The 144,179-nt window shown below is 29.3% G+C and overlaps 10 protein-coding genes and 4 long non-coding RNA genes across 23 annotated transcripts; 5 read left to right on the top strand and 9 right to left on the bottom strand.

Moving 5' to 3' along the window:
- Positions 1 to 16,009: 16,009 nt before the first annotated feature.
- LOC150027308 (uncharacterized) lies at positions 16,010 to 17,381 on the bottom strand. The gene is made up of 3 exons (XR_016521706.1): positions 17,231 to 17,381; positions 17,005 to 17,079; positions 16,010 to 16,180 (listed from the first exon to the last, which is right to left on the bottom strand). It is a non-coding gene; the product is annotated as an uncharacterized LOC150027308 (long non-coding RNA).
- A 10,304-nt stretch (positions 17,382 to 27,685) lies between these two features.
- LOC137831472 (putative serine/threonine-protein kinase-like protein CCR3) lies at positions 27,686 to 30,655 on the top strand. The gene has a single exon (XM_068639159.2). It carries the CDS (start codon positions 27,808 to 27,810, stop codon positions 30,202 to 30,204), a length of 2,397 nt encoding a protein of 798 aa, XP_068495260.1. The 5' UTR covers positions 27,686 to 27,807; the 3' UTR covers positions 30,205 to 30,655.
- A 2,280-nt stretch (positions 30,656 to 32,935) lies between these two features.
- On the bottom strand, positions 32,936 to 37,360 carry LOC137831471 (O-glucosyltransferase rumi-like protein (DUF821)). Its single transcript, XM_068639158.1, has 6 exons — positions 36,614 to 37,360; positions 35,909 to 36,483; positions 34,833 to 35,022; positions 34,657 to 34,721; positions 34,234 to 34,444; positions 32,936 to 33,496 (listed from the first exon to the last, which is right to left on the bottom strand). Exons 1-6 carry the CDS (start codon positions 36,728 to 36,730, stop codon positions 33,245 to 33,247), a joined length of 1,410 nt encoding a protein of 469 aa, XP_068495259.1. The 5' UTR covers positions 36,731 to 37,360; the 3' UTR covers positions 32,936 to 33,244.
- A 13,825-nt stretch (positions 37,361 to 51,185) lies between these two features.
- Positions 51,186 to 53,997, top strand: ROC7 (rotamase CYP 7). The gene is made up of 7 exons (XM_068639162.2): positions 51,186 to 51,408; positions 51,633 to 51,711; positions 52,551 to 52,598; positions 52,687 to 52,710; positions 53,118 to 53,300; positions 53,399 to 53,474; positions 53,673 to 53,997. The coding sequence occupies exons 1-7, from the start codon at positions 51,253 to 51,255 to the stop codon at positions 53,809 to 53,811; spliced, it is 705 nt and encodes a 234-aa protein (XP_068495263.2). The 5' UTR covers positions 51,186 to 51,252; the 3' UTR covers positions 53,812 to 53,997.
- Positions 53,998 to 56,807: 2,810 nt separating this feature from the next.
- LOC137831473 (smr (Small MutS Related) domain-containing protein) lies at positions 56,808 to 63,990 on the bottom strand. Of its 9 annotated transcripts, none has more exons than XR_016521548.1 (12): positions 63,219 to 63,990; positions 62,649 to 62,674; positions 61,561 to 61,683; positions 60,767 to 60,852; positions 59,692 to 59,959; positions 59,288 to 59,394; positions 58,176 to 58,252; positions 58,008 to 58,064; positions 57,723 to 57,790; positions 57,514 to 57,620; positions 57,318 to 57,388; positions 56,808 to 57,175 (listed from the first exon to the last, which is right to left on the bottom strand). XR_016521548.1 is itself a non-coding variant. In XM_068639160.1 (11 exons), exons 1-10 carry the CDS (start codon positions 63,793 to 63,795, stop codon positions 57,331 to 57,333), a joined length of 1,452 nt encoding a protein of 483 aa, XP_068495261.1. In that variant the 5' UTR covers positions 63,796 to 63,990; the 3' UTR covers positions 56,808 to 57,175; positions 57,318 to 57,330. The 9 variants fall into 9 exon arrangements, 6 of the variants coding, with proteins under 6 accessions (XP_068495261.1, XP_068495262.1, XP_090159639.1 ...); XR_016521546.1 differs by having other exon boundaries at positions 59,692 to 59,942; XR_016521547.1 differs by lacking the exon at positions 59,288 to 59,394.
- A 3,802-nt stretch (positions 63,991 to 67,792) lies between these two features.
- On the bottom strand, positions 67,793 to 73,132 carry LOC137831470 (HSP20-like chaperones superfamily protein). Its single transcript, XM_068639157.2, has 5 exons — positions 72,954 to 73,132; positions 72,698 to 72,846; positions 72,550 to 72,598; positions 71,339 to 71,481; positions 67,793 to 68,102 (listed from the first exon to the last, which is right to left on the bottom strand). The coding sequence occupies exons 1-5, from the start codon at positions 73,000 to 73,002 to the stop codon at positions 68,016 to 68,018; spliced, it is 477 nt and encodes a 158-aa protein (XP_068495258.1). The 5' UTR covers positions 73,003 to 73,132; the 3' UTR covers positions 67,793 to 68,015.
- Positions 73,133 to 78,083: 4,951 nt separating this feature from the next.
- Positions 78,084 to 81,426, top strand: LOC137831469 (vacuolar cation/proton exchanger 3). Its single transcript, XM_068639155.2, has 11 exons — positions 78,084 to 78,444; positions 78,600 to 78,667; positions 78,783 to 78,811; positions 79,119 to 79,315; positions 79,430 to 79,645; positions 79,885 to 80,001; positions 80,113 to 80,229; positions 80,330 to 80,383; positions 80,488 to 80,604; positions 80,841 to 80,934; positions 81,101 to 81,426. Exons 1-11 carry the CDS (start codon positions 78,157 to 78,159, stop codon positions 81,109 to 81,111), a joined length of 1,308 nt encoding a protein of 435 aa, XP_068495256.1. The 5' UTR covers positions 78,084 to 78,156; the 3' UTR covers positions 81,112 to 81,426.
- Positions 81,427 to 84,533: 3,107 nt separating this feature from the next.
- LOC137831467 (NAD(P)-binding Rossmann-fold superfamily protein) lies at positions 84,534 to 86,253 on the top strand. Its single transcript, XM_068639152.2, has one exon. The coding sequence runs from the start codon at positions 84,836 to 84,838 to the stop codon at positions 86,012 to 86,014; it is 1,179 nt and encodes a 392-aa protein (XP_068495253.1). The 5' UTR covers positions 84,534 to 84,835; the 3' UTR covers positions 86,015 to 86,253.
- Positions 86,254 to 90,117: 3,864 nt separating this feature from the next.
- Positions 90,118 to 99,437, bottom strand: LOC137831465 (ABC transporter G family member 31). Its single transcript, XM_068639148.1, has 23 exons — positions 98,959 to 99,437; positions 98,712 to 98,832; positions 98,229 to 98,317; positions 97,849 to 97,933; positions 97,008 to 97,164; positions 96,844 to 96,920; positions 96,601 to 96,745; positions 95,861 to 96,162; positions 95,490 to 95,771; positions 94,828 to 95,144; positions 94,575 to 94,735; positions 94,390 to 94,493; positions 94,136 to 94,292; positions 93,814 to 93,989; positions 93,368 to 93,700; positions 92,988 to 93,278; positions 92,796 to 92,879; positions 92,233 to 92,366; positions 91,799 to 92,026; positions 91,524 to 91,695; positions 91,348 to 91,435; positions 90,900 to 91,066; positions 90,118 to 90,807 (listed from the first exon to the last, which is right to left on the bottom strand). Exons 1-23 carry the CDS (start codon positions 99,294 to 99,296, stop codon positions 90,526 to 90,528), a joined length of 4,290 nt encoding a protein of 1,429 aa, XP_068495249.1. The 5' UTR covers positions 99,297 to 99,437; the 3' UTR covers positions 90,118 to 90,525.
- A 9,459-nt stretch (positions 99,438 to 108,896) lies between these two features.
- On the top strand, positions 108,897 to 112,050 carry LOC137831468 (RING/U-box superfamily protein). Of its 2 annotated transcripts, XM_068639154.2 has the most exons (6): positions 109,201 to 109,342; positions 109,568 to 109,698; positions 109,912 to 110,062; positions 110,663 to 110,729; positions 110,870 to 111,101; positions 111,720 to 112,050. In XM_068639154.2, exons 3-6 carry the CDS (start codon positions 109,955 to 109,957, stop codon positions 111,928 to 111,930), a joined length of 618 nt encoding a protein of 205 aa, XP_068495255.1. In that variant the 5' UTR covers positions 109,201 to 109,342; positions 109,568 to 109,698; positions 109,912 to 109,954; the 3' UTR covers positions 111,931 to 112,050. The 2 variants fall into 2 exon arrangements, with proteins under 2 accessions (XP_068495254.1, XP_068495255.1); XM_068639153.2 differs by lacking the exon at positions 109,568 to 109,698 and having other exon boundaries at positions 108,897 to 109,342.
- A 1,028-nt stretch (positions 112,051 to 113,078) lies between these two features.
- Positions 113,079 to 114,577, bottom strand: LOC137831466 (ammonium transporter 1 member 3). Its single transcript, XM_068639151.2, has one exon. It carries the CDS (start codon positions 114,560 to 114,562, stop codon positions 113,180 to 113,182), a length of 1,383 nt encoding a protein of 460 aa, XP_068495252.2. The 5' UTR covers positions 114,563 to 114,577; the 3' UTR covers positions 113,079 to 113,179.
- Positions 114,578 to 119,802: 5,225 nt separating this feature from the next.
- Positions 119,803 to 120,286, bottom strand: LOC150027307 (uncharacterized). The gene is made up of 2 exons (XR_016521798.1): positions 120,179 to 120,286; positions 119,803 to 120,037 (listed from the first exon to the last, which is right to left on the bottom strand). It is a non-coding gene; the product is annotated as an uncharacterized LOC150027307 (long non-coding RNA).
- A 3,001-nt stretch (positions 120,287 to 123,287) lies between these two features.
- LOC137833085 (uncharacterized) lies at positions 123,288 to 123,793 on the bottom strand. Its single transcript, XR_011084676.2, has 2 exons — positions 123,669 to 123,793; positions 123,288 to 123,505 (listed from the first exon to the last, which is right to left on the bottom strand). It is a non-coding gene; the product is annotated as an uncharacterized LOC137833085 (long non-coding RNA).
- Positions 123,794 to 130,912: 7,119 nt separating this feature from the next.
- LOC137833084 (uncharacterized) lies at positions 130,913 to 131,417 on the bottom strand. Its single transcript, XR_011084675.2, has 2 exons — positions 131,299 to 131,417; positions 130,913 to 131,138 (listed from the first exon to the last, which is right to left on the bottom strand). It is a non-coding gene; the product is annotated as an uncharacterized LOC137833084 (long non-coding RNA).
- Positions 131,418 to 144,179: the final 12,762 nt, after the last annotated feature.

The raw sequence follows: 144,179 nt of genomic DNA, 5'->3' as shown, positions 1-144,179 counted from the left end.
CAATGTGAGGGTTCAGAAAGCCCTGACCTGAATGGATTCACTTTCACTTTTATCAAGAACAGTTGGGTTACTCTTAAGCAGGATATCGTGGATGCCCTTCTTTATTTTCAGGATACGGGATGCATTCCGAAGGGTTGTCATGAATCCTTTATAACCTTAGTTCCTAAAGTAAGAGATCCCACAAACCTTGGTCAGTACAGACCTATCTATAAAATCATAACTAAGGTGATGTCGTGCCGCATCAAGGGAGCTCTTCGTGAGGTTATTGATGATAGCCAACAGGCTTTTCTGAAGGATAGAGGAATGTTAAACAGTGTCCTGGTGGCCAATGAGGTTGTTGAGGAGTTAAGGAGGTATGAGAGGAGGGGTTTGTGCTTGAAGGTGGAATATGAAAAGGCATATGATTTGGTAAGGTGAGATTTCCTTTTAGATATGTTACATAGGCTAGGCTTTCACAGTAAATGGATCAAGTGGGTCAAAGGTTGCTTGGAGTTTGTGTCGGTGTCTGTTTTGATTAATGGAAGCCCCACAACAGAATTTAAACCTTCAAGAGGGTTGGGGCAAGGAGATCCACTAGCCCCATTTCTTTTTCTTATTGTAGCTGAAGGATTGGTCAGATTAGTAAGACAAACGCTTAAGGCGAACCTACTAAAAGGTGTGAAGGTGGGGAGGAATGAGGTTGAAGCTTGTGTATTACAATTTGTTGATGATACCTTGTTCGCATGAAGACTCCTATAACAATGTTATCTCTATAAAAGCAATCCTAACCTGTGATGATATTGCTTTTGGACTAAAAATCAACTTTCACAAATCAAAGTTGACTGGTATAAATGTTGAAAGGAACTCCCTTAAACTCTATGCAAAATCTTTAAATTATACTTTTATAAGGGTACCTTTTAAGTACCTGGGGTAGAAGTAAGGAGGGAACCCAAGGAAGACACACAAGGTTATATCATATCGGTGTCACATCTGTCACAAAAGTTAAGACACATAAGAAAAAGTTGTTGTACTGTTGTGGTGTGGGTCATGGAAACCAGATTACAATAATTAATTTCTTTAGTTTCTAAAATAATATATAATTTAGTCAATAACAATTAATTATTTTTTATTTAATGATTTTATAGTAATGTAATTATGTTTTTAAAAGGAAAATAAAGTATGAAATGAAAAAAAAAGTAATAGATTTATGAATTACTTAGGTTTAATATTTGATTTTTAAAAGTAATTTTATTTATTGGAGTTTATTTATTTATTTAATTATTATTAACAACTAATAAATAATAATTTAAATTATTACTATTTTTAAGAAATCATTTATTTTTATTTTCTCGACTAATCTCTTTTATAAATAAATGTTTAAGTTTAAAAAAAAAACATCTAAAGTATTTTTGACATTTCACTATCAAACTAACACTCTATTTTCTCCATACAAATCAAATAAAGTGCAAATGTTTATCATTAGTTTAGAAAAATGTATTCTATTACATTATTATAAATTTTTTGTTTACTTTCCACTCTCTTTTCTTATCAAAACAATCTCACTTTTATTTTCTTTTTCTTTTTCATTCCCATCAATCTAAATAAATGATATGTTTCTGTATCATGTTTAAAACCTGCAGAAAGAAAGAGAGAGATCCATAATATATTTCTTGCTCTTAGTTGTCGACATAATCTGTGTTAGAAAAATATGACATGAAATGAGAATGTGGGCCATTAATCAACTGCAAATGTTGATTTGGAGAAAAGGTTAGTGAGTTCTTGTCATCTGTTTTAAATCCATGAAATTGTGGGTGTTTTCCATAATAAGAGTTCAATACCCTGCATACACACACACACAGATATATATATATATATATATATATATATTTTTTTTATTATTATTTTTTATTTTTTATTTTTTATTTTTTTTTTCATCGATGCCTTCCATCAATTCATACTGTATTTTCCAATCAAACTCAAAACTGCACTCATTGGTGGGTACATGGTTTACTCAAACAACAAGTTGACAGCTAGGACTCAGATTCGTTTTAACGTGCATTTGGCTCTACCTATATGTTTCCATTTAACCTAAAAAATTTACTATGTTACCTTCTTTGTTTTAACTGAAATTTAAACAGGTCAAATGTTTCGAAAATTAATATAATTAGTTGTTTGTGATGTTTTAAACAACACAAACAAGTATACACGTTTTTCTTAAGAGTATAAACTAGTTCAAACAAACACTTACTTTGGAAATTAATCATCCAAAACAACATAAAAACTAAAGGTTTTGGACAAGTACACATGCCATTGTACGATATTCGTATGCAAGCTTTCTTCTTTCTTCATCCTTTATCCATCCTTTTTATATAATATTTTGCTTGATTGTTTTGTCTTGTTTTCTATTAGTTTTCTTTTGTTTGTTTTATCGAAAAAAGTATTGTTTTTTAAAGTGGAAGATGGTGATTTACGTTATAAAGTTATGACTTTGCCATATGATTGTCGAAGATGATGATGAAAAATTCACATCTAGAAGATTATTTAACGCTCGAATTAATAAAATTTATAGAAAATTCTAAATATAAGAATTAAATGAATATTTTTTGTGCAATTATTTGTATTTATAAATTTCTTTCACTTGGACTATAAAAAAAATATTTAAAATAAATAAGAGATATAATTGAATATTGATTATTTGTCATTCAATTAATTATTATTATATAAATATTTAAGTTATACGATTGCATATGATTTTATTAGATTTTCTTCAATTTGATTGGACTACAACCGATGTGATTGAATTTTATATTATTATGTCTATTTTCGTATATAAATATGAGTGGGTACATAAGATCTTCAAGTTCGGAATCCATAAATGAGGTGTAGGGAGACAGATTTGATGGATAAACGAGTTTTCATGTTCTGCAAGTGTTCATCAGATTATTTTGATCAAATGATATTTATTTATTTTGAGTTTAATTATTTTAAGATGACTGTTTATTTTCAAATGAATTGTCAGATTATGATGGTAGTTTATTTTCAAGAGATTATGTATAACTTTGTTTCAATGATCGTTTTATCTCGAATAGTGATTTTGTTTAGTCTTGCTTCGATGATTGTTTAATCTCGATTAGAAATTTTATTCTACTTAACGTTTGATCTTGGACAGACTCTAATCGTTTAATCTCTAATAGAGATTATGTATAACTTTTTTTTTCATTGACCGTTCGATCTTGCATAACAATTGTTCCGATGATCATTTGATCTTGGATAGACATTGTTGTTTCGATGATCGTTTGATCTCAGTGAGTGTTCTTTCTGTGATTGCTTGACATTTGATAGCAATTGTCATGATGATCATTTGATCTCGATGAGTGTTCTTTTTATAACAGTTTAACAATTATTCTGATGATCGATAGATCTTTAATAAACACTATTGTTTCGATAATCGTTTAATCTTAGATAGACATTGATTTCGGCAAGTTTTCTTTTGATAATTGTTTGATTTAAATAATTATTTGACACGATAGATTATTTGATAAATATTAAGTAAATATGATATTTGAAGAAAATAAATTATCTAAATGCATTATTTTTATTAAAATTTCGAGCTTAAAAAGTCTTAAAGTATCTTGAATGAAAATTCATTATAAGAATTCTTGAAATAAAAAATTATACAAAGTAATATAATTTTGAAGAGAACATAAAATTTAGATTAAAATAACATTTTGATTAAGAAGGAGTTGTGATATAAAATAGTGCTCTAAATGATATAAACATTTTGATAAAAAAAAGGTGAAAGATTTATAAAAAGTTTACAGTGATGAATAAGATAGATGATATCTTAAAAGTTTATAGGGAGGAAGAAGAATAGTAATAAATATGAATGATAAGTGAGAAGATATATATAAATAAAGAAAATGTTGAGTAATTGATGGAAGTGTGGGTTATTCTCTCTCCTATAATAGAGGAAAGTTTGATGGGGAAGTGGACCTTTGAAAATTGGGAATTGACAAAGGGCAATCTTTGTATCACTATCAACCAAGATTAGGCCTGAGAGGGCCACTGCAACCTACCTTCTTTTTTCACTACAATAAAAATCATTTTAGCAAACCTATGATGTATAAAATATAAAAATTATTAATTATAAACTATCCATTATATATAAATAATTCAATTACTTGAATAGTTGAAGACATAAATTGTGAATAAGCAAAAACATTTAAGAAATATAAGTTAGGATGGTGAAAATGGGAAGATAAATATAGTGGTGTGTGTGTGGTTCCAATGTTGAAAGGTGAGTGAGTGAGTGCGCGTGGTTATGATTGGGGGACCACAACACAGAAGAAAATAGTGTGGTGGAAGCATTCATCAAGATATTTCTTATGCCACACACCGTCACTCGCTTTCTGCAAAAAGTACCCTTTCCTATTTTTTCCAATCTTTCTCTAATATTTATATTCATTGCATATTCTTCACCTTCATTACATATATTTATCTTTCATAATAATAATATATATAAATTTCACTAATTCAATCATCAAATATCATGTAAATTTATAATAATTATCTTAACATTATTTGAGATCTTTTTAATTCATTCACACATTTAACAAAATTTATTAATGTAATACTTAACAATAATAAATTTGTAAATTTTTTTTATTATTTTTTCAAAATTATTCTCATAGTGTCTACTATTATTAGAAGAAAACTATTAAATATGAATTAATTTTAAAAAAAAATCAATTACAATAAATTAAGTTAGATATTATTTTATAAACTAAAAAATTATTGGTATTTAAAATAATTTATATTATTAATACAAATTTATAAAATAATTTATAAATTGATATTTAATCTTATTTATAAGATTTTAATTAGTAACTATTTTAATTCTAAATTAATTATTAATTTATAATTAAATATTAATTAAAAATATAAAATAATTAATAGTTTAAACATTGATATTTAATATTAATTTAAAAACTACTTTATAAATTTAATATAAATTATTTTAGATATTAAAATTCTTTTATAGTTTATAAGGTAGTACGTAATTTAGTTAATATAATATAAAGATTAATTATTTTTATATTTAAATTAATTATTATTTAAATATTTTCTGTATAATAAGATAAAACTTTATAACTAGTTATATTCTTAAATTATATTAGAAATATAAATGTGGAATTAATTTCTTCATTTATCTCACTTGTTGGATAAAAGTTAGGGATGGCAAAGCGGGCGGGCCGTGCGGGCCGGCCCGCGGTCCGCAGGTAAAAAACGCGGGGCGGGATGACCTTTTCAACCCGCTAACCCGCATTAGCCCGCAACCCGCGCGGGCCAGTTGCGGGGCGGGGCGGGCTGGCCCGCAAACCCGCAAGAAAAAATATTGACACTTAGTAGCAGCAGGGCAACCTAAACTGGGTCATGCCAATTAAATCAATTTCAAACACGATAAAGGAGCAAGACACCAGTTAGAGAAGGAGAAGTAAGCAGAGGGTATTTTAGAAGTTACCCATGACCAAACCATCAATTGAGCCAAAAGTTATCTTATTTTTATTGTATTATTTTTATGAAAAATTAATTAATTAATTGTCATTGTTTTAATATATGCAGATGACGGGGAAGATTATAATTATGAAAAAATGGATGAAGGTTCTACTAAGGTGGCATCCAATGTTATTGAAATGGAAGAATGTTAATAATGTTTATGTTTAATGTTTTTGAATTAATGTTTATGTTTAATGTTTTGGAATTAGGTATTTTTAATGTTTTGGAAGTAGAAGAATAGTGATATTTGATATTTATCTTAATGTTTTGATGTTTGACTATATTTGAAAAGGAAGGAAAAAAAAATTAGGTTTGATAATAACAAATATATAGGTTTAATTTGACAATTTTTTAATAACAAAATGTAAAAAAATAAATATTTAATTTAAAAAAAAAAAAAAAAAAACGCGGGCCAGCTCTTATGCGGGACGGGTTGGAAATTCTAACCCGCAATAACTTTGCAGGGCGGACCAACCCGTCCCGCATTTTTGCGGGCCAAACGCGGGGCGGGCCAATGCGAGGCGGGCTGGCCCGTTTTGTCATCCCTACATAAAAGCATGTCAATGACCTTTTCAGGAAAAATAATTAATATACTAGTAAGACAATTATGAAGAGGTCTTACAATAAAAGGTATATATATTTGTTGTGAAAGTAATTTTATAAATAGGGTTGGTATATCAATAGTAATTTTTATTAATTGATAATATAATTTTGAAATGATAATATAGAGTGCTAAAGAAAACTTAAAAAGCATGCAAAAGATGTAAATGGTTAGAAGAAGTTGGTTTTGCAACTGCAACTGCTTTTACCAGTTATTGGTCCTGCAAAAAGTAGTTGGTGTCTATTTGTAGACCAGACCAGAAGACAACCAACGTGAGACAGTGCTGTTTCCCAACTTTCCTTGCCTTTCTCATACATTTCTCTTTTCTGGTCTTCATTAGGGTCCTCACCTCATCCTCCAAAAACTCACAAAATTAATCATAAAAGTCTCAAACAAAACCTCAAATCTACAAAGATCATGCAAAAGGGAGACCAAATATTACCCTTTTTTCCATTTTTACATTTTTGTATCTCATCACACACCATCTTCATCCTTTCTTACCTAACATCACACAACCATCAAACTCACATGTTTGGTTATGTGTCACTGGTTCATTTCTTTTGTTGAGAAATTGGAGTGATTAAATGCATCAAATTTCGTTCAAGATTTGTTTTTATCTTTTTCTTAATAATGTTGCTTAATCATTTAATTGGCAAAGTCACATGTAAGACAGATTTTTTTATGTAGAGTGCTTGATTAAAAATAAATTTAAACTTCCAGACCTATTATAGATGTTTGTCTACAAATTTTATAAATTGGAACATGTTTAGTTACATTGGGAGAGAAATTTTGATTGGACTAATATAAACACAACTAGAAAATATGAAAAAAATCACAATATAGTTAAATAATTATCATATCGAACTACAATAATTAGAATTCTAAAAATAAAGAGGGTCAATAAAATATAATGTACATAATAATTTATCCTTTGATAAAAGATTACATTTCGAGATATTTATAAGCATATAATTAATTTCTTTATTTATTTGAAATGTTAGATGATGTTATAAGAGTTACAATAATGTTTTCTCTTAATCCTGGTCATCACAAAACAATAGGGACTAAAAGAAAGAGTTAAGAAAGCAACCAAATTGTAAAAAACTTTTATTTGTTGATGCTCGTGAAAAGTAGAATGATTTAAAAGAATATTTTGCTAATACACGCACTTGTTTTCGTGCTAATATAAATGACGGTGAAATAATTGAAATTTCACAATTAAGTTTAATTTATACTTAAAATTTAGTAGAATTAAATATGTATTTAAGGCATGTATGTGGGTTAGTTTTAAACTTTAGAGATGATAGTTATGTTTAGACCGAGAGATGAGAATAGTATTTCTGGGGCTTGTAAATAGTAAATAAATTTTGGGCCTTTGAGGTTGAGACGGGATCATATAAACTCAAAAAGAAAAGAACCACGAGCTCGTAAGTTTGTGAGGTGCATGTAGTGATCAAAGAGTTTATCTTAACTTTTCCTTTCTTTTTTTTCTTCTTCTTTCCCTTCTTCAAAAGGAGCCAAACCTAAGCTCTTTTTATTTCCTTTGAGATTTACAAAATATAAGATAGTTGAAGGATAGTGTAGAACATCCACACAGAACTTTTACATTAAGTAATTTATTTCTCATTTCTCCAATTTATATATATTTTTTTCTTATGGGTTTTATGTATGCTTTAGATTTTGAGAAAAGAAGGGCTTTTGAGTTTTAAAATTGATTTTGGGATGTTCTAAAAATTAGGATAAGAGTTTTTTAGGTGATCAAGAAGTTTTTATAGTGTTATGTTTCATCATCTTTTATTCTCAAACGGAGTTAGAACCAAAAAACCGATTCAAACCACTCTTTTGGTCAGTCGACACTTCACTTCCTCTTTTTTGTTGAACTTTCACTCACTCATATACTCCTCCTCCTCACTAGCTTTGGATTCAGATGGTACTTGCAAAAGGTACTCTGACGCTCAAGTCAAATTTCAGCACTCGAGACTCAGTATTTAGGATTAGATGATTGCATACCTGATCCATTAGGATTTGTGCTAATTTATACAATTATTGTGGGTCCATTGTGGTTAATGGGCTTAATAAAAGGAGATTAATAAACATTTGGTCATTAATCAACCTTGTTGTTGGTAATGTAGGTCGGTCTGGACCGAGTACTAAGTTAAGGTCTCAGTCGTGTGCGAACTCCCCCAGTACATCTTCTTTAAGTTATGAGAAACTTTATAGTAAAGGAAATTAGTTTTATTCTAAGAGTTAGTTATAGATAATAAATTAGTGTGTTGGAATTATGATATTGTGAATTAAATTGGTAATGGATAGATTTTGTAATGCTTGAGATATCTTGGAATTGAATTGATGAGCTCTTTTTTTTTGTTGATTCTAGAATGATTAACTTATGTAATCATGGTTTCAACATATTAACTTGTTTGTAGTTTTTGTAACAGCGTGCCCTTTTTTTAAAAACCAACAGAAACATTCTTCTTCACACCACAATACCATTTTTCTTCTTTCTCTCTCTCTCCAATTCTCTTCTCTCCCTCTCTCTTAATTTCTCTCCCAATCTTCATCTATTTTAGAATCAGATCATACCACGCTGTAGCAAAGGAGTTAAGGAACATTTCTACCCGATCAGATTTTCAAACAGAGTAAGTTCATTTTTACTCTAAATATCCTGTGTTCTTTGTTTTTCCTTAGGATTTAGTCATCAATCTTGGTGGGGTCAGTTGAGAAGTTAATCCTCTCAACTTATTCTATTATATACTGAATTTTTGTTCTGTTTGGATAATTTGCATTAGGCCCGTAAATCTTGAAGCTTATCCAAACGGTGGGGAATAAAATTCTAAAAGTTGCTTGGAAAGCAAGCAATTGAGGTAAGGGAAGCTAAATTTAATTTTTATAGCACCCTAGGATAGAAGATCTGAATGCGGAAGGGACGTGGTCCCAATATTTAATTTTTCTTGCAGGGATGTTGTGTGTTATATATATTGAGTTGTTTGTTTATATATTATTTAAATTTGTAAAAATATTATATTTTGATGGTTTAATATTTAAGTGTTGTTTTTTTTATTTTAATTACGTTTTTGAATGTTGTGGATCGTGTTTGGAATGATATTGTATGACGGAATGGTATGGAATTGAATTCATACATTTGGGATAATGTATGGACTGATGTTTGCTGTGTATTAAGTATTGATGCCTATGTGGTAACAGAGATCTCCGAGCTTCACTGATGATCTAAGTCACATAGACTAAGATATCAGGTGGTGAGAAGCTGATGGGGGAGTTCATGCACACCGTGACATATGAGATGCACGGCTTGGGTTGTATTGAACTTACCCTGATCCTTTCTGTTGGATTCGCTGGTAATCTTTGGATCAAGTGTTAGTCTCTGGTAGGACTTACTTAATACGGGTCTTCCGGAAGATGTTGTTTGTTGAATATTCTGGATGTGTAGATCCATGTGAGATCTATGTGATTGTTTTATTGTTGAGATTTGAAGAAGATTGAATAATTTGAGAAATTGATCATGTAACTTGGTTTTCTCTTTGGATTTAATTGTGTATATTATAAAATTCTATTTTCACTAGCTTACCCTTGCTTTTCTTTTTGTGTTTGAACTGCGATGACTGTACAACGTACACGAGCAAATGATCTTACAGGTGTCTGAGGATCAAAAGAGTTTTAGAGCGTTGATTATGAAACTTATATTGTAAATATTTGTATTTCTATATGTCCTAATCATGTATTAGGAATATTTTGAAAAACTTTATGCTTGTATAGAAATAAGTAGAACCTGTATTGTAATAGTTAGATGTATTTTCCGGGTGTTACAGTTTTCGTATTTTGGATTCAAAAAATCTTTCAATTCATCCTCTTTGTTGCAAAATTTATCAGGAATCACATGAATGTGCTTCTGGAGATGAAATCCTTTGATGATTGATTCTGCTTGCTACAATCGAGTGAGAAAGTTATTATTAAAATGTTTTCAAAAGATTGCATTGAAAAAAAAAACTAAGGATTGAACTGATTGAATGTGAAGCCATAAACAAAAGTTTAATTAAGTTAAATTGATACCGTATAAAAAAAAAGCAAAGAACATGAAAAATAGAGTAAAGAAAAAGAGAAAACAAACACATTCAATGTTAATATTTTAGATTCAATGAAACAAAAAACTTACTTACATAGAAAAGGGATTTATATATAAAACAACCCTAAAAAACTTACAAAATATAAATGATTTATTTTTCTTTTTTCTTCCGTGATCATTCTTTCCATGTTTCTTTTTTAACAGTTAGTTATTATGTTTGAATACGTTTTCAATTCTTTACACTTGGAATAAATTTGTTTCTTTCTTTTCAAAAATTAAAATTATTTTTAAATCAATTTAAATTGAAAAAAAATGTTTTAATTTTACCATGTCCAAACATTTTCTTCTTAAGAGGGTTACCAGAATCAATAATTTGAAAAGAAAATAAAGATTTGACAGAATGTTTGATTCCAAGAATGGTACTCTTCGTGTTTCGATCTAATTAAGATGTTATGCTGCTCTCAAAAACACATTTTTATTTGACAGAAAGTTAAATAAACAATGGAGTAAAATTTATATCACTTTGGAGTGGTGAAACTTAAATTAAAGAAAGAATAAAAGGAAATAAAAAATTATATATTTTGTAATCAGATTATTTTTTATTTTTTTCCTTAATTAAATACAAAAGTATATTTCAAACATATCTCATATTTTAGCTTTAACATCGTCCAGTTTCTTTTTAGAATGCATATATGATACCGTTCCCATGTACATCAAGAAATTTGATGTGGAAATATTATTGAATATTATAATATTAAAATGAACTTTATGTCAAATTAGTGTGTTTTTAAACCAAAACGTCATGTCATTCATCTTCTTTTTCTTTATCAATTTATGATTTGATTGAATAAGTATAATCTCTGTGATTTCTCTCTTACTTTATAAATAAATTAGTTATAAAAAATACTAACGCTAAAATCTTCGAAATGAATTATAAAAAACTCTTTAGGACCTGAAAATTTGTTTATAATGGATAAGAAAATATAACTTTTCCTTTTTTTCAATATATTTTCCTATAGTTAACGGATAAGCACCCACATGTTAATTTATATCTATAAAGTGATATAATATAATAATAAATAATATAAATTGTTACCAGTACCAATATAATTCTACATATTTTCATTTGTTTCCATTAAAAAGGTATCTTTTTAGAGACAAAGTAAAAGAAGACATAGAGGAGAGTCAAATCTTATTAGGTGAGTAGACCCTCTCCGACATGATTATGGTTTGTGAAGTAAGGGAACAAATGAAGGTAGGTGTTTGGTGTGGAAACCTTCTTCGACAATATTTGGCCTCAAAATTTCACATTCCTACAAAGATTTGTTAGTTATAACGTTGGAATCTCACGTCAATTAAAAAGTAATTTTTTTATATATAAGATAATATATAAATAGATAAAACTATTTATATATTAAAACTTCATTCACCTAAATCTAAAATTTGAATATTGAATGCTTAAAAGATCCTGATTATATTTTTATGCAGATCAACAAAATTTAGTGAATGTAAAGTGACAACACTGGTCATATGAACCAGAATCAATTTTTTCAAATTATTATCAACCACAAACATTTACATACTAAAATAAGTAAGATAAAGATAGATTTACTTCATCACATTTCATTTTCATTTTTTTAAAAAAATCAATACATTTGTGTGATATAATTTTTTTTATCGATAATAAATAAATAAAATAAAATGAGACATTTTAAGAATGTCCTAACTTTTATATAAAAATTAGTTAAAGTCAACTTGCTTAACACCGGACCAACATACATTATTCGGATTCTACAAATCATCAAACCAAACCTCAATAAATTTTTTAGTATGAAAGAAAAAAAAATTTATTGTCAATCTTGTGCGACTAAATTTCAATAAAAAAAATACAAAAAAAAAATGACAAACAAAAAAAAAAACTTATTACCTGAATCCTTAAAACTAGTCTTTACCCTAAACAATACAGAACACAATACAAATACAAATAAATATTCCTCCCCAGAGCTAAATCCACAAAACCATGTCAAATTGAATTCTCTTAAAAAAAACTAACGAGATATTTATAACACTCTTTTTCTCTTCTTATCAGACAGTGCATTTTACATACTGTCTTCACGAAAGTCACGTATCTTTTTTTAAAAAAAAATCCAAACTATTTTCCTTTTTATTGTTACATGATAACAAATTAACCATCTATTTTTATATCATAAATTAAATTATTTAGTATAAATATAAAATATATATGTATAATTTTTTTTTAAATAATACGTATTAAAAAAAAATCATAAAATAGAAACTAATTTTAGAGACAAAAAATAATTAATTTTTATATTGACTAAATTAAAAATCATTTAAAGACTTAAAAAAGAATTAGTTTCTAAATTAGTTTATATTATTGTTAAATAGTTTTTAAATTGGTATCTAATTAGCTACTAATGTTTTAACTACCAATTATTTATATTATAAATTTGGTAGCTAATTAGATAATAATTTAAAAATCATTTAACAATAATATAAACTAATTTAGAAATAAATTATTTTTAATTTTTAAAATAGTATTTAATTTAGTAACCACAAGTTTATATTTCATAATTTTTTTCTAGAGGCATATAATATTAACTATTTTTAAAATTGAAAAGTAGCTTATTCAATTGGTTTAGTTGCTTTTAGTTAAAAAAGGAGGCCCAACGGCCCAAACTGATTTAATTCTACCATTTTTTCATGTAGTAATATCTCGTCTATTTATTATAATATATCAATATTAATTTTCTTTTCCTTAAAAAAATCGTTCTTTTAAGTAAATTCATATCATTGAATATGAACTATATTAGTTTGATTTTTTATAATACGTCTATAACTTTTTTTTATCTCCTTTTCTATGTAGAAGATTTGTTATAGATCATTATTAGATAAAACATTATTTAGAAGTTAGAATGTAAAATATACGCAATATCACATTTCAAATGATGCAATATCTTTCAAAAATAAATTAAAATAATTAACAAACCTGATTGGTTGCCTGGGGTTGACAAAACTCTTAATAGTTTCCGCGTTTACACTTTTATAATTATATTATAATAATACGATAATATGAAAAAATAATTAACGAGTTAAATAAAATTAGTATTTAGTTGTACATTTAAAATGAAGTTGTTTCTATGACAATAGAAACTATCATGATATATTATAAATAAATAATTAAAGCTATATATATATATATATATTTAATGGAGATATTTTAGACTAAATATATTATTTATTAGTAATATCAAATGTTTTTGTGTGTGTATTGTGTACAAATAAATTGACATGTTATGAAAGTTAGTGTTGATTGAAGAGTTTGAAGAGAGACAAGGCTTATGCTAATTGGTTGTGCATCTTCTTTCTAGCATATCAAGTGATTTGTTTCTTCACTATTTTAGAAAGTTTACATTCAAAGAAAAAGTTGAACAATCTCCAAAAGAGTGTGTAATTATGCATCTAATTAAACTCCAATGACTAAAGAATAAACCAATGGTTAGTGTTTAGTCTTAATGGCATCACAAATTTGGGAAAGTTTGGTGATAAGATAGGGTTTTTTGTTTGATGTGTCTTAATGTGAAAGTGAGAAAGATATAGTACAATGGAACCAAAACAAGTCATTGTCATCTTGTTATTCACACTTATCTTTTTAATATTTGTGGTCACTGACTAAGCCATGATTGTACATTGTATGAACAATGAAAATAGTTACTTTTTCACAAATATGTAAGTTATACATAATATTTCATAATTTAAAAATAATGGTCAAATTAAGTAATAGCATTCAATTGAATTGTAGTTATAATATATTTAAAATTCATCACCCTTGAATAATTAATGAATGAAGAAAAAAAATAGAATGATAGAGTTTTAATTGTTAAAACTAAATCTTTATAAGAGGGGGAAAGAGATAATTATTAATATTCATCATTTATACACTAAATTAATTAAAAATATTTTGATGAAAAACAACCAAAATAAACTCATAAAAAGGATTAAAAAGATTGTAAAATAACTTCTTAGTTTGAAAGAATTTTAGAAAAGCAAACCGAACCGTAATAATTTTAGAAAACAATTTGATTTTAATTTCTCTTCAGTGTTGGAGTTACTTTTGTGTTTATCAAGTATACTTCACTTTTTGCATAAGTTAGGTTCCACTTTTATATTGTATTCTTTGAGTTTTTTAAATTTTGGTACCAAAGCTAAGAAGTGATGATAACCATAGTCAAATTTCTTACTTGCTTTTCCTTTATCATTTTCTTTCAGCATTAAGTATATACTATTGTAGTGATGGACTTAACACCACCTAGGTTTCCTTGCCTATGCAAATTGCTTTTTCTTCCTTCGATCATTTAAAAAACATTACATTTTTTCAAACTTCGATAATTTATCATTTGATTATTTATCTTCTTCAATCAAATGTGGTATACATCTTTCTCCACTATAACCACTTTATGGTGTATGATGATATCATAAAAATGGTAAAAATAAGTAAAAGATAAGTCTTTTTAGTTTATGACTTGAATATGATTATGTCTTTGTTTGTGTTTCATTTACTACTATTAGGACTAATGTTTCTTAAATTCTTCGTAATAGGTAAAATAAATGTCTTAGTTACTGTGGGAAAATCAGATTTAAGATTTCTCACATTTTTTGTAAAAGAAATGCATGTGCTGACAAGCTTACTAACTTAGGATTTATTCATAGAAAAAAATTTCATTGGTATAATGGACTTCTATCTAGTTTTTTCTTAGAATTATTTATTAATAGGTATGGATTATCTAAGTATCGTTTTTGTTAAATTTTTTATATATAAGTTTTGGTCTAGTCTCCCCATATTTTGCTTGTATTTTTTTTTTAATAATACTTTTTTCATATAATAACCGATGATATTATTATTTAAGGTGTCAAGTAAGTTTAATAGTGATATATATATAAAAAAAAAACTTTGTCATATATATACCATGCTTATATAAAAATCTATTTCATCTTTATTTTCTTGTTAAATAAAAATTTCCACTAGTTTATTTAGATGAAAATAAATAAATAAAAGTTTGCGGATTCAAAAAGAAGCTTTTTTCCTCCTTCCATTTAGGTGAATTTGACATAGAGAGAAAAACTTGGTGTGCTTACACTAACACTTTGTTCTCTATATGTAATTAAAATAGCCATCTTGAATTAAAGTATTAATAAACGAGTTAGTTTTGTTGACGTAACGTTATTTGAGTTATAATAAATATTATATATATATATATATATATACGCCCACAAAAAAGGTGTTATTATATAATCCAAGAAACTTAATCGTATTATTGTAATTTAAAGATAAACTTATTGATAAAGATAAGTTTGAATAATTTTCCAGTCGCAAGTTCTTTATAATTTAAATTTAATTGATTACACGTGTATAAAAAAAGAGAAGAATGTGTAAATAGTCAATTAGTCTAATAATGAAAGAGATTAATATTCCGCCGAGTGAGAAGTTTTATTTTTATTAATAAATTGAGAAATTGTAATTATTGAATTAAAATTACCAGTTAAAATTAATACTTACACAACTTATTCAGTTAATTATATGTGGATTTTTAATTATATTATTTAACTTTATTTTCTAAAGTGAATTAAAATACTTAACTTTTGAGTAGAGTTTTTGTTACCAATTTATCACCAGAGAAGCTATGAACTATTCTGTCGATAAATATTGCTTTATGCCTAATTAAGACGGGCAATTAATTCTACTTATATGAATTAGGTATTGTAACACCCCATAATTTACATATAACTATTACAATATCGGTTCTACATATTTCTATACAAGCTTACAGTTTTTCAAAATATTCCTAATACATGATTAGGATTTATAGAAATACAAATATTTACATATCCACAACTCAAAATAAAACTCTGTAACCTCTAAGGTTCTCCTGCACCTGTATGGTCATCTGCTCGTGTACATAGTACAGTCATCGCAGTTCAAACACAGCAAGAAAAGCAAGGGTAAGTGACTAAAAATAGAATTTTATAATATACACACTTAAATCCAAAGAGAAAACCAAATTACATGATCAATTTATCAAATTATTCAATTTTCTTCAAATCTCAACAATAAACAATCACATAGATCTCACATGGATCTACACATCCAGAATATTCAACAAACAACATCTTCCGGAAGACCCGTATTAAGTAAGTCCTACCAGAGACTAACACCTGATCCAAAGATTACCAGCGAATCCAACAGAAAGGATCAGGGTAAGTTCAATACAACCCAAGCCGTGCATCTCATATGTCACGGTGTGCATGAACTCCCCCATCAGCTTCTCACCACCTGATATCTTAGTCTATGTGACTTAGATCATCAGTGAAGCTCGGAGATCTCTGTTACCACATAGACATCAATACTTAATACACAGCAAACATCAGTCCATACATTATCCCGACATCAATACTTAATACACAACAAACATCAATCCATACATTATCCCAAATGTATGAATTCAATTTCATACCATTTCGTCATACAATATCATTCAAAAAGTTATCCACAATATTCAAAAGTTTATTTGACATAAAAAAATAACACTTTAATACTAAATCATCAAAACCCAATATTTCCACAAATTTAAATAATATATAAACAAACAACCCAATATAAATAAACACACAACATTCCTGCAAGAGAAATTGAATATTGGGACCACGTCCCTTCCGCATTCAGATCTTCTATCCTAGGGTGCTATTAAAAATTAAATTTAGCTTCCCTTACCTCAATTGCTTGCTTTCCAAGCAACTTTTAGAATTTTATTCCCCACCGTTTGGATAAGCTTCAAGATTTACGGGCCTAATGCAAATTATTCAAACAGAACAAAATTTCAGTATATAGTAGAATAAGTTGAGAGGATTAAACTTCTCAACTGACCCCACCAAGATTGATGACTAAATCCTAAGGAAAAACAGAGAACAAAGGATATTTAGAGTAAAAATGAACTTACTCTGTTTGAAAATCTGATCGGGTAGAAATGTTCCTTAACACCTCTGCTACAGCGTGGTATGATCAGATTCTAAAGTAGATGAGGTATGAAGTGAGAAATTAAGAGAGAAGGGAGAGGAGAGAAATTGGTAGAGAGAGAAAGTGAATTGGGAGAAAGAAAAATGTGAGGGACGCTGTTTCTGTTTCTTTAAAAAAAAGTGTCGTTACAGGTATAATTCAATTTAATCAGTTCATCAATTAACTCGATATATATCTCATTTAATATTATTAAATTTATGTAATTAACTTTTATATAAAAATAAATAAATTATGGAAAATATTTATAGTTTTAAATTGAGATAACTTTTAAATTGAATATTTTTTTATCAAGTCAAACTTGGTTCTGTTTACTTTGTTCTTGTTGGTGTATCTTTTAGTTTGGCTAGTATGACAATATCCAAGTGTCTTTTGATTAAAAATCAAACAATGGTTATTAATGGATGAATAGAGTCTAAAGTGTCATTGAAGAATAATAATCAATAAAGTTGAAGTTCATGGACTATTAATCAATATTATTATACATATGAATAGAATATTATATTATAAAAAGAATGGTTAAGGGTTGAACATTGATAAGGAGAGAGTAAGTATTTGAAACGTTTTGGGAAGGTAATCTACTAAGGATAGATTATTTGAGACATTGTGGTCAAAGAATGTTTGAATATTAATAAAAAAATATTATCTTGAAAGATGCCCAAAGATGAAATTCGTTCAAGTGTTTAAAAAATATATTTCATAAAAAAATGAAAATATAATAAGTGTTCTTGAAATTTTTTTTAATTTTAAGGTTATTCATGTTTCTCAATTTGTCGAAGATGATATGCGATAGCAGGGGATAAGAACAAAACAATGAACATAGTAAAGGGCAGAGAAGATAGGCACAAAAATTAATCATAACTTTTTTTTTATCAAAATTGAATGTTTTTTACATTAGAAAATGAGTACATGTTAAATACACCATGAAGATATAATTGGGCTTGGTCCATACAGAAAAGAAAAAAGTCTAAAAAGATAAAACTCCCTTCAAGCTGGTGGGTGAATGCTCTGTACACTAAGCTTGCTAAGAAGTCTATGAAAAACTTCACTCTGTAGCGGTTTTGTGAGAAGATCTGCATGTTGGTTTTCCGTGCTTATAGAAAGTAAGTGAAATAAATCTTGTTGCAGTTTCTCCCTCACCACATGATGGTCGATATCTAAGTGTTTAGTCCTCTCATGAAAACTGCTATTATGTTCAATGTGCCTCGAGATTGACTATCACAGTAGAGGCTCGTTATTTTGTTGCTATTGATATTCAGGTCTTCAAGCAAGTATTTAAGCCATTGAATTTCACAGCACGTAGATGAAAGTGTTTAATATTCAGCTTCAGAGGAAGACCTTGATATAGCGCTCTGCTTCTTTGTTTTCCATAATACAAGAGATTCTCCAAGAAAGATGAAGTATCCAATAGATGAAAAGTCCAAAACTCAGGAAACAAAATATAAGTGAAGAACCTTACTATTAGCACCCAAACTATTGCTATTCAAACTGCCCAAGTTGGTGGTATTATTTATTTTAATTAAATTGTCACACACAACAAAAAGCAAGTTTCTGTTTTCTACCTATCCACTACAAAAATAAGTTTCCCATTTTTAATGTGAATTTTTATATTTTTTTCTTCTTATAATTTATTTATTTTTAATAATGATAATTTACGGGAGAATAAATTATGTCTTTTTTCAGAGTTTTATCCGCATCAAGATAATATATATTAGATAATATTAGGAGATCGCCTAAGACACATTGTAGTGATTTGGGCCTAGAAACTGATTTGGGCCTTTAAACATAAAGTTTGACCTAATAATCTTTGTCATTATAATATAGAGGCAAATTTTCTTCCTGCACCCAATATTTTCAAATTTTCAAAATATCCATTTCGGATTCTACATCTGGAATACAAATTTGTATTAAAATTCAAAATAAAAAAAATTACAAACTTTAACTTCCAGAGTTATAATTCGAAAAATATCCAAATTTAAAATTCCAGAATTAAAAAAAATTAATGAAAAATAAAGGGTAATTTGAATAGGGGTGCAGGAAGAAACGCATAGAGGTGCAGTACGAAATATTAGATAGAACCAAGCAGTCTCTTACTTTATTTGAAACTGAAATTAGAAACAAAAATGATTGAATATGATAATATTTTTTAAGAAAATGAAGTAGTTTTTTGAGATCAAACTGTTAAACTTAAAACTTAGGTATGAAAGAAAATTTAATGAAGCAACAATAAAGAAGATTCTCTTCAAGTATTGAATTTTGTTTCTTAAACAAGAACAATATAATGAAAAGACATACAAAATAACATTCAGTGTGTAATTTTTTTTATTAAAATTAAATGTAATGAAATTTCTTCTCTATATGTTTAATACTTATGTTAATTTAATAATCTTTGATTAGCATCAAACAATGTTTTGAAAAAGAAACATCTAGTTAAAATTAATGTTAGGAACATATTGATTTTAGTTAGGCATGCTAAAAGTGTTATTCTATTATGTTGATTAATTATAATTTGTAAGGAATTAAATTTATAGTCAAGCAATATATGTTCATTTACTTAAAAAATTGAGATTTAAATAATTTAATAAAATAAATATATAATTTAAATTTATCAGGATAAATTTAATTTTAAGTAATTTATATAAAAGATGATTTTGTAAAGTTTAACCTTAAAATAATATACTTATTATAGTTTATTCATCATATTCTTTTAATCTATTAATGGTTTAACATCTTTTTCAAATTTAAGAGTTTAATTTCTTTATCTTTTATTATTTATTTTAATTTTATTTAATTTTACAAAATATTAGAATTAATAAATAAATAAACGTTCAATCACTTGGATAATGTGCTATTTTTTAAAAAATCGACACTTAAAATTAAAAAACCGTTTTATTACATATGAACTTAGTATACCAACAAAAACCATTAACACAATATACAACACAAACAAACCTGTTTTTGTGTTTATTAACGAGCTAGTAATTCTGATATATTTGAATTAAATTCTAAAATTCTAAAATTGTTTTTTTAGAAGTAACATTCTTATATATCCCTCTTTATTTGGTCTACTAAAATCCAATTCATAAAAAATATATCTTTTTTATTTTAATTCAAACATAGTTTAACTTTCAAATTCTGAACAAACTCTTTTATTTCCAAAACAAGTTTTTTATGTAAGTATCTGAGGAATGAACCATTTACTTTTTCATTTCTGTTATTTCATATTTTATGATAAAAATTTCATTATAGTTCTATATGTTAAATTTTAATAGATTAAATATTTACAAGTATCTTTAAAAACAAAAAATATTACTTTAAACAAATCTATTCGAATGGGTAAATATGTGTCAAAAATTAAAACTACAAAGTTACAAAAATAGAGAATCCAGGAAAATACTATAAAAAATGTAAAGATATAGAAAAATAAAATAATAAAATGTCTAAAATAAATTAAAAAAAATAAAGAAAATGTAGAAACTAATAAATGTCTAAATTAAACTATATAAACGTATAAAAAATAAAAAAGATAAAAATATTTAAATATAAATTATTTTAGTGAAATAATTAACAATTTTATCAAATGATTAACCAGTCCATGACATAGAGTTGATGTGAGAGTTTAGAAAATTTTAACTCTATTACATAATACAAATAATATGTATATATATCTTAATTATCTACTTTTTAATAACTTTCGTGGAATGTTTTTTTATTGTATTCTTAATATTCTAACCACGTATTATACTACTACAAAAGAAAATTATAAAATAAAAAATAATTAATTATTATATTAACTAATTAATTATAAAATTTTAATTATCTTATTAGATTCTAAAATTAATAACTAAAACTTACAACTTGATAACGAACTACATATAAATTTAAAATTTTTATTATATTAAAAATTATTTTATATATTAATAATTTTTTACTGTTTAAAATAATATTTAATTTAATTAATATAATAATTAATTATTTTTTATTTAATAATATTTTTTAGTTTAATGACAATTTTCATTATTTAAAGATGTGGCATTTCACTGTTTTTAAGATTGAAGACATTATGAAGAGCTGTGATAACCGATTTGCAGTGTTATGAAGAGTTGTATGGCTGTCATTGACTTACAATTTTATCTTATCATTTGTTAATTAGCTTTTGTCTCTGTTAGAACTTCCAAATTAAAAGCTATCTTAATTGTGTCCTTCTTCGTGAACAACTAAGCTTCTTCCTCAGTCTCAATACTCAAAAAGTCAAATTACTTTTTCTTTAATTATTTTTATTTTAAGGTAAAAAGATTAAATTCATTTATTTAGAAACAAAAACATAGACAGAGTCGAACAAGAAAGTTTAATAATGCTGCACACGGTTGTTGGGCAATGATGTTGGATACACAACAATAACTCTCAACACTCACAGCATAAACACTTCCAACATAAAATATAATTAATTTGACTCAATTATAATAGTCATTCTCTTTAGCTACTATGTAACTAATTTAAGTGCTAATTAATCTATTTTAAAGTGTATCGTATTTTTAACATATGCATTTTAATCTAGTTTTTTAATAATATTTTTTTATGTAATGACAAGTGATTATTTTTAATTAAGATAATATCAAAAGTTTTATAATAATATCCAAAATAAAAGATTTTATTAAAAAAAATACTTTTAAATTCTATTAAGGATAAATTTAGTGAAAAAAGCAAGTTATGATGCAGACCGAAATGATTATTTTTATTTTTGGTAGACCAATTTATTATTTTTATTTTTCATATTTTTAAAAAGAAATCTTATATATTTAGAATAAAAATTAGTAGTTATTAATGTTTCATATAAAATTTTGTTTACGTAAATTTTTTTATATATTATTTAATTTATTAAAATAGGTTGATATTTAGTTTATTTTATTAGATATTAAACTTTTTTTATTATAATATTAAAATTTTGTTTAATTTATTACTTTTTTTTTGTATTTTATGGTTTAAAAAGTAAAATCAATTAAAAGATGGTGGATCTGTCCACCAATCCATCTTATGAAGAGATGAATTCGTATTTACTATTCATACAAATTCATTTAATTTTTAACAAAATAATAACAAATGAAGTTAAAATAAACAAACTAACCCATTTTTAAGATGTACAACAAAGCTCACTAGAGAAAGGGTTAGTTTAAGATGTGTAGATAGGGTTGGTGTGGGCTCTAATACTACGTACCATTGTTCATTATTCTCTTTTAAATTGAAAGAATTCATAACATGATGCGAATTAGGTCAACTTCACACTTAACTCTTAATAATTAATGCTACACACCAATCTAAGTTAAACAGACCAAAAAAAAGTTTACCTAGCTCAGAGACACAACTTGGATCCTGAATAGCATCAACCTTTCTTTTTTTTATTTTTTCCTTGAACTGAAGGAATTAATTAATATTCTCAAAAAATTGATGACACCTCACTTTTGTGTGCTAGTTGTTTCTTGCAGAGACTGAGTGGGTAAAAGCAGAGTTAATTTTTTAACCTACCAAACCAAATTTGCAAAATATAGCATATGCATATAAGTCAAAAGTCTGCATTCTTTCAAATTAAATATCTCTGAAGAGGTTCACATGTCACATAAACAACTAACTCATCTTATGTTATTTATGTCAACTTTGCATGATTGTTCAATCCTCCAAAAAAAAATTTATGTTTTGAGAAGGGAAGGTATTTATATGATGTTACTCCATAAAATACTATTTCTTAAAACAGAACAACATTTGAAATGTATAATTATAAAAATTTCAAAAGGCATAGAATGTTCCAATAGCTAAAGAAAGATGACATCTGTGAACAGTGTAGATGTTCCTGCATTAAAAGGTGTGTTTAGCTTTCTAAAGGTGATGATGGATTAGGGTTGACTTTGATGAACTCATTCATTTCTTTAAAATCAATTTATAAGTGCATATCAAATTGGGTGATTAATTTTTGCTATATATTTAGTTTAATTCAACTATATTATGAATGTAATTCTTTAAAATACATAATATATAATTTTCTTGTAAAAAAATGGCAAAAAATTAAACCCTAAACAATTAACTTTGTTTCGATGATACTTTACTCTTTTTTTTAATTATTGATCAGAAAAATAGTTGTAAAAGATGTTTAGACACTCTAAGTATTTGATATAATAAATACATAATAATAATTATTAAGCTTATTTATATCGTTATGATACTGTTGTGTCACATAGTACGTGAATCATGACCGGCCTTATTAATATTTTTTAACCTTAATGCATTTAAACATGTCTTGATCAATACCGAATACTTAAACACTCCGAGACCATTTAACCTTGATAGTACACTACAATACAATTATGAAATAGAAACCAATTTTAGAGATCAAACATAATTAATTACTATAATGACTAAATTATAGACCATTTTAGGGACTAAATACTTTTTGGTTTCTAAATGAGTTTCTATTATTGTTAAATGGTTTCTAAATTGCTATCTAATTAACAACCAATATTTTTGCTACCAAATTTAGAAACTAAATAATTGGTAGTTAAAACCTTGGTAGCTAATTAGATACCAATTTAGAAACTATTTAACAATAATAGAAACTAATTTATAAACATTTTTTTAGTTTCTAAAATGGTTTTTACTTTAGTTACTATTGCAACTAATTTTATTTGATAATTTTCTTGTAGTGATATATATATATATATATATATATATATATATTATTTTAATTTTTTTAATATAAACAATATCAGGGAGAAAAGAAAATAGAGATGCAAGAAGAAAAAAATCTTTAGTTTTGGTTCAATAATAAAGGCAACTTCTTATGTTAGATAGATACAACAAAATTGTTGGATGTACATTTACTAGATATAACTATAAATAAATTCGATAATGATAATAAGTGAAACTTAAACAGTATTTCTACAACAGTACTCAACATTAAAAATCATCAAAATGTATCACTCACCACATTCTTTCAATGTAGCAAAACCTTTGAAAAAAGATATAAATAAATAAGTTTTTTCTACCTTTAAAATTAGCTTGTATTAAAATTAGTATTTCTAAGAAAATTTAATAACTTTTATTTTCTAAATTTAATAAATATGTTAATTTGATTCTAACAACTTTTAATTAAGGATGTTTATACTAGTTTTGATACTGTCACTTGTTAATACATTTACAAATATTTTATTAAGATATTACAGGTTAATTTAACGGTAATAAAAGTTACTATTAATATTAAAATAATATATTTATTAATTATTGAATAAAAATGCTGATTTTTTAGGAATTTTATTTTTAATATAAATTAATTTTAAAAATATCAAAAAACTATTCAACAAAAAAAATTATATAATAATAATAATCCATTATACACTAATTATGTCTATAATGATAATGTTCTTTAAATTGATTTTGAAATATTACTTTATAGTTTTCTTATAAAGAAAATAAATATGTTATTTAAAAATTATATAAATAGTATACAAAGATAATATAGTAATTTTAAATATTCTTTTATTTTTTTCCTCACTAAATAATTTTCTAATTATACTTTCACTAGTTTTTTCTTTGAATAAAATATTTTTTTACTTTTAAATAGTGTCAATTGTCTTATAGTAGAGATTATGTAGACTTACAGTCCAATCATACACTAGAGATTATATAAATCTAAAAAATTCAACCATTTATGGTTAAATTGTTGAATGTTGGATAAACTGCGACAAAGATCAAGTGTTCAAGTTATAATTAAATTGTGATATTTAAATTATATAAAGAATTATATTATAATGATTAATTATTATTTTTAATCTAATAATAAGTATTTAATCTAACAATTAATATTATAATTAAAATTATAAGATAATAATTGAGATAAAAATTATTATAAGTAATATTTATTATTATCTCATAGAAATTATTAAGTGATCCAAATAAGTATGAAATAGTATTTGAGTTACTATAGTAGAAAAATCTAGAATTTAATTCACTATTATCTAAAAATAACATAAAAAAATATTATTTTTTTCAATATATACGTCCATATTATTCTTTAAAAATAATTTATATATAGTTTAAGGTTTATCAAGAGAACAAAGATAATAAATTTCACTAGAATTTGAGAATTATTTATTAATAATTAAATATATTATTTTAATGTGATAGTAAAAATATGAGTGAATCTAAGAAATCAACCAAACTGTGCGAACATTTTTTAATGCAAAAGTTTATAAGATCTTCTCATAAGATCTTATTTTACTTTGACCAATCTTTTATATAATTTTTAAGATTTTCTTGTAATTTTGGTTTAAGTAGTGAAATCTCATCAAACATATTCTTCCAATTATTTATTATATTGACACTTCAATTCTGTATGAGTTAACAAATAATTTAATTGTATAATTAATTTTTTTTTTAATTATAAATACTTAAGATTTTATAAAATATTCAGACTTTCATCATATCACATTACATATTACAACGGATGTTTTCTTTTATGGGATTAAGTCTTAAATTAAAGATCCTAAATAGAAATTTGCATTGAAAATATCCTTATAAAGGGCAAATACAAAATTATCATACAACAAAAAAAACATTGGTTTAACTTTATTGATGATGTAAATATTTTGTTAATGAATTTTTTTTCTAGAAAATTTACAAAATTTTATATTTTATCTTGCATTTGTACACTTTAATAAATATATACATGTAAACTAAATAAAAATTAGATGAAATATAGAAATATAACAAAAAAATAATAATTAATATTGTTTTAAACTTTAAAAATAAAAATAAAATAAAAACCTTTCGCAAATACATCACTTAAAAAACAGAAAATAATTTATAAAGTTTAAAGCTCTTACTCGCGTTGACAAATTCCTGAATCTAATTTATACATTAATTTTTATTTAAATAATTAGGAGAATAAAAAGAAAAAGAAAAAGATAAAAATTCAATTCCTTAATTAGGGTTTTGTGCTCAAAACGCAACCATTTATTACCATTACGACATCACGAGTTTTCCAATATTTTGAGGGACCACACTGTCCTCAACTGCAACGCATTCAATCTTCTTCTTAATTATAAACACAAAACTAACTGTAAACTTTTAAAAATGTAAATTGAAAAATAGATATATGAATGGAAAGACATTATATTCAGTCAAAGAAACGTTTTGTTTGATTGCATGCTACTTTAAAATAATATTAATTATTAACAAAGAAAAATATATTAAATTTGATAATAATATATGAGAGATAAAAGACATGATAAAAAAATATATTTTAATGAAAAAAATAAATTATTTAAATGTAAGACAAAATAAAAAGTTTAATATAAAATATTAAAAATTGAAGACTAAATTTGAGTAACGGTATTAAGAACAAAATTTAAAATACCTGTTGATTTAAAATTTTAAATTATAGAAAAGTGCTACACTATGTTGAGAATATACAATATTTTTACATTCAAAATTACTATTAATACTACTACAAATAATAATTAGTTTATTTTGGAATAAATTTTACTTATATATCTTTAAAACAACTATACATATTATCTTAAACAGTCTTTTTTTCAATCATATTTGTATATTATTTAATTTTTATTACTTTAAACATTTATAATGTTAAATTTATATTAAAAAATATAAATCATTTTAATAAAAATATTAGTTATGTTTCTATATACATTTAAGACGATTTTTACTACTAATTAAAGAGATTACAATTGGAAAACTCTCTCTCTATATATAGATATACATATACATATACATAATTAATTTTTGTAAAAAAAATTAAGCTTTTAATATATGTTTTTCTCCATATAAATAAGACAGTTAATTTTTTTCTCTAAATATATTTTTTGGTTTCTCACTTATTCTCATATGTGATCCTAATAATTCATAAAAATATTTTATTTTTATTTTTCTTTATTTATAAAAATAAAGATCACATGCAAAACATTTTTGTTAAGAAAAGACAATAGACAATATATTTGAAGATATAAAAATAAACATTGTAAGTAAAAATATATTAATAACGCCAAATATTACATTTAAAATATTTTTAATTTTAATTAGTATTGATTATAAAAATAAAATATTATTATTATTATCATTATTTCACAATAATTTAAAAATTTATTTAACTGTTATTAAATTTTGTTTGAAATCTAAGTTATTTGCCATCAAATTTACCATTTATGTGAATAAGACATCATCACCACCTCATTCTTTTTAATTATATTCCCTGGTCCTCAAAGGAGAAATAAAAAACAATGTTATAAATCTATTAAGAAACGAACAACCCATATTAATTTACAATTATATTTTTGAACAAATAAATGTAAAATAAAATTAATAGCATAGTTAATGTTTACCGTTTGCATTTATTTTCTCACACACTTTCTCTATTAGTCTCTCGCAAATGGTGTCACCTTCAAACTCCTCACAATAATTTCCCTCTCAAATGAAGAAGAAGAAACTCACACCTTCCCAATGACACCACCCTTCACTCTCTCCCTCTCCCTCTTCGCCGTTTTCTCTATAACCGCCGTGCACGGCCTCGGCTCCGCCGCAACCATCGCCGTCACGTACGGCACCGCAACCGTGTGCGGTGTCGTCGCCGGGGAGCTCCACCACCGCATCCAGTGCTCCCGGGACGGCAGGCGCGTCCCTCTCACGCTCCCCAACGCCTCCTTTGAGACCATATCCGGCGGCAGGAGCTTCTTCTGCGGTCTGCGCTCCGGCGGGTGGAGCCTCCACTGCTGGGATACCGCCGCCGCAGACGGTGCGTTCTACCCCAAGAGGGTCTTCCACAGCGACGTGGTGCAGTTGGCCGACGTGTCTGTTGGTGATTCCCAGGTGTGCGCGAGGGAGGTGCAATCCGGTGTGGTGAGGTGCTGGAGAGGAAACGGGAGGATGGAGCTTGTTTCTCCCTCGGAGAGCTTAAGGTTTCGAAGCGTCACATGTGGTCGTGGTTTTTCATGTGGGATATTGAGAGAGAGCGGGAGGGTTGTCTGCTGGGGTGGTGGTGATGATGAGGGTGCATATATCATTGGTCAGATTCAAAGAAAGTTTGAGAATATTTCTATGACGAGTTTGGTTGCTGGGGTGTCTCATGCATGTGGTTTGACTCTTCATGGGGCTTTGATTTGTGGAGGGAACAATAGTTCAGGTCAACTTGGAAACAGTGTTTTTTTAGGTTCTTTAGATTTTTCGAGTCTTGCTTTGGGAGACGGTTTCACGTGTGGCATTAGGCGGAGGAATGGGGTTGTTGTGTGTTGGGGGGGTGGTTTTGATAGTGATGTGGTGAAGGGTGTTTCTTTTGAGTCTCTTGTTGCTGGTTTGGATTATATTTGTGGGTTGATGACTGGGAATTTGTCTGTGGTTTGTTGGGGTGGTAAGGGTGGGTTTGATGTGCCTAATGAGATTCCATTGGGAGTGATTCTCCCGGCTCCTTGTGTTGAGGATGGATGTGGTAGCTCTTGTGGTACATATCCTGATTCTGATGCTCTTTGTCACGGGTCTGGGAAAATTTGTTATGCTTGCCACACTGAGGTTCCACTGGCTGTGCCATTGTTTCCACCAGAATCATCACAAGTGTCTTCTTCACATGAAGGAAGAAAATTGAAGGAGTTTGTGGTGTTTATGGTTGTTGGATCAGTTGGGGCTTTTGCCGGTCTTTGCACTATTGTTTATTTCCTCTGGTTTGGTGCAAAGAGGGTTTTGGTGAGGAGAGAAGTAAGTAATAGTTCTGTGAAGCCTACAAGCTCAGAGAGTGATGCCTATGTGGATATAATCCCAATGCCTAATGTTGGTTCAAATGGGACAACCTTTAGAACTTTTTCTAGTAAAAGCCATGGGTCAAGAAGATTGAGGAGGCATAGGAGTGGTTCATCATCCAAGCATGTGGACAGGACTGAGAGTTTCTCATTGCGTGAACTGGCAACAGCCACTGAGAATTTCTCATTGCATAATAAGATAGGTGCTGGTAGCTTCGGCAGTGTTTACAAAGGTATGCTTGGAGATGGTCGTGAAGTGGCTATTAAAAGAGGAGATACTAGTACCATGAAGAAGAAATTTCAGGAGAAAGAAATTGCTTTTGATTCTGAACTGGCCATGCTATCCCGGCTTCACCACAAGCATTTGGTGAGGCTAATTGGGTTCTGCGAGGAGAATGATGAGAGGCTTTTGGTCTATGAGTACATGAGCAATGGCTCACTTTATGACCATTTGCATGACAAAAACAATACTGAGAAGAGTAGCAGCATTTTAAATTCTTGGAAGATGAGGATCAAGGTTGCATTGGGCGCTGCTAGGGGAATTGAGTACATTCACAACTATGCTGTGCCACCCATTATTCACAGGGATATCAAGTCATCAAATATACTTTTGGACTCAAACTGGAATGCCAGAGTATCAGACTTTGGATTGTCACTAATTTGGCCCGAGACTGAGCAAGAATTGATGTCCACCAAGGCAGTTGGAACTGTTGGCTACATAGACCCTGAGTACTATGTGTTGAATGTGCTAACCACAAAGAGTGATGTGTATGGTTTAGGAGTGGTGATGCTGGAGCTTCTGACAGGAAAGAGAGCTGTGTTCAAAACTGAAGATGGGTCAAGCCCTATAGGGGTAGTGGAACACACAGGTCCAAAGATAGCATCAGGAGAGCTTTGGAGTGTGTTGGATTACAGAGTTGGACAGCCAGAAGTAAATGAGGTTGAGTCCCTTGAGATCATGGCTTACACTGCTATGCACTGTGTGAACATGGAGGGAAAAGAGAGGCCAGAAATGACTGACATAGTTGCTAACTTGGAGAGGGCATTGGCTTTCATTGAAGGCAGCCCTACTAGCATCTCCCTGGCATCCTTCTCTGCCCCTCTTGAATGAAATATCATCCTCTAATTCATTCATGAAATTCTTTTATTTATTTTTTCTTTACCTTTTATAAAATCATTCTTTGGATTGTACACCCATGAACTTTAGGGAAAGCATACCAAGAATTTATCATCTGAGATATACAGAAAACAAAACAAAAGCATCAGGATTGATCATCAATTTTCATCCTCAACAACTTTGCTACATGTATTTGTTTATAACTTTTCACAATATCAGATGTAACAAAACAGCAATCACAACTGCAATAATAGATTAAAACTTTGTAAGATAATTAGTTAAGCATCTGCAAAGTGAGTAGTTAGCAATTGATTACATGATTCTGCTATAACTGTGCAGTCTTGAATCTTGTGTATGAAATAATGAGGTAGGTGTTGCTTCAGAGTTGTTGGACTTAAGGAGTGAGGGCAGCTTATTTGGTTCTTCTGAAACCGCCCAAAAGTAGTAGCCATTCAGAGGGTAACAATGTTGAATAGATTTAATTAATGAATGGTTCTTTCATCATCTTTTCCTTAATTTAATTGCTGGCCATGGAGGCATGGGACATGCAGAATTAATTAGTGCTAAGGTAAGTCAAATGCTGCCAAATTTGAGATCAAAACCACGTTGATGGCACATTGATTTTTAAGCCCATTTTCAACGCAACCAGCGGTCTTCATGCTTACACGCAACAGATGGTGATCTGTCCTAGATCAATCAAGTGTAAATGGATTTCTTTCTCAACCATTCTTTACTTCATATTAAATACTCATTATTTATGCTCTTCTTAATAAGAAAACTAAAATAAATTTCTTCTGGACAAGTTTTTTGCACAACTTCTACATAAGTCATAACCTGCAATTTTCTAGAGAAATTAAAATCACCTTTCTGAAAGTTTCTTTGCAGTTGTGTTAATCCACATCATGGAGTCATCACTAATTATGAGTGTGGTTTTGGATAAATAACTTGAACTCATGATATGTATAATCCAAAGCTGGTGCCTGGGAACTTTCCCAATTAACTAGGAAATTCAGGTCAAGATCGATCTTCACCAATGACCACTAATAGTTTATTTGATACAGAAACTTTTATCTCAGGTGTGACACCAGTTGACTGGTTTTGATTGATTGATTGTTAGTACTGTGATTATTTTATCCAAAAAAGTATTATTATATTTATTGTCACACTGGCGTATTAACACTGTCACGATACTTATACAATATTTGTACATAGCAGTTAGACATTTCGTGCTCATGTTCTTACAAAAAATAATCAGATCTCAACTATATACAAAAATTAGTTTATTAAACAACAATTACACTGTCATAAACCAGATTAGTCTCTAGTTATGATGTAACAATATTAACATAATATTAAATTGTTAAATTTATGTGGATAGTTGTAGATGGAGTGACGTTATGTATAAGAGAATGGTGGGTTTGTGTGGACTCAAAAAGTGTTGTGGCATTAGTTCTCCTTGCCTGGTCTCTGAAACTTTCCCATTATGGTTAATGGCTGAAACGTTTTGATTTTTAGCTAATTTCTTTTCTTGATGCATTACTTGTTGGATTAGGAGATGCTGCTACAACTCAATATATGATACTCTTACAAATTTCCATTATTTTAAAGTGTGCATCAATCTCAAAACATGAGTGGCTTCTAAGAAAATTCTACACGGAACTTCACTAGAGTCACCATGTTTAAAGAATTTTAAAGTTCACAAATTTACATGACGCCTGCAAGTGTTGTGATATGATGATGCATATGAAAAATCAAATGAAAAGCTTGTTGCTTTTTAAACAACAAACCACATTCTACCCTCAACCAATTCAACAACCAAATATCTCATCCAAAATTTACTTATCAATATCAAACAGTGCCACATAATCGTCACTCCAGAAAATGTCATAACAAGAATGCCAAATGCAGAATGACTAGCATTTTAAAGATCAAGGGTTTAACTAATTTAAAAATGAGATAGTATTTTTTTTTAATTAGAAACATATTATTCTTACCATTATTATTATCAATCTGCATTGTAATTCAGTTTTAATACAATTTGACATCAATAATTATAATATGAAATTATAATTTAATAGTTGATGATTAACAAAATTCATTTTTTATATAGAATTATTAAAATATAGTATTTAATAAAAATTAGGGTTAAGTATGTTTTTTTTATCTGTATTTTCACATTACATTCATTTTCGTTCCTAGTTTAAATCTTAAACCTTTTAAACTTCCTTGATACTCGTTAGATTGAAATTCGTTTACGTTCCAAAAGTCCAAATCTTAAACATCATCAGATTGAATTCTTATCAATATTATCTCCAATACAAATTAGAATATTAAAATATTTATGCTAATTTATTACTAACATAAATATTATAATATTATAATACAGTGAGCTTAAGAATTCATTTGTTAACTAAACAAATGTAAATATTTATTTCAATAATTTCTTTATCAATTTCACCTTAAGTAGAAGAACAAAAAAAACATATTTAACCTTAAAAACTACACCTATCTCTAATAAATATTAGTAATAAATTGACCAGTTATGCATTTACTCTATGTTGGCATACCTTCTCTGAAATACACCAAGAAAAGTGTTTTTCTTTATTCATGAAAAGTGGTTGTTTAGTTAGTTACCTAATTGTGTCTGTTGTTGAAATAATCTCTTGAACCTATGACTATTTCCATTATGATGAAAAGTTAGTAGTCACATCACGAAAACATTCACTGCGAATCAATCTCAGATGAAATTTTACTCAATTTACAACACTCAGACTGGTTCGTCTTATTTTGGTTGTGATTAAGAAATTTATAAAAAAATAAAAAGGGGGACAAAGAAACAAAAGAAAGTACAGAAAAAGAATGAAAGGATGACCTATTACTAAAGCTAAATCTTGTAAATTATAACCTACAAGGCACTAAATTTTTACAATAATTAAAAATGTGCAATTCCTTTTGATGTCAGGAACCGTGATTCCATGTTGTTGGATATTGCACATCCTTAGTATTTTTGTGGTGAAAACTATAGATGAGAACTCTAGGTAGGTTTGATAGTGCAGGGAGGGGTTTGTGCAGGGAATGTAGTTGATTTACGGAGAAACGTCCTCTGCTTCTCATCAGCATAGCAAAGCAAAGATTCCGTACAAACTTCCAGGGAAGTTGGTGGTGGAGTAGGCTTGAAGTCTTGAAGTTTTGAGTACTCAGAAATAAGGTGGAACATGTATTCATAAATTCGATCCATGGTCAAGCTTCCCATAAAATCCTGTCCTCTTTTCCCTATAGCCTCTGCCTATAACAATACAAAACCAACCATATCATTAGTCAAATTCATTTGGGTACAATTTCCCACAAACATTTTTACAAGTCGAATAACTAAGGTATCAGAAACCTCACATGTAATTGTTGTACCAAAATACTATTGACATTACTTGAATCATTTCATGTTGGTAAGTAGCATGACAATATCACGTTATGAGAGAAAAAGACACCAAATAATTATGGTAGGGCCTTTCATTATTTGTGTAGGGTCTATTAATTTATTTTTACGTCTCTTTATAACATGATAATATCATGCTCTATGCTGGTATGAGACAATCCTCGTTCCTAATAATCATGGTCTTCGTAATTTTCAGACGAAAAAAGAATAGCTATCACATTCATTTTGAGCAGTTAAATTGAGCATTCATTCCAATTTCCAACCATTTGAATTTGAATTTGAAAATTTAACTACACAAAAAGGACAATCATAATTTATCTCAACATATAATCCTAAGCATGTGCCGTGTCCTTCTTTATCTCAACCTCCATGTGCTGGAGACATGAATTTTGTTTAAGATTTTTAATTGTAGGTTCTTTTATATGTTCCAGAGAGTCCTGAAGGTAGTTTTTCATAATACAAAGGCTGAAATTTTACAGTGAATACAAAATATATGGGAGGGGAAAATATTTCTTTTTAAAAAATGAGTTGGAGAGAAGGTATAGCACACTACATTAGTACTCATGGATCAATAATCATTAAATAAATACCTCCTCTAGGTGTTGATTTCCCCATTCTACAGCATACTTGATAGATGGACATAGCTTCAGGGGATCAACAAGCCAATAGTTTTGCTCTGGAATAAGACCACGGCTGAAAAAATCTTCATACTGGGGTGCTATAAGTAATGCAACAGAATCACATGAGAGAATATATTTCAAACTCACAGACCACGCATACCCTTCAGCATAGATCTTATACCTGTAGGAAGAAGGCATATAAGGAGGTGACGAAAAGGGAAAACTCGGCTGCATAATATGAAAAAATCCTAGGAAATATGTTACTTTTCAAAACGGAACACAAATATAACCAAATTTGCTTGTTCAAATGAAGAAACTCAACAATGTGCACCATTAACTGTTCAAAAGAATCCATTTGTATTTAGTGTGCATTGTGACCAATTTAATACTCACCGGTGAGTACACTGATCTGAAAGTCTTGACTGCTTAAAGTCACCCCTAGCTGCTTCATCCCAATCCTGCAATGCAGATCAACATACACAACAGATTTGGTAAAAATGGTAAGCATGGCAAACTGAAATTACCAAACACAACTAAGGTTCACATTATGCAAAACAAGTTAATCCAACCTGACGCATAATTTGTGCTCCCCACTTCCTAGAATGATTACAGGTTAGTAACTCGGTACGAATAGGAGATGAAACATCTGGGTTTCCCTTCCAGTATGCCCTTGGTATCTTATTTTTCCAACTAACTGCTTGAGAACCTCGCTTGATATCTGGGAACTCTTCATTCCAGGGTCTTATGTTTATCTCTGACCTGAGCAACAAATGTTCAACAGATTCACGGTTCAAGTCAAAACAAACACACCAAAATGATCATGCTATTTGCACCTTCACACTAGTTAATTTACGCTAATCCTATGGTATGATCTGTTTCTTTTAGAGATTATCTTCACTTTCTCGGTTGACACTTTCCCTCACTCAAAAGTGATTTTGTTGCATTTCAAAAGTATTATAAACATTTGCAAAAGAAAAGAGATTATCTTTTTAAAGACAAGCTCGCCACTACTTTCTGGAGCAAGAAAAGGCAAAACTTGTATTCTTAAAATACACAAATAAGATATATTAACTAATAAATCTTTCAAAATTAAAATCATAACATACATTAAAGTTATGGGTGATTATGGTAACACTCATATTATAGAAGGCAACAGCAGGAATTACACAGAAAAAACAAGAGGAACATAGATTATTCAAATAAGTCCTAGCCCAGTTCCAATTTCTTGAAACAAAACATTCCTTGCCAGAGTTTGTCTGCAAACACACACAAATAACAATGCACATGTCGTTAAATTTTAAGAACCAAAAAGTGCAACGCACATTCCTCTAAAAGATATTTTTTTGTGTGAATCGAGGTATCCCAAATCAGATACTACTAGCTCAAGATACTCAGATCCATTTAAGAAATTTCTATTTTTCAATAGATATTATTTCAGTCCACATAAAACTGGGAGAAAGTTAATAGATATAATTATTTATCAACCATAGCATATTCATGAAGGTAAAGGTGAATAGAATATCTTTAAAAATACCCCTTACACAATAAACAAGTGGATGAAAAATCAAAGGCGTTGAATTGAATGACCCCCACAAAGCAACAAGAAAAAGGTGGCATTTTGGCGCAACCCCGTTGAAAATCTTACCAACCCCAGAAAGACCAATCCGGAAAAGGGATGTCAAAGTGTTCCTTTGTGGTGCAATACCGAAAGAGGGGTACAGGCATTCCTTGGTATTCAATCCTGTTTACAGTTGGCTTATCCATGCAATCAAACATCATATCCACATCAGGCACCATCCCAGGGTACCGCCTCAGAAGCTGCAACAATCCCCACAGAGTGAACATCGCCCTACTCTGCACACACGCATAGTACCAATCCACAAACATCTTCCCGTCAACAATCACCACTCTAAATGCCGCAAGCCGCTGAGCCCCCGCCACGTGCCCCTTCGTGATCCGGCTCTCCATCCACGGCTCCAGGTCCCTCCGGATCGACACGAAAAAATCTGGACACTCCCCCCCGCCGCCGGGGAACTTCAGCCGTTCTTCGCCGCCGTCTGCGGCGGCATAACGGCACGTCAAGTAGGAGCACTGTAGGATTCTGTACGCACGCTGCTGGCGAGTCTCCTCGTCGAAGGGCTTGTGAGGGAAAACGTGCCACGGCGTTGGTTCAAGGTTGTGACCCACCACCGTGCCGGTCCGTGAAACGACATCATCCACCTGTTCGACGAAATTACCCACAGAAGGCAAAGTTACTGAATGCGCGAAAGAATGTTACAAAACGAATAAGGAAAGGGAAATGGGAAGTGGGCAGGGAAGAAAAAAAAATGGGGTGGATGAAATTAAGGACCTTGTAGAGGAGAAGCGCGGTGAGGGAGAAGAGAGAGAGAGCTAGAACACAGGGAATTAAGTACGTCGGGGAACGAGGAGTGTGCTTAGAAGAGACCACCTTAGAAGGGAGCACCATGTTATAAGAAGAAACGAATTGAGAATGGCGAAGAAGAAGTAGAAGTAGAAGAAGAGAAAGAGTTGTTTTGGTGCATTGTTTGTTGGGGCTGTTGAGTGGTGCATGCAATTAGTTGTGGGAAAGGCGGGGTGTCCTATTTTGAGACGCTCTTTTAGTCTTTTTAGTTAGTTTTTGTTTCTCTTTTTTCTCGTGGTGGTGAAGGGTCCCTCTACCCTACCCTACCATCAGCCATGACATGGTGATAGCATTTGCATGAAATGTCACAGAAGTCAGGTGTAGAGGACACGTGGGTGAAGTGAAAGGGTTTCGAATGTTGAGACTTTAGGTGATGACGATTTTGCTTTGTTTTTTGACTTTTGTCTGGTGATGCATGATTGCATGACAGAGAAAATGCGGAGACACTCTCATTTTAGAAATTTTACAAACACATGGTGGACAAGTTATGCCGCACCGAAACTCAAGTGATCACTGTTTGAAGTTATGACATTTGGACGCTTCTTCAAACTTTGGTGGACAAGGTATGCGCAACAAACTCAAATCACCACTGCTTCAACTTATCAGATTTGGACGTTTCTTCAAACTTTACAATTACTACCTCACAACTATCTTCACATGAATTCAATATCATCTATTTTACATTTTAACTATGCTTATTATAAAGGGTTTACTAATTCAAAATATATTGAACTTTTTTTAGTGTCAAGACTTTACTTTCATTATATATGAATAAATGTTAATTTGTCGTTGTAATTTTTATAGTTTAAAATAAAATTAAATAAAAAAACATGCGAACGTCAGAAGTTTTACAAGTATAGTTAAAATAAAGCCAAAATAACATGAAATTTTTTAACTTTAAAATATATGCTTTAAAAAATCAACCTCTTAATTCTTTCAAATATTTTAAATACTTTTAAAAGTATAAAAGTTTTTTAGATTATATTTTCTTATGTTGGGCTTGTATTTGGTCAAAGCTTGGAAATGAATATATGGTTACCTATAAATAAGGTCAAATTTGTTTCTCATACCTAAAAATAGCAAATAAAATCAAAGCCAAGTGTCTGAGAAAAAAATAATTAAAATAATCTATTATGTTGCACCGATTAATATTATTAGATTATCCTTTACCGGAAAAATCGTGACTTTTAGAATGAGGAGAACTTTCTTTTTAATTCACTGTTTATAAGATTTTTTTTTATTTAGAGTTAATTAAGATTATATTTTTTGTAAATTTATATATTTTTAGTTGATTTTTTTTGTTTATTAGGTATTTTAAATTTTTATAATTTTTAGTTGAGTTATTGTTATTTAATCTTTTCCATTACATGAGTATTATTTTGTTTCATTATTTTACTTAATTATTTTTATTTTAATTATTTATTTTCACCTACATCTATTTATTTTTACCTTCATCTATTTATTTTTACCTACATCAATAATAGTATCAATAACAGTGATGATAATAGTTGTTCAAAGGGTAGGTGATAATCTTAAAGTCATGAGAAACATGACAATTTCTATATATCATTTATATTAATGATGGTCATAATCATTATCTTTTGAAAATGGAGATGGTGGTGTGAAAGTCATTAATAACATGACGATTTCATTATTATATACGTCCTCAATTAAAACGATAAAAATTACATATATTTTTATATTAATTTTAATATTATTTTATATTAATAACAAAAACTTATATTTTTTAATATTTGAAGATAAATAAATAAGATGATAGAATAAAATAATAACTGTTATCAAGATAATAATCCCGTCATTTAATTAAAAACACCATAAACTTAAATAAAAAGATATAAAAGTTTAAAGTTCTCTCAATAAATAAAAAATTATGATTTTTATATCTTTTTGTGATATAAAAAATTACTCAAATTTATGAGTAACTTTTATGATGTGATTTTGTATGATATAATTTTGCAAAATTATAGTAAATAAGGAAAATGAACTAATGTAAGGAAAAAACAATTAAACCCAAAATAAAGTAAAAAAGAAGAAAAAAACTTGTCATAAAAAAAGAGTAGTCAGATAAAAAAACTGAGTATAATGCCCACACGTCTTATTAAACCGTGACCTTTTTACTTTCTTCAATTTTCTTTTGCCATTTGAAACATGTGAAGGCTTCTGCAACAATTCCACAAAAGGCAATTTGTAAGTGTTAAACTCAAGATTAATGTTAATACACGAAACTCTTATATCATAAATTCAAGAAAAAAAAACTTGTTTTTACTAGTGGATTAATGTTCACTAAATGGATGTGTTTTTTGAAACCTAAAAATTTATACATTTTTCTAAAGATAAAAGTAGACCATTTTACACATTTTAATCTATACTTATACAAATGTTATAAGTATAGATTAAAATTCTACTATTATCATTTTCATCAATAATTATTGTCTATAAAGATTTGTTGGACTTCATATATGTACACCTCAAGTAACACTTATTTTTTGGCCAACATGAAATTTTAGCATTATATATGTAAGGAAATTATGATAGTGTTGAGTTTTGGATTTTTTTATTATCAAAATAGTTTTAAATATAAGATAATTATGCTCTACTTATTTAGATGGATGGAGAGAAGTCGTGTTAGGATAGAATTAGAAAGTTTCGTTACTATATAAAAAATTAAAAAGAAAAATGAAGATGAATAATTATTGTAATTTTTTTAATTATAGCTTCGAAATTATTTACTGTTTGATCAAATTTATTTTTGAAAAGTATGTTTACTAGAGATGATTCATCCTTTTCAACAATTCGACCTCAATAGTGAATTTGCAGTAACATCTTTGTTTATTTGATACATATGATTCATTATTTTTATCCTTTTACATTAAAAATTATGTCTCTTTTGTGTTTGTAATACTTTTATTTTTTATTAATCAGTCTATGATTGATGAGTACCATGTTAGAATATATGTTGTATGAAATAGATATACGCTATCAAAAACACTTCCAGTTTTATGACAACGTATATGAAATTGTTATGCAATGATTATATGTATTTTTTTTTTCACACGATTATGTTGAATACTGTTTCAATTCTTTTATAGACTTTCAGACACTAAACACACTCTTCTCTTTAACCTAAAAACTATAATTTCAACAAAAGTCTACTTAGAAGGTGATTATAAAATAACAAAAAAAAAGAGTAAAACAAGTATGGATAGTTTTGATAAAATTATTAACTATTTTCAACTTCACTTCTTGTTTTGATTGGATTGATAAAATTGATGATTATCAATTTTTCAACTTAACTAAATTAATAAAATTATTAATTATGTTTAGTTCGACTTCCAACATAGTTGGAGACTATGTTCAACATCAACTTCGACTCGTTTAGAATGTTCAAAAACTAATATCATCATACGATATTTATAAAAGTTAACTTTATCAGACGACATCTACAAAAGTTGATTTTATTATACGACATCTACAAAAGTTGATCTTATTGGACGGTATCTACAAAAGTCGACAATATCGAGTGGTATTTAAAAAAACGACTTTATCAAGCGGTATCTACAATAAACAACTTTATCAGATGATATCTACAAATATTGACCTTATCAGACAGTATGAACCTAACTCTCTAACATTTGCTTAAAGTCTAACCTTATGTGACACAAGTAAGTTTGTTTTTCTGAACTTAGACAATTGTCAAGCCTTAACCTCTATGATAATTTTGAATATGGCAATCGATAAAATTTTGAGAACAAACATGACCATAAACCAATTAAACAACTTATGTCTATTGGACGATCTAATATTTTCATGCACCATAAATCAACTGTGCAAACTTATATCCTAATTTATTTTTGACTTTTTTATTGAATAAACCTCTTTAGATAGTTAATCTCATTTCCTATTAAGAGTGAATGTTTTATCTAAAGTCGGTTATAGTACATATTAATCATTTATAGGTAAATTTAATAAAACTACCGAAAATTTTATCAAAAAATAAACAAATACCCACTTGAGATACTTAAAATCAATTAAAAAAATATCAATTTTAAATATTAAATAATATTAGTGAAAATTAAAAATATAACAAATCACTTAAAACTTATAAAATACATTTCTTATCACAAATAAGAAAACTTAATTGAATGCTCTGCTTTAAAGTGATCTAAACTTTGCAGCTTGAACAGAGAAAGTATAATTTCAACAAAATTCAATATTTAGAAAGTGATTATAAAACTAAAAAAAAGTTGATTCAATTTGTCACCCTCTCTGCGTCGACACTTTCACTAATCTATATACTTGGATTTTATTTTATATTATTTCAATATAATATTGCATTGGGGAATAATGGGTCATATTTCTACTCAACAAGGTACTTTTTTTTCATGTTTATATAAGATTAGTTAGTAAATAAATGCATGCAATATATATTTAATCAAATTTAAAAGGACCACCCTGAATAAGGTGTGGAGAAATAGGCTGTCAAATTTTTCGCTGTAAAATATATACGCTTGATAAATCATTATAATAATATAATAATATTTTAAATTAAAAATAAATAAAATATGATTAAAATATTAGTTTATTAGTATATGAAGTGTATATATTTTAGTGTGTTAACATATCATGACTAACCTTTGTGATGAGATCAAAAGAAGCAGAAAGCATCTTTGGCAATTTCAAGGAACAAAGAGCTAACAGTGTAAAAGACATGCAACTGGGAATCTTTCTTCAGTATTTCTGCAACATCAGATAGAGCACAAAGACATTTTATCACAAAGAATAGCATCTTCAGAGATTGTAAGAAAACACAAAATGCTGCACATGTGTCTATTGTTAGATTTAGATTGAGTCTTTATTATCAGATAAAAATTATAACTAATTAAGAACTTAATTACTTTGCAGTTAAGTATTATGATTTGATTGGAACTATTGGACTTAATGAACTCTATAACATGTTCCACCGGTTAATTCAACTTTAAATTTAATTCAACTTCATAAAATTGGTTTAAGATAAGTTTTACATCCATTTATATATTATGAAATGTTTTAATTTCTAGTTGATTGTCGAGGTTATCAACTCGTACATGAGACTATATATTATGAATGGTTCGATAACAGCCCGATAGCGAATGACCTGATAAGTCTAACCAACAATCGCTAGCTATGATAAATTTGAAATGATTATGATACGATACTAAGAAGTGAACTTTAACTCTAACTCAACCTCATAAGGTGAAATTCACATCTATTTATATATTATGAAACGTTATAATCTTTAGTTGACGTAGAATTAAAAAAAAACAAGAGCAATGGATGTTGGTATGCAATATAGACAAAATGAATAAATAATTCATAATTCGGTTAACAAAGTTCCCATCTTATTTATATACCATAGTATGAGCACAAAAAACTGGTTAATGAGTAACTAGGATATTTACAAAAGCAAATTACACTTTCTAAAGAAAATAAAAGGTTAATATTTCATTAAAAATAATATTTTTTCATGATACAAATTAATAATTTACAAAGCGGTTACATATTTTAGGGTTTAATATATTTTCAGTAATTAGATGTCTTAAAATGACTTTACAAAATCTAAATAATTTTTTTTATGAAAGTGTACAATAACAAAATATATTTAACTTAATATTTGATATCAGTAAGATGAATTAAAAGAAAATATTTTCTAAAATTATGTTTAAAAGAGATTTCTAAAAAGAATTAGTTTTTCGGTAATATAAAATGTTTTATAAGGAAATATATACTTACTATATTTAAAGAAATTAAAATTCTCTCTTTTTCTCTTTCTCTCATGTTTTCCGTCTCTCTCCTCTTTTTTCCCTCAGTGCTCTCTTTTGTTTCCTACTGCCTCTCTTTTTGTCACTATTTTTACTTTATATCTTTTTTTCCTCTTTCAATTCTCCTATTTCTCATCTATCTTTTTCTCTTTATTAATATAGTTATAAAAATGACATTTTAAAAAAAATTATTAATACTATTTTATTTAAGATTTTAATGATCATTCACCTAGTATAGATTTTGAATATGATTTTGATATGAAGTAAATTTTATAACACACAATTTATTTTCAAAAGCACTTTTTTATACAGTCTCGTATGATTTCTGAAACGAATGTATAGAATCATAAAATTAAATACACATAAAGAGTATTATTGGAATATAACAATTTTTTTAAAAAAGTAAGATAAAGAAAACACAAATTAAATTGTCCTTTTTTTTTCTCACTTACACTTATTTTTTAAATATTATAAAAAAAATCTCAAATTTTATATTTACATAAATAAACTCGTTTACTTTTTACACATGGAATTTAATCTCCATAAAGCTTAATTCGAACTAGAAAATAGTGGTCTTCCTTAAAATTACTACTGTTCCCATGTCAAAATTTGACTTTTTCCTATGAATAAGAAATGAGCCTATTAATTCCGTAAGCAAATATGGAAAATTTATTTGTGTAATATTTTAAAAAAAAATATTTACTTGGGGATTTTTTTTTTATTACTTGGGGATTCACTTGTCCTTTAATGTTTTAACTGCTTTTATTAGTTAAATATAAAGTCAAGTACTTGGGTAATTTAAGTCAGAAAATAAATAATGAAAATGAAGTCGATAATGATTACAAACTCTTGCATGAAAAGGAGAACACCATAATAGAGTGTAAATAACGTTTGTGTCATCCAACCAAAAGCTATGTTTGTTTCAAAGTTTTCCCAAGAAAATAAATTTTTGTGCCCACATTCTCATAATGAAAGTGTTTTTGTTCTTCTTTTTGACTTTTATTATCCAATAATAAAATAATGTCAGGAATTAAATTTATAATTTTGTTTTTTTATCAACAAAAAATTAATTAATTAAAAAGAGATACTTCCCAATCCGTTTACAGATAAAGGCATGATACCCATCTAGAACTAGAACAAATATCACTTCTCTTTTTAAAGTTGTCTACCAAGAACTAGAAACAATATACACTTAAAATAGGTACTAAGCCAAGAAGACTATATCCTCAAAACAAGAGTTTCTTTAAACTAAAACACCAACAACAAAACAAGAGTTTCTTTAAACTAAAACACCAACAACAGTGAGACTTCAGATCCTTATTTTGAACGAACAGGATACCTATCCATCTATAGCACATTTACCATACTCTTTGAGCGACTGAACACTCTAAGAAAAGGTGTTGAGTTGTCTCTTCCAAACCTTGACACATCTCACACGTAATAGAATTAACGACCACCTCTCGCCTGATCAGACTAAACCTTGTTGGTATTTTATTCAAGATAATCCTCCACGCAGTAAAGCGAACATTAGGAAAAGCTTTAACTCGCCAAATCAAATTGAACAGATCATGGTTCTCACCTGGATTTCGCACAACTTGACACTCATATGTTGATCTCACAGAAAATTTCCCTGAATTGTTCCCACCCCAAACCTGTCTGTCATGTAGCCCTCTATTAAACATATATATATATATATATATATATATAAATTTTGCTAACCATATCTTCGTCCTGTACTCCTTCCCAAACAAACTTGACTCTCCTCCATCTTAACCGTCAACTCCAAATTGGATCCTCCCAGTGTAAATTATGCAACAAAAAAAAAATCTGATTATGATGAGTTTATTTTTTGTTTCTTGAGTTTTTGTTTGGTCTTTTTATCATTATTTATTCATCTTCATTTTTTTTAATTCATTATCTATAATCTTTATATACGTGTATAAAAGATTAGAGTGATTGAAGGAGAATTGTATTCATCATTGTTTAAGAAAAAGAGAAATGAAGACAAAAATATTAAAAAGATAACAGATAAAGTAATTGAAAAAAATAAAGAAAATATAAGAACATGTCGACCAAATACACCAATAGTTGAAAAGGGTAGCATTATTCAATATTTGGTATTATTATTTAAATAAAATAATAAGCTTTATCTAAGTTTGAACTCTAAGACTTCTTTATATACAACTAGCATTCACATTAAAAGAAAAAAAAAATTGAGACTTGTGGTTGTGGCTGACACACAGATATAAAATCTAAGCTTATGAACCTCAGATATTACATTTTGCAAGCACAATGAATTCATTAGAATCTCTCCGTTATGTTCAGAGAGATGTTTTTTATAACCAAGTATCATTCCATGCTTTCATGTTGCTCACAATAAGAGAGGTTCAAATAACTATTTATTTCATTGTTATTATTCTCCGTTTTATCATCTAACTTTTGAATCAGGTTGAGGAGTGGAAGAAGAATCATTCATGACCTCATTCTTATGCTTCTGCATCTTCTCCTTCTTCTTCTTTAGCTGCTACCCTCATTTCTCCACTAAAGCAGAGACCATGAAGGAGCAAACAATTGGGTTGGTGCGGTTTAGCATGGGATAATCAATGACAATTTCCTAGTTGGTTAGTTTATGATGAACTTCTTCTGCGTTTTCATAAATAGCAATAGCGTAAATTATATTAATATCTCCTCATATCAATTTTCTTTGGTACCTCTTTTTCTTGTTTATTAAATATCCAACACATTCTTTAATTATTCTGAATTATTTTGAGACGGTAACTATGTTGACGAAGTAACTATGTTCACGAAGTTAAACTCGTGTGTTAAACTATATATTTATAAGAAATTCCTAGTAGTTATAAGTCTAATAAATTATTATTATAATTAAATTTTAAATAATTTTGATATTTTTTTTTAAAATAAATTTTAAATTTAATTCAATCTTATAAAATCAATTTATAACATAAAATTTATACTACTTATATATTATAAAATATTTTAATTTTTAATTAATGTAAGATATTCAATTTTTTATAAAAAAAATTATACCGTATATATCGTGCACACCTATTTAAGAGATTGGTTGAAACATTAGAACATGTTTAAAATAAATTTTATGTAGTGATTGGACGAGAAATATCAAAAATTTTAAAAATTTTAAATATTTGAAAATTGAATTAATTTATGTTATGATTAGATGAATCAATTTAAATTTCTTTATATTTAAATATATATATATAAACTAATAATAATAATAGTATATAGAAGTGAATGGAAACTTCAATTTATTAAATTTGATTTTTTACGGTTTCTTGTTACTCTTATCTTCAGAAGATGCTTTAAATAATCGGAATGATCCCTCTTTGCGTGTTATTGATATAACCTACGAATATAGTAATTATTGTAATTAAAAGATTACATCTTATTAATACAGTAATTATTGTAATTAAAAACGATTGTGTAAGATCTGGAAGAAGAGAAAATGGATTAATGTAGCGTGTTGAGACTACATTCAACCGACAAGTAGAAATTTGAAATTAATAAGAATGGAATCTGATCGTGGAGGCTTAACTGAGAACGCAATATTATTTCAATTTCAACATGCTAAAAAGATGCTCTGATGGACCAAAAATGATTTCGAAACTGCACACACAACATGCAAATTTTCTAAAATTAATTAAATTTGTAACCTGTTACTAATTTAATTTTAGTCAACGTTCCTTAATTTTTTTTTTTTGGGGTAAGAGTTTGTACGTTCATGATATAATTAATATGAATGCCACACATATGTTCATATTGTTTTTGCAATATAACTTTGATTTATTTTTACTTGTTAGGTTATAGGTTTTGTTGCCAAACAACCTCTTAGTTCCACTTATGTGTTACGAGCAACTCTGAAAGGTTCAAATAAAGCAAATTAAACTTAAAAAGGTTATTACTTTTAATATTTTTCAACAAAATTGAAGTTGGAATACTCATGTTAATGGAAAAGTAAGAGGATATTTTTGTGTATTAAATAATTTTATATTTATTAAAATTTGAGATTAAAGATAATTTAAGATTATGAAGTGAAAGTAAATTGTGGGTGGAGAAGAGAATGAAAAACACTTGAAACTTGTCTTTACCATTGAGAAGAAAAATGGAATGCTCACATTCCAACATCTTAAGTTATGAAGTGAAAACTTATGAAAAGAAATACACAATAATGAGAAAATGGAGAGAAAAGAATGAAGAAGCTCAGCAAAAGGACACCCTCCCATGAGGCAGCCATTGATGAGCTTGTGTATGATAAGAGCTTCTGATATCATAATTTGAACCTTCATGGTTGGTTTCCTCTTCATGAGATTCTTCTTCCATTCTTCAACCTGATTCAAAACATAGATAATAACCTAAAAAGAATAAAAATAAAATATATGATTATTTGAACTTCTCTTCTTGCGAGCAACATGAAAGCATGGTATGATAGTTGGTTGTAGAAGAAATTTCTCTGAAAATCATGGAGTGACTCAATTGAATTCATTGGACTTATAAAGTGCAATTGCTAAGGTTGCATAAGCTTACCAAAGAGAAGTTCTTATTGGTTATAACGAGTGAAAGTGAGATGGGAACTTCATTTTTCTATTTAATTACTAATATATGAATATTAAATAATGATTTCAACCTACTCTTTATCTGTTGATATTCCTCAAGTAAAGTGGTTTGCTTTCGGTGTTCATATATTTTGGGGAAAATCTTTATTTTTTTCTGATACTGGGAATTTTTTGGAAGCAATAAGAATAAATTTAGAAAGTGGCATATTTTGCATATTGCAAAAGTAGTAAGTATTTGCATATATCAATGGTAACTATACACTGAATTAAAGTAGTAAGAAGGTTGTTTCCCTTAAGCAAATTTATGAAGTTTTGTTAATAAAAAAAATTGAAAGAAATTTGTCCCTGTAATGAATGAATTAGATTCTATTTGAATTATTGGGAAGTAAAATAATTTGAACATAGAAAGTTGTAAAAAGAAAAAGGAAAAAAAGTAATAGCAGGTGGTCTTTTACTTTTGCACGTATTTCATTGCAGCATTTGAATATAATAAGGTCCAATTAGATCAAATGGAATCCAGTTTATTCCGGCCATACATTTTGGTGGGGGAGGAAGTCTAGTTTTATAATATAATGAGTTGAGTGATTTTAATTGTTGGAAATCATGTTTTAACAAATTTTATTTATTTTAGAATCTTCTACGATAGCAATATTTTATAATATATAAGTATTATAACTGGTTAAAGTTAAGTTAGATTTAAAATAATTTTTTATATCTTCTTCATATAAATCAGAATTATAAAATATTTATCATAGAAAGATTATTAAATTTATCAAATCATTCAGACCATTATCAAATAGAAACTAATTTTATAAAGTTAAATTTAAAATCTATTTTTTAATATAAGTTATACTAATTTGGAATAATACACCATGCCCGTAGAAAAAAAAAACCCTACAATCTCAATGTGAAACAATGGATGTGTGAACAAACAATGTTTTCCTGAAAACATTTGGAACATTTTACGTTGTTAATAGTACAATGGTTCATTTAAAATTATTATTTAAAGTAGTGGGAAATAGTAACGATGTTGCATATAGGTATTTAAATAAATTTTCTACAGTTTGTAGTTATTTGAGATTTGTGAGAAATTAAATTACATTAATGGACAATACGGTTTACAATTACATGTGGTGTTTTAAAAATCATATTATCATCAAATAGATCAAAATACTGAGATATACTGAGATGTTTAACCTTAACTATTTAAATTAATTAGAGAATTTGAGTTCACCTCAAGTTAATAAAGTTATGTGAATCGGACATATGAAATGTAAATTTCTCTTTATGGCAGGAAGAATTTGTTTGTTTAGATCTCTATTATCTTCTCTCTTACTATTTTATATGTCTTTTCATAAGATGTCTGTATTGGTTGTGAATACAACTAAGAGTATAAAGAGAACATTCTTACGGGGATAAAGGAAGGAAGAGAGAAAAATAGCTTGAGTTGTTTGGAAGAAACTATGTGATGCAAAAGAAGAAGGAGGTGTAGGGTTAAAAGATATTATTTAATAATGGTCTACTAGGTAAATGGATATGGAGAATTTAGGAGGAATGTGAAAAGAAATCCTAAAGTCTAAGTATGGTAGACGGAGAGACCTTATAAGGAATATAAGGAGTAGGAGAGAAATTAAGTGGTGGAGAGATTGGAAGAAAATCTAGAATTTGGCTGAGTGGGGAAATAACTTTGAAGATAAAGTGAATTGAGTTCTAGGCGATGGAAAGAGGATAAGGTTTTGGGAAGATAAATGGAATGAAGGAGGTACATTAAGCGAGAGATTCCCAAGACTCTTTTCAATAACGATACTTAAAACGTTTTTCCTCTGTCAGGCAGGATGTTGGAGTCATAATCAATGGAGTTGAAAACTAGTATGGAGAAGATCGTTATTTAAATGGGAATTGAGAGAGAAAAGGCATCTTATGCAAAACTTAGAAAGCAAATTTTTATCAAAGAAAGAAAGGACTTGTGGGTTTGGAAGGAAGACGAAAAGCTAGAGTATACGGTTATATCTGCTTATAGGTTGTTAAGAAATGACATAGACAGGGAATATAGACCTTTATTTGAACAGTTTTGGACCACAAATGTCTTACCTTCGACTCATATAGTAGCTTGGAGGGTGCTAATAGATAGGTTACTTATGAGAGTCAACCTGAAGGGTAGAGAAATGTCTTTGGAAAGTAAGTTGTGTGTGATGTGCAAAATCGAAGAGAAAACAAATTTAAATGCAAAATTTCTTGGATGACATGGAGTATGAGTAATAGTTAGATCATGGTGAAGCTAGAAATCACTTTATACAATTTTGTATATGTTGGGCGTCAAATAAGGTGATTGGGGTTTGGGGTTATACAGCAGTGGTAGGAAAGATTTAGAAACAAGAAAACCAAATTTTTATTAAGAATGATAGAGTGAATAGTATTGAGATCTTTACTTAAGTTAAGATGTGGTAATGGATTACAAACAAAGATAAATAGCTAATTTTACATATTCACAATGGTACATGGAACGGAAGGAGTGTTTGAAGTCAATTAAAAAGAAATAACCAAAGATGGTACAAGGGGGGTGAGTATGAGAATATGGGAGTGTGGAGAGGACTTACCTCGGGTTGGAAAGCCCAACTGAAATAAAAGAAGTGAACCTATAAAATGTAAGTCTATCAATTTTGGTATTTAGTATGCAAATTCAATATCTAAATAATGTTGCAAATGGATCCAGCTTTAAGACACAAATATGAACGTAAAAATTATTTTTTATGCTAAATAATTACATAATTGCTTACACGCATTCTCAATCTTATTATTTAGCTTTAAGCTTCAATATTAAACTTTATCTAAAAAAGTGATTAAATTTGGACATGATCTCCCTTTTTAGAGTCTTCTTAAATAATTAAAAAGTAAAAAGGACGAAGAAAAAAAAGAACATATATATTGTCAATAAAAAAAAATGCATTAGAGAACAATAATTTTAAGCTTCCCAAAATAACAAATCCCAACTATTCTGAAACCTATCTAAAATACCTAAGTTGGAAGGTCTTCAACATGTTTTGAAAGGAATAAGATTTCGCATTAATGAACAAGGGTATTGTAGTAAATACACTATGACTATAGGGTGCTAGAAGAAACTGTACTGGTGTTAGAAGAAACTACGGGAATGGGGTAATAAGGTGCCGAATAGAATAAGCTTTCCTTTTCTGCAACCCCATAATTTCTAATTGCACTATCATAATTTTTACAATGATATTTTTCCTTTCATAGACTTGATTTCTGGATTATCTATTCTCTTTTTTGAAATTTCCAGAACATGACTTTTGAAATAGGATTTTAAAATAAATTTTTGGAATATGCTTTTCCAAAACATATAAAATACATAAAAAAAAAATAGAAATGAACTTTCTAGAATATATATATTTTTTAAAACAGACTTTCGATAACAGTTTACAAGAATGAGTTTTCTTGAATAAAAATAATATATGAAATACATTTTTCAAACACAAAATTACCAAAATAAATTTTTAGAAATATATATATTAACTTTCAAGTTTAGCATTTTGGATTTATTTTTTTTTTCGAAACAAGATTTGTTTTCTCCTTAATGATTTAAAATACTTTATCCTTTAATATTCATATTCGCAATTCAAATTACAAAGTTTCAAATAGACAAATTACATTTTTGATTTGATCATCCGAAAGCTTATCTGGATTGCAATAAATGACATTTCAGATGTCAAGATCCATAAACAAACATAAATGAGTTTCGGATCCTGATCTTCAACATCATTTACAACACACCATTCAAAATATGAAAATTCAGAACTCATGACTAACTTTCGGTTATGGTCATCCAGAAGCTTCAATGAAACACGAAAATGACCTTCTAGATATCTAAAATAGGAGTATATAACAACTACTTCCAGATTTCCACATCCGTTAGAGTAATGTTGAGTTTTAAATTTTATGTTGAGTGCATGTTTAAAGTGATATGTTATAGGGAGAAACAACTTTTTTTTTTATCTTTTTGTGTTAATATGGAAGTGCAGTTAGAATAAAGAAAAGGCCTAGAATTATTGAAGGCCTAAAGTTGAAAAACAAGGCCCAGTTAGATAACCAATTAGATCAAACAAGTTCAAATAAATGCTTACGTGTCAAATGCCGATTGGCTGAGATGACAAAATCCTCTTATAAAGTGACAATCTCCGACATCTTCATTACTTCACTCACTATCCCAGTCTTAGCGGCGAAACGGAGATCACAGATGGCGAAAACGACGTCGTTGCTGTTCTGTACGCTGCTTCTCTTTGGAACCCTAGCTCTCATTCAGGTCTCAATTTGCGTATTCAAACTTAGATGTACTCCGATTTCTCTAGGATCAAGGGAATGGGTTAACATTTGAGCTTGAGATCGAGATTATGAGGGGGAAAATCAATCACTATATCATCTCAATATAAATCAAGTTCCATGCCATAGAAATATATGAATTGCTATTGAGTTTGGTACAAATTTCAATTCTGCTTCCCTTTTTCATTTTTCATTTTGCATTCACAGGCGAAGAAATCAAAGGAGGAATTGAAGGAAGTCACCAACAAGGTTTTCTTTGATGTTGAGATCGATGGAAAAGCTGCAGGTCTCTAACCTTAATTCTTTTTATGCCTTTTATTTAATCTATGTGTTGTGTCTATGTTTTACTCTCATTGATTTGATTCAAAGTGAAATGAGATGATAGATGACTAAAGATACCTTCTAAAATTATAATTGAGTAATGTTTCACACGCACTTTAACACAAATCATTTCCCATGAGCAAATATTAAACAAACTTATTTAACCAACAATCTACCTATAATGAAGGAATAGTGATTCATGATAGGTAAAATATTGGTTAAATGAGTTTGATTGATATATGGTTTGTGGAAGTGATTTTGGATGTTTTGGTGATGTAAGTGGAACTGGGAGTGTGTGTCGATTTTTTGCTTAATAATTAATCCTTGTACAATTCTAAATGATCAGCATTCCCTATGTGTGTAAACTTAGTTGGTAGAGTTTTGGGAGAACTTTGTTGTTTGTTAGAGGTATATTTTTTTTGTCCTTGATCAGGTATCCTTATAGCTAAAGCTGTAAGATTAGCCCTTAGGCTGGGGAGTGGTTAGGTAAAATCCTCCCCAGAACGGCAACTCAAATTACAAGTAAAATTCAGCTGGGGTCACAATCCACTTATACTATAAATGATATAGATACGTTAGTGCACTGTTGTTAAATGAAGGCACCGTGGTTGCCATGGCAGATTTTTTGCCAACCGCCATAAAGGGAGGCACGCTATGTCAGCAACATAATGTTATTTTCAATTTTTTCCTTCCACTATCTGTCATTGATAACGCTGAGTTGATGTTTCATCATTCCTTTTCCCCAGAAATTTGAGTATGAAATTTTGACCATTGGTATTTATGCTATGATGATTGACTTTCCAGGTCGTATTGAAATCGGTCTTTACGGGAAGGCAGTTCCAAAAACTGCAGGTTGAGTTATTAAATTCTCTGCATTTTGATTCTTATCAAGTATCATTTAATGTTAACTGAAGCCTTGTTTTTATTTTCGTTTCTGCAGAAAACTTCCGAGCTCTTTGCACAGGTGAGCTTGTTTCTGCTGCTTCTGTGTATTGATTTATATAATAGCTATAGAACTTGTTTCTATCCTTTTTTTTTAAAGTTTCATATTTCAGTTGTGTTAGAATAAATAGATTCATTCAATGTAAGAACTAATGAGTAACAATCGACCTGTGATTAAACTGCTCTACTCATTAGAACAAATGGAGGACACATTTATTAGGAAGATATAGTTGAGTTCTTAGAGTGAAGGTGGATTGTTTTTTATTCTCGTGGTTCTTTTCACTGATATCTGAGTCTAATAACATTTCCTCTCTCCTTCTTAATGATATAAGATAATGATATCACTGCTTGGATTTATAATGTGCACATGTTCATCTTACAAATTAAAACATATTTTATATTAATTTTACATTTTGTCCAAATTATTAGGTGAAAAGGGAATTGGTAAAAGTGGAAAGCCTCTCCATTACAAAGGTAGCTCATTCCACAGAATTATTCCTAGCTTTATGATCCAAGGAGGTGATTTTACACATGGCAATGGAATGGGCGGAGAATCAATTTACGGAGAGAAGTTTCCTGATGAGAACTTCAAGTTAAAGCATACTGGACCAGGTAATATTCTTTTATTATTATAGTTGTTTGTTAAAACATAAATTCAAATGAACCTATGATGGCATTAAAGCTTTTTTGTTATTTTTTTGTATGAACAGGATTTCTGTCAATGGCAAACGCAGGTCCTGATACCAACGGTTCACAATTTTTCATCACAACTGTGACAACTAGCTGGTAATTTAATCTAGATCAATAAATTCGCAGAAGAAAACAAATATCAAATCTTATGTTGTATATTTCATATTTGAAGTGTGCATAATACTTTGATTCTGCTACAATCTTATGACATACATCAATCTGTTCATTGGTGATTTACGTGGTTGCCATGCATTAAGAAATTACTAACTATTAATGTATATATGTATTTGATAGGTTGGACGGAAAGCATGTTGTTTTTGGTAAAGTTATTTCTGGAATGGATGTTGTTTACAAGGTTGAAGCGGAAGGAAGGCAAAGTGGCACTCCCAAGAGCAAGGTTGTGATTGCTGACAGCGGTGAACTTCCTCTATAAATGTATACGTTGATTCTCAACCAGGACTTGTTCAAGGTGTTTCTAGTTTTTTATTCTGTCTACGAACTACTTAACTTTAGCTTTCATAAGCATGTGCTAATAGGTTTATTAGTTGTATGTTTGTGACACTCGGAAAATGGCATTTGTGGATGAAATTTTAAATGAACATGACCGTCCCAAGATAAATAGCTTCCCTTAATATGCCAGATCTTAACTTTTGTTCTGCTAATCAACCATTGAGAGTCTATGAATTATTTCTGGACTTAAGTATAAACAAATAATCTTAATTAAATCTATTATTTATTTCATCTAAATCCTAATTAGTGTTATTATTCTAAAGAATATGATTATGATTAAACTTAAACATCATTCTCAATAAATGTAATTAAGGGTACTGCATAATTTAGAAAAATATCTGTGGTATGAACTCAGGAATATTAAATGAATTGAACTAATATATTTAATCAATGTAAGATTAGGTAATTTTGTTTATACATGCTTAATTTTATACTGTTAAACTCATTTAATGTTCTTGATTTCCTAAAATAAAGTAAATCTTTTAAATGATCTTCAATCATATTTAGTGTAGATGTATAAGATTAACTTAAAATCAGAGCATTAAAATTGAAATTTTTTTATATTTAAATTTACTAAAAATGTTATTTTATATTTAAATTTAATATTTAATTTTACATATATAATTATAGTGGATGGATAAATTTGGATTTAAGAAAATAATTTTAAATTTTTAAGTATAATTGTGTGATTTAAGATGTTTTGTTTTTGACAAATAAAGCTGTTTTGATCGTGGAGCAAAAACTTGTTTTATTATTGGTGAGAAAACTATATTTTTTTAATTGATCCTAATCTTTTACTCAAGGCAAGAGGTTAAATTTCTTTTGAAAACTAAACATGGTTAAAAGTATATTTGTAAAAAATTTATAGTTAAAAGTACATTTTTTTTTCTAAATTATCCTTCATGTAAAATCTCAATCTTGTTACAAACCTTTTCCCTCAAACCTAAGGACAGTGACATGTGAACCCACATTCTGTTTACGTATACATAAATTAATACATACATATATATATATATATATATATATATATATATATATATAAAATCAATATTTTTAATTTAGTAAATTTTAAGACCCCAAAATATTTCCTATTGGTCTAGTTTCTTACAAAAACTATTAAAAGAACATATTATCTTCTAATTCTTTTTTTTTAAGTTTATTGGTTGTAGGGAATATCCATGTCCTGAAGACTCACTTCATTCCCACAATAGTTCTTCAGTATTTGTCTATAAGCCTATAAATACTATACGTACCATCCTGATATATAAAAATCAATAATAGAGTAGGATAAAATTAATATATATATATATATATAATTGTTAAAATCCTTACTTTGATAATTAATACCAATTCACAAAAAAGTGTGGTAATCAATTGTAGAGGTCTTTGTTACAATCTGGAACAATTACTAATTTCCACTCTAATGATAGGAGGCAAAAAGTTTTTTACTTAAAGCTCACTCTTTTTACTCACACAAGCCTCTATTTTGAGTATACAATAAAAAAAGTTGAGAAGTTGTTAGCTCCAATGATATTTTCAAATTACCTCCTACCTTATTGAATTAGTGTAAACAAGTGCAAAAGTGCAAGTATGGATTAAAGCACTTCTTAAACGATCATTTATTAAACTAAAATGTCTATGCAAACTGTTTTTATAAACTCAACTCAGTAAATTTTACTAATATACTAAACTATATTAAAAGACCTATAGACACATTACCCTTGAAACTATAATTTAATATCACTACCCTGCAGAAAATTGCAATTGCAATTGCAATAATAATAATAATAATAATAATGAGTAGTATTTGTTAGCAATTAATTGTGTTTTTCATAGCACTTACCTATTATTTAGGGATTATGTGTCATGTATTTAAGAAATCACCTATTATTTAAGAATTAGGTGTCATGCATTTAGGAAATCATTCACATATAAATGTGTCATGTATTTAAGAAATCACCTATTATTTAAGGATTAGGTGTCATGCATTTAGGAAATCATTCATAAATTTATATGTGGAGTTAGTGGATGTAGAATCAGTTTTTCTCATATTTAATTGTATGGCTATAAAGTCTAAAGTCTGCACTTTGAATTAAATAACACGATATTTAAAAAAAAAAGAAAAAATCGTATTAAGTGACAATTGAAATTACATGTTACATTACAATCTTTGAAAGAAATGACATTGGTACATAATATAATTATATAAACATAACAAAAATAGCACTATTACTTGAAAACATGCAAAAACTAGTTCTTAAAATATGGATTTAGACTCAATTTAGTCAAAAACCAACTCAGAAATATTCTTGCCTTACATACATTTTTTATCATATTATTAGTTAATATAAAGTTTTGATGAACTGTTCTTTTATCACAATATTTAGACATTTTGAGCATATTTTTATCATATTATTAGTTAATATAAAGTTTTGATGAACTTTTTTTATCACAATATTTAGACATTTTGAACATAAAATTCCCATGACCGAAAAAAATGTTCCCATAATACTTTAACATCATCACTTTCTCCTCTCATCCAAATTACAACTCTATAACTTTATAAATTATTATTTTATTTTTATATTCTTTTATACAAAATACTGCTAAGTGAATGTGAGTGAAATATAGGATGTTGAAGAGATATATTCCTTTCTGATAACATGTAAAACTCCCATTACAGGATTTGATGCAATCATTTTTAATTTAACTACAAAAGTCTCAGCAATTCGATCATAAACTCATTATTTTGAGCATTACCACCCAAATTTACCAGACTTCACCAAAAAAAGATTTCATTAAGCTCAAATTGAAAGTGAGCTTGTACACTTGGAGTTGTTAACTCTACAGTTTAAGAGTCGTGGCTTTGAGCCAACTAACAACAGAAAATGGAAAAGTTAAATGTAAAATCCCTGAAAATGAAATTAAATATCTTTTACCTATTCACACAGCTGAGTAATTTTGAGTCGTACATCCAAACTCAATAAAGCTACAGGTTACACATGATAGGATAGGAAGACAATATGTCCAAAGATCTAGCTTGGCTAACATGCAATGTACATGTCAATGTAATCTCTACTTTATTTATTTTGCCCAGGCTAATGATCTAATATGGTACAACAAGTTGATGCACATAACTTATGCAACATGCTTAATCAATCAGTATTATCACTGTCACTGTTGCTGTCCAGAAAGCTATACTCTCTCCATCCGTTGAGCTTAATCAACACAGTTCCCTGATTCTCTTCCCTCCATTCAATTGCTTCTCTCCCCAAAAGCTCTATAACCTGTGTTTAGAAACAAGTCAATTTCCCTTTTAATAACCAAGTTCCAAAATATTGGTCAACATGTAAATACTTTGAAAACTATGTTTCACACAAGATACAAGAGCATAGACAATAGGATGGAAGAGGGTGGATTAAACCATACTGATTGTTTCAGCTTAGACTTTCCAAAACCATGCGATCCACATCCTGTGATAACCCTTAGTGTCTGTACAGCTGAGGCAGGGATATAAATAAAGGCAATCAGATAAACAGACAGATGTAAATGCAAATGCAATTCAATAATGCAAGTCTAAAAGTCTTGAGAACATGTGAGAACCTAGGCCCTCGGAAATGCTTACAGGGGACATATGATCCAAAAAGAAGGTGGAGTTTCAGCATTCTAATTGCTTGTTTCACGTGCTGCCCATGTAAATCAATAGTTATCACGTTTTCTATACCCTTGTTTCTGCATATATCACAAACAGTAGCTTAATACGAGCAATAGTACATGAGGCAATTGTTAAAAGGAAGTTCTCTGGCTTTAGACTTCACAAAGAAATCCACGAACCTAGCTATAAATATGTCATGGCTGGCCCTAGTGTCTGCTTTCTGAGCTAGTTTAGTTTGTTCTTTACCCTAGCCAGACATAAAAATAGTTAGCATCATATAACAAAGCAAACCATAGTAAAGGCTCGGATAAATACAGTTAATGTCAAGGTTATCGATCCGAGATTTAAATTGTGAAAAAACAAAATTTAACAGATTATTATAAATATACATCTCAATTATCAAGGAAAAATAAGTCATATGTTTCCATACAAAATTCTGTTGTTCTCATAAGAGAAGAATAAACCTGGTCAGAAAGATATGCAGCATAAGCTCGATCCCCTTTGGTGTACGCTGTTGTAGCCTGCAAAATAATATCATCCCTTTATGTTATCAACTGAATTTGAACTCAATAGAAAACTGGCTTAAAGATCACAATGAAATAATCCCAAGAAAAGGCCAAATGTGAACTTACTTTCTTGTAATAAGATTTCACTGAATCCCACTGCTGGTTTGAATCTTCCCTAAATACATGATATTCATCTCCCTTAGCTACAAATGGGAAAAGCAAAAGAAACAAATGAAGTGTCATGGTTCAATTCGACAGCATCAAGGAAACCATCAAATTGAAGCATACAAAAATAAGATAATCAAAATAACTAAATACACAATAAGATTAGAGTAATTAGACGTCCATAGTTGGACATCTTTTCACTTCTCTTTTCCTCCTTTTATTTTTAGAATAAGAAAGTGGTATTATTGCATACGCTAACATAGCATTTTAAACAAGTAGAGATTGTGAGGACAATTTTAAAAATTACTCTATAATTAATTTTAACAAAACATATATTACTTTCTTATATATAACTATTTGGTTTAATTGCACATTTGGTTCCTTAGATATGGCAATTGTGTGGTTTTGGTCTCTCAGACTTCAATTGCATGAATTAGGTCATTTTGGTATGTACAATTGCGCAACTTTGGTCACCTGTCAGTCTTCAGTTAAATATTTAACAGATTTTGTTAACGTGACACCTAATAAGTTGCCTCGTACATATGTTATCATGGCTAAATTACACCTTCGGTTCCTTTAGTATTGCAATCATGGAGGACCAGAAGTGCAATTAAGTCATGTCATGTCAGCATATATGTCAAGCAATACATCAGTTGCCATGCCATCATCCAGTGGCACATCAACAAAGCTAAATACTTAACAGTACCAGTAGAAGGACCAAAATCGTACAATTATAACACCTAAGAAACCAAAAGTGCTAGCCTAACTATATTTGTTTCCCAGGTTATCATCGTGTTTTCTTTCCCATTTACCAATAATATATCATAAACCCAACTTTCCTCAATTTTTTTAACATTTTATATTTTTTAAGAATAAATTTATTTTCTATTTTACCCTATATTAATTTCTAAACTTTTTGAAGAAATTCATTAGCATAAGCATTGTGCTGCTCCTACTAATTGATTGAATGCTTGTGCTGCTCCTACTAATTGAACAAGATCAAGACCAAGGAAAATGTGTTTAGGAAGACCCCATTTCACATTTTCTGGTAATAATACTCAACAAGATCCAACCTTTTCTAACAATCTCTACCAATATCAGAGGTAATCTTGCCAAAAATGCATGATGTATTCTCCTTGCTCTGACTCAGGTTGCCTAGGATGGCAAGCCCCCAAGCCACCTGGCCACACCACATAGAGAGAGGTAACTCAATCATATTAATTTCATTAATCCTTAAATTGAGTGAATTTCAGTCCAACATTTTCAATAAAACCACCAAGAAAGTCCCATTTCAAAACATAATAAAAAGTAAAATACAAGGAGACGTAAGCATGCAACAAATCATAAAGTATTTGCAATTACTGAAAATCAGCCAACTACTTTAGAATAGTAAAATGGAACCACAAAAGCAGTAATGAACAGATACTGTTCAAGATAAGCCAGTAGATGCAAGTATTTCAAATTTGCCATTATGTACCGTAAGTACGTTGCTGAGATTCTGCAACATGTGGGGAAACATTGAACCCAGGTCCCAAAGACTGAATTTTCTTTACTACATTTCTCCAATTCATGCTATCTTTGTCATGTTCAGTGCTTTTGGGAAAGTTAAACAAAGATTCCAACACCTTCTGAGGAATATCGGACACCTTTAGAGGAATGTCAGACTTTGTACATTCTGAGCTAATAGCAAAATCAACCTTAGAATTAGAGAGGACCTCCGCATATTTCCTAAAACCAAGAAAAAACTAAGGTAGAGGAGTTAGGTTCCGCATACCAAGATTGTTGTTTAAGAGGATGTCAAGATTTGAATGCAGGAAGGTCTAAAGGGGCTAAAAATAAATGCTAGAATAGGAGGGACATTAAAGTAACAGGCAAACCAAAATTAAAAATAATAAGTTCTATTAGTATTATCTATTTATTTAATTTGGTACTATAGTGTGGCCTTGAGAGCATTGAATCTGTGACTACGTGCAAACTACCACACCTGTCTTCTTCTCTAGCCCAATCTTATATCACTAATTCAATCAGTACAAAAGTGGCATGTGCAATTGTATATTTTCATCTAAAGGGTAGGATGCCTGACTCCCAGGAATTCTGCAAGCATTATAGCCCAGGTTCAAGATTGAATTTACTACAATTTATGCAAGGAATTGAGAACGATAATATTTGGCCTGCTAAGCATAATTGCAATCCTAGTGGATGAAACAGAGAATTCCATCCCAATGAATGTACCTTGAGATTCTATGAACTTCAACCCTCAAAGAACAAAAATGTACATGTAAAGATGCAATTGAAATATTATGCAGCAGGAGATGTCTATCGGAACATTCAATTGGCAACTACCTAAAATAAATTTATTTACCAGGTTACTTCTATAGATAAATATAATAATTTGATGAAACAGGTTAAAAGATATTAATTTATCATTGACAGATCCTCTAAGTTCCATTTTTTTGGAAGGAGGGGTGTCATGGGATAGAAACAGAAAGAAAAAGCCATAATTTATTGAGTCTATACCATGAACTGGAACATAATACATTGATATAATTTACCTTCCAAAGGATCCGAGAGACCATATATTATCAGAAATATCACCATCTGATGAAATAGATGTGGACTCTGATCTCCTGTCTATCAACTGTTACAAAAAATAGGCAATTAATACAATGTACAGTAAGGGTGCAGAAAATGAAGTCAAAATCATGGTAGTATCAGAGAGTTGATATTATGAATCGTAAATCGTTTCGTATCGTGAATCGTAAGATTCATAAACATTAAAAAATTTAATATATACTTAAATATATAAGATATGTATACATGCAAGATACAATAAATTATATATATGTATATGTATATATATATATACCACACAATTTCACCAAAACAACCTCTAAAAAAATAATGTGGTGCATACATGTTATTAACAAATGCTGTCTATCTTTTTTTATTTACTCATTTTTTAAAATCCACACTGATTCACACAATACGGAATCGTTTCGGTTCGCGATTCAGCGATTCTTCGTGCGAATCGCACGATCCAGCTAAGATTCAGGGACAACAAAGATTCTTCAAACGATTCGTATCATGGAATGGTGAAACCGTATGTACGTATCGTGAATCGTAAGATACTAACTACTATGGTCAAAATTACCTCCAAAATCAACAGTTTTGCAACTCTGTAGAGTTGAATAGACAAATAATATAAAAACTACATGATGTAGTGCAACTGCAGTAGCTTAAGTAATACGCACATTACTGAGTTTTTTAGAATACAATACCAGTTCCAAAAATAAAACAAGCGCAAATTTGAAAACAATAATAAACATGATTCTATTCTGCCACTTACGCTGTCATTGGGGTCAACAAAGACTCTCCCATCTCCTATGTTGTCTACTCTGTAGTTAGGATGTCTGTCAGTATTGGATTTCTCAATTGTAGATCCAGCTAAATCAAGCAATACATTTGAAGCCTGGAAAATCATTCAGAGCTAATCATATTACAAACTAGCATAACTTTATTTGATCTGTGTAGCTCCCTAAAACTCTTGTAGAGATGTGAAACCAGATACTGCAACACCACTACTACCAATTTACACAAAAATATCTACAGAATTAAAAGTACAACTAGAATAGCTAAAAATTGTGGCCAACAAACTCAAAAACAAAAAAAAGCAGTGCCATACAAACCAAAGAGGAATGGATACAACATGGCATGCACATATGACACAATATGGCCATGGGAACACCACAAATTTAAAAAATCATATAAACCAATACGGCTATGACACAACACATAAAATTGATATTAAATAAGCTAAACCACAAAGCAGAGTCTTTAGATAGACATGATGAATTGCTAAAATTTATCTGATTATTTTGGTATTAATGTGTATTGGAATAAAATTTAAAAAATAGAAGAAAATTATAAAGATGCAACTACAAGTATTTAAAATATCCAAGATGCAATGTCCAACATGGATAAATACACCACACAGTCATGACACGTCATTGCTACCATTTTGAAAGTGTGTGCTTATACCAAATAAGAAAGAAAACAACAGATTATGTCTACAAAAATGTAACTGTGTTTTACTCTGTTTCCTATTTCCCAAATTTTGTTCAGTTCAGATATGTATGTATTAAGTAAACTCAAAAGCCAAAAGACTTGAGACAAAAAAAGCTTTCCAATCAACCCGCACCCATAAAGAGATTCCAGAAACACAGCTGACGAGCTGAGTCTGAGGATATAACCATCTGCTTTTAAATATATCCACCACAAAACCAACAAAAAGAGAACAAACAAACAAACAAAATAAACCTTTTTTAGTACAGAGACAACAATTAACTGACTAAAAGTAACAAGTGCAATATTGAAAAAACACAAGAACATCAAGTGCTAAGGACAAAACTTTACAATCTCAGATTGCCATCATACCCTTTCAATATCATATCCACACTGACCTGCAAACACAAATTCCAGGTTCAGGCAATAAATAATAAACCAAAAGAAACTAATCTACTAAAAAAAAATCAAAACCGCCACATAGAAACAAGCATAAAATGTCTTTAATAAGGTTTCTTGCTTTAACGCACAAGCAAAGACAAAAAAAGTCTAAAAGCAGCATCAGATCACTTTAAGGAACAGGAATAATTTACTCCCATTTAAACTCAAAAGACCATCTGAGTTTCCTTTAAGAATCACGTCAAATGGTTGAATCTTTAATAAAATTTAGGTTTAATTACTCATTTGGTTCTTATAGATATATTATCTTTACTTTTTATTTAGTCTCTATACAATAAATTATTTACTTTAATTGCTATGCATACATTTTTAAACTAGCTTTAACACTTACATAATAAATAATGTATGCAGGTATAGAGACTTAGATCAATTACATAATTGAAATAAATAAATAAATTTTAAAAATTAAACATTTAGTAATTTATTTTCACAGCCAACAAATCTTGAAAAGAAAAAAACATCAAAAAAGGGCAATTTACTCACAAAGAACGTCTCTAACAACAGCCAAATTAAGATCACAATCCTCCCCAAGCATCGAGCAGAGGAACTGCTCTGCCTTCTCCATATCAAAAACTCCATCATTAGCACTAAACCCTTTGTTCCTTCCCTTGTTCCTCCTCACATACTCCTTGCCCAAAACCGTTGAAACAGTGCCAGTTGAAGCAACCACCTTTTTCTTCTGCTTCCCCCCTTTGAAACCCCCCACAACAACACCCTCCCCGCAATTCTGCTCCCCCTCCTCCTTCGACCCCAATTCCATTCCCAAAGAAGATGTTCCACCGCCACTGCTTCCACCGCTGTAAGAAGAAGAGCAACACGAAAATGAATCCTCCGACAACCCCTTTCTGAGGATCTCCGAAGCCCTGTCGGGATCACACCCTGCAATGTCATACGCTACGGAAGCTTCCCTTATGGAAGACAACGAGAAAGCGTCCACCAATGCATCCAAAACCCTTCTCTTTGTCTCCTCTTCTTCGTTCTCCACAACCCCTTCTGCTCCTTTTCTCTCCTCAACCTTCTTCTGGGGCTTCGGTCTCTTCTTCTTCCTCGGGTTCTTCATATCGGAACAGGGCGAAACGGATCTGGGGCCTGCGGAAGGAAGGAACGGAATTTCAGACGAAAACGGGGTCGAAGATTGGTTGGGAGGGTGAAAGGAAAGATTTTGAAGAGGGAATGGTTGATGGGTGTAGATGGCGGAACGGCATGGGAGAATCTCAGGTTGTGAAGAAAACCAATAGTATGAGAAAAAAATAATTATTTTTTATACCAAGAAAAATAATAATTAATAATATATTCTTAAATGATAATAAGAAATTAATCAATTCCTTTTCTAATGCAGAGCAGATAAATAAAAGAGTTAGATTGGTTTAATTTATTTTTTAAGTCAAATTGATTAAATTCTACCTGTTTAACAAAAGTTTAACCAACTATTATTTTTTATTTCATAACAATTTTTTTTAATGATATGATAGTTAAAGGTGGATAGTTTACATTACATAAAAAATACATGGCAGTTTCTTTTATGCCATTTTTTAATTAAACAATTTTATTTCTTAATAAATAAAAATTTATTTATTTATTTAATAAATAAATAATTATATAGCTTTAATATAATAACAATATAACTATACCGCTTCTCTAGTAAGATTTTCTTACCCAAATTACCCAATCATAATATTGATATCATATAAATTACTTAATTTGTTAGGATAATATAACAAATTATAATTAACATTTCACACTGGTATAATTTGATAAAATTATTAATTTATATTTTTAGTACCTATCTATATTAATACACATAAAGTATTTTTTTAGCAGATTTTTACAATCATAATATTCTACGGTTATCTATTCATTTTATTGATAACTAATTTCTCTAAAAAAAGTTATTGGTCATTTTTAGTAAGGTCTTTCCCAAATATATTTTTATATCTATAATATTTTAACCTAATACTTTACTTAAGAAGACTATATTCAATATCACTCCAACTAATTACTAGTTGGTTCTAGCAGTTTTGTTTTGATAAATACCAATGATAAAAAATATATTATTTTATTTTTATCATAATAACGTAATATATTTTTTCACAAGTATAGTAGTATTTTCTAGAGTAAATTAAATTGATACTTTATGATATTTTCTTAAATTATATTTACATTTTTATTTTTTTTCATAATTACAATTATCTTCTTTATTTATTAGAGGCGTAAGTGTAATGTTTTAAAAGTTATCCTTAATTATGAATATTACCACTTAATTATCTTTATTTCTTTTTGTTATTCTCGTATTTTGCCAAATATTTTTAAAAATTTTACTCATTGTATAGAGTGCTTTTTTGGTAGATAATGATTTTTTTTTATTAGTTTTGAGAATTAAGATGAATAAGATATGTTTTAAATAAAAGATTAAAAGCTTGTTTATTTGACTTTCCAATTTGAATGTAATATTTACTTTGCATAATATTAGAGTAAGAGATATGATTTTCAAAGCCAAATAATTATCTTTGTGGTCAAACTGTGTTTTCAACGCACACAAGTACTAAAATATTAAATGAAATTAAATGGATTTAATAATTAGTATGTTTTAAATTTGATTAAAAAGCCAACATTCAACCATCAACGCATTAGAAAAACTGATAAACCAAGTAAACAAATAAATAAAACAATTTTAAAGTGTTGAGGAAAAAGATTTTCAATTCTTTTGAGAACAGTTTTATTTTTATCTTTTCTTTTCAAAAGAAAATCAATTATCAAATTTTAACCTATTCAAAGAGAAGCCAAAAAGGTTTTGATTTCTATAAAAACAACAATTAAACGTCTATTCCCATAATATTTTGTTTTTGTAAATTTATTTTTTATGGGATCAAATAACTATTTTAATAAATTTTGTATTTATTTTTTTAAAATATATTAGTGAAAATTATACCCACCTTGTCGAAAACTATACCAAGTGATATTTATATCTTCAATTTTTTGAAAGAAATTCACCTCTTTTATGTATAAAAAGGTCATATATATATATATATATATATATATATATATATATATATATATAAACTAAATCAATATTCATTTATCTAAACTTTTATCTTTTTTACTTTTCTAAGTTTGTTAGTTGGGTGTTGTTTATTTTTAGATTTGATTTTATCGTTGTGAAGATTATAAAAAGTAGGTCAATATTAGTTTATCATAAATTTAATTAGAGTATTTTTCTCTCTCTAAAAATATTATATATTTGTGTTGTTTTACATGCATGAAGTTGGAATTGTATGTGAATTATGATCTGTTTGGAAAAAATATTTTTTGATCAGTAAAAGTTTGTAATGATATATTTAATTTTGGAATCAAGTTTTTTAAACTTAAGTTATAATTATGATTATATGAGTAATTGAGTGTGCAAGTGAAACTAAGTAGAGAAAGTTAATTAGATTCATGTTACAAAGTTGAGATGAAATTTATTTTATTTTCTATGCATTGTTTTGTTGGATTTTGGATTAAAAGAGTATATCATAACGTTTGAGTTAGATAAAAGAGTTGAATTTAAAATATTGAAATTATATAAATGAGTTTGATTCTATTGTGAGACTAAATAACGTAAAGGTGACTCTCTTGTTGAAATTGAAGTGAACATGTGTTAGTAATGAGAAATATATATTATTTATATAACCCTTTTCATGTGTTTTTTTGTGTGTGTAACAATTATGAGTAGAGATTATACAAATTTTTGCATTTTTGTTAATTGAATTTTGTTTAACAAATGTTTTTAAACTAGAAGAAAAAAAACTTATCTCAATTTAATTGATGCTTAGTAATGTCATTGAAGTAATGAGAATGCCACTTTAATGCTGTACAAATAAATATATTTAATATTATAAAAGTATTATCATTTAACTGTTCATTTAGTTGTTTAGGCAGTATGATTTTTCAATTAACCCATGATTAATAATTTGAATGAGAAAAGTTAAATTAATTATCTCTTCTTTAGAGTTTAGGCACCACTTAAATTCTCGTTTGGTGGCTCAAGTAAGTAAAAAACTACCACAACTTTCTCTATTTCTAAAATATATTACCAAAACATTTAAAATAATGCTTAAGTGTTTAAAATAATATTGAAAGGAAATATGATACCACTTATGCATTTATTTACAACTTGAACAAGAGAGTTAATATGTAATTTATTGTTTTAGTCCGGATTTTTTTAACAAATATGAAAATTCTTTCATTTGATCCATTTCATGAAAGCTTTTATATGAAAAAACTTGACTTGGAAGAAAAGTAAACTTGAATTGAAAAAATGGGTATTAAAACTATTATGAACTTCTAATTATTCTTGTTCCATGAACATGCTTCAAACTGCAATCTTTTTCATAATATTGGGTTAATGGGTTTGGAGAACAAAGCCACTAAAAAGGTAGGGTTGTGAACAGTAAACAACATACATTTGATACTGTTTATAATAATATAATAGTATTCTTAAATTAAAAAATAAAATAAAAATTAATAAAATATTAATTTATTAAAGTGTGAAATATATGTTTTTTTTATACAGGATAGTTAAAGCTCCAAAGGAGAAAAAAGTTCTCTATGGTTAAGATAAGGAACAACTACATTTCTTTTTTAAAAGTTATTAATAAGGCAAATCTCTTCTAAATCTTTCAAAGCAATTTATTCTGCTCACAACTACACACATCTTCATATATTGACAACACTGGCTTATCTTTGAAGTGTCGTGCTATAATTTACAATTTTTTATTTTTTAACACCAAACTCCTAAAACAGCAAAAACATCTAATTCATTGTTCAAACAAATTGAATTTGCTCTTAATTATTTTCCACTTCATTTAACAGTGTTTGGAATAACTACAGCATGATGAAAAAGATCAATTAATTTTGTACAGTAAAAGTAAAACCAACAAATAATTATTTCATGACATCTACTATATGATTTTTGTAAGGAATTAATCAATTTTGTGTATTATCTAATCTAAAAGTTGATACTTTATATCCCTACCAACTCCTCCTCAATGGTTTAGAAGACTTTAAAATACCTCTAGTTATACAAATGCTCCATATTTTATACACTATTTAAATGCCCAAATGTCGGCGAAGTGATTGACAAATACCACGACTGAATACAGTTAGTCATCATTCCTTAGATGAAGTGCATTAAGACCGCCTCAATTACATTACATCAAATGAGGAGACAAATATCACATATTATTACCATCTGATCATCATCTTAGAGCAGACAAATACACATTACAACATCTAAGATCATCAATCTGATCGGATTCCACCCATGAAGGTCCTTGGATCAGGACAGTTTCCAGAAAATTGAGCTTGCGAAAAATCAAAACCTGGATTCTGCAGGAGGCACAGAAGAATCATGAGTAGTGGTTTGATTAAGGCAATAAGATCATCATCACCTGAACTATTAAAATCTGGGTTCCAGACAAGAAACAACATACAATCATAAGGAATAGTGGTTTGAATCAAATAATATTGTTAATGGCTAAGGCTACCAATAGTATAACACAATCTTTATCCATATATATGTCTTTCTTCAATAAAATTAAAAACCAATCTGGGAAGATAATTAAAATTCTCATAGTGATAATGCTAAGTAATATTTTTCTACTGTATTTTCTTCATTCTTATCTTCCCAGGAAATTCTACATCAGTCAACACACTTCACAACAAAATGGTATAACAGAGAAGAAAAATAGACATCTTATTGAAATTGCACGCTCTCTAATGTTAAATGCTAATGTTCCTGCTCATCATTGGGGAGATGCAGTCCTTATTAATGGTTTCCTAATAGGATACCTTCTTCCTCTCTTGAAAATGAAGTTCCTCACTCCATATAACTTTTCAAAACGAACCACTATATCATGTCTCTTCATGTGGGTTTGGGTGTACATGTTTTGTTCATAATGTCTCTCTAGGTCTTGATAAGATTTCTGCAAAGGCTATTAAGTTTCTTCTTGGGATATTCTCACCTTAGAAAGGGTATAAATGTTATTCTTCCTTAGCTAGAAGGAATTATATATATGCTGATGTTACCTTCTTTGTGGACACACCTTTTTTCTTGTCCTCCATGGAAGATTCTTAATTTTTTCAACAGGTCCTTCCTGTACCATCCTATGATCCATTGATTATTCCTTCTTCCTCTCAAAACTCAAGCTCAAAGTGTAGATGACATTGTTCCATTCTAACATACCAATGTCAGACACAAATCACTCCTTCATTCTTCTTGATGATACCCATGACTTATATCCTCCACCACTAGATTCCCATACCATGGATCCTTCCTCCTCATCACCTTCTCCTCTAATCATGTTTGGTCTATTGCTCTTAGAAAAGGTATTCGATCTACTCGTAATCCATATCATGTTTATAATTTTTGAAGTTATCATCATTTGTCTCTTTCATATTCCTCTTTTGTTTTCCCCTTGTCCACCATTATTGTTCCAAACAATGTTCATGAGGCACTTAGCACCTTGGATGACGACAATACATGATTGATGAAATGCATGTACTTGAACATGGTAAGAAGCTTGTGGGGTGTGGATGAGTTTATGATGTTAAGGTAGGTCCTATTGGTGAAGTAGATTGTCTCAAAGCTCTTATAGTAGCTAAGGGATACACTCAAATTTATGGTCTTGACTATTGTGATACTTTTTCTCCTGTGGCTAAGATCAACATTGTTTGTGTTTTTCTTGCTATGGTTGCCATTTGCCACTATGGTGATATGGAGAAGGAGATTTACATGGAGCAACCTCGTGGATTTGTTGCAAATGGGAAGTCTGGTTTAATTTGTAAATTACATCAATCTCTCTATGGCTTGAAGCAATCATCTCGAGCCTAGTTTGGTAAATTTAGTCATATTGTGCAAATTTTTGGATTTAAACGAAGTGAGGCAATCCATTTAGCGTTTTATTGTCATACTTCTTCTGGGAAGTGTGTTTATCTTATGGCCTATGTTGATGATTTACAAGAAATGACTAAAATTACTCAATTAAAAAAACACTTATTTAGCCACTTTTAGACCAAAGAGTTTGGGCTATCTAAAATATTTTCTGGGTATTGAAGTGGCAAAATCAAAATATGTCACTATTTTACAAAGAAAACATGTTCTTGATATTTTGGAGAAGACAGTCCTGAAAAATTGCAACCCTATTGATAGTATAAGTGTATCAACTAGCAATAAAGTATCTAGCGTTGGTATTCTATTCAGCCCTCTTAATATCCAATATCATACATGCACATGAAAATCTAAGCAATGCACTACAATTGAAATTATCTTCCAAGTTCAAGAATATCCTTGAAAAAAATCTAATGGGAGCAGGGCACTTATGTTTATAAGTGAACTCATGCCAACCGCTGAGGCAAACTTGACATTTGTTGGAGAGGACAAACAAACACGAGAATGGAAGCGTATCATCTAGCAATAAAGTGTCAAGTGTTGGTAGTCAGCCATCTTAAAAACTACAATTTCATCTTAACATTAATTGTGTTTATCCACATTAGATACCCACAAATAAGTAGTACGCGGTAATGAATAATACCTGCCAATTATCAGATCCCATTCTCAATGTTATACACTACTTAGGCCAAAAAACAGTATCAACCAAAGAACATGCTTTGGAAATGGAGGAACACAACCTAGAAGCTAGATGGGTAGACCCAACAGATGAAATATATGAAAGGCAACAATAATAGCCCATTAACTAGTAGGACAAGAAACAAACATAATAAAATTCATTTTGACAGTGTAGAATACACAACAGTTTTAAGTATACAAGTGACATCAAATAATTAGAATTAATATCTCAGAATCCATGTCAACAATTACTAATATTAGTAGTTAGGTAATTAGCTACTGTATAAAAGTAATACTCCATGTATCCAATACAGAAAAACAATAAACTTTGACAACGACTGAAATTTTGGTGATTTGATAAGTGAGACAGTACCAAAACTTCAGGGCAACATAACTATATTAAAAGTAGTAATAAGTAGTTTTTTTAATCTTAAAATGGTATGGATAGAGGTTGGACTGGCAAGGGTTAAATACTCAGGAATAAGGCTTAGATGCCAATAATCCATAACATAAAAAGCAAATAATCAGAACACATCCCTGTGTATTACCCAAATTAATCAATTATAAACTTCCTCATGAAGTAAAAACTGTAAAAACACTTGGCAGTGCAATGTTACACAGCTGAAGCCTTAAGGTAATGCCATAAAAGTGTTTTGAATGCTTTCACAAAATCATTGCATGATTTTAAATTACCATCTCCCAATCATTGGGAAAATGCAGTAGAGAGAGCTATTTTCATGATAAAAGAACGAACCTCTCTTCAAACGCACAGAAAACAAACATGAGGTAAAGATGAATTGGCAAGAAATAAAAGACTAAAAAGAAAAAATATCATACTATAATTTTTCATGTAGAAGACTGAAAATGAGTTATTAAAATTTCAGACCATAACAACAAAGGACACTGAGAAGCACATGGTAGACATATCATGGGATTGTAGCAAATGAATTCCAAATTGAAACACCTGGAAAAGGATTGTGATGAAAGCAAAACTCACCTCCTCTTGAAATCTCTGAAGCATGAGACGCTTCTGTTCAAGATCAGTAGAGTAAGGGTCCAACTGACCCTGACCTAATATGGGAGAAGCCCATGTCTGGCCTTTATCTCTCTTCTGCATTGTTATGTGCATTATATCATCCTCTGCAGGTCAAACCCCAAAATCAGCATTACTAACAAACTTAACCAAATCAAAATTATTTCATCACTGATTTCAAAAAGAAAAATCGTCCTCATTTGTTTCCAAAGCCAAACACCGCCAACCAATTAAAAATCACTATTTCAAAAACTTTATAAGATTATTATGAAAATCAACAAATTTATAACATAAATATATTTCTGCTATTAAACCTGCTGGATACTTAAAAAATGGGAATGTATCTCTGGGTTGGATACTGACACTCCTCGGGTGCTTCCATTATCCGTATACAAAAAGTATCCAATATTTTTTTATTTAACTATTTAATTCTTTTCTAAAACACTTCAGGGATACCTTTATGTACATATCCAAAAAAGTATCCAATCTTTTTCATTTGATTTTTTTATGGTATGATTTGAATAATTCCAAATAGTATCCGAAAATGTTTGTCTTAAAGTTTCTTGAACAATCATATTCTTCCGCATGTTATGAGGGAAATTGGAGTACATACCTTTTCATTTATTCTTTGAAGAGAACCTAAATTTCAATGAACTGGTAAAATTCTCTATTGATGAACTAAACTTAGAAGTTATGTTTTTTTCTAGATAATAGTTACAGAGGACAGAAGAATGGTTAATTTAGCATTAGATAGAAATTTAAATTTAGAAATGCTTCTGAATTGTAAGCTATTATGCAGAGGCAATATTTATTTATTTTGAGTTCGACCATAGATTTTTTACTGATACAGTTAGCAAGTATTGATTATGGTAAAGAAAAAAACTATATTCTTTTTGTTACTGTGACAAATGTTCTTTTGTAAATTGTGATCATCATAGTTATGAATGAATAAAAAATGATCAATGTCTCTTTATTTCTCATTATTCTACATCTATATAAAATATTTTATAACTTTTTTAGCATATCCATGTTGTATTCAAGTGTCCGGGCTTCATCGTATTTCTGATCAGATCATAACGTCTACACCGTAAGTGCACATATGATTAATTAAAAAAAAATATATACAAATCAATTTGGGACAAAGGGGAAAAAATTTAGGATAGCTTAAACTTTACCTAGGGTCCAAAAAGAAGAATCTGTCTTTACCGGGCAAGTGAGATCATGCTGAAAAAGAACACAGATAAATAAGGGGGAAATAAAATAAAATAAAAAGCAACAAGAGAAAGTGAGAAAGGATATGAAGTGGAGGAAAATTAGGGTTACGTTGAGATAGGGAGGATTGCCTTTGATGCCAAGTTCGAGGTGCTTGGACTGAATCTTACAGTAGAATTGCTTGGAATGGACGTTGGGAGGAAGATTTATGTAAATATTGACCTCGTCAAGGGTTTGATCCCACTCGAACACCTTTTCACCTAAAATCACACACACACGGGTTTGTTTGATTCGGATTCAATTGACGAAAAATTATAACAGAATAGAACAACCTTGGAGAAATAGGGATGGGGAAATTAAAAGGTACCGTTGTGGATGAAGTTGTGACGCTTTTCGGGGGCTAATTTTTCCGCCATTTTAGTTTCTAGGGTTTTCTGTACTGGCCTCCTTCTTCTTCTTCTTCGTTTCTGATTCTTCAGTTCTTTTGCTTTTCCCTTTGTTCGCGCGGTTTCCTTCGTTATTATTTTTGGTGTGTTAAATCTACGGTTTATAATCTCTAATGAAAGATGCATTATTTTATACATTTTCTTAAATTCTTAAAATCTTTAATCAGTTTTTTATCAGCACAAAAAAATAATAAATATATTTTTAGAACTGCTCTATTTTTTTTAAAAAAAATTCTATAAAATTATGATGACAATTATATGTTTATTTCTTTTTTATATTTGTGTAACATTTTCTTATCATAAAATAAAATAAAATTATTATCAATACTAATATATAAAAAGAGATTTCCTTTATAATTATTTTTGTTATACACAAATTTGTGTTTCTATTTATTTTTATTAACTTATTTAGTTATTTTGTCATTGTTATCTTGAATACTATTTTTTTCATTTTTTATATTCACTTTTACTTTTTTAATTCTATTATCTAAAAATTAAATGTAATTTCTTTCAAAACTTCTCATTTCCCTTCTTAATCCCCTTTATTTTTCTCCATCTTCTAATAATCAATTCTACTATTAGTTAACCAAAATAAATCATTCACAATATACTTTTACATTTATTTTCCTTATATTATTAGGTAAATTTCTACCCAATCTATGATATGCAGCAATTTTTTTAAAATTACCATTCATTTCATTAAAAAAATACATTTAAAAAAACAAATTCTAAATAGAATTAAAAAATGATAAAAATAAATTGTATATTATGTATTATAGTTTTTTTAATAAACAGAAAAATCATATGATAGTGATAAAAATAAAAAAATATGGATATACAATAATAATAAAAAAAATGTGAATACACATATTAATATTTAAAAAATACAAAATATACATAAGTTTACAATAAATTAAAATATTACAATATAAATTTATAGTTTTAATAAATACAAATATACATATAATACTGATAAAACTAAAAAATGGAAATATACAGTTTGATATTTAAAAAACACATAAACTTAAAAAACACATAAACGCATAAATTGATGATGAATTAGAATGTTTGAGTATGAATTATTATAATTCATTTTAATAAATACAAATACATATATAATAATGGTAAAAATTTAAAATATGAATACATAATAATGATAAAAATAAAGAATGTGGATAGATAATAATAATAACAATAATAACAAATAAATAAAGATACACATTATTAGCAAAAATAAAAAATTGCAGATACACAATAATGATAGAAATAAAAAATTGGATATATAATATTAATAAAAAATACAGATACAAGTTAATAATAAAAATAAAAATTACTAATATACATACGTAGGAGCGTTTGTGTTCTCGTTAATTATAATAATTAAAATAAAATATATATATTATTCAATTGTAAGAGAACTCCATAAAAATAATTCTAAGTATTTTTTTTATTGAATGAATAGTTCATTTCATTGTAGGTAATTATTTGAATTTAAAAGGATAGTTGTTTAAAAATAAAATGGTTAAAATATCCCTTATTAATATTAATTAAAATAAAAATATTATTAAATTATAAGAGAATTTGATAATATATACGTGATTTTTTTATTGTAATTTTGTATTTGAATTTAAAAGATTTTTTAGCTACAAAATAAAAATGGTAAGAATTTGTGTAAAAAAAAATAGTTAATATGAAGAATAATGTTAATTAAAATATAAATTATATTATTAAATCATATGAGAAGTTAAAGAGTATACAGTTAAAAGAATAGTGTGTATCCGCATTTTTTATTTCTCTTTCTTTAATATTTTTTTATTTTTCAAAAATAATTTCTCTTAATAACATTAAAATGAGAAGTTAAATAGTATACAAGTTAAAGAGTAGGTTAATAAAATAGTGGAGAACGGTAATTAAAAGTTACATATGGTAAAGAGAATGAATGAATTTTCAAAATTTAAAATTTAAAATTACTATTTGAATTCAAAACCGTTTCTCAAGATAGAAAATAATTAAATAGAATTTTAGTTTCATATTTTTTTATAATTTTTAATATTTTATTAATTATGGATAAAAATATATGTATTTGGTAATAGTTAAAATTTATTTAAAACTACAAACTCAACCGAAAAAATAATTAAATAGAATTTGAGTTTCATATTTTTTTTAATAATTTTTAATATTTGATCAATTATAGGAACTAAACCAATATTTTTCATTAGGTCTATAAACAACCAATAATATATGACAATCATTACAATACATATGACACCATTAAACAATAAACCAAAAATTCATCCTTGTTTGGAAAATATTATATACAAAAGAAGAAAATGTAATGAAATCTGGTTCTCTTTTCTTCACCTTGGACCGTTAAACCTGTATAGAGACGGTTTAAATTGTTCTCATCTTTCACACCCAAATCTAATGTTCCTTCGTGTTAGAACCTTACGATTGGGGGAGTGAGCACGACAACGAAACTCAGTTTCTTCTTCTATGATTCCTCTAGTTTGCTATGAATATTAACTATCTACAATTAACAAATAAAAAACAAACAAAATATTAGTATAACATGTAAAACATAGATTTAAGAACACGATGAGATACCTTCTCTACATAATATGGTAGGTACCTATATAGGGAGAGAAAGTGGGAAGTAGGTATCTAGGAGAGAGAAAGTGGGAACTAGGATGCGTTGGTTATGTGTAGTGGAGAAACATAAAATCTGTTTTTTAAATCAATTTTAAAATTTTACAATTTTAATAAAAAAGAATATCAGTTTAAATCAGAAAAGTAATGTACCAAATCTCCACCCTCCTGCTAAAGTGGTCCACAAAATATTACAAATATCTTTAATTTTTTTATTTAATAGAGAAGGAGATCTTTAAAACAAAAAAATAACTAATCAATCTCTCCACTCTCTTCACTCCCTCCACTCTCCAGTTAAATAATAACAAATAAAATAAATTTTAAAATTAAAAAATTATTTTATTAATTTTTGAAATTATAAAATGTCCAAATAATCAAAATAAATTAATACAATAAATTATTAAGTAAAGATAAAATGGAAAAAAAAAATTAAGAGCAGTTAAGTGGAGAATAAGAAATGACACAATGACCATAATACAATAATAAAATTAAATATTAATATAAGGATAAAATAAGAAAACAAATTAAGAGCAGTTAAGAGGGGAATCCCCTTTATATATAGGTATAAATTATAGATTATAAATAACAAAACATAACAAATTTATTATTAAAATTAAAAAAATATTATTACATTTTATAAATAAATAATTTGTACAATATTATTCTAGATAGTTTTTTTATTAGGTAGGTAGTTTTTTTTATCGTGGTAGTTAATTGAGTATGAAATTACAATTTATTTAAAGATAAGTGTGTGTTGGTAAGTGCTATGTGTCTTGAACGTGTGTGCATGTATATGTGTGAAGGTATGTGTGTGCAAGTGCGTGTTTATGTGATCATTTAGATGTATTTATGTGGATAGGGGATCACTTTCTGCCAAAAGCGAGATGACGCAAGTCCATCTAGGTTATACAAACTAAAATTGGTAACCCGCTCTGCCATAGAGTGGGTTAACACTTTTATTTTTTTTTTCAATTTTTTTTAATTTGTGTGTGTTTTTATCTATTTATTTGGTTATAGTATTTGATATTACTTTTTGGACAATAAAAAATACAAGAAAAAACAATAAAATTGAATCATACTTTAATATTCTAATAAAAAAGGTTTAATGTCTAATAAAATAAAATAAATATCAACAATACTTCAATGAATCAAATGATGTATACAAGATTAATGTAAATAAAATTTTATATAAAACATTGAGTATCACCAAATTTAAATACAAAAACATGAGATTCCTCTTTAAAAGTATCAAAATTAAAGAATGATGAGTGAATGGGTTAGACAGACCGAGTCAATACGGGTTGACAAGTTAAAAAGTTAACTCGTCCCGCCTAAATGAAGCGGACTGGTGGATCCGATCCACTTTACCATTCCTAGGTGTGGAGGATGAGTGAGCAAGTGGTGGTTATAGATCGATATTTATCTTATGTAACAACTAAGTATTTTTAAATTCTTGGATTATTGTGGTTAAATACATAGTTAAAACATTAATACATTAAATCATTTAAAATCAACAAATGATTTATAATTCAAGGTAACCCTTTAATTGACAATTATTTATGTTCCAAGTAATAGGGAAAATGGAATAGAAGTTGTCAAAACACCTAAAACTAGTGAAAATCATTAAAAAAACAAAAAATCAAATATAAGGATGAACTAATTCGGAGAATATTATTTCTCAATTGATAGAATCAACAAAATATAAGACACTTCCCTAATTAAAAGTAGAAAACTTTTAAGCTTACTCTAAATTTAATTATAATTGAACAAAAATGTTATCGTGTACTTTATGGGACACGTTCTTAAAAAAATGAAAAATAAAATAATTATCATAGAGAAGAAAAAAGAGATAGAGAAAGAGACAAATATTATTTTTGTTATAGAAATGTGATTGAATTTCAATTATATGTTTTACTATGTTAAATAAGATTTTTTTATTATCAAGATACATAGCACATTTGTATAGAGAGTACTATACGGAAGGAAACTTCGTCCCCTTCAGTGAATCTCTAAAATGAAGCTAACTGCTACATCAACGTTCCATTCGTTTCTCTGCGTAAATACTTCCAAAATTCTACTTACGGATTTTGATGCTTTATTTACGTCACGGAAAAACATGTATTAGTACTAGTTAACAATGGAGTCAAATCCTTTGTTTCTTTCAAATATTATAATAATAATAATAATAACATTATTTATACCACAAAAGTTAAGCACCTCACATTCACTACTAACATCCAACACTGAAACATTCATCACACTTCCTTGTAAAACACTGATGCTAGCTAGCAAGAGCTGTGAAAATTCCTCGAAACTTCAAAGTTCTTCTAAAGAGCTTCATTGTACATGAATGGAGGCTACATTGTACGTGTAAATAATAGAGGCTACACAATAACAGAGGATGTATACATATTTTACCTGACTCAATTCACATATTCACTATACAGAATTAACAACTCTTGATTTGGTTCTACCAAAATGTCACACCACACTATGGAGGAGGACTTAAACATCTTGGAGATGAACACTGAGCCTTGTAACAACAGCAATGCTACATGTGCAAAGACAGCACCACCACAGGCACAGAACAACCTCACATCTTCAACTGTAACAAAGAAATGTCCATTTCTGGTCACCAAAGTTCACTGCCAAATGCTTAGGAGTTTCACAGCCAATTTGAAAGAGGTTGTTTTTGGCACTAAGCTTGCAGTGCTTTTTCCTGCTGTCCCTTTGGCTGTTGTTGCAGATTTTTATAGCCTTGGAAGGGTAAGTATATATGAAGCAAAATGTTCCATCCTTTTCAAGTTATTACTTCTTCCATATATAACATAATAATGTGTTAATTAGTCTACATAAGAATGGTTTATTAACACGAGAATGCTGTGGCATGAAGTTTTTGATTAATTTTCTGCCATATGTAGCCTTGGATTTTTGCTTTGAGCCTGCTTGGACTCACCCCGCTAGCTGAACGTGTCAGCTTCCTTACTGAGTGAGTTTGCATGTCTTCCTATCTTAAGATCATGCAGTCACTCTACAAATAAATTATCTTGATGTTCATGTTTCTAATTCTCTTAATCTGTTTGATTTTTCGTTCAAAATTGAAGGCAAATTGCGTATTACACTGGCCCCACAGGTAAAAGTTAAACCATGTTATCACTCGTCATCTACATGCAATAGAAAACTATATGAGTTAGGTAATTAAGCACAGGATAATGATAACTAAAAGTTTTAGTCTTTCACCTGAAACTTTTTATTTCACTTTGATTCTCTAAATTTACGAAGTTCTACTTTAGTTCGTTAATTAGAAAAATTGGGTTAAATTGATCTGTTTTTTCATTAAATCCTAATTCACCCTTGATTGAAATGGATTGTATTACATCAATTGAGCTACAAATTTGAAGAATAAATGGGGCAGTGAAAAGTGATTGAATATTTTTCAGTTGGAGGGCTTCTAAATGCAACCTGTGGTAATGCAACTGAGATGATCATATCTTTGCTAGCACTTCACCAAAACAAAGTAAATGTTGTGAAGTTCTCCCTGCTGGGTTCCATTCTCTCAAACCTTCTATTAGTTCTTGGAAGTTCACTCCTTTGTGGAGGCTTAGCCAACCTTAGGAAGGAGCAAAGATATGACAGAGTACAATATACAATGCTTCTTACCATTTTGTTTCAGTTTCAAAATTTTCTCACTGTTTAATTTTCTTGCTTCTGACCCTGAAATTTTTTTGTCATTTGGTGATCGAATGAGCAGAAACAAACAGATGTAAACTCACTGGTTTTGTTGCTGGGGTTGCTGTGCCATTTGCTGCCATTAATGTTCAGATATGCCATAGCAGAAGAATATCCTTCAATAGCCACTAGCACTCTACAATTGTCCAGAGCAAGCAGCATTGTTATGCTTCTTGCATATGCCGGATACATCTTCTTTCAATTAAAAACACATCGACAATTTTTCGATGGACAAGAGGTGATTGATATTCAACCCTTGATTCAGCACATTTGATCAGCATTACTCCAACATTTTTGCTAAACAAAATAACAATTCCTGTTCAATATATGACACTAATTTTGACTTGGTGAAGATGTAAAACAAGCGTTGACATTTTATATTTTATAGAATAAGTTGGTCTAGTTAAAAACTCCTGTGTTTTGACATAATAGTAATTTTCCGATACAATGATAATTAAGCAAGTGATTTGATCACAGGAAGATGAAAACGAAGAAGAGAAGGCTGTGATAGGATTTTGGAGTGCATTTACTTGGTTGGTTGGTATGACACTTATCATATCTCTGCTTTCTGAATATGTTGTGGCAACCATTGAGGTACATATCAATAAGTATTTTACCTATATTATTCTTGAAGTGCATATATTCAGAAATTTCAACGGCTTGAACTTAGATTAATGAGTTGTTGATCCTTTCATGCTTAACTAGGCTGCTTCAGATTCCTGGGGCATTTCTGTTAGCTTCATTAGCATAATTTTGTTACCAATTGTGGGAAACGCTGCAGAGCATGCTGGCTCAATCATTTTTGCTTTTAAGAACAAGTTGGTATGGTTACATCAATTATTTTGCTAAGCATAAGTTTCAATTTTGTGTGAAAGCTTAAGTTTGTCAACTATCTTTAATTTAAGATCTATGTATGATTCAGGACATATCATTGGGTGTTGCTATGGGATCTGCAACTCAAATTTCTATGTTTGTGGTGAGGCTAAACTATTATGAATTGTGTGTATAATGTAAGGTATGAGTATGGAGAATACATAATGCTTTGAGACCAAATTTTGATTATCTAATTATAAATGACAGGTTCCATTAAGTGTAGTTGTTGCATGGATAATGGGTATAGAAATGGACTTGGATTTCAATCTCCTTGAAACCGGGTGTCTTGCTTTTACAATTATTGTTACAGCATTCACTTTGCAGGTAAACTATGCATAACACCTTCTGCATATATATGTGGTGATGAATATTGATATGTTGAAAACCATATACCAGATTACAAACTTTTTATGAAATGAAACAATTTTAAATTGTATTGGCCAAATCACAATTGTAGACTACTAGACTGATGTTTTTCAAAACATAGTTGTGAAAGGATCATTTTCCATATTTGATATCACTTTTATTTTTCTAATATGATTTTGTTGTATCTCATATAGGATGGAACTTCACACTACATGAAAGGAGTGGTTCTTTTCCTGTGTTACATTATCATTGCTGCATGCTTTTTTGTTCACAAAACTCCACTAATTAGTAAGTACAGATCTTGCTATTCCAAGCTACATGTTTAACCCTATCTAGTATTCCATGTAAGTATTTTTATAGTGTAACATATGAACACCAAATGTAAACGAATCAGTTGTAGCATTTTGACATGAAATGATGGTGGATTTGACAGTGTTAATTATCTGTGTTACAGATGAAGCATAGAGTAGGGTGAATTTCTGAGGTAGAGAATAAATTGGAATGAAGAGGTGCATCTTCTTTTAGGTGGATGCTTGTGTCTTTGAAACTAAAGCTTGGAGGGCCACCAGAATGTCACAAAACCACAGAACATAGCATTGATGTTTCCCTATAATAATAAGGTATATATATACAGAACAGTGTGACATTTAGGGTGATAATTTGAATCCCCTTTTCCCTTTTCTTTACCTTTTCCATGTTTCCTGCTTACTCCATAATTACATATTTTTTCACTCAATGTACGAAATAAATTACCAGTAATTAAAGCATGATGTTTCCTTATTTCTTGCCTTTATAGACAAACTCTCTTTTTAAGCTTTCTCACTACTATTTTTTTACTGACACAAATCATCATGATTATTTTAATTTAAACATAATTCCACATTTTATTACTTAGTTTTTTGTCAACATTTTTTCATTATATATTATTTTATTTACATTATTTATACAGAACCATAGTCTACATCAGCTAACTATCTATTTCAATAGCTTACAAGTTTCAAACTAACTCCCCCCAATCTTCTCTTAATTTTATATTTTAAGGCAACAACAGGAAAAGAAAGAGAGAACATACTCTCACACCAAATCTCACATATATCAAATAAAATAACATTTATTCTCAATCATTATTTCTACTTCATTTCAAGCAACTCTTTGGTAAAGTCATTATTCTTTTGTATCTACTATCAAGTTAATCGCAACCTTAACACGAACATCATCATGCTCTCTGATCCCAAAACTAACAATGGAAAAAAAGAAAAAGCTTGAAGAATAAGAGAAACTCAAATCAGAAAAAAAAGAGATTGATTAATCAATTCATATTTTTCTTTTACATATATATTTTTTTAATTTCGAGTCATCCAAAATAATTTCTGTATATATTAAATTTGTATTATCCTAAAAATTGAGTAAAAAAGAAAAATGTAGATACACAAGTGCAATAACACATGTGTTTTTGCTAGTATATACAATATACTTATCATTACTGTTTTTGTAAACATAGTACTTTTTCATTGCTGAAAATAAAAACACTGTTATTAATTAAACAATTTATAAAAATAATTTATTCTTTATTTAAGCCTTTAATTATTAATATACGTTGATTTTAAATAATAGTAAAATCTTATTTCATTAATCATCACCAAAAATAACATATACTTTACAATAATGTTATCATAAAAAAAATTATTTTTAATTGTTAAAAAAATTGGGTTTGGTGTTTTCAATTGTATGTAACAAAACTTTTGGTGTCGGCAACAAGCTGATAAAGTAATGCCTTTCTAATACTTTAAATATTATTTTCTTACTTTTTTTTTAATTATCAATAATTTGTTTATAATGTTATGTTTATTTCAAGATAATAATTTCAAATATAGTACCTAATATATAAAGATACAAAATGAGTGAATGAATGAAACTACTATCAATTTTTTTAAGTAAATAAAAAGAAAGATAGTAATAATAATAATTTCAAAATAATGGGTTCATTAGTGAAAATATCACTTATTACTCAAAAATATTTTGTTGACTGATTATTACTTTATTATAACTATTTAATTTTTTAATAAAAATATTAATAATATTTATATAACTTTTATTTTAATATGTGTATATAATTTCTTTTTACCCTCCAAAATGCAAACTTTGAACTTCAGACCCATCACTATTACATATTATTATTTCCACAAAATGAGGGAACACGTTTTCCTCCAAATTAAAAAGAATAATGATTCAACCCTTGGAATCATAAACCCTATAATATTCATTTTTTTAAGACAAGTGCACCACATAGTGGTAGGGCTAACTATACAGATAAATATTTTTTTAATAAATATGCTTAAAACGTTGTATATTAAAATCAATTTGCATAACTTTTTTTGGAAATTCTCTCGTCTATACTTTTTGTATACACTTATAAACCTAACTAATTTATTTTTTTTAAGGAATTTTCAATTTACAACTTCTTAAAAATTACAAGCTGATTTAGATATTGATTTGGTTCACCTTTCTCCACTTTCCTCATAAGCTTCGAAGACTTTCTTTTTAATAATTTCCGGACAAAGAAGAGGAAGAGTTTATGTAGGGACTTACCAGAATAGATATGAAAATGTTTCTTTTTATGAGATGGATTAAATATCTTTTTCTTTCTTTTATTATAACATAAATTTTTATTTATTTTTAGTTCAAACTTTAAATTTTTAAGATATTATAGTAAGAAAACTATCGAAATGAATCATTCTCATTTTTCTTACGAGATAAACATATTAATTTTTCTTACGTGATAAACATATTAATTTTTTTATGTGATAAACTGTGAAATATGATATTAAAATATTATAATACAGTCTATGTTGAATATTCATTTTTTTTACGTAAAAAATATCATTGGTAAATCTTACGCTCTAAACTCATTTTAATAGTTTTTTTACTACAATTCAATAAATCCAAAGTTTGAACATGGAAAAAAATTAATTTTGTGTTATAATAAGAGACGAAAAATATATTTAACCCATATAAAATTACTCTATGTATAGATTAAAATAAATATTTAAAGAAATTATATAAACAAATTTATGTAAGTTAACTTATATATATAAATTAACTTAAATTTGTAAATCAATTAATTTTTATTTTTTTAGAAATAATATATAAAGCTCGGCCGAATATATCTATATTATTATTATTATAAGAAATAAAGGCATGATAAACTTGTATGTTTGTATTTTTTATGATATCATTTTATATTTTTTACAAATAAATAAATATTATTATTTTTTATTTTTATATGATTTTTTATTAGATAAAAGTAGGATAATTAAATATGTTATGTTATAATAGGAAGATTTAATTATATATAATTAAAAATTGTAAACACTTAGAGCTTAATTATAAATAGACTTGGGCAGTTATTTGCTTTAAATTATATTGTAGTTCCTTCCTATTATTTCTTTGTTTGTGCTTATGTTTCAACTTTTTATTAAAGAAAAAAAAAAGAGATGATTGTATAATGATATAGATTATTATTTACGCAACACCTTAATATATATGTTATTTTAACTTGCTTGTGACCGCAACGCCAACATTGCAACGGCCATTGCCATAACCACCGCCTCTTTTGAATTAGCAAGAGGGTTTGGTCAAATTTTGTTCAATCATAAACGTCATATTTATAAAGAAGTGGAATATATATATATATATATATATATATATTATTTGATTTGATTTTATTTTATTTTATGGATAGTTGCTATATCATAAGATAAACAATCTCGTAAGATAGATTATAGATAATTTTGATATCATGCTAAAAAAAATGGACTCTAAAGTTGAATTATAGATAATTTTGATATCATATTAACAAAGAAGCTGAAGTTTGAAGCAATGGTAGAAAGTAGTATAATATAATAATGTGGTTGTTGGTGATAAAGTACATATTTGTAGCCATATTTGAGGAGCTCTATAAAATAACACATTCATGTCTCTTATCTTGGCAACAAGTAGCATCTATCTTACTTGGAATTTTAAATTGAAACCTCTATCTTACAAGTGACAACTATGCCAGCCCAGAAAAACACCTCAAAAGAAGAGCAATATAAACAAGTTGATCGGTGTTAGGACAGTTAGAAAGTCCACATTATTGCAACCCAAGTTCCAAATAGACACAATAAGGCACCACATTCATTAGTATAAAATGGTTTCAATTTGGGAGGGAGGGTCAGCATATAGAGCCCCCCATCTGGCAATGGGAAGCATAGAGGAGACAAGCCATGTTGCTATCATCTTTGGGGTCACTGGACTTGTTGGGAGAGAGTTGGCTAGGAGGTTGCTACTCTTAGAACCTTCTTGGAAGGTTTATGGTATAGCTAGAAAGCCTGAAACACCACCAACCCTTATAAGCCCTTGTTACCATTTCATCTCTTGCAATTTGCTGAACCCTTTGGAGACCCAGAAGAAGCTGTCTGGCTTACAGGATGTGACTCATGTGTTTTGGGTCACATGGGCTAGCCAGTTCCAATCAGAGACTCAAGAAAGTTGTGACCAGAACAAGGCCATGATGTCCAATGCTTTGAACTCTATGCTCTCAGTAGCCAAGAGTCTAAAGCATGTTTCCCTTCAGACAGGAACTAAGCACTATGTGTCACTGTATCCCCCCTTTGATGAAGAGAAGCTCCACTGTTACTACTACCATGAAGAGTTTCCCAGAATTAGCAGATCCCTTAATTTCTACTATGCCCTGGAAGATTTGCTCATTGAGAAACTGAGTGGTAAGGTGTATTGGTCTGTGCATAGGCCTGGTTTATTGTTGGGTAGTTCTGTTAGATCAATTTATAACTTCATGGGGAGCTTGTGTGTTTATGGGGCTATTTGTAAACATTTAAGGCTTCCTTTTGTGTTTGGGGGGACAAGGAAATGTTGGGAGGAGGCTTATATTGATGGATCAGATGCTAGGCTTGTAGCTGATCAGCACATTTGGGCAGCCACAAACAGTGACATAGTTTCCACCAATGGCCAAGCCTTCAACTCAATCAATGGCCCAACTTTCACTTGGAAGGAGGTTTGGCCAATTGTTGGGAAGAAATTGGGAGTGCAAGTTCCGGAAGACATGCTTGTGGAAAACTTCTGGTTTTCAAAAGCCATGGCTGGGAAGCAGAAAGTTTGGGAAGAGATTGTGGAAGAAAACGGTTTGGTTCACTCAACTCTGGAAAATATGGCCAACTGGGAATTCTTAGATGCCTTGTTTCGTTTACCTTTCAAACTCTTGGGGAGCAGAGACAAAGTTGATGGACTTGGTTTTTGTGCAAGGTATAAGACATTGAATTCAATAATGTATTGGATTGATTGCATGAGAGATGAGAAGCTGATTCCCTAGGTTCATGCTGGCTTCTTTGACTTCAACTTTGAAGTTTTTGGTAACAGAAATTTATGGAGCACCATAATATGGAGTTTTCCTTAAGAAAATTAGTGGCAGGGTGTGCTTTGCATGTGCTGGTTGACCAGACCCTTTATTGCTGCATACTTTACTACTATATATATATATATACACAGATGGAATCATCCAAATTAATAATGTGTATAACTTATTTTCTAGATCAATGTCCCTTTCTGTCACTTGTGTATGCATACATTTTGTCTTCATCCATTGACAATAACTAACCCTATCTTTTGTTTTGGTGCCTATAATCACTTTCCACATTTTTTTTTTCAGTCTTTGCAGTAACCATATACTAATTAAAAGAAAAAGTTAATATAAGCTCTCAGACCAGTTTATCAAATGTTCAGGTAGTTCTTTTTTGAGTCCTTTCTTCTGCTCGTATTTGTGACCATGTTAACTTGAGTACTTGATGCATTTTTCTATTAATCCTCACACTGTTTTATAAGTATTAAATGCAAAATAGTATATTTAGGCTTTGTTTTTAAAAAACATTTAATTGAGAAAAAAAGATAAAATATATAATACTTTTTCACAAGCTAAAGTTAATTAGTGTCTTAGTTTTAAAAGTAGTTAAATGAAAAGTTTTTTTTTATAAATATCTACACATCACAATTATAAAAAACATTCAAATCTCTTATATTTAGTGACTAGGAAGATCTATAACAAGATATATGGGAAGATTAGTTTCTAAGTCAGAGAAGAGTGACCATTAGCAACAAACAGAGAGACAGACAAATAAATTTCAACACAAACTAAATGCTTCTATGTGTATCTCAATGAGTCGAGGATATTAAAGAATATATATATTCTTCTAATCTAGAAATGTAATTTTAAGTTTTGAAGAAAAGTGTAAAGTTATAATAACTAATTTTTCAAGTAATAGCTGATATTGCAATATAATTTTTTGTTACAAGGTTAGAAATAACTTTATTATGAAATCCTTGACTTCTCAGTCTTTTATTGCACAGGTTTTCGGCTCGTTACTCCTCTAACATGGATTTAGGTTTGGATGTAACTTGTGAGCTATCATTTCATTGGACTAGGTTCATTAGATCTCTCGGTCTTTAGTCTCAGTATCTTTTTCTTGGTGGGTGTGTGTACCTGCAAGGATATTCGATGATAAAGTCAGAATTGATTTTAGTTATGATCAAATAAAATTCACTCTACTTACTTTTTGAGTTGATCATCTATTTATAACACTTTCTTATCGGGCCTTAAACCCAGTTGGACTTTTACTCTTTGTACCTAATCCTCTTTAAACACACTCTCTATGTTTTGGACCCTTTTAATTAAAGGTGGGCAAAAAATCCAAATTACCAAATCCAATCCATAATTATCCAAATCCACATTACTTTTAATCCATTCAAATGGAGGCTTCTTCTTCCTGCACCCCCGCAATTTTAAAAATTCCAAAACTGACCTTAACCTATTATTTGAAAAGGGGCACCATGGTGGAGTTTTTTTGCCACTGTTCATCTTCTTCATTCATATTAGGTGCTGGTGAAGGGTCTTTGTAATTGTACGGAGCAAGGTGGAGGAGTAGGTTGCCGAAGTGTTGCTTGGATTCTAAAGATAAGAATTATGGAGTTTTTGTGGTTGCTAGAAATCAAGATTGGGGAATGTGTTACAGATTCATTAATTCGGAATTGAATAATATACTATGGATTCATCAATCCAGAATATTACTGGAAGCAGCAATCCAGAATATTACCAAAACTGTCAATCCGAGATTATACCGGAAGCATTAATCCAGGATTTCTACGGATTTAATAATTCGAAATATAAAAAAACATATATGGATTCTCTATTCCGTAAAACTATTGGATTGCATTGTCTGAAATAATATAGATGAAGTATGGAAACGAAAATCTAAACAAAAAATAAAATTACAGATCCAAATACCATAAATTTTACTTAACTTCAAGTTGTGAAGATCATCCCAAACCACCAAGATAGAGTTCCTAGAATGGTGCCGCACGGAATGGAGATCTGGAGATTGGGAGTTGCGGTTGTGCTGGGAAGACGAAAATGAAAGTGAGAGTTTTAGGGTTTCTATGAATTAGAGGCATTTTAGGGTTTTTAAAAAATAATTAGGATATTTTAGTCTTTGCATAACATTGTAGGGGTGTAGGAAGAAAAATGTAGGGGTGCAGGAAGAAACTGCCTCAAATGGATTTATCTCAAATCCAAATCCATATTTTTGGATTTTAAGTCCAATCCATTTAATTGGATATGGATTAGATATAGATTATATACATTTTTGGATTATCCAAAATTGGATTTTGACTTGGTCCAAACCCAGGTTGAGCAGAGTCAATCCGGACCCATGTTGAGCTAAGTCGACCTGAACTCATGTCGAGTCGAGTCGGTCCGAATCGAAGTCGACCCGAGTCGACCCAAGCCCATGTCCGATATCGAGCCAAGTCGGTCTGAGACCCTGTCGAGCCAACTCCACCCGAGATGATGCCAAGTTGAATCAAGCAAGGCCAATGTCGAGCTACGTCGGCCCAAGCAAATGTTAGGTTAAGTCAGTCTGATCCGATGTCGATCCGGGTAAGCCAGGGACAATGCCGAGTTGAGCCGGCTAGGGTCGGTGTCGAGGCGAGTCAGCCATGGTTGGTGTCGAGCCGAGTTGACCCGGGCCCATGTCGAGCTGAGTTGGACCAGAATGACATCTAGTCGAGTCGGTCCGGGCCGATGTCGAGCCGACTCGGCTCGACATCGACCCGGGATGATGTCGAGCATCGTTGACCCAGACCGATGTCGAGCGGAGTCGACCCGAACCGATGTCGAGTAGAGTCGGCTGAGACTAATGTCAAGCGGTGTCAGCCCTAACCGATGTCATGCGGAGTCGGCCCTAGCCGATGTCGAGCGGAGTCGGCCCTAGCCGATGTCGAGCGGAATCGACCCGTGCCGATGTCAGGTGGAGTCGACCCGGATCGACCGGTGTCGAACGGAATCGACCTGGGCCGATGTTGATCGGAGTCGTCCCGGGTCGATTTCGAGGGGAGTCAGCCCGGGTCGATGTCGAGCGGAGTCGGCCTGGGCCGATGTCGAGCGAAGTCGGCCCGGGTCGATTTCAAGGGGAGTCGGCCCGGGTGGATGTCAAGCGGAGTCGATCTGGGTCGATGTCGAGGGGAGTCTTCCCCAACAAATGTTGACTGGAGTCGGCCTGGGCTGATGTCGAGTTGAGTTTCCCCAAGCCCATGTAGAGTCAAGTTGACCCAGGCTGAGTCGGTCCGGCCTAGGTCGAGTCGGGCTGGGCCGAGGTATAGCTGATTCGACTAGTTTTCATGTCAAGTCGAGTGGGCCAAAGTACATGTCGAGCCGATTGGGCTCAAAACTTTTTAAGCTAAGTCAGTCAGGACCAAGATCTAGATAGATTTAATCTAATTAACAAAGTAGATTTAATTTAATTGACAAAGTGAATTTAATCTAATTGACAAAGTTGATTTAATTTAATTAACAAAATGGACTTAATCTAGATTTAATCCATTTTAAATGGATTTGAAAAAATCCATATAAATTATATCTAGTTAAAATGGATATGGATTCTAAATCCAATCCATTTTATTAGATCTATATTGGATTTTGAAAAATCCAATCTATGAACACCCCTATTTTTAATGAACTTTGCTAGAATAACTAATTATTTATTCGTTTTTATTTTTATTTTTCGATCATCCAGACAGTAAGTGCATAATTGATCAAAATTCAGTCTTTATTTTTTCAATTAAGGATTATAACTCCCTGCTTTCTTCTTTGTAGTGCACTATTCATTCCAGCTAAACTGGTTAAAGTAATGGAGAAGATTGATTCTTCCCAAAATTTTCATCCCTTTTTTTCTTTATTGCGGTGCTAGAAGGCCAACCATGTGAACTATTAAGAGTCCTTGATATCTCTTGCACAAATCAATTAGACATTGCACGTATTCTGATTTAGTACTATGAATATTTATATAATTTAGCTTAACACTTTTTTATATCTTATCAATCTATTTCTAACTATATCATGCAGTATTAAATTGACAATAAGAAAACTCAGCTCAACATGATGTATATTTATAACTGAAAAAGTTCATGCATATCGCTGAAATTTAACAGATACTAAAATACCATTTCTATTCTTTTAGAAATGGTTGACATTCATTAATGATATCTCTTCCTAGTTCCTACCTTACAAGGATGAAAAAAATGGTAGAATAGGATTACAAATTGGAGCTTCTACAATAGTTGATCTGGAAAAGGGTAAATGGAACGGTTGAGGAATGTCAATACACTGATTTGATCACCATAATAAACTGAACTGCATGTGATGCTCCCTCAGTCCATAATTTCATATATTTTAGTTGCTGATGACTTTATTTGAAGATTGTCCAATAATGTAAAAATCATCAATCATGGATGTATAGCTGTGTCTTCTCTGATCTTGAACTCTAAATTCTCGAATCACCTCTTTTGGAAGTTCAAGACTTTAATTGACACGGCAAAGCAACCAAAGAAGAGGATGTTGAAGCAAATGAGCACAATGACTGACAGCAACACTGATGACATTCCATTAATAGTTTGGTCATATCCAAGAGTAACAGCAATGAACTCTTTCACAGTGCCTTGGAATCCAGGTCCCTCGAGCATTTCTTCCACATCGCCAAGCTGAGATGTGATAATGCCACGAAGTGTCCACGAAACTGGGCAGATATAATGGAACCAAATCCACCATACAGGAATATGCTGAAACATTGCAAGACTCGTTGATATTAGGCCAAGACAAAAAAAAATGTCAGATACATCTAATGCACAAAGTTATAGGCTGTTTTACTCACAGATTTTGGAATAAGAAATCCAGATACAAGGTTCCATAGAGAGTAAAATGCAGAAGAAATAACTGCTGCAAAGTGTTGGGTAGGGGTAATTCCAACAGCCATCATACCGTAGAAGGTGAAGTACATGAATGTAAGGAATAAGAACACAAGATAGAGCAAAAACTTTCCTGCATAAGATAAGAAAAGCCATAGTATTGTGTTAGTGTTTGTCTGAGGAAAAATTTAGGAAGCCAACATGAGAAAATATAAATATGTAGGTAGAAAATTTCTCAATATGTAGGACCACACAGATTTTATTCATGTTGAACATCTTCAACTACTATCTTTTAAAACTAAATGAGTTATGATTAATGTAACTAGAGTGAGAAGTCCTTCTTTCTATGATGTAAAGCTGGCTAACAGGTCCATGATGCAGGAAGCATATCAATATGGAAACTTGAGATCTTACCAGCATCCCTTTCAAAATTGACCATGTAATATGTGATTACACCAAATATTATTGTCTGAAGAGCAACGTATGGGATCTCCACCAGCCCCTGTTAATAAGATAAAGTAACAGTGACATATGCAATCTGAAAATGAAAAAATAGCCTTGAAAATCATTCCTGCTAAAATGGCACCTACCTGGGCAATTGCATATGAGATTGGAGAGTACATTCCAGCTGCTTTCTCCCTATAAAACACTGTCCTTTCTATTGAAACAACAGGTTGTACAGAAGATGCATTGTTTACTCCAAGGAAAAGGCATGCAGAAAAGAGTGCACCCATAATTACATACACTTCATGTGTTGTTCCCCTACAGAACATTCAGTGACATGATTATCATAAATACTTTTGCTTTTGTTTTCATTGATAAGATACTTCTTCTGATGGCATATGGGATTATGAAGAATGCATACCTCTTTGTACCGATGTTCCAAAATACGGTACCAAATATCAAGGCGCATATTATTGTAAAGAAAATCCTCATTGCATTGTAGGGTGGACTCCTCCAGTATACTAGATTCTGCTTCCATAAACACTTGAGAAATTGTGCCATTGTGTTTTGTGAGTATATTGTGTCAAACTTCAAAGGTTGTGAGCCAGGAGGAGGTTGACCATATTCCTTAATAGAAGATAACACCCCCCTGAGGTAAAGATGTGACAGAATCATTAGTCCCACATGGAAAACAATCCTTCTATGCACAAGGTAGTAACCTGATAATTTTATATTTCTAAAAACATATGAGCTTTTGTTATTATTGTTATTGTTCATCATATTCATAGACCTTATCTATTCCTCAAATAAAAAAGTGTAAGGGAGACTACGCCAGTAGCACACATAAACAAGAACCTGAATTGTTCGGAATTTTCGTAAACTTCGGCAAAGTCTACACCAAGTTTCGTTTCAAGAGCTGGTGTGGTAACCTCAAGCATCCATGTAGCTGGATTGTAGCCACTGGGGATTGGAGAGATTCCTTCAAGATCCTGCAGAACAAATAGAAACTGAATTTAACACTTTTAAAAAATAATAAACTGACTGAACAAGATACAACAAGAGAGTTTTGATCACAACAGAATTCAGTATTTCAGTTTCGATTAGTACATGTTATGTAATGCAAGAAGCAAGGTCAAGCCATGACACACAAGTAAGGTCATGGTTGATAATACTCTATAGTCTTAAAAAAATATAGAAATTTAATCTGCTCACAGCTCTTCCATGTTCTTAAAAGAGCAAGCAGGAAGATTAATTCTTGTGACTTAAAACCATGAAGTAAATATTCGAAGGTAGAGGGTTTTGACAAAAGACTTTTGCTTAAATTCCATGAACTAAATTTCTACTTCAACATACTGAACCTCACACTACTAAGGAATGGAATGTGAAAATATACAAGAAATGATTGAAGATAGTGATACCTGGAAATATTTTATCATGACATCCGATTGCCTACCAATCTTTCCTCCATAGATGACTCGTCCTCCACGTTTCATTAGAAGTAACTGAGAATGAAAAATCAAAGTTAGACCTCTGAGATAAGCTACTTAATCATTAGTTATAACTTAAAACAATATTAAAACTGACTAGAGATAGTAATTGAAAGAACTAACCTCATCAAATGCTTCAAATATATCAATACTTGGCTGATGGATGGTGCACACCACTGTTCTGCCGGTATCAACTGTATTGCGAACTGTTCTCATAACAATGGCTGCTGCACGTGCATCAAGTCCAGAAGTAGGTTCATCCATGAAAATTATGGAAGGGTTTGCTACAAGCTCCACTGCAATTGTCAGTCTCTTTCTCTGCTCTGTTGATAAGCCGGAACTACCAGGCATTCCAACCAAAGCGTTCCTTAAACTATCAAGCTCCACCAGTTTCATTACTTGTTCAACAAATTCCTGCAGAAGAGATCACCATGTCAATGAACTGATCACAATTAAGCATGCTAAGGTATTCATTATTGTCACTTGTTCAGTAAGGAACTTACAATCTTTTTCTCCATGCTTACTTCCTTTGGAAGCCTTAATGAGGCAGAAAACCACAGGGACTCCTCAACTGTCAGCTGAGGAGAATGTATGTCATTTTGTTCAACATATCCTGAAATTCTGGCAAACGTTTGTTGCACTTTAGGATGGCCAGATATTTTAATTTCACCCTCAATATATCCTCCTGTTTTCCTTCCCGCAAGAACATCCATCAAAGTGGTCTTTCCAGCTCCACTTGATCCCATCAAAGCTGTAAGGACACCAGGTGCAAAAACGCCGCTCACGTTTGACAGGAGCTTCAGCCTAGTTTCTCCTACGCCTTGTTTTGCTATCTCCTGGTGAAAGCAAGTTTATTCAGAAAAAGTTAATGATCAAACAACTTCTACTATTTGTTTTTGTCTTTAAAATAAAATGCATTCAGGAAACTGAAACTACAAAAGCCCCACACCTGTGGCATATCAACGTAATAATTGACACCATGGAATGTCATTGTCATAGGCTCAAAAGGAAGAATCATTCCCGAGGCTTGTCCTTCATCACCACTAGATTTGGATCCATTTTTATCAGAACTCGTTTGTGAGTCCTCTTCATTACCAAGAAGAATAGATCGTGCTTTTTGGAGTGCTGTGGCAAGCAAAGCAAAAAGATTTATTAAACTGGTCTTCGACTGGAGAAAATGATAGTCTTTGGAGATCAACCATTGCATACCAAAAGAAACTCAATTGATGAAAATGAGAATAGAAAGATGAGAAAAGTTGTTCTAAACTTACGATTCAGATAGCTCAAGCCCCATGTGATCAAGCAGTTGAAAATAATTGTGTAGAGTGTTAAAACTCCAAAACCAATCCAATACCAGTAATCATCAGATGGTATATTGTATCCGTTGAGAACATTGTGACCAACTGTGTCCCCCCCGAAAGCAGAATGCTAAAACACAGTTTTCATAGTTACATCAATCTTCTATAAACCACTACCGATAAGGATGGAAAAGCAAGAATAAATTTAATTAGCATGTATGAAATACCTGCATCCATCTAGTGGCAGTAAATTCATTGACTGAAATTGCTCTTTGTCCATAGGTAAGAGGTGACAACCAGTAACCCCAAATCCACCATGGCTTAATCATGGCTGAAAGAGTAGCAATCAAATCATTAACAACAAAACTGCATTATATCTGCCTTTTATTCAATGGTTCTGGCTGCAGCCTACCTTTTGGGATAATAAATCCTCCCAGCAAGAAGATGACCATCAATGCAGCTGATCCAAATGTATTAGCAATGACCATGTCACGAGCAAGAGCAGCCATGAATCGGAAGAGACCTAATGCCATTTGATGAAGCATAAGTAGGAGAAGCATGTAGCGGAAAAACCTGAAATATTAAGCAGAATGCAAAGAGTATTATTAGTCTTGAATATTTTCTAAATGGAAAGGATTCCCAACAAAGGATGAAAAGATAAGTACCTTCCAGGAGCTGGGGCAAATCCAACAGAGTAGTACACAACACAAGTCCATACAACAGCTTCAATAAGGGAATATGGTACCCCAAGAATCCAAGTGGCCAAAGACCATGCCCATCCGGGATAAAATAAATTGCCTCTTTGTTTGTAGAAGACTGGTAGCCGAGCTATCATGAGTGACAACTCAGAGTATCCATTAAACATCATGTGCACCAGTCCAAAAAATAGCGCGGATTGATAGAGATTGCCATAAGTCTCATCCTTTTCATGAAACTTTGTTTGTATGAACATTGTGCATGTGACAAGTCCAACAAATGTGACCTTTTACAGCAAGAGATTTTGTCAAATTTTAAATTATAAGTTGCCTTCAAACAATGAATAAGAAATCATAAACATTGAGCCTTCTATTGATGTGTGTGTGTGTATAGTGTGTTTTGAACTCTGAACTCATGATCAACTTGTTTATATGTTTTCCATGTTGAATTGCTTGATTGGAAATGTGTTGGAGATAATCTATAATCTACATTTAAATATGAACTATAAAGTGTAAGAGATTAACGGTTGGAACCTTTCTAACTTATCATGAATTCAACTTGTACAAAATTAAGAATTGAAAAAACTATTTATAGAAGCAGTGCATCACAATTTACTTGGGTTTGTATATACCTGGCAGGTCCTGAAAATATATAGAAACTTGTGCCCGTTGAGCAAGATCAACTCTCGTGACAAACAAGCCTTAAAGAGCTCCCATTTTGGCACAGCAAATCTAGTTGTGGGCAAAGCTGAAGGATGACTCTTTGATTTATCAAAGGGTGCAGTACACATGGATTCCACAGCCTTTCCAAATTTAGAATTGTTAAAGGCTTCTGCAATCTCTTGTACTGAGATAAATTTATAGGCCTTTGAAGGATCAGCCCAGTATTGAGCTTGATCTTTTTTGGAGGTCACCTGACATACGAAAAATACCATGTTTTAAGCAATAATAACTTCTTAAAGCATTTGAGTTTGGCCGTTAAAAAGAAAAAGTTTACAAATACCTCTTGAAGAAAATCTGCAACTCCCTTGCGGGGTGGAAGTTTGAAACCTAATGATTCAAAAAACTCCAGCACATCTTCTCTGGGACCTTGATATACCACATACCCATCTGACAGAAGCAAAAGATCATCAAAGAGCTCAAATGTTTCCGGTGCAGGCTGAAGTAGAGCCACGAGTACAGTAGCTTCCATTTGATGAACAAAATTTCTTATGCATTTAACAATCTGGAATGTTGTAGAGCTATCTAGTCCAGTTGAAATTTCGTCCATAAATAGAGCTTTTCGCGGTCCAACAATCAGTTCTCCTGAAGAAAAAATATGAAATGCAAAAGCTTGTCATTGCTTGCTACAATTTTCAGCTTCAATTAGTGCCTTGGTAATGTCTTAATCTTCTGGTGTATATATATATATATATATATATACACACACACCACAGTCAAAACTAACATGGATTCAAATTCCTGAATTGTGTTAGTTTCTCTATTTTGTTCTATATGAATGTCCTATGTTGCGAATAAGAAGCAAAATTACAATTGAAATCTCTCCTTCTGTCAAAGCGATATTTCATATTACAAGTGGAAAGAATTAACTTCATCTAAAAAATATAGGGACTGAAATTGGACCCTTTTTGTGTGTAACATTAAAGAGCTAATCCAGTTAGATTTAACATAAGAATATATGACCACAAGAGCCAAATTCCAAAGAAAATTGCAACAAAATCCTTGAGAGGGGAAAGAGATCACCTGTTGTAACTCTCCTTTTTTGGCCACCAGAGACACCCCTTAACATTTCATTTCCCACAACCGTATCTGAACATACATCAAGACCAAGCACTTTCAAAACATAATCTGTCATCACATTGTGCCTTTTCCCACCAACAAGTGATGCCTGTTGAGTAAAATCAGTTTCAAAAGACACAAATTAGAGGACCTCCCTGAACTTGAAAATATGCATGATTTTTCACATATTATTTAAGATGAGACGACCTTCATGAAAGCATCAATTTCTGGACTTGGCATAATGTTCTTCTCCTTCTCCAAGCGTTCCAGATTTTTCAAAATTTCTGTTTGTGATAATAAACAAGGAAACTAATATTATAAATGTGAAATGGAAAATAAAAATAATGAAAATTAGTATATCATATACATACCTGCATCACTTGAACCTTGACATCTGTTAGCAAAATCAAAAGTTTCTCTCACTGTCAGTTCTGCGATGTGATTATCAGTTTGTGCTGTGTATGCAGAAGCCCTTTGAATGCAAAACTCACTTTGCTCATGGCCATTGTATGTGATACTACCACTTTTCTGCAAAGGTATTACAAAAATAAAGTTGTAATGTAGTTCTACGATGAGAATGAAATTTTGAAAAATGATTTAACGTGTCAAATTCAGAATTTGACTCATTCCAGTTAGATAAAGGCTATACAAACCGAACCAATGGCATAATGATTATAGCACATTGGTTTCTTACTTTCATTTGCTGTATAATAATTGAAGTATACAAACAAAATGGTTAGTATAGGCATTGCAGAATTCCTATATATAAAAAAAGTTGACTAAGTTAGGTTGCCCTACATAATAGCTTAGTAGTATTATTTACTTCAAAGAACCACAGTATTATTCACACAAAAAAAACATTAGAAATTACGAAATGTAGAGTAATATATATATATATATATATATATATATATATATATATATATATATATATATAACCCTCCCTGATGGAATGAGAATATGAGATCCTTTGCAATTATTTAACTCTTTACACTACCAGTGTAAAAAAAGTTAAAACTGTCAATACATTAAAAACTATAGTTAATATAGATTCTGAAGAAGGTATCATAAAAATCAACCAGTTTATCATTGAATAACATTTTGAAAATCGTTCAAGTACCTACTTATTTAGTACTCGTAATTTAATTAATGTAAAGCATTGGTTCTTTATGACCAAAGGGTATTCTAGTTTAGGCTAGAACTTTGTACTACCTTGAGATTGCTATCAAGCTTTCCCGCAAGAGCCAAAAGCAAGGTGGTTTTGCCCGATCCAGGGGGTCCTAACAGCAACGTCATCCTACAAACGACACATAGCATTAAGCTTCATTTTCATCACAATGCAAAGATATATGAAACTGGAATTCTCCATAAAAAAATCTACTATAAAACATTTCTCATTAAAATAGTATATGCTTCATTCATTATTGAAAAAAAAAAAAACTGATTCAATTCACTAGCCCACTGCAAAATTTTGGCTAAATTTAAGTACTTTGTTTTTTCATTTCTACACAAATGAGGTTAAGGTAGATTAGTGTATATAGTTCCATGAAGAAAATAGACAAGTAATATATAACATAACAGAAAAACATTACCTTCCAGGCTTGATAACACCACTGATGTTATTCAATATTGTCAAGGAATGTCGTTGAGGTTTACCTATCCCTATCCCGGTTATCATACTCTGGATGCGATCATGGATAAAACAAACAAGAAGAAAAAAATTAAATAAATTCATCTTATAAACTTACAGAGCAATAGAGTTAATAATAGAGTTTCACAGTTTTAGGAATAAGCTTATTTCATTTTTCTTTTTTATAACCTTTTTTTTGCATAAGTATTTATAAAGAAACACTGATGTTAGAAGTTATGATCTTATGCATGCTACTTAAATTCTTTTATTACTAGACTGATCCTAAAGAGTTATATAATTCAACTAATCTTATTAAACATAAAACATAATCAGTATTCTCTTAAAAAAGTATCTGATAGTAAAAGTTCAGCTGGTATATATATATATATATATATATATATATATATATATATATATATGTATGAGAGTGAGTAAAAGGTATCACCTCAAAGACATCTCGTGTGTAATTGATCAAAGTTGGGAGAGCTCTTGAACCTAACTGAACATCAGCTCCGATTGTCAAGTTTCTGTATCTCACTTCGATGCTTGGCACATCCAAACCAACCCTTTTGCATTCAACAACACAAATAATTTAAATGCAAAATGATATGTACAACCTTCCATGCATGTGTATAATAATAATCTGATAACTATTTGGTCTAATAATATAAAAGATGAGAAAGTTTTTTTACTTGTTGAAGCGTTCCTTGATGGCAGAAAGAAGCTTGTAATTGTCTTGTTCATTGGTAGCCAAAGCATCACTGACGAGGCGTTCACGGTTGAACCGATTCAGCTTCCTCACATCAATTTGCTCCAGAACCTTGCCTGCATTCTCCCCATCCTTGCTGATATCCGAAGATGCTTTCCTTATCAACGCCGTGTTCACCCTCTTCTGCGTCGGCAACCTCAACAGAGCCGCCATTTGAAGCTCCTCCTCGTCCTCCTCCACCCATTCTGCATTTGAGGCCTTAGCAAACGACTCCTTCCCCCTTTCCGGGGCCATGTCGAAACTAAAACCTGCTATGGCCATCTTTTTCTCCTAACAACTGTTCCTCCTCCTTTCGAACTCTTTTCGATGAATCGAAAAGAGGAGGAAAAAAAAAAGAAAAAAATGAGAAAAGTTTTCCTAAAGGAAAGAAAAAAAAAGAGTTTCTGAAATGAATGAATGTGAGAGACAACAGATTTGGGTTAGGTATTTATATGTAAGAGATCATGCATGGCGAGAGAGGGACCGAGTCTTATGCATGCAACGACAAATTTAGAGTAACATTTGTCTTTTTCCTTTTGTGGATATAAATAATGCTTGTAGAGTTGTAATGCAATTTTGTAGGAAATCTTTTTTCACACTTACTATCTGTTATTTGAGATTTTAATAAATCTTTTGTTGTAAAATAAATACATTATAGTTTTGATAGAAAGTTTAACTGAACCCAGAGTTTATTTAATATAAATCACATTTTTTTGTTATTTTTAAGGTATTATATGTGGTTCACACGTGTGAAACTTTTTTTAAAAAAATGCAGATGTCAAAACATGTTCAACGTGATTAAGTTTTTCGGTATTAAGACTCGTAATGGTAAAATTCTTCGTCCTCTTCCTATTAGATGGGAATTTCCTTCACCAGGCTGGGTCAAAATTAATACTCATAGGGCTGCTAGGAGGTATCTTGGTCTTGCTACTTGTGGAGGTTTTTTTCGTGGGAGTATGGGAGAATTTATTGGTGCTTTTTCAGCGTTTCTTGAAGTTCAAACTGCTTTGGTTGCTGAGTTTTATGGAGTTATACATGCTATGGAAGAAGCTCAAAAAATGGGACTTACTAATGTCTAGCTTGAATGTGATTCTGCCTTGGTTTATGCTGCGTTTACTGCTAGGACTAATGTTCCGTGGATGCTTCAGAATCGATGGAATACTTGTCTTAATTTTTGTGGGACAATCAGGTTTAGGGTAACTCATATTTTTCATGAAGGGAATGTGTGTGCTGATAAGTTGGCTAATTTAGGATTTATTCATAGAGAATCATTTCATTGGTATAATAGACTCCCAGCTAGTCTGTTCTTAGAATTCTTTATGAATAGGTATAATCTACCTATGTATCGTTTGTGTTAACATATGGGTTTTGGTCTAGTCCTCCCATATTTTTGTATTTTCTTTCTTTTTTCTTTTTTTAATAATATTTTTTTCATGTGATGACAAATGATTGTTGTTACTTGAGGTGTCAGCTTAGTTGAGATGTTAAGTTGCATAGTGATGCCTAACACGAAAACTTTAAAAAAAAAAAAAAAATGTAATATACAAAAGTATGTTTATTATTATTGATTTAACTAAGGAGGATATGCTCACTTTTTTTCTAAGATTATATGATGATATGATGATATGAAGATGGAATTCCAATAAAATATATAGATATATTAGATTTGAGAGTGTTTATCTATAGTCATAATGTTTGTCCTGATTAATGGAGGTACAATAGATGAACTCAATGTGGTAAAAGTTGAAGGCACATGATCTTCTATCACCTTTATTGTTCCTTTGTCGATATGAGAAATTGAGCATTCCTTTATAAGTTAGAATTTGTAGTAAAAAAAAAACTAAATAGTTACAATAGTAATTAAATTAGAGATCATTTTAGAAACAATAAAAAAATGATTTTTAAATTAATTTTTAGTTAAATAGTTTCTAAATTGATATCTAATTAGCAACCAAGGTTTTAACTACAAATTATTTAGTTTTTAAATTTGGTAGCAAAAATCTTGGTTGCTAATTATATATCAATTTATAAACTACTTAACAATAATAGAAACCAAAATTTTTGTTAGTTTCTAAAATGGTCTCTAATTTAGTTACTATTGCAACTAATTATTTTAGTCTCTAAAAATTGGTTTCTATTTCATGATTTTCTTGTAGTGTAAGTTACATTTATGGTTTATATACGTGATATTCTTATAAAGAATGTTGGAGATATTATATGAATTACAGAAGAATTTTTTTTTATTATAATATATAAATAGGTGAAAACAAACTTTATAAGCCAATTTTATAAAATTTAGTTAAACTTAAAATTCACTTATTAATATGGTATCAGAGTCATTTAGTATCATATTATCCAGCGTGAAATGATGTGTTGAAGATCTCATATCGACTAAAGATAAGAACATTTCATAATATATATATATAAAAGTGAGTGCAGTTGTGTAAGGTTTAGTTAAGTTTAAAATCTATTTCTTAATAGAGAAGAATGTTTGTTTGAGCCTGTTACTTTTTTTTAAGTCGATGTTAATGATTATTGGTTGGCATAGATAACATGTCTCCTACACTACATAGTCTGATTCCTTTTGTTTTTCTTGGTCCTATTGGAGTTGATTGTTTCAAGTACTTGAAACAAAAGTGTTCCAAACAAAAGGATTATGCGATTTTAAGTCTATAACACTCAAGATAGTCAAGAGTAAGTATACCCTCAACTGATATGTAAGAGATGATCCTTCTTGTCGATGCCTTCTCTAGTATATATTGATAAAATCTACCTTAACCTTTCTGATTATGGCCATGATTTTGTCTTAATTGAGCCATTAAGCTAATTAATTTGGGATCCCTTGACTTATGCCAAACTAACGTCATACATATCTGGGCATATAGTTCGAAAACTGACCTACTTATTATATAATCGGGTCTAGACCCATCACCCTACATGCCCCCCAGGCATAGGCCATTGAGGCTATGGCGAGAACATGCAACTTACCCTTTCCACATTCGTTGCCTGATCTCGTACGCTTTACAGGTAATTGTGCTTTCATTTATCGTTTCTCTATTATGTGTCACATCAATGTCTTTTTCCTTTCCCGATGTTTATGTGTTGTGCTCTTATTGGTAATCAAAGTGGCGGTTGTCCTACCCGCGTCGCTTAATGTTCCCGCTTTGCCTTCCATTCCCTCTTTCACTCTTTCACACTCTTGTTTTTTCACTTTTCTCCCTTACTTTGCACTTTCGCTCCCTTGCTCCACACTTTCCAACTTTCTTCGCACTATGCGTTCATTTCCTTTGCACTCACCTCTTAACTCTTCTTTCTACCAATCCCGCTCCCTGGTACGCCTTCAGACTTATCTACTACTTGTCTTATATCCTTGCCTATTGTTATCGCTGCTTCATTTGTATGCATTGTGTGTAAACTTCTATTCTTGGATTATTACTCTATGTATCCTTGAGCAAAACTTGACATTTTTCGTGAAATTTTTGTTTTTACTTTTGTGAAATGAATCTGAAAACTTCGTCATGCTCAATCTTTAAGTCACTCTAGCTCAGAAAAAAGATGTCATTATCATACCATGTAAGCCTGAGGAACCCATTTGTAAGGATTGTGTAATTGAACCCCCTTTCTGTTTTTTCTACGAAACATTGTTTACCAAACTCGGTGTTTGACTGTCGCTGAACTCTTTCAAAAAAGAAATTTTTAACACCATGATTGCAGCCCCTGCCCAACTACACCCTAACAGCTGGGTCTTTGTAAGAGTCTTCCATATTTTGTGCGGCCAACTCGGCTTTGTTCTAAGTTCCAACATGTTCTTTTATTTTTTTGAATACAAAAAGTCAAAGCATACCTCCTGGGCCTCTGTTAGAGGGGTTAAGGGTCGAGCATTGTTAACTCTGTTTCAATCCTTATATAAATCTTTTAAGGGTAAGTTCGTAAAAGTCCAAAAATTCGAATGTAGCCCTGATCTCCTAGAAGGATTTCCTCTTTATTGGTCGTCCCATCTTCAGTGTCAGCCTTCCCGATCTCCTGAAGACCTTGACAGTAATGAACTAAGTGACTGCAAAAAGCTTGATGACCTAGGGATTATCTTTGAAACTTCGATCCTTTTAAAGCTTGAGTACCGGCCCAATGATCTAAAAGTCTACATTGGTACATACTTCTACTATTTTTCCTCCTCCATAAGGACCTCCCATTGCACGATCATCCCTTCTTGTTTTTATAACGGGCCTCCCCTCTTATGAATTGGTTGAATTCCTATAACCATCTTTTCTCCCCTTGGTCGCTCTCCTTCCTCGTTCCTCCTTTCCTCCTCTTTCTTCTTCAAAGTAAACTTTTTTGCCTTAATATGAGACGTGGCCCTAAGGTTAATAGCCGCCATGTCTTTCGGCCTTCTTCACACCAACAATTCACCGAACGTTCCCAACCTCAAACCCCTAATGAATGCCTCAACACACATTCCCTCACTTGGTTGAGGGATTTGTACCACTACCTCATTAAAATGACGTAGGTATTGTTTTACCGACTCCCCGTTAAATTACTTCACTTCAAAAAGACCTGTTGTTTCCAGAGGTTTGGCTTTGTTTGTCGCAAAGTGAGCAACAAACAACCTAATAAACACATTCAGCGACATGACCGATCCTCCTGGTAAATTGCTAAACCAGTCCAGCATTGTTCCCACCAACTATCCAACCAACATCTTTCATCGCATTGCATCTGATCCTCCATAAATCAACATTTGTGCCCTAAAATTTTTTATGTTTCCCAGTGAATGAACCGATCTTGGGAAAAACATAATTCAGAGGGATCGGCTATTTCAAGATTTCCTCTGAAAAAGGTTGAAAATCCGGATCCACTTCCTCGTCAAACATCCATTTGCATTCTAACCATCCATCTACCTTTGAAGCTCCTTGTTCTGCCCCTGCAACTGTTCTTGCACCTTAGCGATTCCTCATCCTCAACCTTGCTTGCTCTTGTGCCCTCCTAAACTCCTCCGCACGCTCGTCATTTTGCCTTCTCATTGTCTTTATCATCTCCATCAACATTCGGGTTATGTCGATCGTCGTGCTGCCCTCATTCTGATTTGTAGCCTAAATTTAATGGTGCAAGAGTAATTTTACCTACCCCACGGTGTACGCCAAAATGTTCCAGACAACAGGACTAGGTGATCTTAAGTCCAGAATACTCAAGGTAGTTAAGAGTAAATATACCCTCAACTGATATATAAGAGATGATTCTTCTTGCCCGTGCCTTCTCTGGCATATATTGACAAAATCCACCCTTACCTTTCTGATTATAGCCATGATTTTATTCTAATTGAACCATTAACACTAATTAATTTGGGATCTCTTGACTTATGCCAAAGTAACGTGATATCCAAACGTATTGTTCAAAAACCAACCTACTTATTATATAATTGAGTCTAGGCTCATCACCCTAAAATGTAAATTCTTTTCACAAGATAAAAATGTGTTTTGTCAGACAAAAAAATGTGTTTAAGAAACTAACTCCCTTTTATTATATATAACTTCTTTCAACTAACAAACTTTGTATTTGTGAAGGAATATTATTTGCTTTATATTTCATCTTGCCCAATGGAAGAGTTAAATGACTTAGATCAAGAAAAGAGCCATATATGTGAAAGAAGACACTTAACTAGTATGATTAAGTAAAGAACTAATACAAAGTAAGTTGATATGAAGAACTAATATAAGTTTTCAATCACATTGATTGATTAATTTGATGATTTATCTCCTTTCTTTTCTCTATAGTAAAACCTTCCACAAGATATAATATTTTTAAAGGTAAAACTTAAACCACGTCTCACCAATTTTATAACAATCAATCAACAAGATATTTTAAGGGCACACAAACAGTTAGAAATTACAAGAAAATTAAATTGTGGATTGTGAAATGGCCAGCAACAAACGGTGATATAGTACATTCTGTCATGGAACTATTGGTTTGACATATTATTATTTTAAATAATTTCAATTTTTTTTTAACATAAAAAAAACCAAAATAATTCATTCAGATTAACCCGGCTTAAATTTAAAATTTTCGAATCTAAATTATTAATTAATAAACTAATGGTTAGTTTGGTGAATTTGCGGTAGTTGTTTGTTGGGTAGTATTGTCTTTTCAGATTATACCATGGTCGGCCCAATTTTCGAAGCTTGGGGGCGCCGCAACCTAATACAGGAACATGATAGAAACTACTTTTTAAACATAAATATAGATAAAATTAACTATTTTTTAAGCAAACTAATTAACAAGATTTTATTTGAATAATTCTACTGCACCTTTTTACCTTCTTCCTCCACCTTTTTATATATATATATATATATATATATATATATATATATATTTTATTTTATTTTCAATAATATCTTTCTAAGTATGATAGACAGTTATTATTTTCTTATTTATTTCATAATGTTAATAATTTTTTTACGGTAATTAATATGAATAATGATTTTAGGGAGTATTTAATTTTGATTAAGTTCTTCCAAATTTACTTTGATCTAATCACTTCTAAATGCATGCATTCTTTGTCCTTACTCAATTTTGCTTCATGTTTATCCACTCTTGTTGTATACTATTGAAAATTATATCATTGCAAGGTGAAAAAATGTAACAAAAATTCATGTTTAAATTCATATCAACCCAAAAAAAATTTCAACAAGTTGCAAAAATGGAATACGTAACTCAAACAAAAAATTATATTTGTATTGAGAAATGTCAAATACAACAAATTTTCTAAACACCCTCTTACACACGTTCAAATGATGGAATTACTCTCTTGAACGTTGCAGCTGAAGAAGAATGAAAATATTATGCAGATTAACTGATTTATCACCGGATTACCGGATTTATAAGATGTTATTTAATTTTTCGCATGTCTCTTTATTTACTATTTAAACTAACCAACTCATCCGGTCGATCAGTTGATCACCGATGTCGAGTAATGTGACTCGTTCGATTACGATTGATACATGTTTAAAATAAATCCCTTTTATATCAGGACTCTAGAAAAATGTATTTTTATTTTATTAATATTTGTAAATTTTATTTATGAAGGTAGATGTTTTCATATTAAGGTTTATGATAATAAGAATATGCGAGTAATTTAATTTATTTCTCTTAATGAATTTTCCAATAAAATATTTTAATCTTAATTGATTACCATTATTATAATTGGTAAAAATTGTTTTATCTTGATTAAGATTTCTGAATAAAAGTACTAGTAAGAAAAAAAAAGAGTGTATTATAACTTATAATAACTGATATTTTAATCTTTTATACATGACAATTTCCTTACGATTTTATATAATATAGGGTTAAAATTCCTTTATACTAATTGAAAGTCCAAAATCTTACCACTGATAAGAAAAGTATAAAAACAAAACTTTAACTGTTAATTTTACAAAATCCAATAATTCATATAAGTTTACTTGAAAAGTAATTGGATTGAGAGGGATTTTAGGTATAAAATGCACATAACTCACTTATTTATTTAATTTTTAAATAAATGATTTAAACTATCATTTAATAAAATTAACGGTTAAGATTTAATCTAAATACTCAGATTTACAACTTACACTTGGTATAAATATGTAATAGATCTAACCTTATATTTAGTATATATAATTTAAGCACTATATAATGCTTATCATAAATCTTAAATATATTTTTTTATGTTAAAAAAATATTATTTATTAAAAAAAATAATTATAATATAATTTATATTGTCAACACCATTTACTTGCTATAAATCTTAATTTCGTATATATTAAAATAATAAATAATTTTATAATAAACTAGTATTTCATGTTTTTGTATATTGTAAGAAAATAAAAAAAGTAATAATGACAATCCTAATTATATCAATTGGAAGGATATATCATATCAATGTAAGAAAAAAAAAGTATATATATATATATATGGGTAAATATCTTTCATATTATTATCAAATAATAATACAAAAAGATATTCATTTTATATGAATTTTAAAATATATATTAAAATAAAACATAAAAAAATAAATTTCATTTGAGTTTTACTACATGCAACATCCTCTTCTGTTATCATATAATATAATGCAATTTCATTACAGATTTTAAAAACAAATACAAACAAGAGTATGATAAATTACAAATTTTTAAAACTTTTAGTCACAAACATATTAATCTAAAACTTCATTTATTACAATAGAATAGGCTAAACAATATTTTCAAGTAACTTATTCAACGTCACTCATCCCAATAATCCACATGAACATACATACATAGATACTTGACTCTATTGTTTGAAGATTCGTGCATTGATTTAGACTTATAGATCTGCATCTATAATAGTAGTCCCACTATGAGATCTCTCTACACAACTACATGTATACATATAAATCAAGTCACCATATATACAAAGTTAATCCAAATAACCTATCAGACCAGATACACCTAAACCCTAAATCATAAATCTTAAACCCTAAGTTTCAAATCGCATACTTAATCATATAAACTTTCTTCGACTCCCACTACCTAATAGTCTTTATCTATATGATTTTAATATATGAATGAATTAATATAACTATATCTAGAAAAAATTATAATCAATATACGTGCTAACAATTTCAATATAATATTTTATTTATTAAAAGTATTATGTCTCAACCATATTTTCATATTTATTCATAATTTATATCACACATATACCATCTAATTACACAAATTACAAAACTCTATATTCTAAACTTTCATATTACATAACATCTTGTTTCCCTTTCAACTTAGAATTACTATGATTGACAAATAGTCAATTATACTATAAGTGATTTATAATATATTTGATTGTTAAAATAAATCAATAACTCATAATATAATTTTCTAATTATAAAATATAATTAAAAATAAAACAAGAATATAAAACATACATCAAATAAGAATTTTTATTATATATATACTGATAATTATTTTGTGTGTGTGAATTGTATAATTTACTTTTTATTTTGAATTATTTTTTATTACTTTAAAAATGTGGATATAAAATTACTACTGTAGGTATGTTTTCACTGATACATTATAGTACAGTAAACTTTTTATTATTGATATATTCTTAAAAATACTATAACTTCATTTAAAAAAAAAGAGAAAAGAGTTATAATTTCATTTTAATATAAAGATAAAAAATATAGGAAGTTAAGAAAACCTCTTAGAATAATTTCACTGAGGAACAAAAAAACTTATTAATATATATTATCAAGAGAGGGAAGTTTCTAGTATATATATTAAAAAAACCACGCAACCTTATCCTTTTAAATAAATGCAAGGTTTTCGTACGTAAATTCTGAAAAAAAAAACTGGCATAGAAATCTGTGCTGATATCTTTCGTTTGTACTTATAACTTTTATACAATCTTATCCAAAGAAGATTCATTCAATGTGGGTCCACCTTAGACAATCACATTATCAAATATCAAATCTTTATATTAAAGCTCATCGAGAGGGCTTTTCTTTTTCTTTAAAAGAGATATGTAGGGGCAAAATCGTCATCTGATTCATTGAAAAATGCAGTTGCTGTCTCCAACAGTTCTCAATACCATTGGCTAAAGAGTACATAGAATTGAAGGGTATTATTTTGTAAGATAAATATTTATGCAAGTTGGGTCATTAGAAGAACTAATTAGGGTTTAAGGTGTTAAGCCTTTTCAAAAATAAATGCAGTTAAAACAAGAGTAGTGGGAACAGACAAAAAGTGTTTTACTTCTTTCGAAAAAGGGTAACTACTTGAGTTGTTAACATTAAATAACATAGCTATTCTCAGTGAGAAAATTCTCTCATGTGGGTAAAATTTCCTTAACTAGGAAAAAGTAGTTAAATTGATTTTTTTTAAGTGAATTAGTCCTCAGCTATTGCATATATTCCATTTTTTTAAAATGTATTCATTAGCAAAGTTCTCAATTTCTTTTGGAATGAAAATAAGTATCATAAACTAAAATAAGTAATTAACATGAAAAAAGGATTTTTTTTAAAGAATAATTAAGTTAGATTTTGGAGTATCACCTAAAATTAAAACAGACCTTCAAATGAAAAAGGTACTTATATTTTACCAACCGAATTAACCTTTATCAGTTAAAAAGGGTAACAGTGTCATTATGAGAGTGTTATAAGCAGATCATATCATATATCTTGGTATAGTGTAATACAATACCATTGCCTTTGTGGGATTGTCCTTGGTTGCATGCAGAATAGTTTTCTGGAAAATATCAATGGGAAAGTGCTCCTTCAAGGACTCTCTTAAAGCTCTGGAAGCTGATATTCAGTATGCTAATACCCTGTATGTCCTCTCTTCTTCTCTTCTCTCTCTCTTTCTTTTGGGGGAAATTGATTGCTTGAATGAGAAATTCAGCTTCAAAAGATTACATGCATACCCCATTCCCAGATTAAAAATTGATTTTTTTTTTCTGTGCACAATTGAGTTTCTGTCATGCTAATCACTGAAGTTTAGCACTTTTTTGTTTTTATTTTTAAGAATTGATTGTTTTATCTACCATTTTTGCAGTGTGCCTTTGTCTGTAATCCATTATCCATGTAATATAGTGCCTTTTTGTCATTTGAAGCTGAATGCTACTGTGTTTTTCTTGAGGTAGTAAAGTGGGACCTTGAAGCTGGGATTTTTTTTTTATAGAAAAGGTTGATGATCTGCTCCTCTGAATTTGTATGAAACTCAATTTGCTTGTTGGAAAATTGAACTAGATAGCACTTTTCAATATCCAACACATCATTGATATGTTTATACTTGGATCAGTCAAAGAGATTCTTTTAGCAGACTATAGCCCTTCTCCTGTGAGTCTGTGCTTAATGTGCTTTTTCTTTTTCCCCTCTTTGCTCTTCTCTCTTTCTTAGGGCATTGGACTATCCAAGGGACAGAGACGGAGGATGCTTTCAGATGAGGATATCTTACAGTTCAGCAGCCCCTCTTTTTCTATTTCTTCTTCAGTGGACTGATTACCGCTTGGCTGGTGCTCTGGGTTTGCTGAGAGTTCTAATTTATGTGGTATGTATGTCCTAAATGTTGAAGTTACAAGGTTTTTGAGAGAACAGAAAAAAGATAATAACTTTGAATTATGAGAATGCTTTTATATTTTTAGTTAGCATGTTATTGGTGGAGGCTTTGTGGATATCTAACTTTTGTTGAAAAACTTGACTAATTACTTTCAGTGAAGTATCTTTTCCATCCACAACGACTTGTTGGTTAAGAATATGATGTGTTGCAATGATCTTGTGCAAAAGACTGAGTCACTAACCCTTGTTTATACTAATTAATAGACTCCAAATTCTTCTCAAGAAAGAAAACAAATCATGGTAACTACTCAGAAGAAATATTAAAGCTAATCCTAGAAGATATTATAGGATAGAAAACTAATCCTGAAGTATAATCTGAGTTACTCTGATCATTAGAAGTAATTTACAATATTTTCCATGTTTTAACACTAAACATGTTCTATATACGCAAATGCTTTAGTAGAGCATCTAGTTTCTTTGTAAATTTTATTTTCTTGTTTTGTTTCCTTCCTAATTTTTCATTTCTTGTTCTAAAATTGTCATAAGTTCATAACCTGTTTGTAGACTTAATTTTCCTTCAACATATATGCAGAGTTATGGAAATGGGAAGAATACTATGACAGTATATGAAAGGAAAGCAAGCATTAGACAATTTTACTGTAAGTCATGTGCTGTAAAGATAATGCATACTTGGCTACATGTCTAGCTTTGTGCTTGTTGCTCTCTCTAAGAGCAACTGGCTCCATGTTTATTTGTGTTCTTGATGTTTTTTCTGTTTTTCTCTTTTGATGATAAACAGCTGTTATATTTCCTGCTCTGTTGCAACTTGAGAAAGGAATCACGGATTTGGAGGAAAGGAAACAGAAAGAAGTCGCTCTTAGGTACAAAGGAAAGAGTGGCTTCATGGAGAGAGAACAATCTGATGTTGACATTGAAAGAGAAGAGGAATGTGGAGTTTGCTTGGAGGTGAAAGCTAAAGTTGTGTTGCCTGATTGCTGCCACTATATGTGTTTGAAGTGCTACAGAGATTGGTAAATTTCTTTGATTGTGATACTATTACATAACTTCATGATCTCACAAATATTATATTCTTTCCAGTTATATTTTATATTTTGCTGCTGATCATATTTTTGAGGTAAAACCAAGTTTTTTTTATCTACCATAGTGTTATTCAACATATGAATGAAACATGTCAGTCTCCTCTGTGATCTATAATTTACAATCAACCTTCCTCTTCTTTTGGACCTACTCAAAATTACATCAATGAGAACATCTTGTATGTCAAAATATGGTTGGATCAATGAGTCCTTTTTAGGTGGGGATCATTAATTCTTCACCGACTTTTTTGAGGACAGAATAATTGTTGACTAAAATGTTGATAATGATTCTCACAAGTTCATAGCTTGTTATCAGATTTCTTTTACTTCATAAAAAGCCAAATCCTTGATTTCATCAATGGTCACCCTCTTTTTTGCACTTAATTTTTGAAAGTTCACCCACCTCACCCCACCAACCAAAATTAGTTTACTTCTTATACTAGTTAGTTGATTGTGTATTTGACCTAGATGACATCAAAATATCATAATGTAATTACTAGTTTGTTGTTCTCTATATATGACTTATTATGACAATTGTGCTTGTTTATTCAGGTGTCAGAGGTCTCAATCTTGTCCCTTTTGCCGGGATAGCCTGAAGAGAATAAACTCTGGGGACCTTTGGATTTACACAGACATGAATGATATTGTTGATATTGGGACAATTTCCAGAGAGAATTGCAAGAGGCTGTTTCTTTACATAGAGAAGTTGCCTTTAATTGTTCCAGATCCAAGATCTGTGTTCTATGATCCATTTCTGAGATGAGTTTCTGAGATGTGAGTTGCCTAAAGGATTTTGGAGAACAGTGTATGTTTCACTTAACTTGTACATGCATTTTAGACCGTAATTTAGTTGTCCATATTTAATTGGCTTTTTTCCAACCTACTTCAAGTTGGTGATTTATTTCTAACCCAAGTTCCCTTACCTTAATGATTTAGTTATTCACTCATTATATTATTATAGTGTTCTTAGTTTTAGGTGAACCAAAATTTTATTCAACCATAAATTGTACTTAACACGGTTAGACCTAATTAGTCAATGATACAATTTTTTTGATCCAAATTCAATGATATTCATTATCTTAAGGATGCAACTAATGACAGTTGAAAAGGACGTGAAAGTGACAGAATCATGTCTATCCAATGTGTGGGATCCACTCATTTGACAAGATTCCTTGTATTTATGATATTTTGATGCATGTTGAAGCATAACTCTAACCCAAGTGAACTTGTCCCTCATTAGATTAATGCCCTTTTTGTTTTTCCTGTGTTCCCTTGTGAAAAAGTCTCATTCAAAATGAGTGAACCAAATAAATGTAGTGCCACTCAAATTACAGGCACAAAATTTAATTTGTTTCCGTAAGTTACAAAATGTTAATCTTGCTAAAATTTCAGAAAATAACTCTGTTGTTTGTTCCCAAAAATAGAATTTATCCTACTGATAGAGTTTAATACATATATGTTTCTTTTAAATTGTTTAGGAGTTAAGGTTAAATATTATTTAAATATATATTTCTTCATTCAATTTTTTATGTGTCTTTTAAGGTTAAACGGTAACAGAGGCAACAATATTTTGGTATAATGATTGACTCAAATAAATCCTTGTTATCTAAGGAAAAGGAAAAATGACAAATCATCATTCTTCTTGAACCTCAACCAAAGCCAACAATATCTGGGTATGATGATTGACTCAAATGAATCCTTGTTATGTAAGGAAATGGAAAAGTAATGCTCAATCGGCTGTGGTATGCTACATCACCTTTTTCTTTTAACTCTTTGAGACACTTATAAAATCATGATAGAATTTTCAACTCCAAAACAGACAATCAATCCTTAATAATATAATGGGATCTTAATAATATAATGGGATCTGAACAACTATGATACTTAAAATAATATAATATTAATTTTTATAATGAATATTATTTAATGATATAAAATATGCCAATCATTAAACAATGCTAATCCACAAAATAACCAAGAAAAAACTAAGAAACATGTCACATAAAATGAAACTAAGATAGGCCATGTTGAATAGGCATATAATCTCCGTAAAGTCTGAGATAATAATTCTCTTGAGCATAAGCAAAGCCTCCATGACAAGAAATATCAAGGCCAGTAACTTCCTCATTAACAGGAATTCTCAATAACTCAAGCTTGTGCAAGGCATAAAATATGGGGCCCATTGTTACACTTACCCATCCAAAGATTGTCAAAATCTCAATCACTTGGGCTCCAATCAATCCCCATCCACCCCCAAGTAGGAGACCATAGGGCCTTGAAACCCCAATCTCACCAGAATTATACACTTGGATCACAAACTCCTCCTTGGCAAACAACCCAGTAAACAACAAACCCCAAGTACCACACCCCCCATGCAATTGGGCTGCCTCTAATGGATCATCATAGTTCAATTTTAGGGCCACAATGTTCAGCCCAATTAGAACCCAAGCCGACACAAACCCGCAAATAATGGCAGCCCATGGCTCAACAACTGAGCATCCGGAGGTAATGGAAACAAACCCACCAAGCAAGCCATTGCACACATCCATTGCATCCCAGTGGCCGACTAACAACCGTCGGCCAAACAACGTGACTATCCCGGCCGTCGAACCAGCTAATATGGTCGTTACGGCCGTCCGTCCGACCGACGTCCAGTTACCTTGATCCGACGTACCGGGATAGGCCACAAGGATCTTGTCAAAGGATCCTGGATTAAATCCAAACCAACCAAACCACAGCAAAAACGTCCCAAGAACAACAAGTGTTGCACTATGGCCTCTTAGAGGCACGGGCCTGCCTAAAGCATCAAACCGGCCGGCCCGTGGGCCTTCTATGATGGAGCCCCAAAGCCCAGCAACTGCACCAACCAAATGCACCACTCCACTCCCAGCAAAGTCAATTGCTCCTGAGCCCAACATCAAGGGAGTTGAACTTGGACTGAGCCAACCACTTGATGACCAGACCCAATGGACAACAACCGGGTAGACGAAGCCACTAAGGAAAAATGAGAAAACAAGATAGGCACTGAATTGAGTTCTCTCAGCTATGGATCCACTTGTGATGCCTGTTACAGCTATAGCAAAAGCCCATTGGTAAAGGAAGAAAGCATAGTCGTAAGTGCCATTTGGGATGTGGGCTAGAGCAAACAAATTGGAGCCAATGAAAGGGTTGGAAGTGCCATATGCAAATGCAAAATCGAAGAGGTAGAAGGAGATGCTACCAACCACTGCATCAACCACGTTGGTGAGCATTATGTTCATTGCATTTTTGGCACGCACTGAACCTGCACATATCATGGCAAACCCAATTTGCATGACAAAGACAAGATACGCTGAGAAGAGAAGGTAGATTGCGTTGATGGAATAAGTCACACTTTCTTCCCATGAAACCCCCATTAGAGTGAAGCATTCAGAAATAATGAGGAACTTGGTATACTAATAGAGATATGTGATTTCTGTAAACTTTGAATGGTAGTTAGCTACCTAACTCTTCACGTTGCTAAATGTTGTGCATTCTACACAACCGTTTTAAGGGACATTCATTTAAGCTTTTAAATAAAAGAATGATTAAATATGTTTTCATCATCTTTAAATGCTTAGTTTTTTTACTAATCCAAATTTTAGACTAGTAAAATAACTATTGAAATGATTATTTATCAGTCTTTTCTTAAGTAACAAACATATCTTTAACAAAAAATATATTATAATATTTATATTAATGATGAGATAATATAGAATATTTTAACATCCTAATCTATATAACAAATTTATTTATTATGCAAAATAAGAAAAAAACTTACAAAAATCCACTCTAATAGTTTTCTTAACTTTTCTAAAAGATTCAAATTTGAATTAGAAAGGAAAATTAATTTTGGGTGAAAGTATAAAGATATATATATTCCTTAAAAAGAAAAATATTACATAATATATGAAATGATGGGTCACATTTTTTTATCCTATAAAAAATGCATTGGTCCATTATCATTGAAGTTAATGAAAAAATCTTAAAATCAAATAGAATAAATTAAAATATAAAGAGACAAGAATATCTTCTCTCTAGGCACAACCATTTGAATATAGCTAACTTCATTTACGTTTTCTTTTTCACCATTAATAGTTGAAAAAATATTAGAAATCCGTTTTGAACTATTTCTATTATACATACTAAGAAAATTATTAAAAAAAAGTTACTTTTAAAAATAAAAAATAATTAATTATTATATTGACTAAATTATATATTAATTATATAAAAAGGAAAAAAAAGAAAAAAAATAAACATCAATGAATGTAACCCACAAAAAAAAATATTTTTTTCATTTTAGCCAATTTAAAGGTATTACTTATTGAACCAATGTCATTATTTATTTATTTGGTTCTTATTAATTAATACAGGTTGTATAAATTATGATTGTTTAACAACTAATACTCCTATTTTTTATTTCTTTTACTCTGTTTTTTATTTTCTTAGGTTTGTTATTAGAGTTTCTAATTTTATTCTTTTTCTTTTTATTATTATATTCATCTTTTTTAGTTTTATATCTTTTTTAGTTTTATATTAGTAAAAAATCGAAATTAGTGATTTACAAGTTGAGAATGAAACAAATGACGTAATTGCTTTAATATATAATTATGTTTATTGTGTTATAAATTTGAATTTGTTTAATATATTCTTTACTATAATTTAATTAAAATTGTATGTTGAAACTCATAACTATTAAAATTGTATATTGAAACACATATGCTATTGAAACACATGCTATTTGATATTTAATATGAATTTATTTCGAAATAATTATATTTATAGCAAATGAAATTAATATATGCATTTGTCGTGGTTCAAAATTTAAATAATTTCAAAACATAAACTTAAACTTAAATTTTCCTTTTTCATATTGAGAGTTATATTTTACAAGTCTTACTTGTCTAGTTTTTAAAGTTGGTGTCTTTCTCAACTCATACTATAGCAGATATTCTTCTGTTCTTAATTAAGATTTTAGATAATTTTATTAAATATATTTCTTAATAATGAATAAACTCACTCATAAATATTCATTTATTTATTTTATTAAAACTGTACATAGTTTTATTAAATATCTATATTAGTAATTAATATATCATAAATTCTAAACCCTAGATCATATAATTGACTTCAAATAGGTTACATCATCTTTATTAAAAAAACATCAGACTAATATTAAAAAAATTGTAAATAACATCTAATTGTTATTCGTGTAAACAATATCAAATTATTTGAAGAAAATATCTTATATATTTATTTTAGTATTACGCAGTGTTTATATATATATATATATATATTTTATTTTATTTTAAAAAAAAAATTGCATAATATATACACGGGTGGGGTTTCAGAATTATAGAACGCATAAAAGTAAACAAAATCCGAAAATGACGATAAGTTGCGGATATTTTAAGTAGCCAAAAGCTTCCTCAATTATTTTTCCTAAATTTATATATTATGTTTTGATTCTACAAAATTTTATTTGAAATGAATCTTCCAAAATTATTTCAAATTTCTGGCTCCAATGATTTTGAATTAAACTCCGTAAGTGTTAATGGAATGTTATGGATGAAGAAATGTAGGATCTTTATTATCAATTTATATAATTTATAATTTTATAATATATAGATCTGTGATCTATTTTTTATATTTATGTTTATGTCGTGTCCGTGTTTATAGAATTATATAGACAAAGAAATGTAGGATGTTATTTCTTATCTTGTATGGAATAAATTGAAAATGAAATGATTACATGTTTATTTGAAGCATGAAAAGCTAAAGTTTATTTGATTATCATTAATTGTTTATCAAACATTTCCATTTTGATTTTGATCTCGAGTGAGTTTATGGCAATCGCAAAGGCAACATCCATTGAGGCAATATTTTTTGCAACCAGGGCGAAAGCATTGTAAACTTTTGCAATCAGACGGGGATCCACACTTGTAATCACATGCATTCACAAAACCTGCAATTTTTCTTTACCTTTCTCAGAATCTTAATAAAAAAAAAATGGTGTTTTATCAGACCATATACTCACACAAAGGAGAAATTACCTGTTTCAAGTGCTACGAGAAATAAAACTATCAAACAAGGAAACAACAATGAAGCTTTTGCCATTTTCTGTGGCCTTGAAAGCTGATTTTACAATCAATTTCTTTCACTTGTAGAAGTGTCTGTCTCTTACCATTATTTATAATAATAATAATTAATACTACAAAAATTATTGAATAAAAACTAATTTTAGAGCTAAAAAATACTCTTAATTATTGAATAAATTGCATATTAAATTTATTGGTAGGTAAAGTAATTTCTATTGTTAATAAATATTTTTTAAATTGATATATAATTAGCTATCTATAATAGAATAAAACAGAAGAAAGTTGAACAAAAGAGAAAAAAAAAAGAAGACAAAAGATATGAGAAGAAATATTTATTCTATTTTTTTTTTTACCTAAATCAAAGCAAAAAGTCTGAATACAAACAGTACACTTATTCTAGGTATAGTTAAAGATACATAATGTAAAATAAAGAATCAATAAAGAAACATAATGAAAAATATAGAGATAATAAAGACTAGAATAAGAAAAGACAAAATAAAGACTAGACATATGTAAAAAAAAAGGGAAATAATTAGAAAGGTCAAAAATTAATATTAGCTTCCTTGTAGAAATTTTGTATTCATATTCTTTGTTAGTACCAATATTTTAAAGACCGTGTAGAATCTAAAGTATTAGTAGCTAAAATTTGATAGTTAATTTAAATACTAATTTAAAAACAAATTTATAAATTTGTATTAATAATAAAAATCACTTTAGATAGTTCTTTAGTATCTAAAATAGTATATAACTCAGTCCATTGATTAATTATTTTTTGTCTCTAAATTTGGTTACTATCTAATGATTTTTTTCATCAACATTGTTTGCAATAAATCACATTTGATATTACAATTATATCTTTAAATTACCAACACTACAATAAAATTATTAAATAGAAATTAATCGTTTAGAGACCAAAATAATTGGTTGTTACTATATTCATTAAATTTAGATACCGTTTTAAAAACTAAAAAAATCATGGTTAACTAAAGTAGTTTGAATTAATAAAAAATTATAATGTAGTTTAGCTACTAATTACTTTATATTAGTTAATCTCTATTAGTCTTCTAAAGACTAATTTATAATCTAAAATATTAAAAGTTAAAATCTTGATAGTTAGTTTAGATACCAATTTAAAAAATATTTTATAAATTTTTATTAATAATATAAATAAGTCGAGATACCAATAATTGTTGTCTTTAGATTCATTAATTATTTTTTATTTCTAAATTTGATTGTTATTTAATAATTTTCTTGTAATAAAATTACTGGAAAATATAACAAATTCAAATTATTTATATATTAAATGTTAAAAAATAATTAATTAGAGAAGTTAAAGAAAGTTCATCTAAGTGATACTTTTGATCTATGAAGTCCAGACACTTTTTTTAAATGGCGTATCCATATCGAACACACGTATTAGTGTCGACACTCGTAGGAAACTTATCGATGAAGTGTTCAATTCAAAAAATATTTGTTGGATTTTTGAAAATTCTAACACAGTTCTAACACAATTTTAAAAGGTATAAATACGATAATTTTCTAAAAACTCAAATTTATTGTATAAATTTTTATTATGATTATAAAAATAAGGAACAAATTCTTTTGAATCAGTCATGAAAAATATCTTCCTGTTCCCAAAAGAATCTGAAACATATTTTTGCACATCAATATTTTTTTTAATTTATATAATTTAAAATTATATAATATATAGATTCGTGTAGAGATTATATGTATCTCCGTGTCCATATATATATATATCTTGATTAATAATAAATTCTATATTTACAACATTTAAAATATACTGTTTTAAAACCATTAAATAATAGTCTAAATTTAATATGCATGATATCACTAAATTTAATGAAGGTTGTCCGTTATGTTTGACTGACCAATTTTTATATTATATTATATTATCTTTATTGTAACATTTTTTTTTTAATTTCAATATGTTAGAGCACTTTTAAAATTTGATTATAATTTTTATTTTATTATTTTATTTTATTGTTGATGTTTATAAAATATAAAATATTGTTTTCCTGTATGATCAGAATTTTGAATCTTATCTTATGTTAACGTGTCTTTAATATTTCAAAAGTATTAAACTATACAAAGTTCTAACATTTAAAATATATGGTTTTATAAACAATACTCTTAATTTAATACTCATGATGATATCAATATAGTCCAATAAATTTTTTTTTTTTATATATATATATATATAAATTGTTTTAAGTAACATATTTTTGTAAAGAAAATATAAAGTTATTTAGAGCAGAAATATATTTGATTTTTTTTAAAATACCATATTAATATAAATATTGTTTTATAAAAATAAAATTAAAATTAAATTTTTTATATCAATTAAAAATAATAATATTTTATAATATATAAAGTATGTATAAATCTTATTTATTGAGTTGATTTTATAAAATGAAATAAATTTAAAGTTTACTAATAAATATTATAAAAAACATAAAAGAAAGAAAAATCTGGAACCGAAGATATATGAATATATGATGTATATTGGCGAAGAATGGAAACTTCATCTTTTCTTATTATTCATATTCTCTTATTACAAATAAATTTCACAACAAAATCATGAAATTGTTACATTTTGATTTCCATTTTGATATCCATTTTGATTTGCAGTGCAATCGCACTGACAGCAAGAGCCGACGCATCGCTTTGCACAACTTTGACAGTGCATAATACTTTCACAAGCATGTGAGGATTTGCACGGGAATGAACAATAACCTACAAAATTTATTCATCCTCGTCAGATCCTTAATCAAACAAAAATGGTGTTTCATCATCTTCACAAAATTTTGTCACAGAACTATAGATAATAATTGTAAATAAACTGCATACAACAAGGAGGAACAGAGAAGAACATGCCTGTTGCAAATACTACGAGACATAAAACTATCAAGCAAGGAAACAACACTGAAGCTTTTGCCATTTCTCTGTCTGTGTTGAAAGGGATTTTTGGAATCAATTTTTCGAGTTACCCAGTTGTGTATCTCAGGATTATTTATAATAACTAAGAGTGGTTAGAATAATGTTAATAATTAATTTATTATTTTATATAATATATCTCATTTTATTTCATATGAATTACTTAAAAAATTTGTTCAAAATTTGTTCACGAGGATGAAGGCTTGAATATTATTAGTTTTCATCATGATAATAATACATATTTTCTTAATTTTGCTTATAGTAACAAACATTGGTCTTTACTCTTGAAAGCCAAAGTTCTTAAATCAAAATACGAGTTTAGAATGGTTTATAGGTCCTCCTCTCTTTGACTTGGAATTAAGCAATTTTATTCTATCATACTTGATTATACTTCTTGAATTGTTGGTACATGTTCTTTTATTAATTTCTGGAATGATAAATGGTGTTCTACTACTTCTTTAGCAAATATTGCAGGTTATCTGATGGTGCTAGCATTCCGGATACAGTCTCTCAATTTTGGACAGGTTATGATTGGAATATTTCCTTATTTTTACAGCAGATGCCTCATTTTTTTAATCATATCATGGTTAGAGAGGAACATGATATTCCTAATTGGATTCTAGATGAGTTTGGTCGTTTCACTCTTAAATCAGCTAGGACTTTTTTCTTCTTGGGGTAAATTCATTTGGTCTTCATCTATTCCACCTTCCAAAACTCTAGTACTCTGGAAAAAATTTCATGGACGACTTCCTACAGATCAACATATTCAGAATAAGGGTTTGCATATATGTTTTATGTGTAAGCTTTGTGAAAAGCATGAGGAATTTATTCAACATCTATTTTTTTTAATGTTCTAATGCATTGCATATTTGGAGTTGAGTTTGACAGATTTTTCTTACTTTCTCATTTCTCTAATAAGGACGATCTTCTTTCTTTTATTAAGAGTAATGGTAATCCTTTGATTAAATTGATTTGATTAAGCTTGCTGTGATAACCTTTTCTATATGGATGATATGGCGTATGAGGAATTATGCTAGATTTCAGGATAAGATTGAGATTTCTAAGGCTATTTCGGTAATTAAAGATTTAAGTTGTCTATTGGAAGATTCGTCTAAAGCTTCAATGAAAAATGATATGTTGGATTTCAACGTGATTAAGTTTTTTGGTATTAAGACTCGTAGTGGTAAAGTTCTTCGTCCTCTTCCTGTTAGATGAAAATTTCCTTCATCAGGCTGGGTTAAAATTAACAATGATGGGGCTGTTAGGGGTATCCTGGTCTTGCTACTTATGGAGATACTTTTCTTGGGAGTATGAGAGAATTTATTGGTGCTTTTTCAGCGTTTCTTGAAGTTCAAATTGTTTTGGTTGCTAAGTTTTATGGAGTTATACATGCTATGGAGGAAGCTCAAAAGATGAGACTTACTAATGTCTGGCTTGAATGTGATTTTGCCTTGGTTTGTGCTGTGTTTACTGTTAGTACTTATGTTATGTGGATGCTTCGTAATCAATGAAATACTTGTCTTAATTTCTTGGACAATCAGATTTTGGGTTACTCATATTTTTCGTGAAGGGAATGTGTGTGCTGACAAGTTGACTAATTTAGGATTCATTCATAGAGAATCATTTTATTGGTATAATAGACTTCCATCTAGTCTGTTCTTAGAATTCTTTATGAATATGTATAGTCTACCTATGTATCATTTTTGTTAACATATGAGTTTTGGTCTAATCCCCTATATTTTTGTATTTTTTTTAATAATATTTTTCTCATGTGATGACAGATGATTGTTGTTACTTGAGGTGTCAACCTAGCTGAGTTGTCAAGTTGCATAGTGATATCTAACATTAAAACTTTTAGTAAAAAAAAAACAATTGATTACTATATTGATTAAAAAATTAAATACTCTTTTAAAAACTAAAAAATCATAATTAACTAAGTAGTTTCAATTAATAAAATTTTATAAAATAGTTTAGCTACAAATTACTTTATATTAATTAATTTCTATTAGTCTTCTAAAGACTAATTTATAATCTAAATTATTAAAAGATAAAATTTTAATAGTTAATTTAGATATCAATTGAAAAATTACTTTATAAATTTTTATTAATAATAGAAATAACTCGAGATACCAATAATTTTTGTTGTCATATTAATTTATACATTAATCAATATAATAACTAATTATTTTTTATTTTTAAAATTATTTTTTATTTAATATTTTATTTAATAAAATTATTAAAAAATATAACTCATTTAAATTATTTATATATTAAATGTTAAAAAACAATTAATTATCTAAGTGATACTTTTGATTAATAATAAATTATACAGTAACAACATTTAAAATATACTGTTTTAAAATCATTAAATAATAGTCTAAATTTAATATGCATGATATGAAGGTTGTACGTTATGTTTGACTGACCCATTTTCATATTATATTATATTATCTTCATTGTAACATTTTTTTAAAAATTTCAATATGCTATAGCACTTTCAAATTATAATTTTTATTCTATTATTTTATTTTATTGTTGATGTTTATAAAATAAAAAATATTGTTTTCCTGTATGATCAGAATTTTGAATATTAGGTTATGTTAACGTGTCTTTAATATTTAAAAAGTATTAAACTATACAAAGTTCTAACATTTAAAATATATGGTTTTATATTATTAAACAAATACACATGATGATATCAATAATTTATTTTAAATAAATCTCTTCAATAGTTTTATTTATAGTCCAATAAAACTAATATATATATATATATATAAATTATTTTAAGTAACATATTTGTGTAAAGAAAATATGAAATTATTAGATCAGAAATATATTTGTTTTTTTTAAATAGCATAATAATATAAATATTATTTTATAAAAATAAAATTAAAAAATTCATATCAATTAAAAATAATAATATTTTATAATATACAAGTATGTATAAATTTTATTTACTAATTTTATAAAATCGAATAAATTTAAAGTTTACTAATAAATATTGTAAAAAATAAGAGAAAGAAAAATCTGAAACCGAAGATATATGATGTAAATTGGCGAAGAATGGAAAGTCTATATTCTCTTATTACAAATAAATTTCAGAACAAAATCATGAAATTGTTACATTTTGATTTCCGTTTTGATTTGCAGTGCAATCGCACTGACAGCAAGAGTTGACGCATAGCTTTGAGCAACTTTGACAGTGCATCATACTTTCACAAGCATGTGAGGATTTGCACGGGAATGAACATCCTGCATTCACATAACCTACAAAATTTATTCATCATCATTAGATCCTTAATCAAACAAAAATGGTGTTTCATCATCTTCACAAAATTTTGCATTATGTCAAACTAATGTAGATCACAGAACTATAGATAATAATTGTAAATAAACTGCATACAACAAGGAAGAACAGAGAAGAACATGCCTGTTGTAAATATTACGAGACATAAAACTACCAAGCAAGGAAACAACACTGAAGCTTTTGCCATTTCTCTGTCTCTGTGTTCAAAGGTATTTTTGGAATCAATTTTTCCAGTTACCAGAGTTGCGTATCTCAGGATTATTTATAATAACCAAGAGTGGTTAGAATAACGTTAACAATTAATCTATATTTTTACATAATATATCTCATTTTATTTTAGAGTTTTTTATTTATTTCATATGAATTACTTAAATTTTTGTTTTAATTTTTTAAATTAATATTAAGAGACATTTTTTATATGCAAACTAACTTCTCACTCTTCTCTTAATTTCTACCATCAAGTGAATCTTAATCTTAACGTGAACATCATCACACTTTCCGATCCCAAAATCACTAATGGAAGAAAAGAAAAAGCTTGAAGAAGAAGAGAAACTGAAACCAGAGGAGAAGAAAAAATGATTAATCAATTCATCATTTTTTTTTACATGTTATTTTTTGTTTTTCAATTTCGAATCATCCAAAATTATTTATGTATGTATGTATGTTAAATTTCTATCATCGTGGAAGTTGAACAGAGATAACAACACATATGTTTCCGTTAGTATTAATAAAGTATTAAGTTATAATTGACAAAAATATATTAATGGTTAAGATAGATGAAAGTATGACTTAACAACACATATATTTCCGTTAGTATTAATAAAGTATTAAGTTTATAATTGACAAAAATATATTAATGATTAAGATAGATGAAAGTATGACTTAACAACACATACGTTTCTGTTAGTATTAATAAAGTATTAAGTTATAATTGACAAAAATATATTAATGGTTAAGATAGATGAAAGTATGACTTAATTATTATTTTTAGTTCCTATATTACGGGTCAAAAGTATATTCAAGACAAATTTACCTTATCTCAATTATTATTATTGCATTACACGTTGAATTATGTGTATTGTTAACACATTGAATATTTTAAAAAAAATTGAAACTATCACATTTAATTGTTTTAAAAAAATTAAGATTACATTAAACATTTTAAAAAAATTGAGATCAAGTTAAACTTTTAAAAAAATTTAACTGACATTGAACTTTCTCCCATATAAAAGAATAATTGATTTTTATTCTTAATATAAAGACTAAAAAGATAATTACAACTAATAATATTAATAATATTTATAATAATATTATTAATATTTATTATTATAATTATTACCATTAATATTAGTATTATTAAAATTATTATTATTAATAATATTATTAATAACAATATTAATAATCTTAATTTTTTAGAATTATAATAATCTTAATAACATTAATAATATTATTAATATTTATTATTATAATTATTACCATTAATATTAATAATATTATTAATAACAATATTAATAGTCTTAATTTTTTTAGCATATTAATAATCTTAATAACATTAATAATATTATTAATATTTATTATTATAATTATTACCATTAATATTAGTATTACTAAAATTATTATTATTAATAACAATATTAATAGTCTTAATTTTTTTAGCATATTAATAATCTTAATAACATTAATAATATTATTAATATTTATTATTATAATTATTACCATTAATATTAGTATTACTAAAATTATTATTATTAATAATATTATTAATAACAATATTAATAATCTTAATAACATTAATAATGTTAGTAATAATATTATTAATATTTATTATTATAATTATTACCATTAATATTAGTATTATTAAAATTATTTTTATTAATAACAATATTAATAATCTTAATTTTTTTAGCATATTAATAATCTTAATAACATTAACAATATTAATATTAATACTAATATTGTCATTATTAATATTAATGATATCAGTTATTATTATCAATAGTACTATTATTACTATTATTATTATTTTTTTATTATTATTATTATTTAGGTAATAATCTGTAGATAGTATTTAATTTACCCATGAATTTGTTTCCGTATTAATTCGTATGTAATGTTGAATTTATCTATAGATACAGATTTGTAGGTAATTTATCTATAAATTTGTATTTGTATGTAATAATTTAGCTACGAATTTGGATCCATATGTAATAATTCGTAGATAATTTTTTTTTTTTTGTAGTGACTATAAATCACAAATTGTCTTTGTATATCATCTTAGGTATGTAACCCCAATTCATCAAATTCAACTTATAAACATTTACAATCATTTATGTACGGTTTAGGGTTTAGGGTTTTTTTATGAAATTTTTTTTATTTTACATATCAGTGTCATCTTCAACTATTTTTCATTTGGAATTTCTCAATTTTGGAGGCTAATGTATAGAAGTTGTCAGAATCACCTTAAGAATATATATGAATTTTTTTTCTGTTTGTCATATTCTTCATTATTTTGCTTACTCCTCGGACATGTCTTCATTATATGTTAGTTTTTAGTGTTTCAAGCAATAACAAAATGAAGTTGAAACAACACTAAAAACTTTTGGATACTAAATGAAACATCACCAAAACACAAACAAAAATATGATTTAGTTGAGAGAAAATTTCTCAAGTGGAAAGATCGTTGAAATTTTAAAATATTCATAATTAAATCAAAGAATTAAGGATAAAGAAATTTAAGAGAAAAAAGTACTTACTATAGATTAAATTTTGATGGGAATAGAAATTTTTAATACTCAATTTCCTCCTTCTAGTTAGTTTGATTTATTAATGAAAAAGAAGAGAAACAACTTTAAAAATTTAAGAGAGAAGTGTAGTATAAGGTAAGTTCCTTCTCCTTTATCTCTTGTTAGATTTCCATCTTTTCTTCTCCAATTTAGCATACATGCTTAGGATTGTTATATATATATATATATATATTTATTTTTTATTTTATTTTATCAATAATAACAAAAATATATAAATACGAACCACTTCAGGGATGGATCAATCCTTATACATACAAAGTCCAACACCTACCAGTATCCACGGGACCAACGACCACATACACAACCCTTAGGATTGTTATATGAAATAGGGTTTTGGGGTTTGAGCTTAATTGTGGAGGTATCTTATCACTAGGATTTCAATATTTGGGGTGATCAAAGGAATTTTTTGTGATTTTACTTCATTCTCTTCAATTTTGTTTTCTTCTTAGGGTATAGGGTATAAGGTATCCTAAGGGAAGGGAAGTTATCATTGTTCTAAATTTTTACATTTAGGATATAAGTACTAATTTGACGTTATGGATCAAATTAATAATTTAATTATATGTATGTTGATCTAAGATTTTTTTACGAGAAGAGTTTCGATTAAATTAGTAAAATTGTTAAATTCATAATTTTAACACTTGCAATGTTATTTATTTGATAAATTAGAACTTGAGTGTAGTTACTTAGTTAGGCTTGATCTTACTAGGTTAAATTATTAAATTTTGAAAATTTATAGGAAGATATATGAAATTGGATTATTCTTAAAATTCTTTATGAATAGATATAGTCTATCTATGTATCTATTTTTTTTTTCATGTAATGCAGATGATTGTTGTTACTTGAGATATCAGCCTAACTTTGATGCCAAGTTGCATAGTAATGTATAACCTGAAAACTTTTATAAAAAAAATTGTTAACTTGTCTTTAACATTTTAGTTTAAATGGTAATATTCTTATCTAATAAATTTTGAACATTTACTTAGAAATTGCTTTATTTCATTTAATTAATTGCATGTAATGGCTTATGGCTTATAGTTTAATTATTTTTTTTTACTGTAGTTGAAACAGTTATTTGATATTTAAAAGATACGAATAAATATATATAATAAAAAAAAGTAAAAAATGTTGATACACTTACACTTGTGTCTATGCTAGTTTAATATGAATTTATTTCAAAATAAATTACAGAATAATTATATTTATAGCAAATGAAATTAATATATGTATTTGTTGCGGTTCAAAGTTTAAATGATTTCAAAGCATAAACTTAAATTTAAATTTCCTTTTTATATTGAGAGATATATTTTACAATTACTAGTTGTCTAGTTTTTAAAGTTTGTGTCTTTCTCAACTCATACTATAGCAGATATTCTTACGTTTTTATTAAAATTTTAGATAATTTTATTAAATATATCTCTTAATAATGAATAAACTCACCCATAAATATTCATTTATTTTTTTTATTAAAACTGTACATAGTTTTATTAAATATCTATATTAGTAATTAATATATCATAAATTCTAAACTCTAATTAATAGATCATATAATTGACTTCAAATAGGTTACATCATCTTTATTAATAAAACATCAGACTAATATTAAAAAAATTTGTAAATAACATCTAATAGCTATTCGTGTAAACAATATCAAATTATCAAATTATTTGACGAAAATATCATATATATTTATTTTAGTATTACGCAGTGTTTATATATATATATATATTATTTTTTATTATTATTATTTTTTTAAATTGCATAATATATACACGGTGGAATTTCATAATTATAGAACACATAAAAGTAAACAAAATCCGAAAATGACGATAAGTTGCGGATGTTTTAAGTAGCCAAAAGCTTCCTCAATTATTTTTCCTAAATTTATATATTATATTTTGATTCTACAAAATTTTATTTGAAATGAATCTTCCAAAATTATTTCAAAATTCTGGCTCCCATGATTTTGAATTAAACTTCGTAAGTGTTAATGAAGAGTTATGGATGAAGAAATGTAGAATGTTTATTATCAATTTATATAATTTATAATTTTATAATATATAGATCTGTGTTATTGTGTCTTACATTTTAGAGATTATACGTATATTTGTATTTATGTCCGTGTCGTATCAGTGTTAGTGTTTATAGAATGATAGATGTTATTTCTTGTCTTGTATGCGAATAAATTGAAAATGAAATGATTATTTGATTATAAGAGTTTATTTGATATTATGATTATCATTAATTATCAAACATTTCCATTTTGATTTTGATCTCGAGTGAGTTTATGGCAATCGCAAAGGCAACATCCATTGAGGCAATATTTTTTGCAACCAGGGCGAAAGCATTGTAAGCTTTTGCAATCAGACGGGGATCCACACTTGTAATCACATGCATTCACAAAACCTGCAATTTTTCTTTACCTTTCTCAAAATCTTAATAAAAAAAAATGGTGTTTTATCAGACCATATACTCACACAAAGGAGAAATTACCTGTTTCAAGTGCTACGAGAAATAAAACTATCAAACAAGGAAACAACAATGAAGCTTTTGCCATTTTCTGTGTCTATGCCTTGAAAGCTGATTTTACAATCAATTTCTTTCACTTGTAGAAGTGTCTCTCTCTTACAATTATTTATAATAATAATAATAATTAATACTACAAAAATTATTGAATAAAAACTAATTTTAGAGATAAAAAAATATTCCTAATTCTTAATTGGATACTAATTTGGGGACTACAAAATTTATTGGTAGGTAAAGTCATTTCTATCGTTAATAAATAGTTTATAAATTGATATATAATTAGCTATCTATAATAGAATAGAACATAGATGAACAAAAGATACGAGAATGAATATTTATTCAATTTTAATTTTCTTACTTAAATCAAAGCAAAGAGTCTGAATACAAACAGTACACTCGTTTTAGGTCTAGTTAAAGAGACACAATGTAAAATAAAGAGCCAATAAAGACTAGAATAAGAAAAAACAAAATAAAGACTAGACATATGTAAAAAAAACAAATAAAAATTAGAAAGGTCAAAATTAATATTAGTTTCTTTCTAAAAGCTTTGTATTCATATCCTTGATTAGTACCAATGTTTTAAAGACTGCCTAGAATATAAAGTATTAGTAGCTAAAACTTGATAGCTAATTTAAATACCAAATTAAAAACTACTTTATAAATTTTTATTAATAATAAAAAACACATCTAAAATATTATATAACTTAGTCAATATAATGATTACTTATTTTTTGTCCCTAAATTTGGTTACTATCTAATGATTTTTTTCATCAACCTTGTTTGCAATAAATCACATTTGATATTACAATTATGTCTTTAAATTACCAACACTACAATCATATCATTAAATAAAATTAATCGTTTAGAGATCAAAATAATTGATTACTATATTGATTAAATTTAGATACTGTTTTAAAATCTAAAAAATCATGGTTAACTAAAGTAGTTTCAATTAATAAAAAATTATAAAGTAATTTCTATTATTAATAAATTTTTATAAAATAATTTTTATAATAAAAATTTATAAAGTAGTTTAGCTACTAATTACTTTATATTAGTTAATCTCTATTAGTCTTCTAAAAATTAATTTATAATCTAAAAAATTAAAAATTAAAACCTTGATAGTTAATTTAGATACCAATTTAAAATTTACTTTATAAATTTTTATTAATAATAGAAATAACTCGAGATAGCAATAATTTTTGTCTTTAGATTAATCAATATAATGATTAATTATTTTTTATTTTTAAATTTAATTGTTATTTAATAAATTTTTTTAATAAAATTATTAGAAAATATAACAAATTTAAATTATTTATATATTAAATGTTAAAAAACAATTAATTAGAGAAGTTAAAGAAAGTTCATCTAAGTGATACTTTTGATTAATAATAAATTCTACAGTTACATCATTTAAAATATACTGTTTTAAAATCATTAAATAATAGTCTAAATTTAATATGCATGATATCACTAAATTTAATGAAGGTTGTACGTTATGTTTGACTGACCCATTTTCAATATTATATTATATTATCTTTATTGTAACATTTTTTTAAAAATTTCAATATGCTAGAGCACTTTCAAATTATAATTTTTATTCTATTATTTTATTTTATTGTTGATGATCAGAATTTTGAATCTTATGTTATGTTAACGTGTCTTTAATATTTCAAAAGTATTAAACTATACAAAGTTGATTAATTTATTTTAAATAATCTCTTCAATAGTTTTATTTATAGTCCAATAAAATTAAATATATATATATATATATAAATTGTTTTAAGTAACATATTTGTGTAAAGAAAATATGAAATTATTAGAGCAGAAATATATTTATTTATTTTTAAAAATAACATAATAATATAATTATTATTTTATAAGAATAAAATTAAAAATCTTATATCAATTAAAAATAATAATAATTATAATATATAAGTATGTATAAATTTTTATTTATTGAATTGATTTTATAAAATGGAATAAATTTAAAGTTTACTAATAAATATTATAAAAAACATAAAAGAAAGAAAAATGTGAAACCAAGATATATGATGTAAATTGGTGAAGAATGGAAAGTTCATCTTCTCTTATTACAAATAAATTTCACAAGAAAATCATGAAATTGTTACATTTTGATTTGCAGGGCAATCGCACTGGCAGCAAAAGTTGACGCATCGCCTTACGCAACCTTTACAGTGCAGAATACTATCACAAATATGTGGATCATGGCACGGGAATGAACATCCCGCATTCACATAACCTACAAAATTTATTCATCATCAGATCCTTAATCAAACAAAAATGGTGTTTCATCATCTTCACAAAATTTTGCTTTATGTCAACTTAATGTAGATCACAAAACTACAGATAATAATTGTAAATAAACTGCATGCAACAAGGAAGAACAGAGAAGAACATGCCTGTTGCAAATATTACGATACACAAAACTATCAAGCAAGGAAACAACACTGAAGTTTTTGCCATTTCTCTCTCTCTCTCTGTCTTCAAAGGGATTTTTAGAATCAATTTTTTCAGTTAAAGAGTTGTCTATCTCAAGATTATTTATAATAACTAAGAGTGGTTAGAATAAAGATATTCCTCTTCATAATTATTTTTTTGGTATATATAATTTTTTCTATTTTTATCCTTATTTAATATATCTCATTTTATTAATGTAATGATGTATTTTATCATTTCACATGAATTACTTAAAAAATAAAATTATTTTTTAATTTTTAAATTAATATTAAGGGACATTTTTTTATGTCCAAACTAACATTCTCTTAATTTCTTATTTTAAAACAACAAGAGAAAGAAAGAAAGAAATAACATAGCTCACCACTTTTCATACCAAATCTCACATATCAAATAAAATAATCTCAATTTCCAATCACTTTCTTCACTCCATTTCAAGCAACTCTATTTTTTTGGTAAAGTCGTCAGTTTTTTGTATCTACCATTAAGTGAATCATAATCTTACGTGAACATCATCAGACCCTCTTATTCCAAAATCACCAATGAAAAAAGAGAAAAAACTTGAAAAAGAAGATAAACTCAAATCAGAGGAGAAAAAAATAGGTTGATTAATCAATTCATCATTTTTCTTTAACATGTTATTTTTTGTTTTCTAATTTCGAATCATCCAAAATTATTTATATATGTATGTTAAATTTCTATCATCGTGAAAGTTGAGTATAAGAGAAAAATGCGAATGTACAGGCGCAACAATGCCTATATTTCTGTTAGTATTAATAAAGTGTATTAAGTTATAATTGACAAAAATATACTAATCATTAAGATAGATAAAAATATGACTTAATTATTCTTTTGGTTACTAAATTATGGTCAAAAGGAAATTCAATATTAAGATATAAAATTTTCAATATTTTAAATGTTTTTAAAACTTTGTTTATTAGATTGTTCTTATTAAGGCAAATTTACCTCATCGTTTTAAAAAATTAGGATTACATTAATTTTTTTTAAAAAAAGTTGAGACCAAGTTAAACTTTAAAAAAAAATTAGACTGAACTTTTTACAAAAGAATAATTGATTTTTATCCTAATATAAAAGGATAATTAAACCTAATAATATTAGTAATATTTATTATTATAATTATTACCATTAATATTAGTATTATTAAAATTATTATTATTAATAACATTATTAATAAAAATATTAATAATCTTAACAACATTAATAATATTAATATTAATATTAATATTGTCATTATTAATATTAATGATATCAGTTATTATTATCAATATTATAATTATTATTTTTACTATTATTATTATTATTATTATTATTATTATTATTATTTATTAGGTAATAATAGGTAGGTAATAGTGAATCTACCTATGGATTTGTATTCGTATTAATATGTAATGTTGAATTTATTTATAAATACAAATTTGTAAGTAATTTATCTATAAATTTGTATCTATATGTAATAATTTAGCATTTTTTTTTTTATAGTGACTACAAATCACAAATTGTCTTTGCATATCATCTTAGGTATGTAACCCAAATTCATCAAATCCAACATATAAACGTTTACAATCATTTATGTACAAAGGCTGTCAAGATCACATTGGTCAAAGTTATGAAAATTTTCCTTTTACACATCACAATGCTCTACCATCTTCAACTATTTTTCATTTGGTATTTCTCGATCTTGGAGGCTAATAAAACAGAGGTTGTCAGGATCACCTTAAGAATAGATATGAATTTTTTTTTTTTTTATGTTTTGCCATCTTCTTCTTCATTATTTCGCTTACTCCTCGAGCATGTGAACCGGTATCTAGAGGATGTTGAGATTACCTCAATCAAAGATTTGAAAATTTTCTTTTAAACACTTTCAACATAACGACACCTTCAAACTTGAGAGACCAACCAATGTACGTTTAGGAACAAATATAGGATGTCGGCCAACCAAGATAACATTATATTAAATTAACGACATTATCAACATTATCTGTTTAATTACCAAATCAACTGTTGATCCAACATTATGACAAGTTAAATGGCTAACCTAGGCTCATACAGGTAAAAGACCTGTTAAAATAATAAACACAGGTAAAGATTTCAAGGTATACACTATTAATTTTTATGCATCTATTATCTAACATATATTCTTTGTTGACTTGAGCACCTTGAAGAACATGAAAGCTTTGATGAAACCAAATTTGTGATGAGAGCTTAATGTTTTGCTGCTTTGATTGAAGCTTAGTTCTAGGATGTTTAGAATTTGTGTAAAGTTCATTCTTAATAATATGCACAAGCTTAATCAATTTGTTTTAAAAGAGAAAAATGTTTATCTAAGCAACGAGAAAAACAACCGGTTGAATTCACGATATAATCGGTTGTTTTACACTTAGCTTGTTTGAAGGTTTTCAAAATTGTTTTTAACTTGGTTGAATAAATGTTAAAACCAATTCAACCGGTTGATTGCCACATTTCTTAACAACTTCTAAAAAGCCTGTTAAATATGTTTTCAGTTCAATTAAAAATGATTTGGCTCATGATTAACTGTCTAAACGGATAGATTTAAGAGCTATAAATATGGTTTTAAAAAACACACAGAAAGTGAGATTGAAAACTTTTTTTAAAAGAGATTTGATTCAAAGTTTTGCAAGATTGCTTAAAGGTTGTGCATTGGTTCAAGAACTGATCTTAGGAGTTTTGTGATTCCTGAAATACCAGGTGTAATATGTTTCTTTTGGATTCTTGTAATTGTTTCTTTTCTATACTTGTAAAGTTGGTTAACTTGTAAGGTCAGAGGGTGTTTTGATTGTGGTTGTGTGAAAAACAAAGAGGGTGAGTGTTCTTGTGTGGTCAAGATCACCTCTTTGTGGTGTTGAGTGTTTGTAATTTGTGATTGATTGCTAGTGGAATACCCAATGGTTGTTCTGGAGACTGGATGTAGCTCAGGGGTTGAGTGAACCAGTATAAATTGATTATGTAATCTCTTTCTCTCTCACTCATTATAAACTGTTTGATTTGATTTTTGTCTCTACTGCTATAAACAACGGTTAAAACGAAATTTCAACAGATTATTTTTTTGCAAACAGTTTTAATTGCTTTGATTGTTTGATTTCCCTGATTGCTCTTTCTGTGATTGTTGATAAAACTTCATTCTTAGCCAGTCTTTGCGAAAATCTTTTGTCAAACAATTCACTCCTCCCCCTCTTGTTTAGGCCATTAATTCTAACACATCTAAGTGTTTTTGCAAACATACATACTCATCTATCAGATAAGATGACAAGAATGATACACATTGAAATGTTAAGGTAGCAAGGGAAAACATTTCGACTACACGGATAAACACAAGCGCAAGAGAAGATCTTAGTCTTGTGGGATCACTTTGATCTTTTTAAGAACAATTTAAAATCATATAAATCAAATTAAGCATACCATTCAAAACAAAGCAGATATATACAACAATTTATAGTTGCTAAGAAAATTTAAAATACGAAATTATCCTTTTGCTCTCGAGTTGAGATTCACTATACACATTTATCAAATTTATTGGGTGAATCAAAGTTAGTTGGGCGAATTAGTTTTAAAACTAATCTTAGTTTTTTAATTCATTAAGCAAATTCTCATAGTTGGAAGAGTAATGTTGAACCATCAATTTTGAATAATTCACCAAGATAGCTTGTAAACTTATAATACCCATTTTACCTATTCCAATGCACCTTTGTCTATATTTAATACACAATTTGCATAGTATAAAAAATATAGTTAAAATTGACCATTCAAACCAACAAAACATGTTTAAAATCAATAGAAACACAACCTACTAGAACTAATTCAATTCAAACACTTCTCAACAACATAGTGTCAACAACGCTCTATAACTGCAAATCAAATTTTGAAATATTTTAATATGTGAGTTTTTATTGTCCAAGCAATAACAAAATGAAGTTGAAACAACACTAAAAACTTTTGGAGACTAAAAAAACATCACCAAAACAACAAAGAAGTTGAAACATCACCAAAACTTTTAGTGTTTCAAGCAATAACAAAATGAAGTTGAAACAACACTAAAAAATTCTGGAGACTAAATGAAACATCACCAAAATACAAAGAAAAAAATGAATTAGTTGAGAGAAAATTTCTCAACATCGTTGAAATATTTTTTTTTTAAATATTGACAAATAAAATCAAAAGAATTAAGGATAAAGAAATTTAAGAGAAAAAAAAAGTACTTAGTATAGATTAAATTTTGATGGGAATAGAAATTTTTTATACTCAATTTCCTCATTCTAGTTAGTAGGATTTATTAATTTAAAAGAAGAGAAACAACTTTAAAAATTTAAGAGAGAAGTGCAGTATAGGGTAAGTTCCTTCTCTTTCCCTCTTGTTAGATTTCCATCTTTTCTTCTCCAATCTAGCATACATGCTTAGGATTGTTATGAAATAGGGTTTTGGGGTTTGAGCTTAATTGTGGAGGTATCTTATGACTAGGATTTCAATCTTTGGGGTTATCAAAGAAATTCTTTGGTGATTTTAGTTCGTTCTCTTCAATTTTCTTTTCTTTTCTTAGGGTATAAGATATCATAAGGGAAGAGAAGTTATCATTGTTCTAAATTTTTACATTTAGGATATAAGTACTAATTTGATGTTATGGATCAAATTAATAATTTAATTATATGTATGTTGATCTAAGATTTTTTTTTTACGAAGAGAGTTTCGATCAAATTAGTAAAATTGTTAAATTCATAATTTTAATGCAATGTTATTCATTTGATAAAGTAGAACTTGAGTGTAGTTACTTATTTAGGCTTGATCTTATACTATAGGGTTAAATTATTAAAGTTTTGAAATTTATAGGAAGATATATGAAATTATTAAATTGTTCTTAGAATTCTTTATGAATAGATATAGTATATTTGTGTATCGTTTTTGTTAACATATGAGTTTTGGTCTAGTCCCCCTATACTTTTGTATTTTTTTTAATAATAATTTTTTAATATGATGACAGATGATTGTTGTTACTTGAGGTGTCGGTTTAGTTGAGATGTAAGTTGCATAGTGATGTCTAACATGAAAACTTTTATAAAAAAAAAATTGTTGTTACTTTAGATGTCAGCATAGTTGCAAAAGTTGTATAGTGGTGTCAAGTTTCCTTTTTCTTTTTTTAATAATACTTTTTTCATGTATGATTGTTATTACTTGAGATGTCAACTTGAATAATAATGCCTAACATGAAAACTTTTATAAAAAAATTTCTTCAACATTATTACATACAGATCAAAATCACACCATAAAATAAAATTTGCAGTAAATGAAATTCAAAGCAAGGTTCCTTCAATAACCAAAGAAAATTTAACCACTACACCAAGCAAATTCTTTAGTATTATTATGATTTTTATTATACTTATTATTATTAATAATATTAACAATATTAATATTAATAATATGAATATAATATTAATAATATTAATAGTATAAATATAATATTAATAGTATAAATATAATATTAATAATATGAATATAATATTAATAATAATAATATTAATTATAATATTAATAATAATATTAATTAATGGGGACTTGGGTTCGAGTCCTATCCAGTTCCAACATTAATAAAAAAATATAAATAGGTATAAATAATAATTAGTAATATTGAAAAAATTAAAAATAATTTTTTGTACATTACATACAGATTTTTGTTCGTATGTAAACCTATTTTACATACGGATTTTGACTGTATGTAATTCCAATTTTTCTTGTAGTGGTTTGAGTTGATGCTTAAATGGTAATATTCTTATCTTGAACATTTACTTAGAAATTGCTTTATTTATTTAATTAATTGCATGTAATGGCTTATGGGTTAATGAATTGGTGTAAGATTTATTTATTTTTTTTCAGCAAAGAATTAATAAATTAAAGGGACACTTTAGGGGTGTCCCAACCCTTATACAAAACCCACTAAAAATGGGCTATAAAAGGAAAGAAGAAAAAACAAACAAAAGAGAACTTGCCCTCTTACAGCAACTTATAAAAAACCTGACAGCAAGCTAACAAAATTATGCAACCCCACAACCTTAGAATCATACAACAACATAAAAAGCACACCCCTAAAACCACTATTACAATCTGACATTACAATGCAACATAAAAAGGAACTTCGCCTACTGCACAAAGCAGATTTGGTTTCCAAAAATCTAACAACTAACAATGAGCACACATAGGACACCACACACAGGATACATCAATTAGAATTGATAACAGCTTGTTCTCCCAATGCCCCACCTTCCATCAACTAACTTCTCACTACCACTCCTCATGCTCCTCTAATATCTAAAGATATTAGTTGCTGTCCTCCCTTTTCCTGCATCAAAAGAAAACACCTTCCCCACCTTCCCGATAACATATGTATTGAAAAACAGTGCCAACCCGTTGGTCTTAGACAATTTAATTTAAAATATCCCTATGCTACAAACATCCCTACTAGCAAAATTGGTAAAGATAGAAGACATTCACTTTTCATTCTCCACAATGAGATAGAGTATCTGATGTTATATAGTTAATATCCTTCCAATTTTCCTGCACCAAAGAGAAATAAACACCTTCCCCTCCTTACCAAAAAACTTAGATGTTCAAAACAGATCAATCCCTTAGATCTTAATCAATTAAATTTTAATTGTTCAGCAACCAATCAACAGGCATAAAATTGAAAAAGGTATAAACATTATCTAGATACCACATTTGAACTATGCTGACATTTAAATTGAAAGTTCGGATATGGTTTTCAGTTCTTACCATTGAAGCAGGTGTAAGGTCCTATCATAAAACCTATTTGAAAAACACCAATACATCTTCAAATATAGAACCTCTTCGACCCACCATCTTTTCACTCTACCTTCTTCTATTAAATATTAACGCACTGCTCCCCATCTACTGTACCTGCACCAAAAGCTCAACCTTTCCACCTCTCAAACTAACACAAAGAATTACCTTGCTGTTAAGAAAATTATGCCTTATTTATAACACCACCCAACCAATCATGTAGAATATAAAGAGGGTTAAGATGGCTCCTGTGATATACGTGCATCAACATATGAGAAAAAAACATTTATACCCTTACCTAGTTACCATATTTACACAGGTTAATGGTGATAAGATCCAATCGGAGAAGGAAAAGATAACTTTCTTTTCTTTGTGTTTCAACCATACCCAAGATTGTACTTGTGCCATAGTAAAAATCTCCTCTGCATCTATCTTAGTTTGGTTATAGATAACCCTGTTTCTATGCTTCCATATACTCCAAACTATTGATACCCAAAGGCTTTTCCATAACCTGTTGCCTTCTTTGTTAAAACTCATACAAGAGAATTGTTCAAAATGATAAATCAATTCATTATGGTTCATTGAACTGAATCCCAACCAACTAAAACACATGTTCCAAACTTTACTTGAGACCTTACATGAGAGAAGGATGTGTGCAATGGTCTCCTCTTCACTTCCACATAAAGCGCATAAAGTATCACCTAATGACACTCCCCTTTTGTGCAGATTCTGTTTTGTCGCTATCCTATTCAAGAAGACCCTCCACACGTAAAACATGGCTGAGGGTGTAACCTTTAAATTCCATAGATAACCAAACACTGATACTCCCCCAAACCCTTGGTTAGCTAACTTATTATAAGCAGATTTTACCGAAAAGGTATAAGATGGAGGATCGTTCCAAGTCCTTGAGTCCTCTTTGTCAGGTTGTAGTGACACCTGTGATATTATTGACAGGAACTCCTCTACCAAAGTCTTTTCCCATTCAAACCAATCTCTTCTCCAGCTGAAATTCCACTCCCACCCATCTGCGTTCCAACTACCAAAATTATCTATAGGTTTGTCTTTAAGCTCAGAGTTATTGTGTATTCTTTCGTATTTTAATCTAAGTTGCCCAATGTTTAGCCACTCATCTTCCCAGAACTTAATCTTCTCCCCTGACCCAACTTCCCAAGCCATATTCTGATTAAACCAATTAACACCTTGGTCTGAAAAACTAACTTTGAATAAATCCAACCACCATCTAGATGTAAACTTGTTTTGTTTCGGTACGTATGAGTTTGACAACCATCTCAAACCATACTTAGATTCTAAGACCTCCTTCCAAAGACCACATTCAGAGGAACCCAGTCTCCATAGTCATTTTGCCAAGAGTGCCTTATTGAACAACTCGATACTCCTAATACCAAGACCTCCCTCCTCTTTCGCTTTACAGATATTATCCCAACTAATCCAAGCAATTTTCCTCCCTTCCGATCCCCACCCCCACATGAACTTTCTTTGTAGTTTAGAAATCTCCTTACACACTCCACTTGGTGCTCTAAAAAAGGATAGGTAAAATAGTGGTATAGCGTTGATAACAGATTTTATAAGGCATACTCTTCCTGCGAATGACAAGTTCCTCCCCTTCCATACAGACAATCTCTTCCTTATCTTCGAAACCACAGGCTCCCAAAAAGAACACCTAGATGGATTACCTCCTATAGATAAACCTAAGTATGAGAAAGGTATCTCCATTATGCTACAATGAAGTATTTATGAATACATTTTCACCTCATAACTGTTAGAAAAGATGGCTTTAAACTAGAGGGGGGTGAATTGTTTAAAGAGGTTTTTGCAAACTTTTCAAAGCTAGAATGAACTTATTTCAGAAACCAATTGATTCAGCAATTCAGTTAGCCAAAACAGCAAGCAAAACTGTAATACTAGAAAAAACAATCGGTTGTTTCTTCGAAACAATCGGTTGTTTATATCAGCAAACAACAAACAAACTGAAATTAAAGAGTTAGGGATAAAGAGATTGTACACAGTTGTTTATACTGGTTCACTCCAAACAAGAGCTACATCCAGTCTTCTGAGAAACCCTGAGGATATCCACTAAGCAATCACCACTTGATCACTTACACCACAACCAAGAGAATGACCTTGAACACCTCAAGAAACACACTCTCCTTGGCCAACACTAAGATTGCTGATCTTGAACACCTCAAGAACACACAGCCAATCTCAGCAAAAACACACACACGAATTGTTCAGCAGTTTACAAAGATTACACTTGTTACAGATGAATATCTGAAATCAATACAAGCAGAATCCTATTCAGCACCTTGATCAATCTCTCAACACTTTAGCAATCTCAGAACTCTTTTTAAAAACTTTTTTTTTTTTCAAAACTTTGTTTCAAGATCCTTAAAACATAAAAACAGTTTTTCAAAATATATCTAAGAATATAGTTTGTTATCAAATCTTAACAAACTCTTAATTGCATTTAAAACAGATTGGTCAAAGCATTTAATGACTGGAGCGTATTCAGTTAAAGCATTTAAAGCTCAGTCAAAGAAAACAGTTTTTCTATTATGGTTTCAAAACAAACAATCGATTGTTTCCTCGAATCAATCGGTTGTTTTGTTACTTAACAAAATTCACCATTCAAAAACAGTTTTCAAACTTTCTCAAAACATCTAAGTGTAAACAATCGGTTGTTTCGACAAAACAATCGATTGTTTCAACTTAGTTTAAAAAACATTTTGCTTTGTTAAAATTGAGATGCTAATTGCTTTGAGATTTAATCAAAGGGTTGATTACAACATTTAAACTACCCCAGAACAAAGCTAAAACCAGCACAACAGCATCAAGCAAAGCATAGGCTTCATCATCCTTCAAAGGATTTGGATTCTTCAAAACATTGAACACCACTTGGTTCAACAATCTCCCCCTATTTGATGAAGACAAATCCCTGATGCTTGTGTTGTTCTTGATTAAATCTGAAGCAATTCCTGCAATAGAACTTTGAGCAATACATTGAACTTACATTGAACTTCTGATATTATGTTAGTATACAGATAAACAATTAAAGCTTAAAATATCTAATATCAGAACCAAATAACATCACTCAAACTGTTTTTAACAACTTGAAAAATAGAAACTTAAAACAAATTGGAAACACAGCATAATATATCTCCCCCTATTTGTCTTCACAAATAGACAAAGATAAGAGATAAAAAAAACATTGTTCCCATTACATCAGAATAAACCAGCAACAACAGAAGGAAAGAAATTTTAAAACCAGAAAAGAGAACAGCAAAAAACAATCGATTGTTTTGATGACCAATCGGTTGTTTTTCTCTCAATCTTCTTCATCAGCAAACTGAAGATCAAAGATTTGATTCTGGACAGCTTCAATCTGTTCATCCAGAGTCATAAACCTTGCATCCATGTTGTCAAACCTGGTGTCAATCCTCTGAAAGTTACTAACACACAGATCATGAAGGCTCCTTTGATTTTCAGCTAAGGTATCTAGCCTATTCACCATGAGTCTTTCAAAAAGAGACATGGTTTGCATTCTTTCTCCTTGATGTTCAGCATCAGCACTAGGACCTGCATCTTGAAAATCTTCAGCTGGATCTTCATGTTGAACATCCATGTCTGCAGGTTCATCTTGTTCAAGATGAGCAGCACCACTAGATGATGCACCATGATCACCATCCGTACTTATCCACTTTCCACCTACTTTTGTAAAGCCCATCTTGCTGAGTGATCCATTGTTCAACTCTTGAGTTGACTTGACCAGCTCAGAAGTTTCATCTTCAAGATTAACTTCAAAATAGAGTAGAAACTTATATATTAAAACAACATAGGGATAGTGGTAATCGCTTAACCTCATGGCTTTTTGCATATGTTCCTTGATTATGTGAATCCAATTGATCTTCACTTTCTTGGTGATGCAGAAGATGAAAACCAGATCTTCTTCAGTCAACACAGAGTGGTTACTCCCCCTTGGAGTTAGAATCCAAGTTACAATGAGAGCAAGCAACCTCTCATCAAGCTTCAAGCCTCCAACCGAGCAAGTGCTAACTTGAGATTGATTGTTCTTCAAACAACTTTTGTAGAACTGGATTTTGTTGAAATCTTCCACCACACCAAGGTTTCCTTTATTGATTCTTAATCCAGAGAACTTAAGCCCAGCAACAGCTGCCCAAACCTCATGGGTTATCTCCATCTCCACACCTTTCACATGAGAGACTAAGTTGTTTCCCTCAAACTTCAAGTTGGTGTAGAAAACTCTCACCAAATCTGGATATATGTTCCCTTTGAGCTCCAGAAACTTTCTGAGTGATTGGTCCTTGAGAAGCCTCCTCACATTGTCAAGCTTTTTACTTTTCAACCAGTCAAAGCACACAACCTTGGGGTTGTTTATCTTCTTGACACTTGTTTCATATCTATACTTCTCAATGAGATCGGTGTCACCAGAAAACCAGCTTTCAAGCCTTCCTCCAGACCTTACAGCTCTGGTTTTGACTCTTTTAGAGGTGGGAGGGGTTGATTCCATGACAGCAGAGACGAAAACTCACTTCACAGAAATTTTGCAAGAGATGTTGCAATTGGTTGTTCTTGATGAAAGAAATTTGCACCTGATTTTATAGTAGAAAGAGAATCAATTTGAATTTAATTTCATTCAATGGGTACCTGATTTTTCAGAGAGAGGACTTGACTCTGTTCTGCACTGAAAATGTCAGAAAAGCTGAAAATCACATGGTCTTCACATGTGATCTTTGACTAGTCATTAAGGCTCTTGAATTTCCAAGATTTTGGAATATATTCCTTTATGATTGTTGTAAATCCTTTCTGAACGTGATCAGCTTTCAACACAGATTCTTTGACCAAGATTTTCCCTTTGAAAAATATCTGCAACGGTTAGAAATTCAAAAAGCAGTTAAATCAATTTCTTCACAGTGCTGTCAGACTCAAAACAATCGGTTGTTTCGAAGAAACAATCGGTTATTTTTTTGCAGTAGTTAAAAACTTGATTTTGTAATTTTTAACCATAAACAGAAACATATTAAAGTACATGACATTGATTAAAAGACAATTAATCATAAGAAAGAACTTTGAAACAGAAATTGAGAACAAATAAAAGGAATGTCTTATTCTTGTGTTGTTTCTTCAATGAGCCAATTGCTTGTTGATCAAGAAAACTTCTTTTCACTGTTTTGACTTTTTGCATAACATTGATTCAGCTTCAATGATTGCCTTTTTCTTCAACAGCTTGATCAGAAGGCTCAATTCTTCCTTTTCTCTTCATTTTTCCTGCATAAACAAATTCAAGTTGTAAGATTTGGTCCCCTTACAAATTTGGGTCCATTTGGCTTTTCTTTGTTGTTAGAAACATCACATCCCTTAGGAATCCATTTCATAAAACCTTTAGGAACATAATATTTTCTAATTTTGCAGAATCTAACAGAGTGGTCTTTCTTCATGCAGTAAAAGCATGTAACAACTGGTTGTTTCGTCTTAACAATTGGTTGTTTTTCTGATTTTCTGAAAAAGCTTTTTGAAAACCTATCTTGCTTGTTCTGTGGATTGAAGCCTAAACCAGCCTTTCCAAAAACACAGCTTTGAGATGCTAGGACATTCTCAAAGTTTGACTTTCCTTTTGAAAGCTTGTCCACAGTTTCAACAAGATAGTGAACATTTTTCTCAAGATTTTCACAATTTGTGCAATTGAGAGTATCACACTTGCAAGAGGCATTTTTGAAATCTTTTTCCAATTTTTCAAAATCACTTTTTGCTTTTCTCAATTCCTCTTCAAGTGATTTAACTTTCTTTTCAAGCCCATTGTTAAGATCTTTCAATCGATTGTTTGAAAGAACCAATCTATTAGCTTCATCATGTGTTTCTTGAAAAGCTTCAAGCAATTCACTATAGTTTTGTTCATTTAAGGAAGCACATGAACTTACATCACTTGAACTGCAAGAGTCATCATCATCATTCTCAGCAACTAAGCATA

This window comes from Phaseolus vulgaris, chromosome 6 (genome assembly GCF_051622355.1).
Source record: "Phaseolus vulgaris cultivar YP4 chromosome 6, ASM5162235v1, whole genome shotgun sequence".
In the NCBI taxonomy this organism is placed as follows: Eukaryota; Viridiplantae; Streptophyta; class Magnoliopsida; order Fabales; family Fabaceae; genus Phaseolus; species Phaseolus vulgaris.
Note: the sequence above shows the minus strand (reverse complement) of the source record. Positions and strands in the feature narration are given on the sequence as shown.

Bases quoted from the DNA above. Each gene is read 5' to 3' on its own strand.
- LOC137831471 (XM_068639158.1), bottom strand. From the start codon at position 36,730: ATGGTGCTCCCTTCTAAGGTGGTCTCTTCTAAGCACACTCCTCGTTCC. The intron at 35,023-35,908 runs GTAAGATTTTCA...TTTGTTGCTCAG, and splicing joins GATTGGTCTTTCTGGGGTTG to GTCAGAGATAAACATAAGAC. The intron at 34,722-34,832 runs GTTGGATTAACT...TCTGCATTGCAG, and splicing joins GAGCACAAATTATGCGTCAG to GATTGGGATGAAGCAGCTAG.
- LOC137831466 (XM_068639151.2), bottom strand. From the start codon at position 114,562: ATGGGGGTTTCATGGGAAGAAAGTGTGACTTATTCCATCAACGCAATC.
- ROC7 (XM_068639162.2), top strand. From the start codon at position 51,253: ATGACAAAATCCTCTTATAAAGTGACAATCTCCGACATCTTCATTACT. The intron at 51,409-51,632 runs GTCTCAATTTGC...TTGCATTCACAG, and splicing joins GAACCCTAGCTCTCATTCAG to GCGAAGAAATCAAAGGAGGA. The intron at 53,475-53,672 runs GTAATTTAATCT...TGTATTTGATAG, and splicing joins ACAACTGTGACAACTAGCTG to GTTGGACGGAAAGCATGTTG.
- LOC137831472 (XM_068639159.2), top strand. From the start codon at position 27,808: ATGACACCACCCTTCACTCTCTCCCTCTCCCTCTTCGCCGTTTTCTCT.
- LOC137831470 (XM_068639157.2), bottom strand. From the start codon at position 73,002: ATGGCGGAAAAATTAGCCCCCGAAAAGCGTCACAACTTCATCCACAAC. The intron at 72,847-72,953 runs GTACCTTTTAAT...GTGTGATTTTAG, and splicing joins TCACAACTTCATCCACAACG to GTGAAAAGGTGTTCGAGTGG. The intron at 72,599-72,697 runs GTAACCCTAATT...GTTCTTTTTCAG, and splicing joins GCAATCCTCCCTATCTCAAC to CATGATCTCACTTGCCCGGT.
- LOC137831465 (XM_068639148.1), bottom strand. From the start codon at position 99,296: ATGGCCATAGCAGGTTTTAGTTTCGACATGGCCCCGGAAAGGGGGAAG. The intron at 92,880-92,987 runs GTTAGTTCTTTC...TTTCATTCTCAG, and splicing joins TATTTGAAGCATTTGATGAG to TTACTTCTAATGAAACGTGG. The intron at 90,808-90,899 runs GTGAGTAAAACA...GCAATGTTTCAG, and splicing joins GATTTCTTATTCCAAAATCT to CATATTCCTGTATGGTGGAT.
- LOC137831467 (XM_068639152.2), top strand. From the start codon at position 84,836: ATGGTTTCAATTTGGGAGGGAGGGTCAGCATATAGAGCCCCCCATCTG.
- LOC137831473 (XM_068639161.2), bottom strand. From the start codon at position 63,795: ATGAAGAACCCGAGGAAGAAGAAGAGACCGAAGCCCCAGAAGAAGGTT. The intron at 60,853-61,560 runs GTAAGTGGCAGA...TTTTTGTAACAG, and splicing joins TTGTTGACCCCAATGACAGC to TTGATAGACAGGAGATCAGA. The intron at 57,389-57,513 runs GTAAGCATTTCC...TCCCTGCCTCAG, and splicing joins TTTTGGATCATATGTCCCCT to CTGTACAGACACTAAGGGTT.
- LOC137831468 (XM_068639153.2), top strand. From the start codon at position 109,275: ATGGGAAAGTGCTCCTTCAAGGACTCTCTTAAAGCTCTGGAAGCTGAT. The intron at 110,063-110,662 runs GTATGTATGTCC...ACATATATGCAG, and splicing joins TGAGAGTTCTAATTTATGTG to AGTTATGGAAATGGGAAGAA. The intron at 110,730-110,869 runs GTAAGTCATGTG...GATGATAAACAG, and splicing joins AAGCATTAGACAATTTTACT to CTGTTATATTTCCTGCTCTG.
- LOC137831469 (XM_068639155.2), top strand. From the start codon at position 78,157: ATGTCACACCACACTATGGAGGAGGACTTAAACATCTTGGAGATGAAC. The intron at 78,445-78,599 runs GTAAGTATATAT...TGCCATATGTAG, and splicing joins ATTTTTATAGCCTTGGAAGG to CCTTGGATTTTTGCTTTGAG. The intron at 80,605-80,840 runs GTAAACTATGCA...TATCTCATATAG, and splicing joins TTACAGCATTCACTTTGCAG to GATGGAACTTCACACTACAT.